We start from the raw sequence: 111,399 nt of genomic DNA on the forward strand, positions 1-111,399 counted from the left end.
GGAGGAGAAGGAGGAGAAGGAGGAGAAGGAGGAGAAGGAGGAGAAGGAGGAGAAGGAGGAGAAGGAGGAGAAGGAGGAGAAGGAGGAGAAGGAGAAGAAGAAGAAGAAGAAGAAGAAGAAGAAGAAGAAGAAGAAGAAGAAGAAGAAGAAGAAGAAGAAGAAGAAGAAGAAGAAGAGGAAGAGGAAGAGGAAGAGGAAGAGGAAGAAGAAGAAGAAGAAGAAGAAGATGAAGAAGAAGGAGGAGGAGGAGGAGGAGGAGAGGAGGAAGAAGAGTTGCTGGATGGATATATGATGAAGTAATACAGTGATATGTCTGTGGTGGTATCTAGGTGATCAGTATATAAGTGTTCACTATAAAATTATTTCAACTCAGTCTGGGTGTGGTGGCTTACATCTGTAATCTCAGCATTTTGGAAGGTCGAGGAGGGAGGATCACTTGAGCCCAGGAGTTCAAGACCAGCCAGGCAACATAGCGAGACCCTATCTCTAATAAACTTCTATATATATGTATGTATGTAGGTATATATACACACACATATATATGTGTGTATATATATGTGTGTATTATATATGTGTGTGTATATGTACATATATATTATATATGTGTGTATATATGAAATAATTATGTGTGTGTATATATACATATACACACACACACACACATATATAATTATTTGAACTTGGCTGCGTGTTTGAAATGTTTCATAGTAAATGTTAGGGAATGTTCTCTGGCGGCAACAAACAGCCCCACCAGGTGCCACCATTTCTATCACCTTATTTCCCTTATAGTACTATCAGTCTCTTTATTTTTATCTTAAAAGGAAAAAAAGAGATGAGGTCCTGCTTTGTTGCCCAGGTTGGTCTCGAACTCCTGGGCTCAAGCCATTCTCCTGCCTTGGCCTCCCAAAGTGTTGGGATTACAGGTGTGAACCACTGCGCCTGGCTCTTGTCACCCTCTTATTTTGTTTACTTGTTTACTTATTTATTGTTATTTATTGACTGTCTAGTCATTGAAATGTAAGCCTCCCAAGAGAAGTGGCATGGCCACCCACATCCTCCAGTGCCCAGAATAGTGATTGCCAGGAACTCAGTAAAGATGTGCTCTTTTTAAAGACAGGGTCTCCCTCTGTCACCCAGGCTGGAGTGCAGTGGCATGATCATGGCTCACTGCAGCCCTGACCTCCCCAGGCTCAGGTGATCCTCCCACTTCAGCCTCCCAACTACAGGCACGCACCCCCACACCCAGCTAATTTTTTTTTTTTTTTTTTTTTTTTGAGACGGAGTCTCGCTCTGTAACCCGGGCTGGAGTGCAGTGGCCGGATCTCAGCTCACTGCAAGCTCCGCCTCCCAGGTTTACGCCATTCTCCTGCCTCAGCCTCCCAAGTAGCTGGGACTACAGGCGCCCGCCACCTGGCCCGGCTAGTTTTTTGTATTTTTTAGTAGAGACGGGGTTTCACGGTGTTCGCCAGGATGGTCTCGATCTCCTGACCTCGTGATCCACCCGTCTCGGCCTCCCAAAGTGCTGGAATTACAGGCTTGAGCCACCGCGCCCGGCCAATTTTTTCATTTTTGTAGAGAAGTGGTCTCATTCTGTTGTCCAGGCTGATCGCACACGCCTGGGCTCTAAGATTTCCAGCCTCGGCCCCCCAAAATGTAGGGATTACAAGGCGTGAGCCACTGCACCCAGACAACATGTGTTTTATTTATTTATTTATTTATTTATTTATTTATTTATTTAGAGACGGAGTTTTGCTCTTGTTGCCCAGGCTGGAGCGCAATGGCGCGATCTCGGCTCATTGCAACCTCTGCCTCCCCGACTCAAGTGAATTCTCCTGCCTCAACCTCCCGAGTAGCTGGGATTACAGGCACGTACCACCACGCCCAGCTATTTTTTGTATTTTTAGTAGAGATGGGGTTTCACCATGTTGACCAGGCTGGTCTCAAACTCCTGACCTTAGGTGATCCTCTGGGATTACAGGCATGAGCCACCGTGCCTGGCCCAACATGTGTTCTTGAATGCGTCTTGGGAGAGGACTGGGGAGCTAGTCTGGCTCCAGATTCAGTTCAGGGACCACAGGAAGGAATAAATACGACCTCCTAGCCCAGGTTCCCTAGAATGGTATACCCAGCAGCTGGAGAATGTCCCATAAGGTAAGGGAATGTGCGAGTTGGCCTGAAAAACGGGCAACAGGTTGAAGTAGATATCTTAATTGTTTCCGTAAAGCCCTAATTCCCGCCCCAAACCTAACACAGACCATCTACCAATACCATTATTCTGGCCCCGCTCCAAGCCTAGGCCCCACCCCCCACTTAGGCCCTGCCCCAAAGCAAAAACTCCAGGCCTTTTAAAGCTAAGCAAGGCCCATTCCGGTCCGAGCCTATCCCTCTGTCTTAGAGACCACTCCCAAGTATAAAATATTCAGAACGCCTCAGTCTAGCCCCGCCCCCTCAGTCCAAGCCACACCCCCCACCTTGCTCCTCCCTGATAGCATCCTAGCTCTCCGCCTAAACTTGGTCCCTGATGCCTAAGCTAGGCCTGGCACTCTCAGCTCTGTCCTAAAGACCAGCCTCTGCCTCTCCAACATGAGCCCTGCTCACATTCAAGGTTAGGAAGTCCCCCAAGTCTAGGGCACCGACTCAAAAATTAGGGAGCTTGGATCTGTGGGCGTTTAGAGGATAGGCTGGTGGAACTAGAGGAGATGGTCCCCAGTTTGTACTGCCTCTCCAGGGAGTCTCCCCAAACCCGAAGACACGCCCCATTGTGCTAACTCCTCATTGGATGGTGCAGTGTGTTCTGGCCTCTCTGATTGGTCCTTCCACAATCCCTAGCCATACTCCCTCTGCATCAGACTGCGCCTGTGAGCCACCCTTTCTGACCGACCGCTGCTTTCGCAGGCTTTGCTCCTGATCAGGCAAGTCCTTGCGCATGGCTTTTTCTGATTGGACTGTTTGTAATCACAAGCCTGGATGGAACAGAAGTTCCACTATGGAGGGTGGGAGTACCAAGGAGGAGGAGAAGGAGGAGAAGAAGGAGGAGGAGAAGGTGGTTCCCTAAATCTCTTGCCTAAGAGAGGGTGTGGCCATTGACCCCAAGATAGCCTGGGGTTAGTGTTCTAACTGTACAGACCACAGGTGTCTTTGTCTTCTATGCCTCAGTTTTGTTTTGTTTTGTTTTGTTTTGTTTTTCATCTTTAAGTTGGGGAAAATAATAGTACCTTTTTCATGAGGTGTTGCAAGAATTAAATGAGCTAATGCCTATAAAATGCTTCTAGAAGTACCTGGTACATAGGAAGCCCTCAAGAGGAGGGTCAGCTATTAGTATTCATTTGATCATGTAAGTGCATGACCTTGGATGAGTCCCTCTGCCTCTCTGACCTCTGCAGGCCAGGAGTTCCTTGTCCATTTAATTGAATGACCCTTCTTGTCTCCAGTCCTCCTCCTCCTCCTCCATCTCCTGCCTTCAGGGACTAGGCCTGTGATCAGAGGGAGGGACAAGAGAGATAGGGAAAAGGGCACTAGTGGAGAGCAGAGAAGCTCAACCCAACCCTGCAGAGAATTTAGGGCAGGGTGAATTTTCTCTATGGACCAGTGTAGAGTGATTGTATCCCGAATCCCTCATGCAAAGGACTTGCCCTGATTGGGGGTGAGTGGGCATGAGGTAGGGTAGAGTGGGGTGGTAAGGTGATGGTGTTTTAAAGCTGGGAGGGCTTGGAGCTGGGCTTTTTGGACCCTACCCCCGGGAACGCCATGGGTGGGGGACGGGCGGCCCAGGCCCAAGGTCACTATGTCTTTGTTACCATGACAACAGCCACCTCTCTACCGGGAACCTGAAAAGGGGTGGGAGGAGGGAGTTCCCACGTCCCTGAAACCGGGGACAGAGAGGGGAACAATTAGAAACATGGAAGAGAAGCAGAGGGACAGAAGGGGTGTGATTCGTCTCTGTGAAGACCTGCCCATCTCGGAATTCTCAGAGCCTGGTCTACCATGGGTGCTTAATCAATGTCCCTCAGAGACAGACACAGAAAACCTGAGAAAGTTCGATGTCCACAGATGCCAGAAGAAAGAAAAGAAGAATCTTCACATGTGGGCAGGTGTCCCTTCCCTGTCTCCTCAATCTCACACCCCTGGGGGTCCACTGAGGGCCCAGGATCGACTTCATTTTCCCCAGCCCTGGGTCCTCAGGCCTACCTGACCGTACAAACCATCCACCTGCCAGCAGCTCCTAAGATCCTGAAGCAATTACGTTCAAACCTCTTCGGCCTTTAAATTCTTCCTACCTAAGGGCTCAGCTGAGAAAAGTCGCATTCAGTGATGCCTCCTATCCCCAAGAGGTCGGGAGTCGCAGGGGGGAAACGGGCACTTTGCCTCCTTTATTCTCAGGGGTCCTTGTTCCCTTTGGAAGTGACCGCTCCGTAGATCCAGATATTTCCCCAATACCTCCAGGAGACCCAGGCCTCGCCCATCCGTCCCCCAACCCCCAAGGAAATCCTTCAGGCCCTTCCCTTTCTTTCTAAGAAACAGGTATCCTCCTTCCCTTCCGGGACCCAGCTCGCATTCCCCTAGGTCAGCCCGCCCCCTGCTGGCCCAAGTCTGGTACTGCAGGAACCGTCGGCTAGAGCCCAGATGAAAGGCAGATACTGAGTCCGAACTGAGGATCTCTGAGTTTTTGCATTTTTAAATTTATTTAAAGTCTTGGTTGTTCAGGTCCTAGGGGTCCAAGTCCCCAATCACCTTGAGGACTCAGACATCAGGAATTCAGGCCCCAGCCCAGAACTCAACGAAAGAAAGACAACTTCTCTTGGAGCCAGGCCTCGGTGAGGTCATCGGTGGTGCGGATTTCAAACACCTGGGCAGAGAGAGGTCTCGGCATTATGATCTACTCAAGAACTGAGACAGTGGCCGGGCGCGGTGGCTTACGCCTGTAAGAGAGCACTTTGGGAGGCTGAGGTGGGTGGATCACTTAAGGTCAGGAGTTCGAGATCAGGCTGGCCAAAATGGTGAAACCTTGACTCTACTAAAAATACAAAAATTAGCCGGTCGTGGTGGTGGGCGCCTATAGTCCTAGCTACTTGGGAGGCTGAGGCAGGAGAATCGCTTGAACCCGGGAGGAGGAGGCTGCAGTGAGCCGAGGTTGCACCACTGCACTCCAGCCTGGGGGACAGAGCCAGACCCAGTTCTTTAAAAAAAAAAAAAAAAAACTGAGACAATGAGGACTCTAGTCCCTCTTCCTTCAGACCCAGGACCCACACCACCTCTCCCTAACGCTCTGGAGCCCCGCCCCAGCCTGAACCTTTGTGAGCTCTGCTGTCTGCACCAGCCTGTTCTTACTCCCTGCATACATCATCTGTTGTTCCGGCTTGCAGCCTGCGTGAAAAAGAGGAGAAAGGCACATGAGTGGGGACCCAGGCATGTTCTCTTGTAATGTCCTGAAGGCCCTGCAGTTTTCCAAGAGTCCTAGGAGCTCTTCTAAGGAGGTCCCCCCACTGTAGTCAGTTTCTAGGTTGGCTTTGGGGGCTTCAAGTTATTCTGAGGGTCTCTGGAGATGATTTAGGGGCCAGACGGGGCTTTGTAGATAAAAGGAAAAGGTGGGTTGGCTTAGGCCCCAGGACTGAGAACGGGTGGGCTCTTGGTGAATCTGAGCCCCCACCTCCACTTCACTGCCCTCCCACATCACGCATGCGACACACACACATCCTTACCCAGTCACACACAGGCTGTCACATGCTCACACACTAACACAGGTGCCTGCACACATTCGCACAGCCACACACACACCCACATGCACACACCTGCACTCACACATTTACATACACAAACACAAACACACACACACAGAATCGAAGGCCCTCTCCTGAGAAGAGTAGAGTTGCGTCTCACCCACAGGACTGGAGAAGATGAAACACAAAGGGTAGGACACTCGGCCATCGTCATGCACGTACTTGTAGCTATAAACCACGAACCTACCATGAAAGGGAATTGAAAATCAGGACTCTGGCCTGCAGCCCAGGCTCAACATCCATTACCTGAGTCCACAGCCTTGAAATGTTGGCTGAGTCTGAGAACCAGGGTTGATGTCTGGGACTCAGGGTACTGACCTCAAACACAACAAATGATTAAAAAATAATCATAGGGCCGGGCGCAGGGCTCACGCCTATAATCCCAGCACTTTGGGAGGCCGAGGCAGGTGAATCACCTGAGGTCAGGAGTTCGAGACCAGCCTGGCCAACATGTTGAAACCTCGTCTCTACTAAAAATACAAAAATTAGCTGGGAGCGGTGGCATGCGCCTGTAATCCCAGCTAGTCAGGAGGCTGAGGCAAGAGAATCGTTTGAACTCAGGAAGCAGAGGTTGTAGTGAGCCGAGATCACACCACTGCACTCCAGCGTGGGTGACAACAGCGGAACTACGTCTCAAATAGTAATAATAATAATAGTGCTTATTTGACTCACAATAACTTTATAATATAGGTGCTATTAATATCCCCATCGTACAGATGGAAAAACTGAGGCCCAAACTCACTTGCCCAAGGTTCTATGGATAGGGGAGAGATTTGAACCTGGGAAAGTGAATGCCAGCATGTAAGTGCTCACCCCCTATTCAATACTGTCCAGTGCACTCGAACCCCAGTGCACTGTGACCAGGGATGGCTACAGAATCGGCCAAGCCTGGTGTAAAATGAAAATGTGGGGCTTCTTGTTCAAGAAGCAGGAAAATTGTTTTCCTTTCTTTTGTAGTCCCTCCCTAGACTGACCTGGTCTTTTTTTTACTATTATTACAGACAGGGCCTCACTCTGTCCCAGGCTGGAGTGCAGTGGTGCAATCCTAGCTCACTGCAGTCTTGAACTCCTGGGCTCAAGTGATCCTCCTGTCTCAGCCTCCAGAGTAGTTGGGACTATAGGTGCACACCACCATGCCCAGCTAATTTTTTTTTTTTTTGAGACAGGGTCTCACTTTGTCACCCAGGATGGAGTACAGCGACGTGGTCTCAGCTCACTGCAGCCTCAACCTCCCAGGTTCAAGCGATCCTCCTGCCTCATCCTCCCAAGTAGCTGGGACTACAGGCATGTGCCACCATGTCCAGCTAATGTTTTTCTGTATTTTTTGCAGAGACAGAGTTTCACCATGTTGCCCAGGCTGGTCTCAAACTCCTGAGCTCAAGTGATCTGCCCACCTCAGTCTCCCAAAGTGCTAGGATTACAGGCATGAGCTACTGTGCCTGGCCTTTTATTTAAAAAATTTTAGTAGAAATGGGGGTCTTGTTATGTTGCCCAGGCTGGTCTCGAACTTCTGGCCACAAGCAGTACTCCCGCCTCAGACTCCCAAAGTGCTGAGATTACAGGGGCGAGCCACTGCACTCAGCCGGTCTTTTTTAATTTGCTATTTAAAGTCGTGCTCCCTCAGGCATGAGGATATGCGCAGGCAGAGCACAGATGCTCACAGGAACACCCTGTAACCTGTCAGGCAAGGGGTGCCTACTGGACCCCAACCCTCCCCACACCAGCAGGAAGCCCAAGGACAGCAGTGGTTACTGGGTGGGTGCAGAGAGTGGGTGGCTGAGAACCTGTTCGGGGAGGCGGCCCGGTGGTGGACTGCCTGTGAACCTAGCTCCAAACCCCAGCACATTTGTGTGAAGTCCATTGTCCCATCTGACTTCATACAAAACAGAAATTCACAGATAAAACTATAAAGAAGGTGACCATTAACCCCCATGTGTGAGGCCCCCTCCTGGGTGTGGGGCCCTGAGCAATTATCATATGCCCATGAAGCTGATCCTGGTTGAGTCCTACAGCCTGGGATTGAGGATCAAAATCCTAGAGACCCAAATGAATTCAGTCAAGATGAAAAATCTTAACAGACCAGTTTTCATAGAAATAGTCAAAGAGCTCTTCCACCAAAAAAAGCACCAGGGTCATGTGACTTTACCCAGGATTCTACTTAATCATTAAAAGTCAAGTCATTCCTTTAGCAGGGTGCAGTGGCGGTGCCTGCAGTCCCAGTTGCTTGGGAGGCTGAGGCAGGAGGATGGCTTGAGCCCAGGAGTTGGAGGCTACAGTGAGCTAGGATCACAGCACTGCCCAATAGTCTGGGTGACACAGCGAGATCCTGTCTCTAAAAATTTTTTTAATAAAATAATAATGATAACAATAATTCATTTGCTACCTAAAGTGTTCCCAAACATTGAAAAAGAAGGAAAATTTCTTTTTTTTGTTTTTTTGAGACAGGGTCTTGCTCTGTCACCCAGGCTGGAGTGCAGTAGTGCTATCTTGGCTCACTTGCAGCCTCAACTTCCTGAACTCAAGTGATCCTCAACTTCAGCCTCCCAAGTAGCCAGAACCACAGGCACACGCCACCATGCCTGGCTAATGGTTTTCTTTTTTTTTTTTTTAAATAAAGACAAGGTCCTCCACCAGGTGTGGTGGCTCACGCCTCTAATCCCAGCACTTTGGGAGGCCAAGGCAGGTGGATCACCTGAGGTTAGAAGTTCAAGACCAGCCTGGCCAACATGGTGAAACCCTGTCTCTACTAAAAATACAAAAATTAGCCGGGCATGGTGGTGGACACCTATAATCCCAGCTACTCGGGAGGCTGAGGCCAGAGAATCACTTGAACCTGGGAGGCAGAGTTTGCAGTGAGCCGAGATCACGCCACTGCACTCCAGCCTGGGCGACAGAGCGAGACTCCGTCTCTAACAAAAAAAAAAAAAAAATAGAGACAAGGTCTTGCTATGTTGCCCAGGTTAGTCTCGAACTCCTGACCTTAGGTGATCCTCCCACTCACTTCGGGCTCCCAAAGTGCTGGGATTACAGGTGGGAGCCACAGTGCCTGGCCAAAATTTCTTTTTTTTTTTTTTTTTTTTTTTTTTTTTTTTTTTGTGAGACGGAGTCTCGCTCTGCCGCGCAGGCTGGAGTGCAGTGGCCGGATCTCAGCTCACTGCAAGCTCCGCCTCCCGGGTTCACGCCATTCTCCGGCCTCAGCCTCCCGAGTACCTGGGACTACAGGCGCCCGCCACTGCGCCCGGCTAGTTTTTTGTATTTTTTAGTAGAGACGGGGTTTCACCATGTTAGCCAGGATGGTCTCGATCTCCTGACCTCGTGATCCGCCCGTCTCGGCCTCCCAAAGTGCTGGGATTACAGGCTTGAGCCACCGCGCCCGGCCTAAAATTTCATTTTTTAAAAATGATGTCAGCGTAATGTTGAAACAAAAACCCAAAAAAGTTTGTACAAAAAAAAAAAAAAAAAAAGGCAGACTCTAAACCAGTATCATATAAATTATCGGTGCAAAATTCTGCAACAAAATATTGCTATACAAACAAAAAGTTCTAGAGTATGAACTCTTGGCCTCAAACACAGAGATTCTTTTTTTTTTTTTTTTTTTTGAGATGGAGTCTCGCTGTGTCAGCCAGGCTGGAGTGCAGTGGGGTGATCTCAGCTCACTGCAACCTCTGCCTCCCAAGTTCAAGTGATTCTCGTGCCACAGCCTCCTGAGTACTGAGATTACAGTCGCATGCCACCACACCCAGCTAATTTTTGTATTTTTAGTAGAGACAGGGTTTCACCGTGTTGGCCAGGCTGGTCTTGAACTCCTGACCTCAAGTGATCTGCCCTCCTCGATCTCCCAAAGTGCTGGGATTACAGGGATGAGCTGCCTTGCCCAGCCAAACACAGAGATTCTAAGTCCATGAATAGGGCTGGAATTCAAGAATTCTTAGCCTGTACTTCCAACATCACCCTCCCCTCATGGCCTGATCCAACCCTTTCTTCCCCCGGGATACCTGGGCTGTCTCTCAGGCAATTCCATTTTGAGCTCCTCTGGGGAAATGTTCTGAGGCAAAGAAAACAGAAGAAAAGACAAAGAATGAGGCTGGGCGCAGTGGCTCACGCCTGTAAATCTCAGCACTTTGGGAGGCTGAGGCAGGTAGATTACCTGAGGCCAAGAGTTAGAGACCAGACTGGCCAACATGGTGAAACCCCATCTCTACTAAAAATACAAAATTAGCCAGGCGTGGCTGGGCGAGGTGGCTCATGCCTGTAATCCCAGCACTTTGGGAGGCCGAGGCGGGTGGATCACAAGGTCAGGAAATCATTGAGACCATCCTGGCTAAAAGAGTGAAACCCCGTCTCCACTAAAAATACAGAAAATTAGCCAGGTGTGGTGGCATGCACTTGTAGTCCCAGCTACTCGGGAAGCTGAGGCAGGAGAATTGCTTGAATTCGGGATGCGGAGGTTGCAATGAGCCGAGATCGCGCCACTGTACTCCAGCCTGGGAGACAGAGTGAGACTCCATCTCAAAAAAAAAATTAGCCAGGCATGGTGGTGTGCACCTGTAATCCCAGCTACCTGGGAGGCTGAGGCAGGAGAATTGCATGAACCCAGGAGGCGGAGGTTGCAGTGAGTCAAGATTGTGCCATTGCACTCTAGCCTGGGCAAAAAAGATCGAAACTCCATGTCAAAAGAAAAAAAAAAATGACTGCCTTTAGGTGAGCACTTACCATGTGCCAAGGCACTGTTCTACGAAACACACATGGATTAATTCATAGAACTATCCCATAAGTCTGTGGGGTGGGTCCTATCATTATGCCCATTATACAGCTGAGAAAACTGAGGCCCAGAGGTGTTAAGCCATTTGCCCAAGATTGCACAGATAGAAAGTAGCAGAGTTGAGATTTGAATCTGTGTTCAAATCATAACTGCTTCACTATACTGCTTTTCAGAGGGCCTGAGAGAGCCCCAGCCCTCAGTCTCCATGGATTCCCTTATAAATCCTCATCACAACTCTAGGGAAATAAGCCTTATTATCGTTCTTGTTATTGATAAAGACAGTGAGGCCACCAGAGGGTGAAGTCTACCTCTTCTTTGTTTGTTGTTGTTGTTGTTATTGTTATTTGTAGAGATGGGGTCTTGCTTTGTTGCCCAGGTTGGTCTCAAACTCCCGGCCTCGAGCAACCCTCCAACCTCAGCCTCCTAAATAGCTGGGATCACAGGTGCACACCACTGTGCTTGGCTAATTTTTGTATTTTTAGTAGAGTCAGGGTGTTACCATGTTGCCCAGGCTGGTCTCAAACTCCTGGGCTCAAGTGATCCTCCTGCCTCAGCCTCCCAAAGTGCTGGCATTACAGGCATGAGCCACCACGCCCGGCTAGCTTTTTAACTTTCTGTGGAAACTCTTTCATCTGAATGCCAATAAAGCATTATTATCATCATTATTAAGATCATCATCACCTTATTGAGCATATAGTAAGTGCCAGGCCTTGTTCTAAACCCATTACAAGAATTAAATCACTGGATGTAAAAACAAGCCTATGAGGTAAGTACTATTCTCCCCATTTCACAGATGAGAAAATAGAGACACATACAGGCAAACTCTCTTGCTGGGGGTCATGAGTGAGCTAGAACTTGATCTCCAGGTTTGGTTTTGTTTTTGTTTTTGTTTTCTAAGACAGAGTCTTGCTCTGTGGCTCAGGCTGAAGTGTAGTGGCACAATCTCGACTCACTACGGCCTCCACTTCCTGGGTTCCAGTGATTCTCCTGCCTCGGCCTCCCAAGTAGCTGTGATTACAGGTGCACGCCACAACGCCCAGCAAACTTTTTATATTTTTAGTACAGATGGGGTTTCACCGTGTTGGCCAGGCCGGTCTTGAACTCCTGACCTCAAGTGATTTGCCCGCCTCGGCCTCCCAAAGTGCTGGGATTACAGGCGTTAGCCACCGTGCTCAGCCGATCTCCAGGTCTTTCTACCCCCATGCCAGGCTCTTCATATCAGTTCCAACCACTTGGGTCTCCCAGTCCCAGCCCATACCTCCCAGTCCCAACCACCCCAGCCCCTCACCTGAAATTCTTCCTCCAGTACCACCATCTGCCGGTCTTTGTCCACCTTCACTGGGGAGGTGTGGCACACACGCATTAGACACTCCCCCGATCCACAGGGTACACGAGCCCAGCCCTCCTTATTTGCCCCCACCAGCGCCCTCCCATCCTTCCATGAGGGAAGATGCCACTCACTTATGATGGCTGCATTGTCTGTCTCTTTCCGGAAGCGGAATTTCCTCAGCTTTTCTGTTAGCTCTGGGTCTACCTCGCACACCACCAGGGAGTCAGACTGCCAGAAGGACCCAGGAAGAGCTGAGATGGTCTGGCCTCAGCCCTCACCCCTTCCCCAAACCTCAGTTTCTCCATCCACTCATGAAGAGGAGCATTGCACCGGCCCATCTGATGCCTTTGTGAACACTGAGAAAAGGCACCCTTCCCGCAGGGCAGGTACCCCTCACCAGGTCGCTCAGCTTGGGGCACGGAGCAGGGGCTGGATTCCTGCCTTCTCCACGGGGACCCTTGGGGGACACTCAAGGAGATGCAGAGATCCACTTCCTGGGCCTAAACCCAGAGACGCTGTCTCTCTGTCCTCCCAGCCAGGCTGTTCGCCACAGTGGTGTCCCCTTCCCGGCCTGTGACCTCCATCCCGTAGCCTGACCTTCGCCCAGGTGTCCTCCAACCCCAGCCCCAGCTCTTCCCATAGGACCCCTGTCCCCTGACCATGGTTGTTCTGTCCACAGGCCTCTTCTTTTCTCAGTTCCGCTGTCTGCTAGGGGTGGGGACCGGGGTTGCAGAGGGGGCAGGCTATGCAGTAGGAGGAAGGTTTCATGCAACACCACATCCTGTTTATGCCCTTTCTGGGACAACTGTCACAGAGGGCTCCTCCCCCTCCTTCCTTCCCCTCATCTGCCAGGACCTGTCAGGAAATTGCTCAGACCAGGGTTCAAAAGCTTCCTTGCTGTGTGACTCTAGCTAAGTAACTTCACCCCTCTGATTTGAGATTGTGGTAAGGATAGAAATAGCATCACATGGGCCGGGCACGGTGGCTGACACCTGTAATGCCAGCACTTTGGGAGGCCAAGGCGGGCGGATCACCTGAGGTCAGGAGCTGGAGACCAGCCTGGCCAACATGGCGAAACCCTGTCTCTACTAAAAATACAAAATATTAGCCAGACTTGGTGGTGCATGCCTGTAATCCCAGCTACTCAGGAGGCTGAGGCACAAGAATCGCTTGAATCCAAGCAGCAGAGGTTGCAGTGAGTCAAGATCACGTCATTGCACTCTAGCCTGGGCAACAGAGTGAGACTCTGTCTCAATAAATACAAATAAAAATAAATAGCTTCACATAGCTGTCAGCATGGCAGATACAATAGATACTAAAAACGGGCTGGGCACAGTGGCTCACACCTGTAATCCCAGCACTTTGGGAGGCCAAGGTGGGCAGATCACGAGGTCAGGAGATCGAGACCATCCTGGCTAACATGGTGAAACCCCATCTCTACTAAAAATACAAAAAAAATTAGCTGGGCGTGGTGGCGGGTGCTTGTAGTCCCAGCTACTGGGGAGGATGAGGCAGGAGAATGGCGTGAACCCAGGAGGCGGAGCTTGCAGTGAGCTGAGATCATGCCACTGCACTCCAGCCTGGGTGACAGAGCACGACACCATCTCAAAAAATATATATATACACACACTAAAACGAACTATTTTGCTCCTCCCCTCCTTCAGGCAGCCTTCCTGGATTGACCCCCATCTGGGATATTTGAATCGCAGGGCTGGAAAAGGGGAGTTCAGTCTTTTGCTGGTCAGACTGATGCCCATTATGTCAATGGCAAAATGGGGACCAGAGGGGCAACCCCACACTGCCTGGGTAATGGTGACTTTTTTCCTGCACTTTTTCAATCTCACTAGCCTTGCAATGACCTATGAGGCCCTGCAACAAGGGAGCTCAATCCTGTCAGACCAGTACCCACTTTTTTTTTTTTTTTTTTTGAGACAGGGTCTCACTCTGTCACCCAGGATGGAGTGCAGTGGTGCGATCTCAGTTCACTGCAACCTCCGCCTCCCAGGTTCAAGCCATTCTCTGGCCTCAGCCTCCCAAATAGCTGGGACTACAGGCACGTGCCACTATGCCCGGCTAATTTCTGTATTTTTAGTAGAAATGGGGTTTCACCATGTTGACCAGGTTGGTCTCGAACTCCTGACCTCAAATGATCCACCTGCTTCGGCCTCCCAAAGTGCTGGGACTCCAGTTGTGAGCCACCGTGAGCCACCATGCCCAGCCATTTTTTTTATTGAGTATTTTTGCACTGCCCCTTTTCCCATCCTGAAATAAAATTCCTAGATAATATAACCTACTTACACACATAAATTCAAAAAAATCAATATAATGTCCTGACTGTCATATAAAGAAGAAATAAAAGGAAAGTAGTTCACACGAAAACCATATGTATTTCAGTGAGAAAATAAAAGCAAACAAAAGAGAATTTTCACAGGTTCCTAGGCCCACTGTGACTGGCCCACTTCCCTCCAGTGGGCAAACCCCAGACCCTGCACTGGACTCTACCCCTTTACCTACATCTCTGCAGCTATCCTCCCTCTCTCTCTTGTCTCACCAATATCCCCATGCCTCCTGGATCTTTCTGCTTAGTCTCCATGTAGTGTTACTTCTTCCATCTTAATTTTTTTTTTCTTTTCTTTTTTTCTTTTGAGACAGGGTCTCATTCTGTCACCCAGGCTGGAGTGCAGTGGTGCAATCATAGCTCACTGTAACCTCCAACTTCTCGGCTCAAGCCACCTTCCCACCTTGGCCTCCTAGATAGCTGGGACTATAGGCACGCAGCACCATGCCTAGCCAATTTTATTTTTTCTTTTTATAGAGACAGGATCTCACTATGTGGCCCGCACTGGCCTCAAACTCCTGGCCTCAAGCGATCCTCCTGCCTCGGCCTCTCAATGTGCAGGGATTACAGGCATGAGCCACTGAGTCTGGCCTCTTCCACTTTTAAAAACATAAAACCTTATCTCCTGTCCAGCTGCTGCTCACTCATTTCCTTCCCTTTTCCGCAAGATTTCTCAAAAGAATCATCTACATTGCTGCCTCCAATTTCTCCTCCCAGTTTCCTCTTCTGCCTTCTCCAACCAGCCTTTCCCCCATACTCCTCTCGGCTGACATGCCCTTGTCAAGGTCACCCACGCACTCCACAGTGCTGGATCTAATGGTCACACCTCAGTCCTCCTTAGCCACATCTGACACAGCCCATCACTCCCTGTTCCCTGAAACATCATCTTCACGACACCACACTGGTTCTCTTTCTTTTCTTTTCCTTTTTTTTTTTTTTTTTTTTTTTTTGAGACAGGGGTCTCGCTCTGTCACCCAGGCTGGAGTACAGTGGCACCATTTCAGCTCACTGCAACCTCCACCTCCTGGGTTCAACCGATTCTCTCACCTCAGCCTCCCAAGTAGCTGGGATTACAGGCATGAGCCACCGCAGCCAGCTTTTTTTTTTTTTTTTCCTTGAGATGGAGTCTCTCTCTGTCGCCCAGGCTGGAATGCAGTGGCACAATCTTGGCTCACTGCAACCTCTGCCTCCCGGGTTCAAGCAGTTCTCCTGCCTCAGCCTCATGAATAGCTGGGATTACAGGTGCATGCCACCACAACCAGCTAATTTTTGTATTTCTAGTAGAGATGGGGTTTCACCATGTTGGTCAGGCTAGTCTTGAACTCCTGACCTCGTGATCTGCCTGCCTCAGCTTCCCAAAGTGCTGGGATTACAGGCATGAGCTACGGCGCCTAGCCATATTTTTGTATTTTTAGTAGAGACAGGGTTTTACCATGTTGGCCAGGCTGGTCTGGAACCCTCCCATGGGCCAGACACAATGGCTCATGCCTGTAATCCCAGCACTTTGGGAGGCCAAGGCAAGAGAATTGCTTGAGACCAGGAGTTCAAGACCAGCCTGGGCAACATAGCAAGACCCTGTCTCTACAAAAAAATTTTAAAAGTAGCCGGGCATGGTGGCATGTGTCTGTAATCCCAAGTACCAGCTACTTGTGAGGCTAAGGTTGGGAAGATCACTTGAGTCCAGGAGTTTGAGGCTGCAGTGAGCTAGACTGCACCACTGCACTCCAGCCCAGATGACAGAGTGAGATCCTGTCTCTAAAAAACAAACAGCAGGCTGGGTGTGTTGGCTCATGCCTGTAATCTCAACACTTTGGGAGGCTGAGGTGGGCAGATCACTTGAGTCCAGGAGTTCGAGACCAGCCTGGGCAACATGTTGAAACCCCATTACTACTGAAAATACAAAACCTAGCCAGGGGTGATGGCATATGGCTGTAGTTCCAGCTACTCCAGTGGCTGAGGCAGGAGAATCGCTTGAACCCAGGAGGCAGGGGTTGCAGTGAGCTGAGGTTGTAGTTAGCCACGATCGCACCACTACAGTCCAGCCTGGGCAACAGAGTGAGACCCTGCCACACACACACACACACACACACACACACACACACACATACACACACACCCCCCAACAATGACAAAAATACTAAGTTACCTGTCACCACCCCTACCCCATTGCCTCTTGGACCTTGCCCTTCATTGGCCCTCTTTTTGCTCACTCCACTCCAGCAATGCTGGCCTCTTTGTGGTTCTGTGAATGATCCTACCACATGGCCTTTGCGCTTGCTGTTTTCTCTTTCCGGAACCCCCTCTTTCTCCTTCATTCCTTCAGATTTCTGTTTCAGTCTCACCTAATGAAAGACGCCTTTCCCCATGTAAATTAACTCTGGCTGCATCACTCCATTCTCTTAGCTGCTTTCTTGTTGTTTATTTATTTGTTTGTTTATTTACAGACATAGTCTGTCACCTGGGCTACAGTGCGATGGCAAATCTCTGCTTATTGCAACCTCCGCCTCCTGGGTTCAAGTGATTCTCCTGCCTCACCCTCCTGAGTAGCTGGGACTACAGGCACGTGCCACTATGCCCAGTTAATTTTTGGCATTTTTAGTAGAGACAGGGTTTTGCCACTTTGGCCAGGCTGGTCTCAAACTCCTGGCCTCAAGTGATCCACTGGCCTCAGCCTCCCAAAGTGCTGAGATTACAGGTGTGAGTCACCATGCCCGGCCACTGCTTTCTTTTTCTCCTTGGAAAGTAACACAAAGTAACACTGTATTTCCTTATTGTTTGTGTCCCCAGGAACTAGAATATACGTTTTTTTTTTGGTTTTTTGTTGGTTTTTTTTTTTTTTTTTTTTTTTTGAGATGGAGTTTCACTGTTGTTGCCCAGGCTGGAGTGCAATGGCATGATCTTGGCTCACTACAACCTCCGCCACTCGGGGTTCAAGCAATTCTCCTGCCTCAGCCTCCCAACTAGCTGGGACTACAGGCATGCGCCACCACGCTCCGCTAATTTTGTATTTTTAGTAGAGACAGGGTTTCACGTCATGTTGGTCAGGCTGGTCTCGAACTCCTGACCTCAAGTGATCCACCTTCCTTGGCCTCCCATAATGCTGGGATTACAGGTATGAGTCACCGCACTCATCCTACCGTTGTATTTTTAGCACCTTAAGCAGAGCCTGGCACATATTGGATACTCAAGAAATATTATTGAATGAATTAATGAACCAGCAGTTATCAAGCACAATCATTTTATACAGTGTGAAGGCTGTTGCTTAAATGCAGGAGGTAGTGGATGGGGTTTGTGACATGGCCCCACCCTGGTGAAATGGCCTTTCCTCAAAGCGTCTATGCCACACTGTCCTGGTCTTCCTCTCTCTGGCTGCCCTTTTCAATATTCATCGACAGTGTCAATTCCTTTGCTCAAATCCTGCCTCTCCGTTTCAGAGTTCTGTTCATTCCCTGTCTCCAATGATCCTTCACACCCTCCCCGCGCTAGACCCCTAACTCCCACAGCCTCAATTACCATCTTTGACGATCCTTAAATCTTGGTCTCCAGCCTCAATTTCTCTCTTAAGCTCCAGACCCGGGGTTTGTGTACCTCCTGGACCTCGCTGCTAGGCATCCACATTGGGCTTAGTATCTTCCCAACCTGCTTCTCCTCTGGGCCCAATCTCCCGGCCAGAGGGCCTGGTTCTAAACTTTTCTCCCCCTTCCACTCCATGGCCAGCCAGTTTCAGGGCCCGTTTGCTCTGCCTCCAGGGCGTCCCTCCCACCTGCACCTCCTTCCCTCCCCACAGTCCCTCCCTTGTGCAAACCCCCCTCTTTCTTCCCCAACTCCTCCCCCAGCTGTCTTCCTGGACTCCCGACCCCGTTTCATTCCCTCCAATCCGCCCTCCATGTATAAGCCAGAGAGACAGCTCTCCAAAACCCCCGACTCACCATGATCCTCCCCGGCTTGAAGCCCTTCAGGGCTCCCTAGTGCCCTCGGGACAAGTCCAAACTCTCTCAAGTGGCCAAACAACTGGCCTCTGCTCGTTCCTCACCCCTCCCTGTCTTCAACTCGACCCTCGACCCCGACTGGCTCTCTGAGTGCCTGTAACAAGCCAGATCTCTGTCACCGAGAGCCTTCTGAACACAGATCCCTCTGATTAGTTCACCCAGACCCAAGACAGTTTGTGGAACGCCCAGATCACAACCAAAGTCATAGCAACAACTCCCGTTTATTGGCGGCCTCCTTGATCCCGAGCGCTTTCCGTGCATTCTCTTCCCACCCTAACGGCTAGATCTCGCCTCGCCATTCCCATCGGAGAGAGCAAGCGGCAGGCTCAGAACAGCGCGATGAGAAAGCCGAGCCCCCCAAAGCCCGAGTGCAGACGCCTACCGGGGACAGCGTTGGGTGGGGCGGGCCACCCAAGGGGCGGGGAAGAGGAGGCCTGGAACGTCTGAATCGGGAACTGCGACTTCGCTCCGGGCAGCTGGGGTGGACGCGCGCGAGCCTGCCCCCTGCGGGCCTGGAGGCCCAATCCCAGGCTCCGCCGGGCCCGTTACCCTAGGCAACGCCGCGCGCGCCCCGCCCCCTCCCCGCCCCCCAGCCCCAAACCCCAGGCCTGACCGACTGCCCGTCACCCCCACGTCCGACCAATCCCGCCGAGGAGGGGGCGGGCCTCTTGGGTCCCGTTCCACCACCGTCGCTCCTCTCCTCGCCGGGACCCCGCCTTACTCGGCTCACACCTCCCGCCCTTCGGGCTGCCCTCGCCGCCCGTTGGCTGGCGCGCCGTTCGTCACCCGGGCGTGAGCTAATGCCGGCGCGCGGCGGCCCCCGTCGGGGCGGGGCCAGGGGCGGTGACGCACGGCGCGGTGACGCAGCGCGACGGCGGCGGCGGCGGCGGCGGCGGTGGTCGGTGCGGGAGGAGGGAGGGGAGCTTGCGGGCCCGAGAGGGGGCGACGGCGGCAGCGGTGGCCTGAGGAGGCCCGAGCGGCGGCGGTGGTGGCGAAGGCCGAGGCGGTGAGTCTCGAGCCGGGCCGGCGCGGGGCGGCGGCGGGTCAGGGCGCGCGGGGCTCCCCTCAGGGCGACCCAGGCCGCGCGGGCGGCCCCGCCCCCTCAGGGACCCCGAACCGCGGGCGGCGGCGGCGGGCGGGTGCGGAGCGCGGGCTTCGGGGGTCGGGCCCACGGGAGAAGCCCCGCGCCCGTCCCCAGTCTCCCTCCTGGGCCCTGGCAGAAGCTTCTCTCCGAAATCCTCCCCGTGCCCTCGGGATTGCCGAAGGGCCGGGCCGGGGGCCCCTCCTCAGGACCCCACGCACATCCTCCTCGGAGAGCCCCGGAAACCCTGCCGAGCCCCCGTGTGCGCCCCGAAAGGTCCCTGCAGAACCCACCTCTCCCGTGGAGCCGCCTCCCCGAGCCCTTCGAGGGTCTCGGCAGCCTTCCTTGCAGACCCCCACTCTTTGGCCCCGAAGCCCCCGTCGTCCTCCTGTCTCCAGAAATAGTCCTCGGAGGCCATTCCTCGTCCATCCCACAGCGTGGCTCTCATAGCTGCTCCAGGAGCCTTCCTCACGAGCTCTGCACACCTCCCCAAGGCTCCCTCCGGACCCCTGTCCGTTCCAGAACTCTCCCCCAGAGCCCTGCCTCTCACAGCCCAACAGGCTCACCCGACTTCCCCCTCCCAGATCCTAAGAATTTTCCCTCCTACTTACCCCATTCCAGAAACCTCCTTGGAGATTTTCCGCTCATACCCCCTGCATTTCTGAGTCCCCCTCCCAGAAGTCCTTCAGAATGCCCCCGAAGAACCCTGATCATCTTCCCTGAAGATCTCCTTCCCATATCCCCAAAATAAATCTTCCTCACAGACTTTCTGAAATGCCCCCAGATCCCGAAAACTCACCTGGAAGACCCCATCCCACTCCCCACCATATTGCAACCTTCTCTAATACACACTCCCCCTTCACGTATCCCTCTGGATCTTTCCACAGATCCCAAAAGTCTCCCCCAGAGGCCTCCTGTCTCCCCCTGGTCTCACCACCCTGAAATGCCCTAGAGATCACCCTCAGGTAGCCCAACCATCTTCCCCGGGACCCCCTTCCCCACCCCCACTCATTCTTAAAGTCTCCAGCGATTGCCTGAAATCTCCAGAGGACTCTCAATTTCATATTTCAAAAGCTTCTTCCAAAACCCCTTTTACATACTCCACATATTTTCCAGTCCCCCACATCACACGCTCCAAAAATGGTTTAAGGATCCTGAAAACTTTCCTCATGGTTTATCTCTCAGATCCCCTAGAACTCCCCTTCACTTACACTTCAGAATCCCCCCTTGCAGACCGGTTTTAGAGGAATTTTCTAAAGATCCTCCTCACAACCCCTGTAAGACCGTAAGATTCTCTTGGTGACCCCTCTGAGATGCAGGTTTTCAGGACCCCCCCCCCCCCCCCCACACACACACACACACACACAGCTTAGAGACTCCAGCAAACCCCTGGAACCCTCCTGATGTTGTTCTTGAAATCCCTCCAAGACCTTCCTGACACCCCCAGAACCCCTTGAATCAATACTTCTGCCTTACTAAGGGACTTTTCTGGAGATGTCACTCCCTGAACTTGCTCACGCAGGTCCCCTAAATCCTCTAGAATCCCCTGAAGAAGACCCTCACACACACCTAATTTCCCCCCAAAATAACCCTCTGAGCTCCTGCTCTGAGAAAGTCCTAGAATTCTTTCTGAAAAACCCACTCCTCTGACACTCAGAAGACCCTGCCTTCCCCATGTACTCTTTTGGAGACTTTACTCAGGTTTCTCCTCAACTGAGATCTCTGAAGAGTTTTTCCTAAAAAGATCACTCTGTCATCCCACTCCAGGACCAGTCTCAGAAGACCACACCTTCCTCAGACACTCTTTAGATAATTTTCTTACAAATTGCCCTCCATCAACCACCCACTCCTAGCGCTTCCTGAGACTTTCTCAGAACTTTCCCTCAGATTCCACTTCTGACATCCCCAAGAAACGTTATTCAGTACCCTATCAAATTTACCCCCTCGCTTTAGAATTCCTATTTACACCATCTCATTTCCCCATTCTCTTTCCTCTGAAGTCAACTCAGAGACCTTTCTCAGGGGGCCCCCTTTTCCTAGTATCCCTTCAGAGGCCCCCAACATTCTCCAGACTCGTCACTCAAGAGCCTCTATGTTTCCTTGTAAAGATTCTTGAGAGACACCTTTCCCCACCCCCTTGAAATCCCAATGCTCCAAGACCTTTCTTTCAGACCATTTTTCTCAGGTCCCATCCTCATAGACCCCTCTTCCCTTTCAAGATCAAGAGACACTTAACACCCTCCTTAGAGACAGGATTTTCCCCATTTCCCTTTGAGAAGCCTTCTTCCTTCTCCCCTTTGAGGGCCTCCTCACCAAAGAATCCCTTCCACTATAGCAGTGGTTCTCAAAGTGTGGTTCCTGGCCCAGCAGCAACCACATTTGTTAGAAATACACATTCTTGAGTCCTACTCAGATCTACTGAATCAGAAAACCTGGGAGCAGGGCCCAGCAATCAGAGTTTTTAACAAACAATCCTGGTCATTTTGATGCACACACAAGTTTAAGAACCTGTGCCCTTTAAGAGGATTTCCTTTTCCCCACAAAAACCCCCTGAAAGATGCCTCAGGGTGTGCCTCTGTGCCCTACTGCTCACTGCTATTTTCCTGTTTCCCAGGAATCCCCTTTACAAAGTACCCATCCTCCAGAAAGATTTCTTACCTACCTTGAAAGGATCTTGGCTTCTTCACAAGGTTACTCCATCCTCTGAGCAGTTATTTCCCATTCTACTTTTGAATGGTTTCTTTTCAGATCTTCCTCGGTGCTTTCTCTTTCTGGCTATCCCTGCAGCCCACTCCCAGCCTTTGGTGCTTCTTTAAATTGCTGCTTCTTTGAACACACATGTCCATCTCTTCTTGTCCATCCGTTTCTCCACATAGGCATCCTCCCCTTGAGGCACCCTCAGGAGGTCTTTTCATTCTGTGTCTTACTGCCCAGACCCCTCCACCCCCATTGTACCTCTTAGAACACCGCTCACCTTCAACCTTGTAGTTTTTAATGTACTTGCCCACTCACCCTTACTGGACTAGGAACTCTGAAAGTACGCGACGTGTCTTGTTCTTTGAATCCCACAAGGTGGAATCTACCCTTTATAAGTTACTGGAAATCACTAGAGAATAAGCAGCTCTTCCTTCTGCATTGGGCCAGAAATCTCCAAGTTTCTCAGATCTCACTCCTCATTCAGGTTTAGCACACTCTCCCTGCCGCCTCCTCTCCTCTCACCTCCCTTTTTATCTCCACACAGCACCCTTTGCCTTTCCCCCTGCCATACTTGCTCCTGTCTTTGGGACTTACTTTGTGTTGTTTCCTGATTCTGAGCTACCCCAAGTCCTTTGCCTGGTGACCTGCCTCACCCCGTCCTGGTTGACTTCTCTTAACAGCCCCTATCAGCTGCTAAGTCTGGGGCCTCCACAGAGCTCTGAACTTTTTTCAAGGGATTCTGTTTCTCTCTAGGGCCCAGAAGGGGAAACAGAGACCCCAGGGTAAATACTGCCTTCAGGGAACTCATAATACCAGTAGGGGGCTTGGGCATGTACAGAGCAGAAAATGAGGTACAAATTATATGCTGTAGAAATTCAGCGGTGAGAGGGAGCCCTTTATTTGGAAACTTCACAGAAAAGGTGGTATTTGGGCTGGATAGTGTTCCCTGGGAGTTGGGACAATCATGGTGCCTTAGAGGCAGAGGAAACAGCTTAAGCAATGGATCAAAGACAAGAAAGCCTCCTGATCTGTCACGCATGGTATCTCTTCTCTTCACCCAAAAGAGAGAGATGAAAGAAGACAGATTTCCTCTATTTGCATTGTATTTGCCAACTGCACTTTAGTGACCTACAGAGTAGTAATAATAATGACCACTGGTTTTTGAATGCTTGCTAACTGCCAGGCACTGTTTAAGCACTTTACAGGTATTCATAGGAACCCTATGAGGTAGGTAAACTACCATTATCCTCATTTTGCATATGATGAGATTAAGGACAGGTGGGACTAATAGAAGGTCTGTGGGCACTGTCCATTCCAAGATGGTAGTGCCTTGGGTCAAAAAGTTGAATTTTTAGTTAAGATAGGTTTGGCTGCAATGGGGTTGTAGTTGTTAGGTATGCAGACCCTGGGTCTGGACAGGATTTGCGTCCCAAGTTACCACTCACCAGTTTTGTGCCCTAGGACAAGTTACTTCTCTGGTCTTTTAGTTTCCACAGCTAAAAAAAAAAAAAAAAAAAAAAAAAAAAAAAAAAAATGAAGAAAGTAATGATACTCTACTTCATAGAATTGTTATGAGGATTAAATAAGTTAATACATGTAAAGTACTTAGAACAATGCCTTGCCCGTAATTGCAATGTTAGAAGAAAAAAAGAAAAAGAAAAAAAAAACTCGTAGCCAGAACTCTAAAAACATAAAGTGATAGAACCTTAACTCAAAGTAGTTTAAGGAAAAAAGCGGGGGATTAATTGGCTCTTGTTACTGGAAAGTCCAGAGCTAGGTTGGCTTCAGGCCTACTGCATCCAGGTGTTCAAATAATTTTCTCAGACATCTCCTCCCATTTCTCCACTGAGTTAGCTTCATCTTCAACAAGCTTCTGCTTTGGGTAACAAAGATGGTCCTCAGCAGCCCTAGGTTTTAACCCTACCTCCTTGGAAAGCCTTAGTGGAAAGAGAACTCTTTCTTGAGAGTCCCAGTTTGAAAATAGTTTCTTCCTTGAATAGATGTGAGATTATGCCAGAAGATCCTTAGAAACATATTTTGGGTTCTGTACCCTGCAACTCAGTCTCTGGCTTGCTGAGTCAAATAGGCCTGTGATTCCATCCCATGAACTTTCTGAGCATGGATGGCAGTCTGCCTCCCCACTGTCCCCCAGCCCCGGTCATCATCTGCTCTGTGATGGTTTGGGTCTAGAGAGAGCTTATGGCTGGTCCGACTCAACCACACTTTGCTTTGGGATATCACGGGTGATATGAGGTGATCAGCCTGGCTTGATGGTGGCCTCGGGGAAGCAGAATCCAGGAGTACTGGCAATACCCTCACCACCGTTTTAGGTTTCCAAGACACAGAACTTTGGAAGAGAGTTAAGTAGGGTTGCTGTGAGTGGAGTTTTGTTTGTTTTAGTGTAAACTTGTTGAATAGAAGCAGGTTCAGGGCAAGTTACAGAACAGCAGTGTATGGAGTATGCAAGTCTCAAATATCTCCAGCCTGCACTCATTCATTAAACAATGCATGGAGGCACTGTTCTAGGTACTGGAGACAGAGCAGTGAATAAAACATTCAAGGTCCTGAAATTCATGGAATTTATATTCTGATGGGGGGAGTGAAACACAAAGAAATCAGAGTGTGATTCATGCTATGAAGGAAATAAAACAGTGTGAAAGAGAGGGTGGGAGTGGCCACTGTAGACAGGGGGATCGGAAGAGGCCTCTTTTGGGAGGTGACAGTTGAGCCTGATAACCAGAAAGATGAGAAGGCACCAGTTGTAGGAAGATCTGGGAGTGGAACATTCTAATCTAAGCATTGCTACATGCAGAAAAAGGACCTCTGCAAGGTGGGGAAATTTATTACAGATATTTATTGAGGGCCTGCTATGTACCATGTGCTATGGTAGAATTGGAGATGTAGCAATGAATGATATAGCTATAATCTTCCCTTCTCTCATGGGTCTTATAGTCTAGGTGTTTTTGGAAGAGCTGCAGCCTTTGAAGAAACATCTCTTAATGATGATATCATAGACTCGTTCCTACTGGGGAAATGAGGCAGAATGGGGCACAGGTGAGCCCAGATCTGATTGATGAGAGGAAACCAACCTTGTGACAGTCTGGGGAATAGCATTTCAGGCAGAGGGGTCAGCAGGTGCAAAAGCCCTGCGATGTGTTCAGGGAATAACAAGGACCAGTGTGGCTAAAGCCTAAGTGAGGGAGAGGGGCGAGGGGTTGGAAAGGCTGACAGAAGCCAGATCACTTGGGGCCTAAGGGCCACAGTGAGGAGTTTCTATTTTCATTTAAGGTGATTGGGAAACTATTAGAAGGGAGTTTTTGAAAGCAAGACAGTGACATGATCTGATTAATTCTTTTTAGAAAGCTCACTTTGGTTTCTGGGAGGAAAACAGAGGGTCAGGACAGAATCAGGAAGGAAAGTTGGGAGACAATCCCTTTGTCCAGATGAGAAATGGTGACATAAATGTGGTGGTGGTAGTGAAGATGGAGAGAAGCAGATATATTTTGGGTGTACAGAAAACAGGACTTGATGATAGGATTAGGGAAAGAGAGGAATCTAGGATAGTAATAATAGCCAAGTCATTTATGCCTCACAACTCTATGAGAGTAGGCACTGTTATTATTTTCCGTCTTCCTCCTCAATAGGTACTATTATTACACCCACATTACAGATGACAAAACAGGCACAGCAAGGTGAAATCACTTGCCCAAAATTACACAGGTAGTAAGTGGCAGGCTTATATTTCCAACCCGGCAGTCTGGTTCTAGAGCCACATAGGTTTGGGGAAAGGTAAGGAAGGCATGTGTAGCTGACATTAAGAAAAAGGAAATATCAAGACCTAATGACTGGGTCTTTGGGAAATGGAAGAAGTCAAAGATGACTCAAAAAATGTCTCAGTTGTCCACAGAGAGGTGATAATTGAATCTATAGGAGTTGATTACATTCCTAAGTGAGAGGAAACAAGCGTTAAGAAGGGAAAGGGGGCCGGGCGCGGTGGCTCAAGCCTGTAATCCCAGCACTTTGGGAGGCCGAGACGGGCGGATCAGGAGGTCAGGAGATCGAGACCATCCTGGCTAACACGGTGAAACCCCGTCTCTACTAAAAAATACAAAAAACTAGCCGGGCGTGGTGGCGGGCGCCTGTAGTCCCAGCTACTTGGGAGGCTGAGGCAGGAGAATGGCGTGAACCCGGGAGGCGGAGCTTGCAGTGAGCTGAGATCCAGCCACTGCACTCCAGCCTGGGCAGCACAGTGAGACTCCGTCTCAAAAAAAAAGAAGGGAAAGGAAGCACAGGATAAACTTTTCAGGGGAAGGGGTGTCAAGACATTTAGGAGTGGGAGGAAGAACACTAGCTTCCTCTCTATTGCAGAGTTTCCCAGAGCTCCCCATACTGTGCTTATCTTCCAGGAGGCCCTGCCTGGCTTCTCCTCTCCTCTCCCTCCCTTCCCCAGCACCATTCATACAAAAAGCTCATTCTCTGCTAATGCAGTGGTATACATATTTTGTGTACATATTTCAGGAGTTTCTGGAAGTAATGGTTGGTTCTTAGAAGTTGGGCTCCCTTGGCTTCTGATAGTCTCTTCTCAGGTTATGAAAGTGAGTTAACCCTAGGTAACTAGCCTGTTACCTTGTTAATGAAGTGTCAGTTCCTCAAAGGCCTAGGTCGTGCTGTAAAAAGAAGTAGGAATGGGTAAAAAGGCAGATAGGATCCCCTTATTTATCCAGAGATGTTGATATTAAAGGGCCCTTAGGCCCAACTTTTATCATGTTGCCCAGGCTGGTCTCACTGGGCCCAAGCGATCTGCCCACCTCAGCCTCCCAAAGTGCTGGGATTACAGGTGTGAGCCACCATGCCCAGCTTCGTTGCATTGTTAAGAGCAAGCAAGAACTCTGAAGCCAGACTGCCTGGCCTTGAAAATCTCAGCTTAGTGTGCAGTCTTGGGCAAAGTGACTGCTCTGTGCCTCAGTTTCTCCATCTGTAAAATGACAATATATTCGTATATGTATGTAATATATTTTTAAAATAGAGTTTTGGGAATCAAATGTGCTTATCTGTGGAAAGCTGTTAGCAAAGGGCCTGACAATGTATGATGTATGAAGACATGCTAAACATCATGATTGCTATTGAAATGAAGTATAGCGGAGGGAAAAAGCATCATGCTAGTTATTTTTAAATACATTGTTTCATTTAATTCTTCTAACAAGCTTCATTGAGGAAGAAACAGAGTTACTTGCCATAGTCAATACAGCAAGTAAGTATAACAGAGAACCAGGATTTAAGCCAGGTCTGACTCCACATTCTGCTTCTGAATGAAGAGAGCTGGCCTCCAGAGGCGCTGTTTATGGGCATATGGGCCTTTTCTCACTGGGGCCAGAGAAGAAGCCCAGAGGGCAGTTTGCCCTGGAATATCTTAACTTTTTTTTTTTTTTTTTTTTTTTTGAGACAAAGTCTCACTCTTGTCACCCAGGCTGGAGTGCAGTGGCGCGATCTCAGCCTACTGCAACCTCCACCTCCTGGGTTGAAGCAATTCTCCTGCCTAAGCCTCCTGAAGAGCTGGGATTACAGGCGCCTGCCACCATGCCCAGCTAATTTTTTGTGTTTTTAGTAGAGACAGGGTTTCACCGTGTTGGCCAGACTGGTCTCGAACTCCTGACCTCAGGAGATCCGCCCGCCTCGGCCTCCCAAAGTGCTGGGATTACAGGTGTGAGCCACCTCACCTGGCCTTTCTCCAGGTGGGAGTACAGTGGCACAATCTCAGCTCACTGCAGCCTTGACCTCCAGAACTCAAGTGATCCTCCCACCTCAGCCTCCTGAGTAGCTGGGACTGCAGGTGCACGCCACCATGCCTAGCTAATTTTTGTAGATACAGGGTTTTGCCATGTTGCCCAGGCTGGTCTGGAGCTTTTAGCTCTTTTTGTTTTGTTTTGTTTTGTTTTGTTTTGAGACAGGGTCTCACTCTGTTGCCCAGGCTGGACTGGAGTGCAGTGGCACGATCTTGGTTCACTGCAACCTCTGCCTCCTGGGCTCAAGTGATTCTCCTGCCTCAGGCTCCCAAGTAGCTGGGATTACAAGTGCACGCCACCACACCCGGCTAATTTTTTTGTAATTTTTGTAGAGACAAGGTTTCACTATGTTGCCCAGGCTGGTCTCGAACTCCTGAGCTCAAGCGATCCACCTGGCCAGGCCTCCCAAAGTGCTGGGATTATAGGCGTGAGCCACTGCGCCCAGCCTTCTTAGCCATTTTGTTAACTTCGTTTGCCACCTCTGGAGGGTGGTAGGGGCTTCCCAAGAAGATCACTTGGACCTCTTCAAGTATGGCAGCAATATTGCTGGGCTGTTGGAGAGACTTTTGTTATAGAGGTCCCCCTCTTGTGTCTTTCCTCAAAGGCAAGGAGTCATTTTTGGTAACGTGAGGACAAAGAGACCAGACCAGTGGTGAATTCTGTTTTGCATGGGAATTGTCAAGGCTCTTTCAGTTTTAACTGAAACCCAACTCAAACTGGCCTAAGTCAAAAAGGAATTTATTCGTCCATGTAACTGAAAAGAGTGGGCCACAAGGGGGAGGCTTCAGGCTAGCTGCATCTAGGTTTTAAATCATGTGAACAGACCTCCCTTTCCCCCTCCCCCATCTCTTGACTCTACTGTTACCTGTGTTAGTTTCATTCTGAAGCAGGCTTCCACCATGAAATAGAAGAGGTGGCAACTGGTGACATCATGAGACGATGTATAATCTGAGCAACCCTAACCAGTGACTTATTTTCCTTAGTAGTTCTAGCAAAAATCCAGAGAGGACTATCCTTGGCCAGGCTTTACCCCATGTCCACTTCTGGAGCCAAGAAAGACAGTTCCTTCTCCAAGGGGAACCCAGGGTGTTGATACTAGAAGATGGAAGTGGATACAGTAAGATGCTGCCACAGTGAGATGCCTCACACAGATCTCCCTCTGTCACTCCAGCCAAGCACATGGGATAGAAAGTAGCAGGCGGCCTCTGGCCCTTCAGTGGAAGAGGGCCATCCAGCCCTCTCCAGTTAACATCTAGACCAAACACAAAACATCCTTCTCTCATCCAGAAGACATGGGAACCCTTCCTTCAGGGATGATTTTTTTTTTTTTTTTTGAGACAGAGTCTCGCTCTGTCGCCCAGGCTGGAGTGCAGTGGCGCTATCTCGGCTCACTGCAAGCTCCGCCTCCCGGGTTTACGCCATTCTCCTGCCTCAGCCTCCCGAGTAGCTGGGACTACAGGCGCCCGCCACCTCGCCCGGCTAATTTTTTTGTATTTTTAGTAGAGACGGGGTTTCATTGTGTTAGCCAGGATGGTCTCGATCTCCTGACCTCGTGATCCGCCCGTCTCGGCCTCCCAAAGTGCTGGGATTACAGGCTTGAGCCACCGCGCCCGGCCAGGGATGATTTTTTTTAACAGTGAAATCTTAAAAGTAACTGTTTCACTAAAGCCTCCAGTGTTTACTGAAGACTGTCAGAATCATCCTCCATCACTAGATCTTCTCCACCAGTCATATTCCCTGAGCAGTGGGGTGGCTTGAAGGTATAAACCAGAGAGGCCCAAGGGAGGGGTAGTTAGCAGACTTCTGGTCTTTTTCTAGTTTGTGCTCATCTGTTCCAAGGACCACAGGTATGTTTTCTTCTGTGTAGTCATTCACTGTTGTTCTAATGTGATTCGTTTCCCACATTTGAAAATAGGGGGATTTTACTTTAAAATCCAGACATCTAGCTCCTCTTTAGCGGGGGAAAAAAAAAACAACTAAGACGTAACAATACTGGACCCACATTCCTTCATGGTAACAGTTGATAAGAGGTGGATAGTGACTTCTCCCTTTAGACCGGGTGTGGACTTTCCAACTCACCATAGTCCCAATTGGCCTGCTTTGTTCAAAGCCTGGCCTTCTAAGCATCATGTTTGAGACCCCATTATGTCCCAAAGCTTTGCTTCTATCATTTGGCCTGGGGGGAAAAGCTGGATTAATGTTTAGTCAGCAGCTTATTGGGTGGATGGAAGTGGGGGAACAGTGCTATTGCTTAGGAAAAGTAACAACCCAGTAAAAGAATTTATGGGAAAGAGTGTGCACAACTTTGGTCTGTTTGTGGATTTGGTCGTTTTTTTGCTGTAAATGCTGTTGGCATATCAAACCTCCCGTCACAAATGTTCCCTCTGAAATAGTAACATGTCCTTCTATCTTATGAGTTGCCACCCAGTGAAGGAATCCCTCCCACTCCCAAGGGATGTTCATCCAGCCTCCGCTTGACCACTTCCAGCAGCCAGGGAGCTTATTACCTCCTCACATGGCAGCCAGTTCCATTCTTGGACAGATGCGTTATTTTAAAATTCTTCCTTATGTTGAGGCAGCTGCTGCCTCCTTGGGACTGAAAGCCACAAAATGCTGGAGCTGGGAAGGAAAACCGATTTTTTTTAGGCGCGTGAGCTACCACTCATCCACCCTGCATCCAGGGCAAACATTGATAATTAATCACAGCACTCTTTCTCACTGAGTCAGGAAGTATGCTGCCTTAAAATTGTTTTTCATTAAATTCTTTTTTAAAAATTACAAAAGCGGCCGGGCGCGGTGGCTCAAGCCTGTAATCCCAGCACTCTGGGAGGCCGAGGCGGGCGGATCACGAGGTCAGGAGATCGAGACCATCCTGGCTAACACGGTGAAACCCCGTCTCTACTAAAAAAAATACAAAAAACTAGCCGGGCGAGGTGGCGGGCGCCTGTAGTCCCAGCTATTCGGGAGGCTGAGGCAGGAGAATGGCGTAAACCTGGGAGGCGGAGCTTGCAGTGAGCTGAGATCCGGCCACTGCACTCCAGCCTGGGCGACAGAGCGAGACTCCGTCTCAAAAAAAAAAAAAATTACAAAAGCAATATGTATTCACTTGCAGCTAGTGAAATAGTACAAAGTTATATAAAGATAGTGTTAATAATCCCCCTGTTTCTCCAAGATAGTGTTGGCAGCTGAGGGTGTATTCTTCTATACATTTATACACATGCAGACATAGATATTCATATATAAGATATATAAGGGGTTTTGTATGTGGCTTCTTTTAATTTAAAAAATGGCATTATATTGTACATATTACTGTGTAGCTTGTGGATACCCCTCCAAGTAATTACAGATCAAACATTGTATATAGCTTTGTTTTTTGTTTCCTTTTCTTCTTTTTTTTTTTTTTTTTTTTTTTTTTGAGACGGAGTCTCGCGCTGTCACCCAGGCTGGAGTGCAGTGGCCAGATCTCAGCTCACTGCAAGCTCCGCCTCCCGGGTTCACGCCATTCTCCTGCCTCCGCCTCCCGAGTAGCTGGGACTACAGGCGTCCGCCACCTTGGCCGGCTAGTTTTTTGTATTTTTTAGTAGAGACGGGGTTTCACCGTGTTAGCCAGGATGGTCTCGATCTCCTGACCTCGTGATCCGCCCGTCTCGGCCTCCCAAAGTGCTGGGATTACAGGCTTGAGCCACCGCGCCCGGCCTCCTTTTCTTCTTTTTGAGATGGAGTCTCGCTCTGTCACCCAGGCTGGAGTGCAATGGCATAATCTCGACTCACTGCACCCTCCACCTCCCGGGTTCAAGTGTTTCTCCTGCCTCAGCTTCCCAAGTAGCTGGGACTACAGGTGCCCGCCACCACACCCGGCTAATTTTTGCATTTTTAGCAGAGATAGAGTTTCGCCACCTTGGCCAGGCTGGTCTCGAACTCCTGACCTCAAGTGATCTGCCTGCCTCAGCGTCCCAAAGTGCTAGAATTACAGGAGTGAGCCACCGCGCCTGGCCAGATTAGGCGTGTTTTTAATAGATATGTTATATCATACAATGTGGGATCTGCCCCAATTTATTAATCATTCCCCGTTAATGGATATTCCCATTCATTTCTTCAGGATTCTTCTCATCGCAGTGCTCCAGGCAGCCAACTACCAATCAATTGGAGTTAGCCTGTGAGGTAAAACCTATTTGTCATGTCTCACCCAGTCCAGCTCCTTGTCATACATTCTAGAGAAGAGAACAGACTAGCTCCGTGATCAAAGTGAATCGGTGGCTTGGGGCAGGACTAGAACTGAATTTTCTTGACTTTCAACATTTCCCATATCCCATGTTGTCACTCCCTTAGAGTCATCTACCCTGCTTTTCTCCTCTAGAGTAAAAGAACAAATATAATTTATCTTCTGTGTGCTACCTCTTCAGATATCCAGTCAGTTATGCCATTCCCCTTAAGTCTTCTCTTCCCTAGAGGAAATCTCCTCAGTGCCTTCAATTTTTTTTTCTTAAAACAAGGTTTTCAAATTCCTTTACCATCCTATGAGCTGTTCCTTCTATCTTCTTTCCCCCCAGGGCTGTAGAAATCCCAAGTGTGGCTTCCACATTCACTTTTTTTTTTTTGAGACGGAGTCTCGCTCTATAGCCCAGGCTGGAGTGCGGTGGCCGGATCTCAGCTCACTGCAAGCTCCGCCTCCCGGGTTCACGCCATTCTCCGGCCTCAGCCTCCCGAGTAGCTGGGACTACAGGCGCCCGCCACCTCGGCCGGCTAGTTTTTTGTATTTTTTAGTAGAGACGGGGTTTCACCGTGTTAGCCAGGATGGTCTCGATCTCCTGACCTCGTGATCCACCCCTCTCAGCCTCCCAAAGTGCTGGGATTACAGGCTTGAGCCACCGCGCCCGGCCCACATTCACTTTCTATAGCTATTTATTTATTCAATAAATATATATTGGGCACCTTCTGCATGCCAGGCACTGTTGTAGGCACTGGCTGACTGTATGGCTTGCATTTTGGTCAGTAGAGAGAAACATAAATAAGGTGATACCTGAGAGTGCCAAATTATATAGGAATGAAATAGTGTTAATATAATTGGAGGAGAAACTCCTGAGATTGGATGGTCAGGGAAGCTGTCTTTGAAGAAATGGCAGTGAGCTGAGACCTGAATAACAAGTAGGAGTCAGCCTCTAGGGGAAGACAATTCCACTGAATAAGAAATAATTTGGTACAAGATGAGGTTGGAGTAGCCACAGGAGTCCTGTAGGGCTCTGTAGGCCAAGATAAGAAGTTTGGAATTTGTTTAGATTTTTTTTTTTTTTTCTTTTTTCTGAGACAGAGTTTTGCCCTGTCACCCAGGTTGGAGTGCAATACCGTGATCTTGGCTGACTGCAACATCCACCTCCCAGCTTCAAGTGATTCTCGTGCCTCAGCACCCCAAGTCACTGGGATTACAGGTGTGCACTAGCACGCCTGGCTAATTTTTGTATTTTTAGTAGAGATGGGGTTTCGCCACTTCGGCCAGTCTGGTCTTGAACTCCTGACCTCAAGTGATCCACCCGCCTTAGCCTCCCAAAGTGCTGGGATTACAGGCAAGAGCCACTACTCCTGACCTTGTTTAGATTTAATTTAAGTGCAATGGGAAGTCATTGGAGAATTTTAGGCCAGGGAGGTGACATCTGATTTCCCTTTTAAAAAAAAAAATTGCTGGATGCTTGTTTAACTTGGAGCAAGGTTTCATTTTCCCTCATACCTTTCTTGCTTCTTACATCCAAAGGGATTGGCAACCAGGCCAGTTCCATCTGTTTAGGGGCCCCACAGGGGATCTGTGAGGCAAGTCACAGCTGTTGCCTAATGCACCCCACAGCCCTCCTCAGCAAGCATAGGGAAGTTCAGAGAGATTTGAGTAGCTCCCTTAGACCTGAGCCCAGTAGGTTCAATGGGTCTTTGTATGAAGTTCTCAGTCTAGGGAACCTTAGTCCTTTGGCAGCCAGAGGGGGATGGAGCTGAATGTGGTTTGAGGATAGCGCCAAGGGCACTGGTTGCAAGAGAGACAAATGGAAGAAATGTTGAGTGGAGATATGGAGCTCAAGACACTTAGAAAAAGGCTTCGGAGTAGTGTCCAGAAACCAGCCAACTGAAAAATAGAGCTGTTGTTTGCCTAGTTGAAATAACTTTTCTGTAGTTCCTGCCTAAGAGGGGGATTTGGACACTTTGCAGCTTGTGAGTTTTTGACTTTTGATCTGTCCACTTCCCCTCAGGTTGGCATTTTCTTGGCTTCCAAGAGGAGCCTGAGACAAGCTGGCATCTCTGGAAGTCAGGGGGACTTCCCAACCAGAGAGTTTAGGTTTGGAGCAGCCTTCAGGTGAATTAAGAGGACAGGGATTGATTCACCTCAGAATAGAGATGAGTAAAATCTGATAAATCAGAGCTATATCTTTTCCAGAGTCAGGGAGCTGTGTTAGAGGGGGCGAGATTCCCTCAGCCTGTTGGTAATCTTTGAAAAGCCCTTTGTCCATGCCCACACCTGATAGATACCCAGCCAGTTACTGATCAGATGACTGGCTGCATACCTGAGATCTCCACCAGGGTCACTACCCCACCATCCATCCTCTGCCAGCATTGCGGGACTAGCTTGAAGTAATTTAGAGAGCCCTTGGAGTCCTATCAGTAGGTTAGCAGACACACTGTCTAGCTCTCAGAAAAGGTAGCCAGAAACCAGCAAGGTCAGAGATGTGCTGTGCTTAGTCATGTCACCTTGGGCCAGATCGCCATCAATTCATATCTTTTCTCATAATTTGCAGCCTTCTATTTCCCACTCCTGAAAAACCTTTCCAGTGTATTTTCTGTATTAAATCCGCTTCCTTTGACACTATAACAGCCGGGTGTGGGGGCCAACATCTTCTTGGTCTCTGGGATAAGCATCTGAGTCCCAGTCACGCCTTTTCTCTGGATCTGGAGATTTGGGTGAAAGTTGCTTTAATATCTGGTGTTGGCTTCATCTTTCTTCCAGGAGCTCAGCAGAGCAAGTACCCTGAAAGAGAAAGGCATGAGCCCTTCATGCCCCCTCAGCCCACACTCACCAGGCAAGTTTCAGCCCCTTCTTTCTGTTTGACCCCTTTGCTTCCTTTTTCAGGAGACTGGAGAGGCGTGGCTGGACCAAGACCTCCCCCAATGTGAGCAGGCTTCCTCCTCCCCTCACAATCGTTGCCACCACGCCCAGAAACGTCCTTAAGCCCTGGCCCTCAGGGGAAAGGTAACAGGAGGCCAGAGCCGGGACCATGTGACGGCGCTGGCCCTCGCCACCGCCGTCCCCCCACCCTGGCCCCAGGCCCGGCACCATGATGTTCCGAGACCAGGTGGGCATCCTCGCTGGCTGGTTCAAGGGCTGGAATGAGTGTGAGCAGACAGTGGCCCTGCTGTCACTTCTGAAACGGGTCACCCGTACCCAGGCCCGCTTCCTGCAGCTCTGCCTGGAGCACTCACTGGCGGACTGCAATGACATCCACCTGCTGGAGTCGGAGGCCAACAGTGCTGGTGAGTCTCCACCCTTAGAGATGGGAGCACAGCAGGAGGGAGACCTGGAATAGATGTCGCATGGCTAGGGAGGTCAACTCAACAATGGGGCTAAAATGGGTTGTAGGCTTGGTGGGTGGGGAGTTCCTTACTTCCTAAGTTGTCATCATGGGTCTTCTGGGACTGTGTTGCCATAAATCCTCAGGCATGGCATGGTGGACTTATGGGAGAAGGCAGTGCGAACTGGAAACTCCCCATAACAGGAAGATCATGTAGAGTATCTTATGTGGGCTGCTGAAAGGAACAGACTAAATTAGTCATTATGAAAGGGGTATAGAAGGTGAGCAGTAATTAATTTCTTAAGCTTCAGGATATCAGGGCTAGGAGGTAATTTGAGAACTCTTCCAAAATTCATGTCATCCTATACTATTCTTTACCCTCAAAGTTAGGTTGGACTTAAAGCATAAGCAGCTTTCAGTTCCAGAGAGTTTTGAATTTAGATAGAGTTCATCCTGTCAGTTCCCTAAGTACTTATTAGAGAGGCAGTCTGTGTCCTGTGAGATTGGCATTGGGATGGGTGAGCCAGGCTTCTCTAAGACCTGTCTCTTAGGCCCCAGTTGTAGACAGGAGTCAGGCTAGAATCAGGGGCTACTGCTGAAGCTGTTCTGGCTGTGTGGGCCTCCACAGAGCTGGATGGAGAACTGTTGGCCCCAGTGCCAAGGGGCTCCATGCAGTTTGTCCAAATTAGTCACCCTAACTCTTTGCACCTTCTTCAGAATAATAGTTCATATTGAGCCCTTACAGCAAGCCAAGTAGTGTCTTTACTTGTATATTAACTTTAAAAGCAGTGTTCTTGGCCAGGTGCCGTGGCTTATGCCTGTAATCCCAGCACTTTAGGAGGCGGAGGCTGGCAAATCACCTGAGGTCAGGAGTTCGAGACCAGCCTGGCTAATGTGGCAAAACCCCATCTCTATTAAAAGTACAAAAATTAGCTGGGCGTGGTAGCAGGCGCCTGTAATCCCAGCTACTCGGGAGGCTGAGGTGAAAGAATCGCTTGAACCCGGTGGTGGTTTCAGTGAGCCAAGATCGTGCCATTACCCTCCAGCCTGGGCTATGAGAGCAAAACTTTGTCTCCAAAAAAAAAAAAAAAAAAAAGCAGTGTTCTTGTGTGGCTCTCAAGTCAGACTAAGTTTAAATCCCAGTTCTGTTACTTGCCATATAACCAAGTAATTTAACCTCTCTGTGCTTCAGTTTCCTGCGCGCCACCACACTTGGCTAATTTTTGTATTTTTAGTAGAGACAGGGTTTCACCATGTTGGTCAGGCTGGTCTCGAACTCCTGACCTCGTGATCTGCCCACGTCAGCCTCCCAAAGTGCTGGGATTACAGGCGTGAGCCATCACACCCAGCCAGTTTCCTCATCTTAAATTCAAGATGATATCCTGAGAAGTATGTAACCTCAGTAAAAAGAAAAGGAAAGAAAAAATCAAGATGATAATTATATCTGCTTTCTAGGGTAGTTGTGAGGATTCAATGAATTAACACATGTGGCCGGGCACGGTGGCTCACGCCTGTAATCCCAGCACTTTGGGAGGCCGAGGCGGGTGGATCACGAGGTCAGGAGATCGAGACCATCCTGGCTGACACGGTGAAAACCCATTTCTACTAAAAATTACAAAAAATTAGCTGGGCGTGGGGGCGGGCGCCTATAGTCCCAGCTACTCTGGAGGCTGAGGCAGGAGAATGGCGTGAACCCGGGAGGTGGAGCTTGCAGTGAGCCGAGATCGTGCCTGGGTGACAGAGCCAGACTCTGTCTCAAAAAAAAAAAAAAAAAAAAAAAACGAGTAGCTTCCTACATGCCTGACATGTAGTAAACACTTAATAACTGCCAGTTGTTATTTTTAATGTCAATGACTCATTTAGTCCTCACAACAACCCCATGAGCTAGGTCCTGTCATTAGCCCCATTTTACAGGTGAGGAAACAAGCATGGGCTGCTAGGATTGGGATTTGGGGAGCCACATAGCTGCCTGGCCTCCCTCATCTCCTGAGGCCCACCTGCCTTAGCATCAGTCACCTTTATTTTACTGAGTTTTTATGTGGAAGTCACAGAAGCAGCATGATCGTAGCGGGAGACAGTTACTTAGGCCAGGTGTCACATCAGCTTAGTTCCTAGTCTGGCAGTAAGTTCTTAGTCCTAGACAAAGAGCAATAAGAACCCAGCTCAGCTGCAGCAGGCTCAGAGCTCAGCCATTTCTTACCCCTGCCATACTCTCCACTACTCTAATACTAAAGGCAGGAGTTATGTTTGTGGTATAACTCTGCCTTCAGAGTAGGGGCTCCTGTGGGGCAGGCCAGTGTTTTACATAGCTTCGTCACACATCCCCACTGCCTCTTCCTGAGCAGGCAGTTGGATTCCCACTGGGTGCCACTCTTGGCTGTATATCAGAATCACCAGTAGTACTTGGTAATTTGAGTATTTTTAGTTTTTGCTTTTGTTTTCAGAACTTGTAGTAAAATCAGATAGTACAAAATGTGAAAGTGAGGTTTTTCTTCCAGACTTCACGTTCTCGTTTCCTTATGTTTTATGAGATAAATTCCCTGCATATATGAATGCATACATATTCTCCTTCCAACTTTGTCATTGTTTTGTCTTAATACATATGGCCAAACATGCATATTAGCCGGTTTGGTTTTTTTCACTTACCAATTGATTTGAAGATCATTCCATATTCAGCACATACGTCTATATCTTCTTGTTAAGTATTTATTTACACCTCACAGCAACTCTGTAGGGTGGGCCCTGTTACTCCCCCATTTTACAGAGGAGACTGAGGTCTGGAGATATTCAATGACTTGCCGTGGGTCACACAATTGGTAAGACGTAGAATTCAAATTTGACTTCAGAATTCTTTAGAGGTCTTGACCAATAGACTCCTCCACATGGTACATGTGGTCTTCCTCTTACAAATAGTGATGTAATAAGTACCCTTGAAACATCTCTAGGATGAACTCTTCAGATTCTGCAGAACTGCTAGTTTAGAGGTATATGCAATTAAAATATTTTTTCTCACTACATTGTGCTTGAAAGACATGCTGCATTTTATACAAATAACCTGAGGACCATTCCCAGACAGTTTGCAATGGGATATTGGTGGTAATGCCTAGCCAGGGTTGAGAAGTGCTGTGAAATGAATTGAATGATGAATGAATATATGAATCAAGGTTTTTATCCATAGCCCCATGTCAGATGGTGAGAATATAACAAGCTGGTACTTAAATAGGTGGAGAGGAAAGGAGAACTTAGAATGAGGGAGAGCCGTGGTGTGTTCCAGAGTCAGCAGGAAGCCTGCTGGGACTGGGGCAAAGCATGAGTTGAAAGAGAAGTGATCACAGAGGTAAATTCTGGTAGAGTCTTGAATGCCTGTTTTCTAGTAGACCTACGGGCTCTAAGACTAAGAAGGCAGGTGCCTCCTGTCTCACTCCTACCCTCAAGTAGAACCCCACCTGCCTTATTTGTAAGGAAGGTGCTACTTTCTGGGCCTGGAGACCTGCCTCAAAGAAGGAGCTGTTCATACTCTTGTTTCTCCTCTGGTTATTATGGCCTTCCCATTCCCTGGTGTTTCTCAGACTTGCATCATCATCAGAATCACTGGGGACAGGTGAGTGTTAAAATCCAGATTTCTGCCCCCCGTAGACCTACTAAATCAGAATCCTGAGGGGATGGGCCTGGGAATGAGTACCCAGGTTCTTCTGCTCACCAGGTAGTGTGAGAGGTGATGCCCTGCTGGATGATTCATTTGTTGTGAGACATGAGACACCCAAGAGTTGTAGATCCAGCTCTCCACTAACACCTCTTGTGACCTGGGTCAATCCTGCCTGACCCTCTTGGGCCTCAGGATCCCTATTTGGACAGTGAGGGGGTTGTTCTGGTACTTTCCAGGTCCTTCTTGGGCTCTGAAATAATGTGTCAAAGAAGACAGAGCCTTGGGAGAGACCCAGCACATTCTTCTAGGGCAAGAGTTCTTAATATTTAGCGGGATAGACCACTCAGAAAATCTTCCCCTCCTCCCCACTGTCCCCAAAAAGAAGCATACCTATTCCACAAACCAAATCTTGAGTTCAGTTGGTTCACTAGTCCCCTGTCTCCCTGGCCGGGTGTGGTGGCTCACGCCTGTAATCCCAACACTTTGGGAGGCCAAGGTAGGCGGATCACGAGGTCAGGAGATCGAGACCATTCCGGCTAACACGGTGAAACCCCATCTCTACTAAAAATACAAAAAAATTAGCCGGGCGTGGTGGCAGGCACCTATAGTTCCAGCTACTCGGGAGGCTGAGGCAGGAGAATGGTGTGAACCCAGGAGGTGGAGCTTGCAGTGAGCCGAGATCGTGCCACTGCACTCTAGCCTGGGTGACAGAGCCAAACTCTGTCTCAAAAAAAAAGAAAGAAAGAAAAGAAAAGAAAAAGAGTTGCCTGTCTCCAAGCCCTTCTCTTTTTTTTTTTTTTTTTTTGAGACGGAGTCTCACTCTGTCGCTGGAGTGCAGTGGCCGGATCTCAGCTCACTGCAAGCTCCGCCTCCCGGGTTTACGCCATTGTCCTGCCTCAGCCTCCCGAGTAGCTGGGACTACAGGCGCCCACCACCTCGCCCGGCTGGTTTTTTGTATTTTTTTAGTAGAGACGGGGTTTCACCGTGTTAGCCAGGATGGTCTCAATCTCCTGACCTCATGATCCGCCCGTGTCGGCTTCCCAAAGTGCCGGGATTACAGGCTTGAGCCACCGCACCCAGCCTCCAATCCCTTCTTTAGCTTGGTCCCTTCAAACCCGGAGAGCTGACCAGTGAGGCAGATACCCTGCTTTTTTCTGGGTTGTATCTCCATGTCCCACAAAACCAACCTTACTACTTCCTCCAGTTCTCCAGGAAAATCTTGGGTGTGGGTCAGAGCTGCCCAGTTGCCTGCTCCCTGCTCAGATAGGTCAGGTAGCACAGAGTTCACCTAGGTGAGTATGTCCCTAGCTTTGTGTTAGAATCCCCCAGGGCCTTTCTAAAAATAGTGTGAAGCCCAGGACCTATCCCTGGAGATTTAAAGCTCCCTGGTTGACTCTTCTGTGCACCCAGTGGAGAACCACTTGTCTTGATGCTGACGCTGATTCTGAGTAGGCCCAGGAAGGTGGTGAGGATACTGTTGTGTGACCTACTAGAAGTGGGGAGTTGGGGCTTATAGCTGTGGAAAGCCTGGCCTAGGTCATTGCTTCCTCTCAGGCAGCTGGGAAGGTATAGGGAAGTCCTCCAGCCCAGGCAGCCAGCATCAGTTTCATGGAAGTAGGACCTGAGGCAACACCTAGAAACAGAAAAGCAATGTTCAAAGGGTTCCTGGAACAGGGAAGAAGAGGTCCCGGGTTGCCCCTTGTTGTAATCCCTGTTAGTTCTCCAAGTGCTGTCTTCCCTGCCTCTTTGGAGCTAGAACAATAACCCTGGCCCTCTCCTTTGCCCTGATGCTGACTTGGACCAGAAGGCTGTTCCTATGGACAGGAGGGAGGAGACTGGGTTCAGGGGAGCTGAATTCCACTTCCCTCCATTGTCCTGTAACTTCCTGGGAGACATTTCCTACATTTTCTTCCTCCTATCTTCTGAGTCAGTCCCCATATCTAGCAGGTTTAAACTCCTCCCTCTCTGGCTCATTCAGTCTGGGTGGGGAAACTGAGGTCAGGAGGGGGCAATGGCAAGTGAGTCACCAGAGCTCAGCCCTGGCCTCCACCCTCCACTTTCAGGCTCTGCTTGACAGTTCATCAAACAAATTGTGAGCCCCCTGGTCCTCCCCCGTGTCGTGTCGTGTTGTGTGAGCTGGGGTGAGGCAGAGAAGGTCCTGTTTAGAGCCAAACCCTAGCCCCTCTGACTGGTGCCTGAGGCTACTACAATTGTTGTACCAGGCCAGTACATAAAAATGGGTTTGCTCTTAGGGCAGTCTCATTTGGTCCCTGTAATTTGCCAGGACCCAGGGTCATGACCTGCTTAGCTCGAGTCACCTGGCCAGCTCTGCCCTGCTGCCACTATAGCCAAGGAGGACATTTATACGCACAGTCTTCCTCGACCTCTCCATGTTTGCAGAGGCCAGGTTTGCAGCTTGGTGAGAAGCAGCCATTGGTGTCATAGCATTCCCCAGCCTCTTCCCCCATCCGCCCACCTCCAGAATTTCATCATTGCTTGTTGTACATCTAGCTCCAAGGAACCAGAGATGTGTCTGTTTTTGGTAAATAACTGTGTGAAATTCCCCACCCCTGTCGGGAATCTTAACGGGAAGGCCCAGATGTTCTCTTGTACATGAACTGTTCCCACCAGCCCTGAACAGCATGGGCTTTAGATTCAACCAGGAGCAACAACGGTAATAGTTAAAATGTACTTGAGCACTTACCACACGCCAGGCACTTTGCATGATTGTCTCATTGACTCTTTACAGCAACCCTGTGAGTTAGAGGCTTTACAGTCCCCATTGCACAGAAGAGGAGACCAAGGATCAGAGAGGTTAAAGGACTGGCCCACAATTATATTGAGTTAGGTCATACAGGCAGAGCTAGATTTTGAACCCAGCAAGTTTGCCTGTTGAACTTGTGCTCTTACTTAGATATACTTTGCTAGGACCTGAGACAAAGTACACCACTACCTTCCAGGGGACCATCTGGGTTCGATTGAGCAGGTATTCGTTGGGCATCTGCTGTGCCTCCACTCTGGGCCAGACTTTTTCTGATCTGGGCAAGAAACTAGAAGTTCCATCCCCACCCATTATTTGTGGCCCCAGCTGGGCTCACCCCAAGGGGTCTGAGGCTGCACAAATTCCTTGGACCAGTTCCAGTACTCACTGATGCTTCTCAGTCATGGGAGGCCCGCCCTCCCCACCATCACCACACAGACACATGAACACACATTTCCCCAGAGCCAGCCTCCATTTGTCCAAAACCACTCTCCGCTTTCTCGGCAGCAGAACAAGGTCCTGCATTGAGCCCAACCCTTGGGGCTGTTCTGTCATGTCCCCTGGCAGTACCAGAGAAGAAGCTGTGTCCCTTAGCCCTGGAGTCCTGGCAGTACTCTGGAGTGGGGAAAGGACTAGACAAGGCTTCTCTCTGTCCCAGATGCCTCTGGCTATGCTGCAAGGGCTAAACAACAGCGATTGAAAATGTCAGGGTAGGGCTTGAGGGGCAGGCTGACTCGACTCTACTGGAGAAGAGAGGAAAACACCCATCATTGAGCCACAGACTGAATACTTACTGTGGTACGCTCTGTCAGATGCTTTACATGCATCATCTCCCTACATTTTCTCAGCAGCTTTATAATCCTTACTTTACAGAGGAGGAAGCATATTGCCCAGACAACTATGTGTGTGTGTTTGACTGGGATGCATATTGTTGACTTATTTTTATTTTTATTTATTTTCATTCTTGACTTTCTGTCCCTAATGGGAATCACTATCTTTCTTCTTTCTCATCAAGAACTGAAAACTGTAGGACTAGGTTATCAAACAGGGGTACCACAGAGTTCTTACTGTTTGATCCAGTACCAGGTGGAGTTGGGAGGGCAAGAATGACAAAAGTTCTGTGACTTCAGGAAGGCCTATTCTGCCTTGGAAAATGATCTTTAGATGTGGAGATGGCTGAAGGACAGTTGCATAATCTTGGCAGCCGGTTCAAGTGAAGACAGACAAGGGAGTGAAGTTTCCTAGCTTTGAGTGGCAGATGCTGAAGGGGATCTGGAAAGCCAGGGAAGAAGAGAGACTTGGGACTGGAGAGATAAAAGGTTGTGGGTAAAAAGTTCCTCCCTAGCTGGGCATGGTGGCTCACGCCTGTAATCCCAGCACTTTGGGAGGCCGAGTCGAGTGGATTACAAGGTTAGGAGATCGAGACCATCCTGGCTAACACGGTAAAACCCCATCTCTACTAAAAATACAAAAAAAAAAAAAAAAGCCAGGCATAGTGGCGGGCACCTATAGTGCCAGCTACTCGGGAGGCTGAGGCAGAAGAATGGCGTGAACCCAGGAGGCGGAGCTTGCACTGAGCTGAGATTGCACCACTGCACTCCAGCCTGGGTGACAGAGCGAGACTCTGTCTCAAAAAAAAAAAAAAAAGTTCCTCCCCGCTGGGCACCATGGCTCACACCTATAATCCCAGCACTTTGGGAGGCTGAAGCAGGTGGATCACCTGAGGTTAGGAGTTTGAGACCAGCCTGACCAATGTGGCAAAACCCTGTCTCTACTCAAAATACAAAAATTAGCCAGGAGTGGTGGTGCGTGCCTGTAATCCCAGCTACTGGTGGGGGCTGAGGCAGGAGAATCGCTTGAACCCAGGAGGTGGAGGTTGCAGTGTACCGAGATCATGCCACTGCACTCCAACTTGAACAACAGAGCAAGCCTCCATCTCAGAAAAAAAAAAAAAAATGTAGAGGCACACAGAGCCTGGGTTCAGATCTTAGCTGTGTCGCTTATGGGCTCTGTCACTTGGGGTATGTGACCTCACCTTCCCAAATCTGTTTTCTCATCTGCAAGATGAGCACGCTAAAACAAGATTAAAACAGGGATGAAAAGCAATCATATTTTTAGCCATAGTGTCTGGCACATAGTGCTCAATAAACAGTATCCTTCATTCTGAATGAAAGTGTCGTATGTTATTGCTATTGTTAGTAATAGCAACAACAATAGTGGTATTGGTTCTACTATTAATTTTAACCAATACTCTAGGCATAGTATGAGTTGATGACTTTGAATGAATGGATTTAGCAGATGTTCTCTTGGCTGGGCACAGTGGCTCATGCCTGTAATCCTAGCACTTTGGGAGGCCGAGGTGGGCAAATCATTTGAAATCAGGAATTCAAGACCAGCTTGGCCAAGATAGTGAAAAAAGTAACAGGCGGGACGCGGTGGCTCACGTCTATAATCCCAGCACTTTGGGAGGCCAAGGTGGGCGGATCACCTGAGGTCAAGAGTTCCAGACCAGTCTGGCCAACGTGGTTAAATGCCCCCTCCACTAAAAATATAAAAATTAGCCAGCTGTCATGATGCATGCCTGTAATCACAGCTACTCAGGAGACTGAGGCAGGAGAATCGCTTGAACCCCAGAGGCAGAGGTTGCAGTGAGCCGAGATCATACCACTGCACTCCAGCCTGGGCAACAAAGTGAGACTCCGTCAAAAAAAAAAAAAATTAGCCAGGCATGGTGGTGCATGCCTGTAATCCCAGCTACTTGGGAGGCCAAGGCAGGAGAATCACTTGAACCTGGAGGCAGAGGTTGCAGTGAGCTGAGATCACTGCACTCCAGCCTGTGCAAAACAAAAAACAAAAACTAACAAACAGGTGTTGTCTCCAGGAAGCTTAGAGCAGCAAGCCCCAGGCCAAGAAGATGCACAGTCTTTATGGCCAGGAGCTAGGAGTTGTGTGAGATTCATTTCCCTAAGGCTACAAACTTAAGCAGAATTAGGAGTGTCTGTGAATTCTAGGCCACAGATTTCTAAGGGGATCATTAAGAGAAATAGGGCTACAGAAAGGGCATTTCTGAGTTTGTATGCAAGGCCAGGTGTCCATCCTTCAGGGTGGGCAGAGGAGACCAGAAGTCCATGGAACTTTTTTTTTTTTTTTTTTAAGTCAATCCTGAAGCATGCTAGATGTCCTTGAAATCTTCAAGGCCTAAGGAACTTGGGTCGAAAGACCCTCAAATGTCTAGGTTTCCAAGACTTTCCATATAGATTCTTATTCCCAGCCTCTTGGTTTGCTGGGCCTGGAGATTTGGCTTGTGCCTTTAGAATATCTGTGTGTATTTGAAACGAGGGAGACACAGTGAGGTATAATAACCACCATACTAGTAAAAGCAGCTAGTGTTTACTGGGGACTTACTATATGCTGTGGCCTGACATAATTCATAGCAGCCATGCCAGGTAGAAATGATTCTGGGCTCTACTTTACAGATAGAGAAAATAGAGCTCAGTGAAGTGATCACACTTGCCTAGAGTCACATGGCCAGTAAGTGGTGGTGAAGGGACATATGCCACATCTCTGCCTATTCCTTTTCATCACCCATTCCTTTGGAGTCCTAGCTCTGTCTGGTTAGAACCAGCTCCTGTGCCCATTTCCAAGACTTCACCATTAGCACATCTCTCAGAACTCCTTTGTGAGATATTTGTAAATCATCACCTTGGCTGCAGGTGTGAGCTCAGTTGCCCAAGGGTGACAGCATAGTTGGCCTCAGACCTAAATCTTTGTCTCTTTTCCCAAGTATTGGTATTCTTTGTCTTTCTCCTTGTCCTGTCAGCATTATCTCCATCTTCCACCCTGTTTAGCTAGTCACAGAAGTGCTAATGAGGTTTTTTCTTTTCCTTTTTTTTTTTTTTTTTTTTTGAGATAGAGTCTCACTTTGCCCCCAGGCTGAAGTGCAGTGGTGCAATCTCGGCTCACTGCAGACTTCACCTCCCAAGTTCAAGCAATTCTCCTGCCTCAGCCTCCCAAGTAGCTGGGATTACAGGCATCCACCACCATGCCTGGCTAATTTTTGTATTTTTAGTAGAGACAGGCTTTCACCGTGTCAGCCAGGCTGGTCTCCAACTCCTGACCTCTGGTGATCCACCCACCTCAGCCTCCCAAAGCGCTGGGATTACAGGCGTGAGCCACCGCGCCCGGTACTAATAAGGTCTTTGAGGGGGAGAGTCAGACTTATAACAATTCCTACCCAAGCCTTCCTTGATGTGGCCAGCCTGGGGCCATGTTCTTAGGGACCTCCCTTGTGGGTTGAAAAGGGAAACCTGGCTTATCTCCACAGGTCCTCACACAGTGGGATAGAAAGGAGAGGTCAAGATGACCATGGCATGGAACAGCCAGGGGATGCTTCCTGGAGGAAGGCAGTAAGTTAGGCCATCTACAAAAGAGAATTTGTATAGGAGGAAGGAGGTTGTTGTGGGCCAAATCCTTGAATCTCAGCCAAGGTGTGGAACTTGGATAAATACATACTGTGGAGAGAACCCCAGGAAGATGGGGAGATATCCTGAGCTGAGTCTTTATCTGGAGGAATGGGAGATGGATGGTGCCCTGGAAATGAAGGTGATGTTAGGCTAGGAGCTCTTGGACTTGAGTCTGTTGGTGCTTGCTGGTTGCCATTATAAACTCCTGGTCAGGAACATGAGATCCTGTTGTGATTTAGGAAGATAAATGCATCTGGATGTATGGGATCGACTGGAAGGGGAAAATCTAGAAGCAGAGAGACCAGTTAAAAAACAATAGCAAGCATTTATTATGTTGCCAAACCACTTTCCGTTCTTTGCTAGCTCATTGAATCTCAAAGCAACACTGTGAATTGGGTACTGTAATTATCTCCAAAATTTCACAGATAATTTGATGCCCAGTGAGGTTCAAGGTAACCTACCAAGATCCAACTAGTAAGCTGGGGTGTCTAGACCATCTGATTCTAGAGCCCAAGCTTTTAACTACCATATAGCACTGCCTTCTCCATTCAGAAAGGAGGAGACTGCTTTTTGACAGGGAAAATGGCGTAGAGACCATGAAGAATGGAGAAGGGGTCATGGAGATAAAGCATGAGAGCAGGCCTGGGGGCAGGAGGAGTTCAGATTCCAGAGTAGCAAGTTTGGCTGATTGGGAGGCACTGCAGGTTTTTGAGAACAGGAGTGATAGAACGAAGAAAAATTACACCAGGTATGGTGGGCGCATGACTGTAGTACCAGCTACTTGGGAGGCTGAGGCAAGAGGATTGCCTGAGTCCGGGAGTTCTGGGCTATAGTGTGCTATGCTGATTGGGTATCTGCACTAAGTGTGGCCCCAATATGGTGACCTCCTAGGAGCAGGGGACCAGCAGGTTGCCTAAGGAAGGGTGAACTGGCCCAGTTCAGAAATGGAGCAGGTCAAAAGTCCTGTGCTGATCAATAGTGGGGCTGCACTTGTGAATAGCCACTGCACTGCAGCCTGGGCAACATAGCGAGACCCCATCTCTTAAAAAAAAACAATAAGACAAAAATTACACCAGAGGCAGGGTCAGTGTGTTTGATCTCACCTATATGAGGGATAAGGTTGGGAGTTATGAAAAGAAGATTGTTATGAAAAGGAGATTGGAGCTGAGGGAGTAGGCGATAGGCAGTGCTCTCAGGTGAACAGGAGTACCCCACCCTGGCTCTCCTGACATTTCTTCTTATCCCTTCTGTAGCCATCGTCAGCCAGTGGCAGCAGGAGTCCAAAGAGAAGGTGGTGTCCCTCCTGCTGTCCCACCTTCCCCTGCTTCAGCCAGGCAACACAGAGGCCAAGTCGGAGTACATGAGGCTACTGCAAAAAGTGCTGGCCTACTCAATCGAGAGCAATGCCTTCATCGAGGAGAGCCGCCAGCTGCTTTCCTATGCCCTCATCCACCCAGCCACCACACTGGAGGACCGCAACGCGCTGGCCCTCTGGCTGAGCCACCTGGAAGAGCGGTTGGCTAGTGGCTTCCGCTCCCGGCCAGAGCCCTCCTACCATTCACGCCAAGGCTCAGATGAGTGGGGAAGCCCTGCAGAGCTGGGCCCTGGGGAGGCAGGGCCAGGCTGGCAGGACAAGCCACCCCGGGAAAATGGACACGTGCCCTTCCACCCGTCCAGCTCAGTGCCGCCAGCCATCAACAGTATTGGGAGCAATGCAAACACAGGTAAGTAGTCTTTACTAGGAGCTATTTTAAGAACATTATAGGCCGGGCGCGGTGGCTCAAGCCTGTAATCCCAGCACTTTGGGAGGCCGAGACGGGCGGATCACTAGGTCAGGAGATCGAGACCATCCTGGTTAACACGGTGAAACCCCGTCTCTACTAAAAAATACAAAAAACTAGCCGGGCGATGTGGCGGGCGCCTGTAGTCCCAGCTACTCAGGAGGCTGAGACAGGAGAATGGCCCAAACCCGGGAGGCGGAGCTTGCAGTGAGCTGAGATCCGGCCACTGCACTCCAGCCTGGGCGACAGAGCAAGACTCCGTCTCAAAAAAAAAAAAAAAAAAAAAAAGGAACATTATACATATAAACTCAAGATTCAAAGCGAGGCAGTCTGGCTGTAGAGCTCATACTCTGAACTACTATGCTACACTACCTCCACCAAAAAGTATCCCTCCTGGAGATGCTCAGCCCTCACGAAGGGGAGGGGCCACCCATGCAGGGTGCCTATAAATTTCTCTCTCTTCATACCTTCTGTGCTCCCCATCGTGGGGACCTCAGCAGCCATTAAAGGACCAAGATTGAACAGTGTTGATAGAGGTTTGGACCAAAAGAGGAAAAGGAATTGGGCATTCCAAGTAGAAGGCACAGCATGAAATAAGCACAGGGGTGGAACATTAGAGAGGACAGTATACAGACGGATCTGACTGGGGCGGATTTGAATGAGTAATAAGAGTAGCAGAGACTTGTGCTTACTGTGTGCCTATCTCTCTGCTAAGGACTTCATGCGGAAAGGGAGGCAGAGAGGCAAAAGAAGTGACTTGCCCAAGATCACACAGAGGCGACAGAGTCAGCATCAGGATTTGAACTCAGGCCTGTCTTTACCCTCAGACCTCAGTGTGTGAAGGCCACATTCTGGGGGGCATTGAAGGACAGGAGAAGCTTTTGGATTCCAGGCAGTTGCAGGAAACAGGAAATCATTAAAATATTTTTGAGTGGGGAGCAAGGATTGGCCTTTGAGGGCAGGCAGCTTGGGTTTGGGGTGCTGCCAAAAACAGATCAGGATTTCTTGGAGAGTGCAAGGCCTTGGAACTCCGGCTGGCATTCTTGTTTTTGTCATTCTCATGCTGTGGCCAGCCTCCACCCCAGTGCAGAGCCAAGCAGGGCTCCTCAGGAACTGCACGATCATTCCAGTCAGGGTAATTTCCTGCCTCTCAGCCTTGCCTGCCCACTTCTTGGCTGAGAAGGGAGAAAGAAGGAGGCCAGAGATACCAAAACAGGCAAAAAGGCCTGTCTTGAGGATTCCCCAGTCCCCCAGGGCCCAGAGTGTGCCATGTTCCCCAGGAGTGCTGAGTGGGGACAGAAGCCAGGGCTGAGGGAGTCTAGAGGCTGAAGAACTCCTGTAAAGAGGGCCCCGATACTCTGGGGTAGGGCAGAAACTTATTAGGGGTGGGCCACTGCCTTGCCTTGTCCCTCAGGTGACTTCCTAGCCAGGAGCATCAGTGTTGTCACAGCTGAGGGAAGATGCTCTGGGGCCTGCAGCAGGCTAGACCTCCTTCCTGTGCTGGGTGTCACTGTAGCACTGGCAGGAACCCCAGCCTTTCCATCAGAAACAAGGCTTGGGCTCTGTCTCAGCCTGTCAACTCCCGTGGGAACTGGGGCAAAGGGCTTCAGCTCCCTGGGCCTTGGTGTCCTCACCTACCCAGGGTGAGGCTCGTTGGCTTTGTTTTATTTCTTTTGGCTAGGCTGACTTGGGGTACTTCTGGATGTCATAGGTGGAGCTCACAGGCCCTTTTAGCACCCTTTTGTCCTTTATCAAATCATCAAACTTCGTTGGAAGGACTTCTGTGTGTCATGCTCTGTGCCTGATCATGGGATTGCAGAAGTAATTGGGCTGGGCTGCCATTCTCCATGGACCCACAGTCCAGTGCAAGAGGGAGGCTAGCGAGAAGGGCAGCAAGCGCCAGGCGTGAGGCAGCAGCAGAGGGGTACGTGACCAAGGCATGAAGGGAGAAGTGACTGATGGAGAAGAGTTGGAGAGGTGAGCAAGGCAGAGGGAAAAGCACAGATAAAGGTCTGGGAGCTCATGGGAACCTGCCCTGTCTTGGGAGTGGTTAAAAATCATGTTGGAGGCCGGGAGTGGTGGCTCACACATGTAATCTCAGCACTGGGAGGCCGAGGTGGGTGGATCACCTGAGGTCGGGAGTTCAAGACCAGCCAAAGCAACATGGAGAAACCCCGTCTCTACTAAAAAAATACAAAATTAGCCAGGCGTGGTGGTGGGTGCCTGTAATCCCAGCTACTTGGGAGGCTGAGGCAGGAGAATTGCTTGAATCCGGGAGGCAGAGGTTGCAGTGAGTCGAGATCACGCCACTGCACTCCAGCCTGGCGACAGAGCGAGACTCTATCTCAAAAAAATTAAAAATATATATATATACACACACACACACATATATATGTACATATACACACACGCACATATATGAAAACACACACACACACACACACACACATATATATATATATTAGCCAAGCGTGGTGGTGGGCACCTGTAGTCCCAGCTACTCGGGAGGCTGAGGCAGGGAGAATTGCTTGAACCTGGGAGGCAGAGGTTGCAGTGGGCCAAGATCACACTGTTGTACTCCAGCCTGGGCGACAGAGCAAAACTCCATCTCAAAAAAAAAGATCAAGTTGGATTCCTTTGCCAACCTCAGACTTGGGATGCACAGAGGGTGTGGAGCATCCTGCAGAAGAGGACCTGGGATCACTCTGAGTCTCCAGGCCTCATGAGGGGCCAGTTTGGGCTCACTGCAGAAAAAAAAAATGGGAGGTAGTGAGGCCCCATAACAGGGTTGTTGAGGAAGCAGCTTACGTACTTCCTTCGTTACAAGATATAATGATGTTTAAGATGGGACAGGTTCCTGCTGTCATAGGTCTTCTATTCTAGCAGGGGGTACAGTTAATAAGGAAACAAACCAGCTCACGCCTGTAATCCTAGCACTTTGGGAGGCCGAGGTGGGCGGATCACGAGGTCAGGAGATGGAGACCGTCCTGGCCAACATGGTGAAACCCTGCCTCTATTAAAATACAAAAAAATTAGCTGAGCATGGTGGCAGGCATCTGTAGTCCCAGCTACTCGGGAGGCTAAGGCAGGGGAATTGCTTGAACCCGGGAGGCGGAGGTTGCAGTGAGCGAAGATCGCACCACTGCGCTCCAGCCTAGTGACAAGAGCGAGATTCCATCTCAAAAAAGTAAATAAATAAATTTTGTAGAAAGTAAACAAATAACTTGATAATTTCAGGTTGTGATAGGTGCTGTGAGAAAGACAAGACAGTAATGTGATAGAGTGACTGGAATTGGGGCAGCAGAGGTGGGCAGTGACTTCAGATTAAGGGTTTAGGGTAGGCTTCAGAGGAGGTGAGACTTGAGGGAGCCACCCGCTAAGATCAAGAAAGTAAGAAGAAAGAGCGAGTCTAGAAGTCCTGAGGCTGGAACAGCCTTGAGTGTTTCAGGAACAAAGGGGAGTTTGGGAGGAGTTGAAGGCTAGAGAGGCATGAACCAGGTGGTGGGTTGTAGGAGGGGAGAGTTAGAGAGGAGCAGGGACCAGGTTCTGCTGGCCTTTTAGGCATGTGAAAGCATTTGTATTTTGTTCCCCCTATGAAAGGAAGTCACAGGGAGTTGAGCAGGAGTCAAGCTCGGTCACATTTGCATTTTTAGAAGGATCTTTATGGCTGCTGTGAGGGGCGTGGACTATAGGAGGCAAGAATGAAGGCAGGAAACCAGTAAGGAGGCTATGGCAGTAATTCCTGCCAGGGGCACTGGTGGCTTGAGCCAGTGGAACTGGAGAATTTCAGGAAAGTGGCTAACAGCTTGCTGATGGGTTGGGTGTTGGAGGTAAGAGAATGAGGTATATCTGGTAGGTAGCTCCCCTTGGACCCCAGGTCCCTTCCTCTTGGCAGATTATGGGGCCAAACTGCCATCCTGGCACTGACGGCAGGGGGATGGTCTCCTGTGGTTGGGTCCCCAGCCTAATGTTTTGCTTTTCTCCCACTCTGGCCAGGTCTCCCCTGCCAAATCCACCCTAGCCCGCTGAAGCGCTCCATGTCACTCATCCCTACAAGCCCCCAGGTCCCTGGTGAGTGGCCGAGTCCAGAGGAGCTTGGGGCCCGGGCTGCTTTTACCACGCCCGATCACGCACCCCTCTCGCCCCAGAGCAGCGTGGCCTCCTCTGGCAGTGAGCAGACAGAGGAGCAGGGCTCCAGCCGGAACACTTTCCAGGAGGATGGCAGTGGCATGAAAGGTACACCGGGGACAGCAGCACCAAGACCCTTTTCCAGGGGCTTCTGCAGAGCTTAGAGGACAGAAAGGAGCTGTAGCTGACGCCTGCCTACCCCTCTGAGGAGGGGACATGTCTGAAGGGAGTAGATAGTCCCTGCTTTTAGGGCTCAAGACTAAGCAGAGGCCGGGCGCGGTGGCTCAAGCCTGTAATCCCAGCACTTTGGGAGGCCGAGACGGGCGGATCACAAGGTCAGGAGATCGAGACCATCCTGGCTAACACGGTGAAACCCCGTCTCTACTAAAAAATACAAAAAACTAGCCGGGCGAGGTGGCAGGCGCCTGTAGTCCCAGCTACTCGGGAGGCTGAGGCAGGAGAATGGCGTAAACCCGGGAGGCGGAGCTTGCAGTGAGCTGAGATCTGGCCACTGCACTCCAGCCTGGGCGACCGAGCTAGACTCCGTCTCAAAAAAAAAAAAAAAAAAGACTAAGCAGAGAGACCCCACATCTACCCTAAGTTCTGCTCTGACTGGGGAGGAGCCCCGTCTTCGCACACCCCAGTCTGACAAGGAAGTCAGGACACAGCTAACTGATGGAACAGAGGTTCCAGGAAGAGTTTTGGAGCAATCAGTGAGGTCATCGTGGTATACATCCAGCCGAGCAGCTCAGAACGGTCAGATGTCCTTCCTAGGGAAGGCTGCCTGAGAGGGTCTGGCTAGGCAGATGAAGAAGGAGCTGATGGAATGTTAGCTCCCCGCAACCCCCTCCCAATTTTTTCCATCTTTTGAGGCTTCCTTTGGGTTTAGCCCCACAACTTTTCCTTTACCCTAGTCATCAGGGCCAAACTCCTGACCTTTCACTCTCCCTCCTTTTCCAAAGATGTGCCCTCATGGCTCAAGAGCCTCCGCTTGCACAAGTATGCAGCCCTCTTCTCACAGATGAGCTATGAGGAGATGATGACACTGACTGAGCAGCACCTGGAGTCTCAGGTGAAGCCAAGGGGACCATCAGGGAGGTGTTGGGGGCAGCACTATTTTGCATTCCTTGCAGCCCAAGCTTCCTCTGTCTCCTTGATCTCTATTTGGGTACCTGCAAGTATCTCAGCCTCCCATCTCTAGCTTCCTGTCCCCTTCTGCCCTTGTCACAGAATGTCACCAAAGGTGCCCGCCACAAGATAGCCCTGAGTATCCAGAAGCTGCGTGAGAGACAGAGCGTCCTCAAGTCCCTAGAGAAGGTGAGAACTTGGTATCTGCATCTTCAAGGCCAGCCAGCCACTTGGCGGTACCAGTAGACCACAGGCCCTGAATTGGCCTCCCGACTCCTCGGGTCTGGCCTCTAATAGCCCCAGCCCTAGGGACCCAGACTCCAGGGACCACGTGCAAGCTGGCATCAAAAGGCTCACTTGCTGGTAGCTAAGAGGCTCCCCTCCCTGTCTGTCTTGGTGGTTCTAGAATCTGTCTTTTGACTCTACACCTTCTCTCCACTTTTGCTTTTCCATTTCTTGCTGGTCTTTCTGGTAGAGCAGAGTGTCTCTGTCTGTACAATCTCTCTTTCCATTTGATTGTTTCTAAACTCATTTTCCTTCCACATCTGATTTGATTTGATCAGATTGATTTGCGTTCCTCATTCCCTTTCCCTGCCACTGCCTTCTGTTTGTATTTTTCCCTGCTCAGTATCTAGATCTGAATCTCTGATTCTATCCTTGGTGGGTCCCGAAGACTCCAACATTAGACTGGCTTTTCGTGAGTTTTGTAGGACTTCACCTTCATGGGAAAGAGGAAATGTTTGTGGGCTTGCAGTACCCTTACATGCCTTCTCTATGTGCTGGAACCCAGGGTCCTACCCAGTCTTCTACAAGCCGTGTCTGACTTTCTGTGTAGATACTCTCTGTCTCTCATTGTAGGGTCTGCATGTGACCCCAGCCTGTGTCCTCCCATGCAGGATGTACTGGAAGGCGGGAACCTGAGAAACGCTCTGCAGGAGCTGCAGCAGATCATCATCACTCCCATCAAGGCCTACAGTGTCCTCCAGGCCACCGTGGCTGCCGCCACCACCACCCCTACTGCCAAGGATGGGGCCCCGGGGGAGCCATCACTGCCAGGTGCTGAGCCTCCCCTAGCCCACCCCGGCACTGACAAGGGCACCGAGGCCAAGGACCCTCCAGCTGCGGAGAACTACCCACCTCCACCAGCTCCCGCTCCCACCGATGGCAGTGAGCCTGCCCCGGCTCCCGTCGCTGACGGAGACATCCCCAGCCAGTTTACACGGGTGATGGGCAAAGGTGAGACCAGCCACAGCCTAGCAGGAAATCCTGAGGCAGAAAGCCAAGTGAACTCAAGCACCAGGGATCAAATCCAAGTTAGATGTTGGGAGCAGGGCTTTATAAAGCCTGCTGGAGACTGGAACACTACAGAGAGTAGCCGAGACAGGGTGACAAGGCCCCTTGCCCTTGGGCATGTCCAGGCTAATGGTGGATAACAGCCCTTCCCCTCAAAGTGTCTCCAGGCTGAGCAGAAATGGGGCAGTGTGTCAAAAGAAATTCCATGTAGTAAAGGGTGAGCAGTTGAGGGGAGTCCATTGATTTCTCTCAGAGGGGACCGAAGTCCAGGGGATGGGGATGGTGAAATTTATCACAGCTTCAGCCTTTGCTAAAGCAGCATGACGTAGCAGACTTTACGCTTGGATCCAGATTGATCTGGATCTGAATCTGGACCTGGGGCAAGTGACTCAACTCTGAGCTTTAGGTTTCTCAGGCTAAAAATGTCTGTAGTGACAAGATTGTGTAAGGCACTATGTTGTATATCCTCATGATAACCTAAATACCATGGCTAGCACTTAATAGTTGGTACTTATCCAGCCTGAGTCTCATGTTCCTTCTTGTGCACGAGCCAGCTGGAGGCTGGAACATGGCAGAGGGCATACTAGGGGCTAACCTGCCCTTTCTCATGTCCCCCAGTGTGCACCCAGCTGCTGGTGTCCCGACCAGACGAGGAGAACATCACCAGTTACCTCCAGCTCATCGAAAAGTGCCTGACTCATGAGGTAAGGCCTTCCGTAGCATGCTCAAAAAGGGAAAGGTGGCCAGGTGTGGTGGCTCACGCCTGTAATCCCAGCACTTTGGGAGGCCAAGGCGGGCGGATCATGAGGTCAGGAGATCGAGACCATCCTGGCCAACACGGTGAAACCCGGTCTTTACTAAAAATACGAAAAATTAGCCAGGCGTGGTGGCGGGTGCCTGTAGTCCCAGCTACTCGGGAGGCTGAGGCAGGAGAATGGCGTGAACCCGGGAGGCGGAGCTTACCGAGATGGTGCCACTGCACTCCAGCCTGGGCAACAGAGTGAGACTCCGTCTCAAAAAAAAAAGAAAAAAGGAAAGGCTGCCCCATCATTCTCAAGACCATTGTGTTGTATGTGGCCCACAGGGCCTTGCCTGACCTGGTACATATATGCCAGCCCTTCCAGTCTTGTATCTTTCCAGTGTTGGCTTTAGAGGCTTCTTCTCAGAACCCTTGTTTTTTTTTTTTTTTATTGTTGTTAATGGAGACGAGGTCTCACACTGTTGGCCTGGCTGGTTTTGAACTGACCTCAAGTGATCCTCCCACCTCAGCCTCCCAAAGTGCTGAGATTACAGGTGTGACAATTTTCTTTTTTAGAGATGGAGTATTGCTTTATTGCCTAGGCTGGTCTCGAACTCCTGGCCTCAAGTGATCCCCCTGCCCTGGCCTCCCAAAGTACTGGGATTATAGGCATGAGCAACCATGCCCAGCCCGTACATACTCTTTATCAGGAACAGTGTTCCTTCCTCCTCTAGCTATCAGTTCAAAACGTTTATACCTCAGGGACACCTTTACCAACCCCTCATTTTTATTTAGGTTTCTTTTGCTTCCTGTTCTTCTCCCTCAGGGAGGGATAATTTGTCACAGTTATCATTATGTATGTATCTTTCCCTCACAGCCAGACTGTAAGCTCTCTGGGCATGGTCACCTCTGCATCCCAGAATTGCTTGGCACAGGCACAGAGTAGATGAGCAATAAATCTTTTTTTTTTTTTTTTTTTTTTTTGAAACAGAGTCTCACTCTGTTGCCCAGGCTGGAGTGCAGTGGCACGATCTTGGCTCACTGCAACCTCCGCCTCCCAGGTTCAAGTGATTCTCCTGCCTCAGCCTCCCAAGTAGCTGGGATTACGGGCATGCACTACCATGCCCGGCTAATTTTTGTACTTTTAGTAGAGGTGGGGTTTCACCATGTTGTCCAGGCTGGTCTCGAACTCCTGACCTCAAGTGATCCACCCGCCTCGGCCTCCCAAAGTGCTGGGGTTACTGCATGAGCCACTATGACTGGCCAGGCAATATAAATTTGAACAAATGAAGACCGGAAGGGAGGTCTGAAAGAAACATCACCCTCTCTGCTTCACCCGTGCCCTGCCAATTCTAGGCTTTCACGGAGACGCAGAAGAAACGGCTGCTATCCTGGAAACAGCAAGTGCTGAAGCTCCTCCGGACATTCCCACGCAAAGCCGCACTAGAGATGCAGAACTATCGGCAGCAGAAAGGGTAGGCAGGTGGCCAGGGTACAGGGTCCTGGCCTCCACAGGCCTTTGCTGGTTAGCAGATCGTGCTTAGAGGGGTGATTGTGTTCTGGGCTGGGAATCCAGTTTTATTCAGTCACTGGGTGACTTTCCCAGAAGAAAATTTCCCACTAGAATAGGATGCCGAGCTGGAAAACAACACATGCCCCATGAGCAGGCCCCTCATATGTACCTTGCTCCTCACCTGTATACAGAGGGCCTGGAAGTCCCGTCTTAGACCAGACAGATAACAGAAATGTCTCCCTTGAGAATTGAAGTTTGGAGAACTGTTTTGAGTGGACAGTGAGGAAACCCTTGTATACTTCCCATCTCCTTCCGGAGGGTACTCTTGAGACAGATGGGGACAGAATGTGTGATGGAGGTTTATGTTCTCTCCTACCACTTGGGGTGGTTGGGGAAGGTGAGGAAGAGGTAGACAGATGGGCCCCATCTACATAAATTAACACCCTGCCTTCTGCTCTCTCACAGCTGGGCGTTCGGCTCCAACTCGCTCCCCATAGCTGGTTCTGTGGGGATGGGAGTGGCCCGGCGTACCCAGCGGCAGTTCCCAATGCCTCCCCGGGCCCTCCCACCCGGCCGGATGGGCCTCCTGAGCCCCTCGGGCATTGGAGGTGTCTCCCCTCGACATGCCCTCACCAGCCCCAGCCTTGGAGGCCAGGGCCGACAGGTAAGCTGACTGGAAGCAGGGGCCATGGCCTCCTGGGGTTGGGGTGGCAGTACCTGAGATGTGTATGTCTGTATACTCTGTGTCTGAACCCAGCTTAGAGGTGGCAGGGGTGGGAGTGGGAGAAGGCCTGTACCACCTCCACCACTCTTGGGTCTGGGCCTCTTCCCCACTCACTACTTTCTCTCTTCCTGGGAACTGTGTAGAACCTGTGGTTTGCCAACCCTGGAGGCAGCAACAGCATGCCCAGTCAGAGCCGCAGCTCTGTGCAGCGCACTCACTCGCTCCCGGTCCACTCGTCACCCCAGGCCATTCTCATGTTCCCTCCAGGTGAGGTGCCCCACCCTTGGGACTCTGCCTGGCCAACACCCTGAGCTGACCTCTCTCTTCTCTCCTGGGTCTCCTGTCCACTGTTCCTTCCAGACTACTTGGGCACCTCTCCCCATACCTTGCAACACTCTACGCCCATCTCGCCCAATTGTGGGGGATTGTTTTCCTCCTCTGCTTCAATTTTATCTCTCAGGTTTAGCCCCTACCCCTCTGAATCATCATCTCTCACCCCTTACTCCCACCCCATCTCATGTTCCCCCCGCTCCATGTCATAATCTTAGTGTCTGTGTTGGTCTCTGTCATCATCTCTTTCTTTACAAGATCATTGAATACTCAATTTAGAAGGGGTTGAGGGGATGGGACAATTAAAGTATGAGATTTCTGTGGAAGGGAGTCCTGCCCATCAGCCTACCGGCATTCTTTCACATGCCAGGTGACCACACAGGAACCAGTGGACTTCACCTCTTAGAACAGGTGTTTGAAGTGAGAGGGCTGTTTGACCTCTGCTTACAGACCATCCTGGAGATGGGAGAGCAGAAGTTGGGCCAAGTGCAGGCACAGTAACTCACACCTGTAATTTCAGCACTTTTGGGAAGCTGAGGCAAGGAGATCGGTTTCAGACCAGCCTGAACAACACGGCGAAACCCCATCTCTACAAAAAAAAATACAGAAATTATCTGGGCATGGTGGTGCACACCTGTAGTCCCAGCTACCCGGGAGGCTGAGGCAGGAGGATCATTTGAGCCCAGGAGGTCAAGGCTGTAGTGAGCAGAGATCGTGCCACTGCACTGCAGCCAGGGCAACGGTGAGACCCTATCTCAAAAAGACGTTGGGCCAAGTTGGCTAAAGGAAGATTAGAGATTTGCTAGCCACAGGTCCCTGCCCTGCTCAACAAGTGAGGGGTTGACTCCTCCACATGGTGCTGGGCACTGGGACTGCAGAGACAGATAAGGCTGGTCTGGAATGGGCTGACTAGAGAGAGCATGGATTTGCAGAATTCATGTCATAAACTGCCAAGTCAGCCAGGAGTCTCACTTGATGAGGTTGTGTGGACAGCCATCTGTTGAGGCCATGGGAACCCATTCATCATGTTCATCCTAGCAGAGGGCTTGACACACATCTGTAAATGATCTTAAACAAGCAGGTGGATGAACCGCAGGAATGAACAAGAACCATTCTCTTTACCAGTAAGCTATGTCCCAGGCTTTGTCAGACAGCTCTCCTGCACTGATTGACTCCTCCCAACTGTATGTGTAAGGACTGTGATGTTATTCATCAGTCAGCAATCTGAGACAGAAAGGTTTTGCCCAAGTTTAAAAAAAAAAATTTTTTTTTTTTTTTTTTAAGACAGAGTCTCGTTCTGTTGCCCAGGCTGGAGTGCAGTGGCCAGATTTCAGCTCACTGCAAGCTCCGCCTCCCGGGTTTACGCCGTTCTCCTGCCTCAGCCTCCCAAGTAGCTGGGACTACAGGCGCCCGCCACCACGCCCAGCTAGTTTTTTGTATTTTTTTTTTTTTAGTAGAGACGGGGTTTCACCGTGTTAGCCAGGATGGTCTCGATCTCCTGACCTCGTGACCCACCCGTCTCAGCCTCCCAAAGTGCTGGGATTACAGGCTTGAGCCACCGCGCCCGGCCAAAAAAAATTTTTTTTTTTTTTTAGGAGAGACAGTTGTGTGATCTGATACGACATGAGCTCAGGGTTCGGAGGGAACAGTGATGAGAGAGGTGAGGGTGGGGATGGGAGCTGGGTCATCTAAACCCAGGTAAACAGCCCGGACTTTGTCCTGATGGTAGTGAGGAGTCAGGGAAGGGTTTAAGCAGTGTGGGGTGGGGTCAGGTCTGCCCAGGGAGGTGGGTGGTTTCCCAGATGCCAGAATAGGAGGCCCTTTTGAGAAGTGTGGTTTGAGGACAAGTCCCATGGTTGTTGTCCTACTTTGCCCCCACCTGCCCAGCCTGCCTGGATCGAATCCTGCCCAGATCGAATCCTGCCCAGAGGAGCAGGTCCAAGTGGGGACAGGAAGGGTTTTGATTTAGCTTTTGCACCAAGTACAGAGCAGGTCTTCAATCAGGGAGCCTTGGGGGCTGCCCAGTATCCAGGGCAGATGCCCAGACTGTGCTCAAGACAGTATGCGGTCTGTGTCCAAAGTAGTCACAGCAGGCTGTGTGTGGCCTCCAGGAGCTCCTTCAGTTTCACTTCCACTGTCTGCAAGTCAGGCATTTTCTGTATCACCAAGCCTCTGCCATTGCCATTGTCTCCTCTGCCTGTTGTGTGACATGCTCGCCTCTCTCCCTGTCAACCTCCTCCCCTTCCTCCCTCTCCCCCTCCATCTCTCTTGCTCCCTTCCCATACCAGCATCCTTTGTCATCCCAGCTTTCTTCACCCAAGTCCAGTCAGTCCTTACCACCCCCATTCTCCTCTCTCCCAACCAGACTGCCCGGTTCCTGGGCCTGACCTGGAGATCAATCCCACTCTGGAGTCTCTGTGTCTGAGCATGACAGAACACGCCTTGGGTGGTGAGCATTTCCTCTTTCCCTGACCCAGCTCCCACCTACCCAGCGTCTCTTCCTCTGAACTGAGCAACTCAGAGTCATCCTGAGGGGTCCCCAGGGGAGGCCAGACTCCAGGGAGGGCCTGACCGGGATGACAGGCTACCTGAGTGCCTTTTCTTGGGCCTCCCTCCAGCTCCTGATCTTCCTCCCTTCCTCCCTTTCTTACCACAGATGGGACAGACAAAACCTCCACCATCTGACGGGACCCACAGCCCAGCGCACCCATAGGCTCCCTGGGCGGCGGGCGGGGGCCAACCCCCAACAGGCTTCTCCGCGACAGCGAGAGGGTGGGCTGGCTCAGCTATATATTCTAATATTTTTCTACTCTCTTACCCTTTTAACTTTTGTTTAACATTGGCACATGCCTTGCTCACTCCCAGGCCTGTCGAGGGATCTCTGCTGAGGCCCGGGGAGTTGGGGGCAGCCAGGATAAAGGGGGCAGGGACTGGCCAGACTGCCTGCCTCTCTCCTTTCCTTCTTCATCCCCACCTGGTCCCATCCCACCCCTGCCTCCTCCAGACCGCTGACCACCTGCCTCTCCCCAAGGGAGCAGACTCCCCAGAGACAAACTGACCACTACCTTGTGGAGCCTGCTCAGAAACATTTGATATTTGGGGTGACATGAGCAGGGCAGAGAACCTGCCCTCCAGAATGTTATTGAGAGGAGCTGGGGAGAAGGGAGGGGAGCAAGGAGAGGAAGCCCTCTCTCTTCTCCCTCCTTCCCCTTTACCATTCCCCACATTCTCCAAGGACAGGAGCCACCTTCTTCTCTCTCACCTCCTTTGGCCCTGTTCACCAGAGGTTCTCTATGATTAATTTCTTAGGCCTATTTAAGATACATATTTATATAGTTCTTAACGGTTTTTCTCTGATCATTTCCTCTCATTTTTAGAATCCCCAGGCCTCTCTCTGAGCCAAGACAGTGGCAGGGGGAGCCTGAACTTTATGAGGGGAGAGGGCAGAGCCCCCTCCTCCAGACCCCCAAGCTCTAACCCATTTTCCTCCAGCCCTGGCTCCCCAGATGAAGAGGTTAGAGGTGGGCAGCCAGGGTGGCCAGTGAGGTCAGGAAGTCTGTTGCCTTAACGTCCCCTTCCCTATGAACACACACCCTTCTCCGCTCCCAGGTCTGGTTGGTGATACTTGGGAGTCAGGAATAAGGGAAAGGGGATTGTTTGGTTTTTGGGTTTTTCCCTAAGCCCCTCCCTTTTCTTTTAGCCTTTCCCCTTCCCCCATTATGTCATGACCTCACTTAAGTGGAACACTATATCATAACCCAGAGATTTGTCCCAGTCCCAGAGTCTGACAGACTGTCTGGTCCCTATTCCTAATGAGGGGTTGTGTTGGGGCCCAGGTGGAGGGAGGGGATTCGGGGGTTCAGACTGCGGGGAAGCCAGGGTCTCCCTCTTCAATGCCCTCCTCCCCCTCAGCCCACCCTCCCCACTGGGACATTCTCAAGCTTTTCACACCGAAAAGGAAAAAAAATGTTATTTTTAGATACATTTTATGAATAACTTTTGTTATGAATATGGCTGGTAACCATTGTGTATGTTATTAAAGATACAAAATGTTGGGAAAAAAACAAAAAACCAAAAAAAAAAAATTTTAAAACCACCACCCTCCCTGCACTATCACCCCATTCCCCAGACCTTCTTGCCCCCACCCTCCTGGTCTGTGGACCTCCCTCTGCTCTGAGCCCAGGGAGGGGGAAGAAGCCAGGGGGTAAGGGTGGCCCTGGGAACCTGGCTCTGGGTCCCCACTTCCTCTCCCAGTGCCGGGCTGGGTGGGGTGTCAGGTTTATTTATGTACCTCTTGCACACTCATCAACCTATGCAAGTCCCCCACCCCGGCCCTCCATGTTTCTGTGCCTTTGCTCATCCCCTCAATCTCCCAGGGCTTCTCCAGTCCCCCTCCCACTAGCTGCAGGAAGTGGGATGGACGGGCCACCTCGTTTGGAATCAGCAGGGTGTCCCTCTCATGGGACCCTCCCCTCTCCCCAGCCTGTCCTGTCTAGTTCATTCTCCATCAGGGTGAGCTGACTGTGCCTGGCACTGGGAGATGGTGAGGGACACCGTCTCACACACACAGGGAGGCAAGAGCTGCCCCCAACCCCACCTGACAGCAGAGTGTGCAGGACGCAGGCGGCCCCACTCTGATGGGCAGGACCCTGACCCTCTCCCGCTCCAGCCCCCTCCCCAGGCCCTCCATGATTTCGCCCTCCCCACCCACTTCTGTCCCCAGCCCCACTGGCAGAATCAGCTTTGAGTAACTGTACAGTTTTTCTCGCTGTTGGAGAAGACTTATTTGTTGGAGTTTCACTTGTTTAATGGTCTGGGCTTATTTTGGAAAAAAAAAAAAAAAAAATTCTGACCTTCGTTGTGCTACATTTTGTGGGAAGCCATTGGCCCTGCCTCTGGCCTGTGTTTCTAAGCCTCAAGCCAAGATCCTTGAGCACCTCGGGGTGGGGGGAGGTGTGTGCTGGGCTGAATGACATCATAGGGGCTGGGAGGGGAAGTAAAGAGAAGTTGACTTTATTAACAGCAAAGGTTTGGGGGTGGGGAACAAACAAGTGAAAGGCTCACAAACAGACTACTAGAAAAGTGCCATCCTGCTCATAATAATGGTGTCTGAACCAGCCCTGAATGCCCTGGGACTCAGTCACTGTCACTATCAGCTTCACTGGAATCAGAAGCTGCAGCTTCACTGCCATCCTCCTGGGCCGAGTGCTCGCTGCCACTGGGGAAGGGACTGGCGCTGCGGCTTCGGCTGTGGCTCCGCTGGCCACCCCCATTGCTGCCGCTGTCCGAATCATTGTCACTGCCACCTTGGGCTGGTCCTCTGTCCTCATCATCAGAGTCAGCATCATCCTCTGAATCAGCATCACTGCCAAAGATCTCCTCTTTGTCACGGGCAGCCCGGGCCTCATCCTCGCTGCTCTCGTCCTCACCACTGCCACTCTTGTCACTGGCCTCGTCCCTGTCAACTTCCTCCCGTTCACTCTCGCTGCCTGAACGCTCATCTTCACTGCCCTCCTTCTCACTGCTGCTGCCTTTCTCCTGCTCCTCATCTGGAAGGGAGTGGAGAGAGGTGAGACCCACTTTTCCACCTTCACAGGGCTCCCAGAGTCTGGCCTGTCCAGATTTACCTGAGCCCCCAGCTTCTTTCTCTTCTGTCTCCATCTCCTCTTCCTCTTCCTCCTCTGGTTCGTGGTTTTCTAGCTGGGCCTTCCGTGCCTCCTGGAAGCAGCAAGATTGGAATGAGGGGAAGGAGGGTGTTCTGTTGGGTTTTTGTCCCCCTCCTCACCTGCAACCACCACCCTCCCTGCCGTGGGTACTCTGGGCCAGTGGTGCTTGTTACCTGAGCTTCCAGTTCCTTCTCATTCATGTCCCGATGTTTGACCACAAGCAGGGCGTTGGTGCCTGACTGAACCCCAGCCTTGGCCCGGCGCTTACTAAGGCGGACCCTGCAGGGGGTAAATTTGGGGGAGAGAAGTAGAAGATGCAGTTAAAGACACACCTCCCACTCCCCCGCCCCCCAGTGAGGGGTCTGGTCTGACTTGGTTCCCCATCAATACTTAGAGTAAATGGGAATAAATACAGATTGAATAAGGGCAACTAAGCTCAAGGTATTGAGGGCAGGGGAAAGGAAGGATGGCTCCCATGGCACCAATTTGGTTGCCCTACACTGTGTGCGTTATATGGTGTATTTACATAAATATGAGCATGGGCCAATTAACAGGGACACATTCTGAGAAATACATCATGTGAACATCATACAGTGCACTTACACAAATGTACACAGTATAGCCTACTACATACCTAGGCTGTAATGGTGTAGCTTATTGCTCCTAGGCTACAAAGCTGTACAGCATGGGACTGTACTGAATACTGCAGGCAATTGTAACACAATAGTAAGTATTTGTATATCTAAACATAGAAAAAGTACAGTCAAGACACGGTATTCTATCTTAAGGGACCATGATAAGCAGTCCATTGTTGACTGAAATACATGCAGTGCATTACTGTATACGTGAATTAATTACCAACACTTTGAGAAACCAGGAGAATCATCTGAATTTGGGGCTTTTGGAAGATAGGAATTTTTGGCTCCACAGCATAGCAACAGTGGGCTGAAGTGACATCGTGCCCTCCATGGTTGCCCAGAACTCCAGGTCACTCAGATGCTACCACACCACTGCTCTTTTACATTTCCTGCCTGGCCTATGGGGTCAGTTCTTGTAATCTCTGCTTTAAACAGAAACTTAAGACTTCCCAACTCTACACCAGAGGTGCTGGCATAGCAGTAAACTTTCAGCCATCAGGGAAGAGTTTTGGGGTCACATTTTTGAATGTGGGTATTAAGCATTTCATTTAAAACATTCATGCTGGCCGAGTGCGGTGGCTCACGCCTGTAATTCCAACACTTTGGGAGGCTGAGGTGGGTGGATCACAAGGTCAGGAGTTCAAGACCAGCCTGGCCAAGATGATGAAACCCCATCTCTACTAAAAATACAAAAATTAGCCGGGTGCAGTGGCTCATGCCTGTAATCCCAGCACTTTGGGAGGCTGAGGCAGGTGGATCACCTGAGGTCTGAAGTTTGAGACCAGCCTGACCAACATGGAGAAACCCCGTCTCTACTAAAAATACAGAATTAGCCGGGTGTGGTGGCGATGCCTGTAATCCCATCTACTCCAGAGGCTGAGGCAGGAGAATGGTTTGAACCTAGGAGGCAGAGGTTGCTGTGAGCAGAGATCGCGCCATTGCACTCTGGGCAACAAAAGCGAAACTCCGTCTGAAAAAAAAAAAAAAAAAAGCCGGGCGTGATGGCGGGCGCCTGTAGTCCCAGCTACTCGGGAGGCTGAGGCAGGAGAATGGCGTGAACCCGGGAGGCAGAGCTTGCAGTGAGCGGAGATCGCGCCACTGCACTCCAGCCTGGGTAACAGAGCGAGACTCCATCTCAAAAAAAAAAAAAAAGCCGGGTGTGGTGGCAGGCACCTGTAATCCTAGCTACTCAGGTACTTAGGAGACTGAGGCAGGGGAATCTCTTGAACACGAGGCAGAGGTTGCAGTGAGCCAAGATGGCACCACTGCACTGTAGCCTAGGCGACAGAGCAAGACTCTGTCTCAAAAAAAAAAAAAAAAAAATCATGCTAATTTTATATATTATTCCATACTTTGGCAATGTTTACTTTCACATGAAGTGTGTTACTAATACTGGGAAACTTGGCCCTCTACCCTGCACAAAAGCTCTAAATGTCTTCTGCATTAAGATTTTCTTGGCCGGGCGCGGTGGCTCAAGCCTGTAATCCCAGCACTTTGGGAGGCCGAGGCGGGCGGATCACAAGGTCAGGAGATCGAGACCACAGTGAAACCCCGTCTCTACTAAAAATACAAAAAATTAGCCGGGCGCGGTGGCGGGCGCCTGTAGTCCCAGCTACTCAGGAGGCTGAGGCAGGAGAATGGCGGGAACCCGGGAGGCGGAGCTTGCAGTGAGCCGAGATCGCGCCACTGCACTCCAGCCTGGGCAACAGCGTGAGACTCCGTCTCAAAAAAAAAAAAAAAAAAGATTTTCTTTCTGGCTGGGTGCGGTAGCTCACACCTGTAATCCCAGCACTTTAGGAGGCCGAGGCAGGCAGATCACCTGAGGTCAGGAGTTCAAGATCAGCCTGGCCAACATGGTGAAACTCCATCTCTACTAAAAATGCAAAAAAAAATTAGCTGGCCATCCTGGCACACGCTTGTGATCCCAGCTACTCAGGAGGCTGAGGCAGGAGAATCACTTGAACCCAGGAGGCGAAGGTTGCAGTGAGCTGAGATCACACCACTGCACTCCGGCCTGGGCGACAGAGTGACACTCCATCACAAAAAAAAAAAAAAGATTTTCTTTTTTTTTTTTTTTGAGACGGAGTCTGGCTCTGTCGCCCAGGCTGGAGTGCAGTGGCCGGATCTCAGCTCACTGCAAGCCCCGCCTCCCGGGTTCACGCCATTCTCCTGCCTCAGCCTCCCGAGTAGCTGGGACTACAGGCGCCCGCCACCTCGCCCGGCTAATTTTTTTTGTATTTTAGTAGAGACAGGGTTTCACTGTGTTAGCCAGGATGGTCTCGATCTCCTGAACTCGTGATCCGCCCATCTCGGCCTCCCAAAGTGCTAGGATTACAGGCTTGAGCCACCGCGCCCGGCCAAAAAAAAAGATTTTCTTTTCTGGCTTCTCCTATTAGAACCAAGTCCAGCTCATGTGCATGATCAAACATCTGCTGTTCTTGTTTACCAATGCATATGACAAATTATTAGGTACAAAGGACCTCCAGCGTGGCTCTTGCATGCCCCAGGGTCTTAAGAAGCACAGATCCAGGCTAATCATCTGATTAGTGTGCTGAGTACCTGGTTTCCAACTCATTGTAGTAAACCCCGTCACCTTCTCGGAAGATGAAGAAGTAGTTTTCCTCATAGCCCTTGCTAGCTTTGTTCTTCACATTCCAGTTGTACTCCCGAGCAATTTTGTAGTCATACCTGAGGATGAGTGCACAAGTTCAGTCCCATTTCCTCCCTATCCCTATCGCAATCCCAATCTCCAAAACTTCCCATTCCCCAAAACTTAACCCCAACCCACGCACACATCATCTGGTGCATAGTCCATCTCCTCCTCCTGGTCCCGCTTTCGTTTCTTCAACGTCTCTTCTACAGGCAGGAAATAGGCCACAAACTGGTTCCCTTCCTCATCCATCATGCCCCTGGTTGGGGGAAAAGGAGTGGCAATGAAGTGTGAGGCCAAAAGGCAGCAAGGAGCAGGCCAAGGTGGGCAGCAGGACCAACTACCTAATCATGGCCTGAGACATCATCTCCAACGCAGCTGCGCCACTTGTGTCCTTGGGGGCTGGGTCTGAGTCAAAGATCACCTGAGCACATGGATTGATCCACATCTAGGGAGATGGAGGCACTGGGGTTAGATGGGAATAGGCACAAATAGGCTGTCCTTTTCTACCTCCCACCTTGGGCCTGACCTTAAAGTCTGGGAAGACAGGCATGACCTCCACCGGTGTGACTCGGGGTTTGCTGTAGTGCTGGGAGATCTGGTGGGACAAAAACAGGGTGAGGAGCAGCTCTGCAGCCATACCCTTACCTCTCCCCATCCCAGTCCCTCAATTACTGATTTCTGGGCATCCTCAAAAGTCTTCTCAATGGCTGTGATCTGGCTATCCCTGTCTTTGTATATTTCTTCCTCGGTAAACTGCTGCTTCACAGAAACCCCAATCCTAGGAATGAAGAAAAAGGCCTTTAGAGGCCACTGGACACACCTGGCATCTCCACCTTCCCTCTTTCCCTGTTTGCAACTTACTTGACCTCAGGCTTCTCATTGGAGATGCCGTAACGGTTAAACTCAGTGGAGATGTACTCTGTCTTTCGCATCCATGGCACCACCTTTGCGTGCTGCTGGGATCTGGGGTAGGAAATCAGGTGCCTCAGAACCCCACCGCCCTCCTGCTTGTAGGGCCCACCGGAGCCAGTCCCCAGCACCCATTTGCTACCTGCTCACCTCTTGGAGCTGGTGGGGGCCTGAATCTCCTCTTCCAAAAGTTTCTCATCAGCTGGATCTAGAAGAACTAGAGAGCGGGGCGGGGGGAGGGGGGAAGGAGGACCATGAAGGAGGCCCAGGTCCTTTGCTGCCCTAGAGCAGACCCTCCCTGTCTCCCCACACACCATTGGGGTCGATGCGGTAGGTGTCAGGATTGATGAGATCGATGGTGACCCCCAGGTCTGGCTCAGTCAGGAGGTCATGTTTGTGCTGTTTCTCCAACGAAGTGGCTTTGTACTGGACGAACCTGGGTGGGGAAACACCTCTTGTGGTGTCTGGATTCCAGCTTCACCCCTCACAGCCCTGCTTCTCAGAGGCGAAGCTTCTTTGGGGAGGAACTCAGAATGAAGTGTCCCCCATGGCGGAGTCTGAAAGCTGGCTCCCCAGTGGGAAGGGACTTGGACACTGCTTGCTCCATTCATTAACAAACAATTGAGCAGCTACTACCATGTGCTAGGCAGGTACTGTGCTAGGCCCTGAGCAAACAGCAGCCGACGAGACAAGCAGTCCCTGCCTTCAAATAACTCATACCTGAATAGTTTTCCCATTCTTAGTCTCACCTGTTCTGGTCGAAGGGGTAGGTGATGAACTTGGGGTCGAAGGGGATATCAGGGAGGCTATTGCAGTACTTGACTCGGCAGACCACTCCAGACCTAGGAACGTTAGTGGCTCAAAAGTGGGTCCCCGCTGCCCCACCTCTGCTCCCAGCCCCACTGCCCCACCGCTCCTGGGAAAGCACAGTGAGGCTCACCTCTCAGGCAGAGTCCGGTGGGAATTGGGCCTAGTGGAGAAGAAAGACAGTGATAGGTGGAGAGGACGGGATTGACAGGAGAATGAAAAAGGCTTCCCCAACCTTTCAAAAAGTAGAAGGAGGGGTGACAAATGCTGGTTTCTTTTGGTGGTGGGGGGTGTCCAAATGCTTTAATGGAGGGAAACAAATGTTCAACTTATTTAGGAAGAAGAGCCCCCAAAAGCTTTAATGAACAAGGCCAAGTGCTCAATCCCTTTTGCAGGGGATGGCTTCAAGTGCTTTAATAAAGAACCATGTACTCAATCGTCTTTGGAAGAGGGGTCTCCAAACGCTTGACTGGAAGGATCCCTTCTGGAGAGTCTCCAAAAGCTTAATCCCTGAAGTGCACGGCGGGGAGGAGGGGAACACCTGAATCTCAGAAGGAACCCGCTCCCTTCGTCAAAGGTGAGCGCTCCATGACGTCACGGGCAGACCTGGGGGCTGGTGACGTTGTCCAGCAGAAACCCTATCCCGATCCCCCCACCTTGCTGAAACAGAAAACCGTGGCGCCTACCTGTGGCCATCCTCCCGCTGGGCCTGGGTCTGGATGGTGGGCGCCATAGCGACGAGGCGACGGCAGCCCGGACGGGGTCCTAGCGGGGCCGAAGGGGGACGCGGAGGGGCGTGCCGACTTCAGGGGACGCCTGATCCGAGGCAGGCCCAGGTTGGCGCCGCTCCCCGCGGAAAGTGAGATGAGGTGGGCGGGCAAGAAGTGCTCCAGCGAGACTCAGGTGAACGCGCAGGCAGCACCAGGGACGGACTCGAAGCTCCTGTTCCACCAACTGCCGCCAAGACGCTGAGGACCCAACGGGGGCTCCTCACGGCGCGACGCCTTCGGGGAAATGAAGTCCGGAACGGAACCACACACGGATTGGCGAGCGTCTGGGTGAAGGGCGGAGCGAGGGAGAGAGGTGATTCTGTGATTGGTGAAAAGATCTCAGTCTGGACCTCGGATTTGAGAGTAACGTAACGTAGGAGCACCTCCTTCCCTTCTATTGGCTTAATTGCCTGCGAGGTGGGATAACTAGCAAACGGGGACTAGAAATAGGGATGTCGAACAGCAACGCGGGGAGACGCAGTTGTGACGCACTTCCGGCGGCCTACGCGAGAAAGATGGCTGCATCCCAGCAGCAAGCTTCAGCGGCTTCCTCAGCTGCTGGTGTATCGGGTCCTAGTTCGGCTGGCGGCCCGGGTCCCCAGCAGCAGCCGCAACCGCCAGCACAACTGGTGGGCCCTGCCCAGAGCGGCCTGCTGCAGCAACAGCAACAGGACTTCGATCCTGTGCAGCGTTATAAGATGCTTATCCCGCAGCTGAAGGAGAGTCTACAGGTGATTGGCCTTAAGCAGCGAGAAGCAAACTGCATTTGGTAGTCTAACTTCAGAGGGGCGGGCCGAGGGCCAGGTTAGTCGGAGAGAGTGCTAGGCAGAAAGAGAAGTAGAACCTGCTGTTTTGGCCTGGCGCGGCGGCGCACGCCTGTGTTCCCATGCCTGACATCCCAGCACTTTGGGAGGCTGAGGCGGGCGGATAACTTGAGGTCAGGAGTTCTAGACCAGCCTAGTGAAACCCCGTCTCTACTAAAAATACAAAAATTAGCCAGGCATGGTGGCGCGCGCCTGTAATTACAGCTACTCGGGAGGCTAACGCAGGAGAATCGTTTGAACCCAGGAGGCGGAGGTTGCAGTGAACCGAGATCGTGCCATTGCACTCCAGCCTGGGCAACACAGCGAGACTCAGTCCAAAAAAAAAAAAAAAAAAACCTGTTGTTTTATGCGAGACCTAGGCGAAGCTCGGCAGAGATGATAGAATCAGCGCTGATGTTGAGGCTGGGACTGGCCGGAGGAGTGAGGGGTTGTTTAAAGGAGAACTGAGCTCTGGTCGTTAAAGCCTGAGGAGAGGACTAGCTTATACTGAGATTCTGCCCTTGATTGATAGGTGAGGGAGGACGCTTAGATTATTGGCGAGAAGCTCAGGTGAGAGCGGGCCTCTGGAAGGATGGAGTGGTGACAGCTATAGGAATCGAAACAAGTATTTGGAAAGTCACGAGGGAAGGTGCCAGTTGAAAAGAAGACCTGAGATTGAGTGATCTTAAGGAAGAGTGTTCCCTTTTGTTTTTCCATTTCCCACATGTTTTGTTTTTGTTTTGACTAGACCTTGATGAAGGTTGCAGCACAAAACTTGATTCAGAACACTAACATCGACAATGGACAGTGAGTGCAGCCCCCTTTCCCAGGATATTCCGTTGCCTCCCCAGTCTTTGAAATTCATCTTTCTTTCTCCTCCCTGCCCACCTCACCTCCTATATTTACTTTTTTTTTTTTTTTTTTTTTTTTTTTTTTTTTTTTTTTGAGACAGGGTGTCCCTCTGTCACCCAGGCTGGAATACAGTGGCACGATCTTGGCTTATTGCAGCCTTGAACACCTGAGCTCAGGTGATCCTCTTGCCTCCGCCTCCCAAGTAGCCAGGACTGCAGACATGGCTACAGACTACAGATGCCTGGCTAAGTTGTAAGATTTTTTATAGAGACAGAGTCTTGCTATGTTGCCCAGGCTGGTCTCAAACTCCTGGCCTCTAGCGATCCCCTCAGCCTCACGAATCACTCCTCCTATTTTATTTTATTTTGTTTTTGTTGTTTTGTAGAGACAGGGTCTTGCCATGTTGCCCAGGCTGGTCTCAAACTCCTGGGTTCAAACAGTCCTTCCACCTTGGCCTCCCAGAGTGCTGGGATGACAGTCATGAACCATCACAACCAATCTTTTTTTTTTTTTTTTTTGGAGATAAGAGTCTTGCTCTGTCGCGCAGGCTGGAGTGCAGTGGCACAGTCTCGGCTCACTGCAACCTCTGCCTCCCGGGTTCAAACGATTCTCCTGCCTCAGCCTGCCAAGTAGCTGGGACTACAGGCATGTGCCAGCACATCTGGCTAATTTTTTGTATTTTTAGTAGAGATGGGGTTTCACCATGTTGTCCAGGCTGGTCTCGAACTGCTGACCTCAGGTGATCTGCTCAACTCGGCCTCCCAAAGTGCTGGGATTACAGGCATGAGCTACCACGCCCAGTCTCCTTTTTTTTTAAACCCCGCCAGTTTTCAACCACTACTTCAGATCCCCTGGGCCTGTACCTGGTTTCCTGTTGGACACTTGGTTGGGTAGATACTGGTGTCCCAGAGATTAGAAATCAATTCTTCAGACATCCTTTTTTTCTGGTCTGTAGAAAGAGCAGTGATGGACCCATACAGCGCTTTGACAAGTGCCTGGAGGAGTTCTACGCACTCTGTGACCAGCTGGAGCTCTGCCTGGTGAGAAGCCTTCTGGACATGGGGTAACGACAGCCCTGTCCCAGTCTCCGGGGTCTTCAGAAACCCTCAGTCAGTCAGTCAACTCACACTCAACTGGGGACCTCCTGTGGGCCAGACCTGTGCTTCCACCAACACTGAGGACCCAGGGTTGCTCTGATCCTTGCCCTCACAGAGCTTTCAGTTGAGTGGAATAATAAGCACACCCCTAAACAGTGACAGCTCAGAGTGGTCAGTGCTGTGATAGGAGAAGCTTAGGCCAGAGTGGTTAGGGTTATGATTGGGGAGGCACAGGCAGAGGGATCAGGGCTGGGATGCAGAAATCTCAGCTGTGGAAGCACTGGGTGGGGATAGGAAGAGAGTGGCTTAGGGAAGGCTGCTGCTAGAGAGCACATCTGAGCAAGTCTGAAACAAAGGAGGGAAGAGGGGCAGGAGTTGAGAGGAGGGCAAGTGACTAAGAATACAACCTCCGGAGTCAGATGCACCATCAGTCTCTACCTCTGACCTCTGGGTTCCTCCTTAGGAAAATGGAGTTTCCAGGAAAACTTAGATTATGCATGTAAACTACTTAACATGATACTAGGCATATGGCAAATGTGTACTGTGGTATCATCATTATTTTGGACTGGTTTTTTTTGTCGGGGGGACGAGGCGGGGACAGTCTCATTCTGTCACCCAGGCTGGAGTATAGTGGCACCATTTCAGCTCACTGCAGCCTCCTTTTCCTGGTTTCAAGTGATTCTGGTGCCTCAGCCTCCCAAGTAGCTAGGACTATAGGCGCACACTACCACGTCTGGCTCATTTTTGTATTTTTAGTAGACACGGGGTTTCACCATTTTGGCCAGGCTAGTCTTGAACTCCTGGCCCCAAGTGATCCGCCCGCCTCAGTCTCCTAAAGTGCTGGGATTACAGGCATGAGCCACTGCACCCAGCCTTTTCTTTTTTTTGAGAGAGTCTCACTCTGTCGCCAGGCTGGAGTGCAGTGGCGCAATTTCGCTCACTGCAACCTCGGCCTCCCAGGTTCAAGCGATTCTCTTGCCTCAGCCTCCTGAGTAACTGGGACTACAGGCACGCACCACCAAGCCCAGCAAATTTTTGTATTTTTAGTAGAGACGGGGTTTCACCATGTTGGCCAGGATGGTCTTGATTTCTTGACCTTGTGATCCGCCTGTCTCAGCCTCCCAAAGTGCTGGGATTACAGGTGTGAGCTACCTGCACCCGGCCTTTTTTTTTTTTTTTTTTGAGTCAGAGTCTCACTCTGTCGCCCAGGCTGGACTGCAGTGGCACAGTCTCAGCTCACTGCAGCCTCTACTTCTGGGCTGAAGTGATCCTCCCACCTCAACCTTCCAAGTAGCTGGGACTACAGGCATGCGCCGCCATGCCTGGCTAATTTTTGTATTTTTTGTGGAGATGAGGTTTTGCCATGTTGACCAGGCTAGTCTTGAATGCCTGGGGTCAAGCAATTTACCCACCTCAGCCTCCCAAAGGGGGATTACAGACCACTGTGCCTGGCCTGTCCTGGGTTTTGAAGGAAAAGTGAGAGGTTGAGAAGCTTAGTAGTGTCAGAACCATGTTCCAGCCGGAGGGAATAATATTTGCTTTAAATTTGTTTTAGGAACATCAAGTAATTCAGTCTGGCTGAGGTGTGGTAGGCATAGGAGCTTGTTGGATTTTGAATATAATCCTACGGGCACTGGGGAGGCATGGAGGGTTTCAAGCAGGGAAGAACATGGACCTGTCTGCTTTTTTTTTTTTTTTGAGACAGAGTCTTGCTCTATCGCCCATACTGGAGTGCAGTGGCGCGAGCTCGGCTCACTGCAAGCTCCACCTCCTGGGTTCAGGCCATTCTCCTGCCTCAGCCTCCCGAGGAGCTGGGACCACAGGCGCCCACCACCACGCCCGGCTAATTTTTTGTATTTTTAGTGGAGACGGGGTTTCACCATGTTAACCAGGATGGTCTCGATCTCCTGACCTCGTGATCCGCCTGCCTCGGCCTCCCAAAGAGCTGGGATTACAGGCGTGAGCCACCACTCCCGGCCGGACCTGTCTGCTTTTTAGGACTATGCCTCTGGCTGGCAAATGAGGGGTGGGTTCAAGGGGCTGAGACTGGAGGCAGGAGCCCGAGGCAGGAGCCCAAGGATGCAGCCATGGCATGATCCAAGTATGCCTGGACTGGGCTTCACCAGGGCGGGGCCATGAGGAAATGGGGAAGACTGGGGAACTTGAGAGGCTTCGCGTGCAGGGCTTTGTATGCAGGCCACAGGACTGGTGTGCTGGAAGGAGCTAAAATTTCTGGGATGAGGCCCAGGGCTCTGGTTTAGAATGGAGGACTGTCCCTGAAACAGGGACCTAGGAGAAGCAGTTTTGGGGAGCATAAGGGCCCTACGAATGTCAGGGGGAGGCCGGCGACAGTGTGGGCGCCATCGGTGCAGAGGGGGAAACTGAGTGGTGTGTGTGGCTGTGACAGCCCTGGGAGGGCTTGAACAGTGAGAGAAGACGGGGCCTAGGAATGGCTGCCCTTAGGTAGTGTAAGAAGTACCTAGAGCTGGCCAGGCGCGCTGGTTCACGCCTGTAACCCCAGCACTTTGGGAGGCTGAGGCGGGCAGATCACAAGGTCAGGAGTTCGAGACCAGCCTGGCCAACATGGCGAAACCCTATCTCTACTAAAAATACAAAAATTAGCCAGGCGTGATGGCGTGCGCCTGTAATCCCAGCTACTTGAATGAGACAGGAGAATCTCTTGAACCCGGGAGGTGGAGGTTGGAATGAGCCAAGATGGCACCACGGCACTCCAGCCTGGGTAACAGAGCAGGACTCTCTCTCCAAAAAGAAAAAGGGCCGGGCACAGTGGCTCACGCCTGTAATCCCAGTACTTTGGGAGGCTGAGGCGGGTGGATCACCTGAGGTCATGAGTTTGAGACCAGCGTGGCCAATGTGATGAAACCCCGTCTCGGCGGATCACAAGGTCAGGAGATCGAGACCATCCTAACTAACGGGCTAACACAGTGAAACCCCGTCTCTACTAAAAATACAAAAAATTAGCTGGGCGTGGTAGCGGGCACCTGTAGTCCCAGCTACTCGGGAGGCTGAGGCAGGAGAAGGGCGTGAACCCACGAGGTGGAGCTTGCAGGGAGCCGAGATCGCGCCACTGCACTCCAGCCTGGGTGACAGAGCAAAGACTCCGTCTCAAAAAAAAAAAAAAAGAAACCCCGTCTCTACTAAAATACAAAAAAATTAGCCGGGCTTGGTGGCGGGCGCCTGTAATCCCAGCTACTCGGGAGGCTGAGGCAGGAGAATCACTTGAGCCCAGGGAGCAGAGGTTGCAGTGAGCTGAGATCGCGCCATTGCACTCCAGCCTGGGTGACAAGACTGAAACTCCATCTCAAAAGAAAAAAAAAAAAAAAGAAAGTAGTACCTAGAGCAGCCAGAGAAGCAGGCGGCAAACCAGGGGCGGGCGCCATCTGAGATGCCACTGCCAACACCAGGCCTGGAGCTGGGGCAGTAACAATGATAGTAGCTAACATTTCTTGGCACTTTAAACGGTGTGCCAGGATCTGTGCCTGTGTTTCACACACCTGCTCTCACTGTTCTCACCTTATGAGGTAGAAGAGGTGGTTATTAAACCCGTTTTCCAAAGAGGAAACTGAGGCTCAGAAAAGAGTAGCCGCCATGCCCCCACGTTCCCCAGCAAGTGATTGGCAGGGCCAACCTCTGACTCCAAGACCTGGGAAATCCAGAGGCCAAGCCAACAACCCCCAGCTAGCCCTTGGGGTGGGGTAGAATGACCTGGGGTGGAGCTGATGCTGTCCCCTTGCCTGCCTGTCCACAGCGCCTGGCGCATGAGTGCCTGTCACAGAGCTGTGACAGTGCCAAGCACTCTCCCACGCTGGTGCCCACAGCCACCAAGCCCGACGCGGTGCAGCCTGACAGCCTCCCCTACCCACAGTACCTGGCGGTCATCAAAGCCCAGATTTCCTGTGCCAAGGACATTCACACCGCCCTGCTGGACTGTGCCAACAAGGTCACGGGCAAGACACCCGCCCCACCTGCTGGCCCTGGGGGCACCCTGTGAAGTGGGGGGGCAGGGAGTGGGGCAGGCAGTGGTTGGAGGGTGGTGTACAAAGGGAATGAAAAGCGTCCTGGGCCTAAACACAGAAGCCTCCTGTCTTTTCCTGCCTGAGCACCGCGGCGGGAGCCAGCAGGGGGCAGCAGAGGCCAACAGGGAGCTCGCTGGCCGGTCCCTGCCTCCCTGCCCCTTCTTCCTGCTCCCCCTCCTAGCCTAGGGTAGACTTTGGACTGTGTGTGTTGATGACCTCTCTGTTCCACAGGCCCTCCCTCAACCTGGCCTGGGTGTGGAACCCTGGCTGTCCCCTCTCCCTCAGTCCTTCCTGACTGTCTCCAGCTGGGAGGTGGTCTCTGTGTGCCACTCTTCTGTCTCTATTACAGTTGTCTCTCTCTCATCCTGTCTCTTTTTGTCCTTGTTTATGTGTTCCTCTTAATGTGTTTCTCCCCATAGTCCTATGTCTCTCTCTGACTAGTCCCCTTTAGCTGTCTTCTATCCCCAGCTCCTAACTGGGAATCTGTGTCTATGTAGGGAACCAGCACCCCGGGTTATCTGGGGCTAAGGGAAGGGACTTCATTTCCAGGGGCCACAGCCAAGCCCAGAGTCCCCCAGCAGCTCACATGTCAGCACAGACCCCAGGGTCTTGGCCTAGGAGAGGAGCAGTAGAGGGGCCCAGGCTCTGAGCTCCACAGGTCTGAGCAGGGAGCAACTCAGGCCCCCACCCAAGCCTGCGTCAGCGGAACTTGAGTGAGGGGCGTTGTGCAATCTGTGGCAAGGCTGGCCCAGCTGAATGCCTGGGTCCCAGTATTTTTAGCCCCAAAGGAGAAGTGAAAAGGCCCCAGCCACGGTGAGTCATCAGTCCTGGGGAAGAACCCAGGCGCTTGAGCCCCAGCTCCGGGAAGCAGGCACTGGGGAGGGGGCTTCAAGGAGGGAGTGCCCCCTCAGACTCCCTCCTTCCCTGGGAGCTTCAGGAAGTTCAGCCTTGGCCTTCAGGCCTGAGCAAGTGCAGGGCGGAGCTACCAGCCCAGGCTCAGATGTTGGGGTGTGAAAGCCTCAAGTGACTCAGCCTGGTTGGAGAACTGCCCCACCCAGTATCTTCTGTGCCATGGTTCCCACATTCCCACTCAGTGGCCTCCTGTCCTGGACCCCATGCCTGCAAGGAAACCCCAGGATCACGGATACCTCTGTGATTCATGCTGAGCCCAAGTCCCCACACTGGAAAACTGGGAAATGGCCAGCCATGTGTGTCCCAGGAAATTCCTCCCCTTGTTCTTCCTTGAAGTGCCCAAGCATGTAGGTCAGGAAGGAAGGCTGAAGCACTGTCCCTAAGAGGAATTTCTCCTTCAGGGAAGCCTCAGTTTTGCCCGTTTATCTAATTGAATCAGTTTTCTACCCAATCCCCCGATTTTGTAGGATAATCTTTCTTATCTAAAGTAACTGATTATGGACTTTAATCACATCTACAAAAACACTTCCATGGCAACAGCTAGATGAGTGTTTGATTGAATAACTGGGACTGTAGCCCGTCCAAGTTGACACACAAAACTGACCATCGGACTGGGCGCGGTGGTTCACACCTGTAATCCCAACACTTTGGGAGCCTGAGGTGGGCGGATCACAAGGTCAGGAGTTCAAGACCAGCCTGGCCAACGTGGTGAAACCCCATCTTTACTAAAAATACAAAAAATTAGCCAGGCGTGGTGGCATGCGCCTGTAATCCCAGCTACTCGGAAAGCTGAGGCAGGAGAATCACTTGAACCTGGGAGGCAGAGGTTGCAGTGAGCCAAGATCGCACCATTGCACTCCAGCCTGGGTGACAAGGCAAGACTGTGTCTCAAAAAAATAAAAACCTGACCATCTAGTCATTGTCATCTGGGCACCTTCACACATCTCCTTAACCACACTTAACCTCCAAATAAGTACGATAGCATAGTCATAGTCCCACCCAACATGATACACTTAATCTTGCATACAACTGAAAACCACTAACCCTTTCCCCAACAGAGCCCACCAGCAGTGGTGGAGATGTCAGTCCATGAGCACACACAAGACAGGGACTGCTGGCCCTCCCAGGTGGTGTCAACACAACATCACACACAGGTGGGGGCCTGATAGCCCAGCACCCATGATACAGGGGCTACCAATGCTTAAAACCACACCCAGGGAGGCCACAGAGGCACTCAGTGGGTGGTGGGTTGGTGGATGCACATTTACCAGGCACAGGGCGGAGGTGGGCACCACAAAGTTGCATTCACTCAGCAAACGTACTGGGTATCTTGTGCCCAAGCCCTGTATTTGTGGAGCTGATATTCTAGTGAGAGACAGTAAATGTGATAAAAGTAAAACATAACAGATGGTGAAAAATTAAAGCAGAAAAGTGAGATCAGAAGTGGAGATGTTGGGGCCAGGCACAGTGGCCCAGGCCCGTAATCCCATCACTTTGGGAGATGCAGGCAGTTGGATGGCTTGAGCCCAGGATTTCAAGACCAGTCTGGGCAACATAGCAAAAGCCTGTATCTGCAAAAAAAATTCAAAAATCAGCTAGGTGTGGTGGTGCGTGCCCAGATTCCCAGGTACTCGGAGGCTGAGAGGTGGGAAGATGCCTTGAGCTTGAAAGGTCGAGGCTGCAGTGAGCTGTGATTGCACCACTGCACTCCAGCTTAGTTGACGGAGACCCTGTTTTTTTAACAAAGAAGCGAAGGTGTTTACACAAGCAAAATACTCCTTCTTTTAAGTGTAATTAAGTTGATCCAAAAAAAGTGGAAATGTATAATTTAAAAACATAGGAGCAAATCTAACATGAAATGTAATATCTGCATGTGGAGAATTGTGTTACTTTATTGAAAAACATTAAAAGTTTGAGAAAAGTTGGACAGTGGTTTCGTGAGCATTCATTACGGCTTATATATGTTCCATGTATTTATTATTAAATAGATGACAAAGGTTTTCTTGTTTATATATTTTTGAAATGAGTCTCACTCTGTTGCCCAGGCTGGAGTGCAATGACGCCATCTTGGCTCACTGCAACCTCCGCCTCCTGGGTTCAAGTGATTCTCCTGCCTCAGCCTTCCGACTAGCTGGGATTACAGGGGTGCATCACCATGCCTGGCTAATTTTTATATTTTTAGTAGAGACGGGTTTTCACCATGTTGGCTAGGCTGGTCTTGAGCTTCTGACCTCAAGTGATCTGCCTGCCTCGGTCTCCCAAAATTCTGGGATTACAGGCACCAGCCACCGCGCCGGGCCTTTTGTTTATTATTATTTTTTTAAATTCTTGACAAAGGTCAAGGAAGGCCTCACTGAGAAGGCGGTATTAGAGCAGCCCCAAAGGAAAGGGAATAAGCTTGGGGACATCCACACATCCAGGCAAGAGTGCTCCAGACAGAGGGAACTGCAAGTGCCAGGGACCTGGGACAGGAATGTGCTGGGGTTTATGGAACACATGAAAAGGAGGCTTGGGCACAATGAGGGAGCAGGGATAGGAGAGGAAATCCAGACAGGTCACAGAGGGCCTTGGTGAGGACTTGGCTTTGCTAGATAACTAAACCCAGAGGGAGATTACACAGTCTGGTGCACACTGCACGCTCCAGGGAGGGGGTGTATGTGAGGTGCACAGCCACCACAAAACAGACAGTGGGGACTCGAGCACACAGCATGCTTGCCCCCCTGCAGAGCTAACCCACTATGCTACAATCATGGTGCCCCCAGGGACCCCATCCCATTGACAGTCCCACAAACAGATACCTTCAGGGAGCGACCCAGCCACATGAATACACAAACAACCCTCTAACCACCACTTAACCCGATAAGCTATCTCTCACCCCATCGCAGACTTTGCCCATCACAGGCTGACTCAGCCCTGTCCTTAGCCCAGCACTATCAGAAGCAGCCTCATCAGCCCTGCCCCAGCTTCTCAGGTGCTCGTGTCTGCACGTCTGCTCTGCCCACGGAGGCCGACACAAGAACGGTGACATGGAGTGGGGGAGCTCGCCAGCTACTCTTCCCATCACGCGGGCTGTAGACGTCAGAAACCAAAGTTCATCGGTTTCACTGCCTTGTGACTGGGGCCACAGGAACTGCATTCAGACGCTGGCCTACTGTGATCTGCACATGCAGTCTCAGACACCCACGACAAAGGACGTGGACATACGTGAACACTATTCACACAGCTGGGGACTAGACACACTGAGCCACAAAGGCCTTGCGCACGGCCACAGCTGCAGAGTCACGGATGCTCACACAGCTTCAAATGTGTGTGCCAGGTGTGGTGGCACATGCCTGTAGTCCCAGCTACCTGGGAGGCTGAAGTGGGAGGATCGATTCAGCCCAGGAGGTCGAGGCTGCAGTGAGCTGAGATTGTGCTGCTGCACTCCAGCCTGGGCAACAGAGCGAGACCCTGTCTCAAAGCAACACACACACACAAAGGTGTGTGTGCACAGAGCCTCAGACACGGGGGGGGGCAGAGTCATTCCCTCACCCAGGCACCTGCCTGAGTTACACACACTTAGTCACTGCAGATCCCACAGTGGCTCAGAGCGACACACACATATACAGGTGGGGATGAAAACCTTATGTTCTTAATGCCGCCTCAAAGACAAATTGCAGTACAGTTAAAACAGAGCATCCACCCCACACCCAGAGATGGCCAAAGCACACACGGTACAGTCGATCACACAGGCGGTTTCACACATTGATTCACACAGCCAAGTCATGCGGGATTGTATGCACACAGCCTTCTCACAGGAAACTGGGCACACTTGTGCCCCTCGACGTCCCCCACTGCATACCCAGGCACACCGGATCTCGCACCCCCAGATGCCAAGGCGCACCTTTGCACCCGCAAGCACACACACTGTTCACACAACGGGGTACACATGCCGGCTAGCCCGGCCCGCCGCCCACGCAGTCGCATGCCAGGGTACACTTGGCCAGCCCCGCCCTTGGCCACGCCCAATCAGGCCCAGGCAATCACGCCAGACGCACACACGGCGCGGGCACACGTGCCGCGGGTACACGGTCCCCAGCTCGCCCGCGCACTCGGCCGGCTCTCACACCCCCGCGTTTCCCGTCCCCGCTTGTTTTTCTGGAAACTCTGCTCTCCGCTCCCCTCCCCCTAGGCAGGAAGTGTTGGCTGTATTTTTAGCCTCTCTGGTTTCCGCCCCTTTCCTTCTCTTCTCGCCCGCCCAGGACTGGCCCCAGCGCCCCGCGGGGGACCCCGGCCATCCCCTTCCCCACCGTCATTCCAGAGGGGATTCCCGGCCGCCGCTGGGGCTGCGGATTTTCCCGCTGGCTACGTGGGGAGCAGGGAGGAGTCCTGCCATGAACTTCCTCCTGGCCTGGGACGCCCGAGACCTGCGGGGAGGGCTGAAGGCCTGGGCTCCTGGATCTGAGGGCGGACGGGCTGGGGGTCTCCCGAGTCTGAGGAGGGGTTAGGGGCCTGGACCGCTGGATCTGAGGGAGGAGGAGCTGGGGGCCTGGACCCCTGGGTCTGAGGGAGAAGGGGCTGGGGTCTCGGGGGGGCCTGAGGATCTGAGGGAGGAGGGACTGACGGCCTGGATCCCTGGGTCTGAGGGAGGAGGGGTTAGGGGCCTGGACCCCTGGATCCGAAGGAGGAGGGGCTGGGGGCCTGGACTCTTGAGTCTGAGGGAGGAGGGGCTGGGGATTCAGGCCCCTGGGTTACTGCGAGGGAGGAGGGACTGAGGCCTTGGTCTCCTGGGTCCCCAGGTCTGTGGGTTTGGGGAGGTGGAGGACCAGTCCTTCTGCGAGCAAAGCATCCCCCTCCTTTGAGAATGGCCCTATCCCAAAAGTCCTGACTCGGGGCGATGACTCAGCAGATGGAGAGAGGAGGGGGACAGGCTGACTCAGGGATGGGAAATGCTCCCAGTATCCAGGGAGTAGAAACTGGAATCCCTCCTCCAGGATCGATCGCAGCCCGAGCTGAGCCGGGCTCCGCAGACCCAAGGGTGCCCCCCACTCCCCTTTCCCCGCCTCAGTCCTATAAGCTGTGTAAGGATTTGGAGCTCGGCCGAGAGGCGGGTCCCAGGTCCCCCTCCTCCCCCCTTTTTCCCCGTTATCCTCGGGGCTCTGTTTACAGGAGACGGGAGCCCTGGTTACAGGAGAGGAACCCGAGTGTCCGGGCTGAACCTCCTCGTCACGGCTTACAGGAAGCCCCCACTCCCCCGCCCCTTGCGAGTGAGTCACAGGCGAGCAGGAGGCCACAACCGTGCCAGAGCCGCCCGCGGCCCGCCCAGCTCACGAGACCGGCCCGGGAAGGCCCCTCAGCAAGCGCCGCATCAGGGATTCCCCCCCGCCGCTCTCAGACGAAGCAGGTCGACGTGGAGCCTGGCAGAATCTCCCCACCTTAATACAAGCCCGCAGCCTGCAAGAATGAACTTTCCACCATTATAACTGCGGACTGTGGCAATGATTTCTACCCCCGCATTTTCACTCAGGGCAGCCAGCTCTCCAACACCCCTTAAAAAATAAATTGTCTTTCCAGATCTTAAGAGGGTTTTCACTTAGGGCAACCCTTTGATAACAAAAGATGTGCCAGTGTGGGGAATGATCCTTGAAAATGTAGTCTGGGCCGGGCGCGGTGGCTCACACCTGTAATCCCAGCACTTTGGGAGGCCAAGGCGGGTGGATCACGAGGTCAGGAAATCGAGACCATCTTGGCTAACACAGTGAAATCCCGTCTCTACTAAAAATACAAAAAAATAGACAGGCATGGTGGCGGGAGCCTGTAGTCCCAGCTACTCGGGAGGCTGAGGCAGGAGAATGGCGTGAACCCGGGAGGCGGGGCTTGCAGTGAGCCGAGATCTCCCCACTGCACTCCAGCCTGGGTGACCGAGCGACACTCCGTCTCAAAATTAAAAAAAAAAAAAAAAAAGGAAAATGTAGTCTGAAGGCACACCCCACTATAAGAGGCCCATCCAGCCATCAACTGAGGATGACCCATTTTTTTTTTCTTTTTGAAAGCTTAAAACAGCTTTCAATCAATGCAACCATCCATTATAGTGAAAGACCTCCACCTTGCCAATCTTGAGTTTTCTTAGAGGGCAAACCTCAACATAATTTCAGGCCCTGGTAGGAGGCCTCTGCCGTTTGCTAGCTCGAACTAGAAGAGTAACGTTTATTACCCCCTTGAGAGGGAGTCTCACTCTGTGGCCCAGGCTGGAGTGCAGTGGCGGGATCTCAGCTCATGCAACCTCCGCCTCCTGGGTTCAAGCGACTCTCCCACCACAGCCTGCTCCCTCCCCGCCCCCCAATAGCGGGACCACAGGCGTGTGACACCGCACCCAGCTAATTTTTGTATTTTTGGTAGAAACGGGGATTCACCATGTTGCCCAGACTGGTCTCCAACTCCTGAGCTCTCGTGATCCGCCCGCCTTGGGTGCCCAAAGTTCTAGGGCTACAGGTGTGAGCCGGGCAGGAGAGTAACTTCACTTTGGTTTCCTCCTGCCTTAAATAGGCATACCACCTAGCATTAGGATGAATGTGCGTAAAGCATTTAGAACTCAGCCTAGGTGAGTTCTCCTTAACTCAGCCTAGAAGAGATCATCTGCCTGAGGATGAGGGGCTAGAGCCGCCCTGTGACTTGGGAAAGGAGGCCCCTTTTCAGCCTTGCTAGGTATCCTGGACCCCAACCCACTCACTCACCCACCCAACCCCAGCAAGTGGGGAGAGGGAGAGCAGTTCTGGTCTCATCTGTCTGGGCTGTTTAGGAGTGAGACAACACAAGGCAGGCAGTTCTCAGAGAATTCCCCTCCAAGGCCTGCCGGCTCTTTCTTGGCACTTTGCTTGGCAGATTTCTTTCTGTAAGTGCTTGTTTCTCACAGTCTTTCTCCTTTTTGTCCAGTTTTTCTTTTTAATTTTTTTAAATAGTATTTTTTGTAGAGATGGGATCTCACTGTTGCCCAGGCTGATCTTGAACTCCTGATCTCAGGTACTCCACCTGCCTCACCCTCTCAAAGTACTGGGATTGGCCGGGCTTGGTGGTTCGCACCTGTAATTCCAGCTCTTTGGGAGGCCGAGGTGGGAGGATCCCTTCAGTCTCGGAGGCGGAGGCGAAGATCACCCTGGGCAACATAGGGAAACCCCGTCTCTCAAAAAAATAATAATGAAGAAAAGAAAGAAAGAAAGAAAAACACAAAAAGTGCTGGGATCACAGGCGTAAACCACTTGCGCTCAGCCCCTTTCTGTTTCTTTTTGTGATCCTCCCAACCCTCTTCTCCCTCTGAATCTGTCTCTGGGACTGTCTCTGTCTCCCCACCGTCCCTCCCCTGCTCACCCTATCTCTCCCTGTATGTGTCTCTCGGTGTGTGTGTGTCTCTGTTTTTCTCTCTGCCTCTCTCCCTGTCTGTCTGTACCCCTCTGCGTGTCTCTCCCCGCCCCCGTCCGTCTGTGTCGCACGCGCACCCCCATCGGGCCTCTGCCCTTGTCAATTGCCCCTGAAGCCTTGCCCCCACCTCCGCCCCAGTTTCCTTCTACACGCCTCAGTCTCCAGCTTTGAAAACTAGGCAGGCGCCCCCCCGATCCGCACCCCCACCCCGACCCCCACCCTTTCCCCACGCACTCCCCGCCCGGTCGCGGCTGTCCACCGGCCAAGCTCAGGCGCGTCCTGGCCCAGGGCCGGGCGGAAGGGAACCAGTCCAGGGCCCGCCGGGCTGCGCCGGGGGCGCGCGTCCGGGAAGCGCCCCTCCTGCCCCGCCCCTGGCCCAGGCCCCGCCCCGTGCTTGCTGTTTAAGTAGCCGGCTCTCCCTGCCAGCCTCAGCCTGACTTCAGCGCTCCGACTCTCGGCCGACTCCCCTCTAATGGCCAACCGCTGCACCATGGATCTCACTGCCATCTACGAGGTGAGTCCCCACCGCACGGCACCCCCGGTACCTGCACACTTGACTCCCCAGCTCTCTAGCGCCGCAAACTCCATCCCGGGACGCTTGCCTCTCTTCTCCAACTGGGGCTTCCTAGCGCCCTGCCCTCCAGCCTGGGGCCCCTGCCTCCCGCTCAGACCAGCTTGGTGATTTGGAGGTGAAAATGGAGCCCACGACTCCCGGCTCTTGGCCCAAACATGGGTGGGGCGGCCCGTGCGAGTGGAAAGTCGGAGAACTTTTCTCAGACCTAGGCTGCCTGGAGGCGGAAGTGGCCCCCACACCTGGCTCACCCCTAGTCGTTGCTGAGGGCGTGGTTTTGCGCGGAGGCGTCTCTGGGGCTGAAGTCTCAGGGTGGGGGGGGATCCGACTTCTGTGTCTCCAGTCCCTGACGGTAGTTCTCTGAGAACCCTAAAACCGAAGCCATCCGGACTCCTGGGTCAACTTTGCCCGGTTCCTCCAGTTGTGAAACTGGAGATCCTGACGCGTGGGTCATATCTGGGGAGGGCAAGAGACCCAAAATTGGGAAAAAGTGGTGTGCCCTGACTTCGGGGCCCCCTCTTGGTCCAGCCGGGAAAGCCGGGATTCCTGGGTCCCTCGGGATAAGGCCTCGGTCGTGGGTAAACTCAGAACCTCCAAATCTGGGTTCCTGGCATCCGGAACCCAGGGGTTTTTGCAGGCGGGTGGGGCTCAGGCCAGGAGCCCACAAACCGGCCTGGCAAGCTCTAGTTCCCTGCAGCTGGGGTGGGGCGTCGCCCTGCATTTTCGGGTACCTTAACCGACCCATTTCCGCAGAGCCTCCTGTCGCTGAGCCCTGACGTGCCGGTGCCATCCGACCATGGAGGGACTGAGTCCAGCCCAGGCTGGGGCTCCTCGGGACTCTGGAGCCTGAGCCCCTCCGACTCCAGCCCGTCTGGGGTCACCTCCCGCCTGCCTGGCCGCTCCACCAGCCTGGTAGAAGGCCGCAGCTGTGGCTGGGTGCCCCCACCCCCTGGCTTCGCACCGCTGGCTCCCCGCCTGGGCCCCGAGCTGTCACCCTCACCCACTTCGCCCACTGCGACCTCCACCACCCCCTCGCGCTACAAGACTGAGCTATGTCGGACCTTCTCAGAGAGTGGACGCTGCCGCTACGGGGCCAAGTGCCAGTTTGCCCATGGCCTGGGCGAGCTGCGCCAGGCCAATCGCCACCCCAAGTACAAGACAGAACTCTGCCACAAGTTCTACCTCCAGGGCCGCTGCCCCTATGGCTCTCGCTGCCACTTCATCCACAACCCCAGCGAAGACCTGGCGGCCCCGGGCCACCCTCCTGTGCTTCGCCAGAGCATCAGCTTCTCCGGCCTGCCCTCTGGCCGCCGGACCTCACCACCACCACCAGGCCTGGTCGGCCCTTCCCTGTCCTCCAGCTCCTTCTCGCCCTCCAGCTCCCCGCCACCACCTGGGGACCTTCCACTGTCACCCTCTGCCTTCTCTGCTGCCCCTGGTACCCCCGTAGCTCGAAGAGACCCCAACCCACTCTGTTGCCCCTCCTGCCGAAGGGCCACTCCTGTCAGCGTCTGGGGGCCCTTGGGTGGCCTGGTTCGGACCCCCTCTGTACAGTCCCTGGGATCCGACCCTGATGAATATGCCAGCAGCGGCAGCAGCCTGGGGGGCTCTGACTCTCCTGTCTTCGAGGCGGGGGTTTTTGCACCACCCCAGCCCGCGGCAGCCCCCCGGCGACTCCCCATCTTCAATCGCATCTCTGTGTCTGAGTGACAAGTGACTGCCCGGTCAGATCAGCTGGATCTCAGCGGGGAGCCACGTCTGTTGCACTGTGGTCTCTGCATGGACCCTAGGGCTATGGGGACTTGAGGGACAGTAATCAAGTAATCAAGTAACCCCCTTTTCCAGAATGCATTAACCCACTCCCCTGACCTCACACTGGGGCAGGTCCCCAAGTGTGCAAGCTCAGTATTCATGGTGGTGGGGGATAGAGTGTCTTCTGAGGTTTTTGACAAAAAAAAAAAAAAAAAAATGTAGCATATTTAAGGGAGGCAGTGAGCCCTCTCCCCACCTCTTCCCTGCCCAAATCTGTCTCATAGAATCTTACGTGCTGTGAATAATAGGCCTTCACTGCCCCTCCAGTGTTTATAGACCTGAGGTTCCAGTGTCTCCTGGTAACTGGAACCTCTCCTGAGGGGGAATCCTGGTGCTCAAATTACCCTCCAAAAGCAAGTAGCCAAAGCCGTTGCCAAACCCCATCCATAAATCAATGGACCCTTTATTTATGACGACTTTATTTATTCTAATATGATTTTATAGTATTTATATATATTGGGTCGTCTGCTTCCCTTGTATTTTTCTTTCTCTTTTTTTTGTAATATTGGAAACGACGGTATAATTATAAGTAGACTATAATATATTTAGTAATATATATTGTTACCTTAAAAGTCTATTTTTGTGTTTTGGGGCATTTTTAAATAAACAATCTGAGTGTAACCTGGGATCCTGGCTTCTTCGCGGTCTAGAGACAGGAATGGGGAGGGAGAGGGTGACTTTTTGGAAGCTGGGTGCAGTCAACTCTGCTTCTCCGAGCCCCGCGGCGCTTACCTGGCAGGAAGTGACGTCACCGGGCCTGGCAGTTCACCTGAAAGGGTGGGACCAGGTGAGGTCACCAGATGGGAACCGGGGGAGCCAGTTCCCGGGCGTTGGGGGCGCTGCGCTCCCGTCCTGCCGGGCTCCTTGACCTAGCTCTCGGGCGGGCGCGGGCGGGGACTGAATGTTTCCGTCCCCACGGGGCCGCGGAAGGCGGGAGGCGGGAGGCGGGAGGGGCCGGGTGGGGAGGACGGAATGTGCCGGGGCGCGCGCCCAGAGCGAGCGGGGGCGGGCGCGGGGCGGGGCAGCCTGGGGTAGCGGAACCCGTTTCGGGACTAGGGGTTCCGGGGGGGCTTCGACACCTTCTGGATGTTGGGGAAGCGGGTTTTAGGGTCTCAAGAGTTTAGGGTCTCAACATTTGGGAGTCTCAGATTGTGTCCCCTAGCGCTTTAGACTCTAGACCCCTGGTGGCTCGGAGTGGCAGATTTCTGGCCACCGGGACCCTGGAGCCCGGGAATGACTGGGTCTTGGCATTTCCGAACCTTGGAAGCCCGAGGCCTCGGACACCAACCAGGGTCGGCCCCGCGAGGCCAGGGCGTGTGGGTAGGGGCCGCGCGTCTAGGAGGGGCCCCGGGGGAACAGCGTCTTCAGACCATACAAGGCCAGCGGCGTCAGGACCAGCCCCGGGGCCCCGCGCCCGGAAGCCGCCCTGCGTCAGCGCCTGCGGCTCGGCCCTGCCGCCCAGCCTTCGCCCCCCGCGACCCCTCTTCTTTCTCCTTGCCCCGCTCTCCCTCCTCTTCCCTCCCACTTCCCTCTTTTCTCCTTTCCCTACCCTCACCCTTCCTCCTCCTTTTCACTTCCTCTTCTGCACCCTGCTGCCCCGTCCTACGCCCTTTGCCTTCTGTTCTTCTCTCCCCCCTCCAATTTGTCCCCTCCCTCATTATTCCTCTCCCCCCACTTTCAGCCTCCCCATCCTGCCGTCTCTTACCCCCTTTCTCCTCCTTCCCGTCTCCCTTCTCTCTCTTTTTCCGTCCTTCCTTCCCTCTCCACCCTTTCCTTGCCCTCCCACTCCCCATTGTCCTCTTCCCCTCTTCCCCCAAGACTTACTCCTCCTCCTCTTCTCTCTCCTTCTCTTTCCCTCCTCTCCCTTCTTTCTACCCTCCTCAAGCCTCCCTCCAGCTCTCAGGCCTCCTTGGCCCTCTCCCTTGCTCACTGACCTTTGGTCTCCTCTTCCAGGAAACTGCCTCCTTTATGGGAAAGGGCTCAGGCCCTGATAAGTAGAAGAGGGTCAGGCGAGTGGGAGTCAGAACCCCTGAGATGCAAAGGCAGCGGAGGGGCAGACACCAAGAGCAAGCAGTGAAGAGACATTTGCTGAAACAGAGCCTTGGAGACTGAAAGAACAACATTCCTGGTCCTTCCTTTAGCCAGATCAGATTCTCTGCCCCTTCCTCAAAGAATCCCTCATGTAAGAAAATGGCACCTCCCACCATCTGCCAGGGCTTAAGCCAGAGACCCAGGAGTATCCCTTGACATTTTGCTCTCAAACCCACACCCCAGGCCAACAGCGATCCTGTCTGATCCACCTGAAAAATAGATCCACAATCCACCTGCCCCCACCATGACCCCCACCCCGGTCCTAGCCAACATCGTCTCCCATTTGCATCTTCATAGCAGCCCCTGTCCCAGTCTCTGCTCTAGCCCGTGCCTTCAGTCTCTCCTTTCCCCACTCCCCAACGAGACAACCAAACAAAGCCTGTTATGAGACCTGAGTCAGATCACATACAAGTTAAAGTCCTAAGTCCTCCCCACAGCCCACACAGTCGTGCCCATCGCTTACCCCTCCCCCTTGGTCACTCTGCTCCAGCCATACTGGCCTCCTAGCTGCTCTGCCAAGTCTGGTCTGCTTCATCCATAGGAGCTTTGCACTAGCTGTTCCCTCTGCCTGAACACTCCCCAGGTGTCCCCATGGCTCACTCCCTTCCTTCAGGTCTCTGCTCAAAAGTTGCCTTCTCTGAGATCCTCCCTGACCACTGCTGTTGCAATCCACACGCCACCTCCAACTACTCCATCCTCCCTACCTTGCTCGACTTTTTCCATGACATTATCATCACCACCTAACATTAAAATGTACTTAATTCTTATGTTGACAGCAATCTGCCTCCCCACTAAAATGTCACGTCCTCAGGGTCAGGGACTACTTGTTTACTGCCGTATTACACACAGCTAAAGGAAGCCAGGCGCATAGTGAATGTTCAATACATGTTAAAAAAACAAGACTCAAAAACGGAAAGGAAACATAGTTTTCCTTTTCAACAGAGGTTGAAAACTCCAAGATAGATAAATATGTTCATCTGTAAAAGAGGCATTAAAAAGAGAGAGAAATACGGAGGAGGCAGTCATATACAGTTTGCCCAGGACACACATCTCTACAAAAGTCAAACTGCACTCAAGTCCATGCCCAGAGCATCTAATAAGAGACGATACCCCCACCTGGTGGCTGAGACGGAAACGGCACCTTCCTACAATACAGAACACCCAAAGGACCGTCGCCAAAGCCCTAGGAGTCTTTTGAGCCCAATAATTCAAAAGATAGAAACGTTCATTCATCTAAGTGATGTAGATGTTTTGGTTGGTTTATAAGATGTATAAGTTTATAAAAACTGATGAGAAGCCAGGCGCGGTGGCTCACGCCTGTAATCCCAGCATTTTGGGAGGCGGAGGCTGGTGGATCACCTGAGGTCAGGAGTTCTAGACCAGCCTGACCAACATGGAGAAACCCCCTCTCTACTAAAAATACAAAATTGGCGGGGCGTGGTGGCACATGCCTATAATCCTAGCTAATAGGGAGGCTGAGGCAGGAGAATCGCTTGAATCTGGGAGGCGGAAGTTGCGGTGAGCCGTGATCGTGCCATTGCACTCCAGCCTGGGCAAACAAGAGTGAAACTACGTCTAAAATAAATAAATAAATAAAAATAAAATAAAAAATAACTGATGAGAAAAATATTAAAAGTGCTCCAGGTGAGGATCGAACTCACAACCTCGGCATTGCTCCGCCCGCACTGTCATATAAGTACCGCGCGCTAACCGATTGCGCCACTGGAGCTCCGACCGCACCCCTCCGCCGGGGACTTCTTCAGTGGTTCGTAGCCACGTGACCTCACCGGAGGGCCCCGCCCTGTATTACACATGCAAATTAAAAACTTTGGATTGACCAATAGGAGACAGTGCATCGCCAGTTCCTGATTCTCACGCCTCACGGCCCTTGCTGTAAAAGGGAAAAGTCAGCGAGGCGTTTGGAATGTAGGGGTGTCGCCTACCAGAAGGACGCGCCTCCTCATGAATATTCAAAATCAGGGGTAGGGTCTTAACCCTTCGCTGGCCGGCCGGCCGGAAGGCAGCCCCTCCCCCCCACAGGCGGGAACAGGATGTAAGCCCCGGCGACAGCGGGGGAGGGGAAACCCCGGGCGACCGCCCCCTGCCTCACAGCTGGACCGGACTCTCCCGCCCCAGATGTGGCGCCGCCGCCGTCACATGAGCCCCGTGTCACCCAGCCGGGAGCCCGACAGGTCCAGAGGCTCCGACCCGGGCGTCCGGAATTTCTGCACCGCATCCTGAGAGACCCCGAAGTCCAGGCCCCGGCGCTCAGGCTGGAGGACTTGAGCCATCCAGGTGCGCAGCGCCCCCTCCTGGAGCAGCCGGGAGCCCAGACGTCACCCCGGGGGACCCTGGAGGCCGAGCGCCCCATATTCCCGGTTTCAAGAACTCAGGATCCAGGACCGTAGACTCCCTCCAGGGCTCCGATCCCAAGACCCCGCGTTGGAGGAACTTGAGATCCGGACTTCTAAGCGCCCCAACCAGTTTTGAGCTGCAGCGTCCATCACTTCAAGGGGACCCAGGACTTTGGGACCCCCCTGTGGTCCTACCTGGAGGGAGTTTCAATCCTGTCCCTGGAATTAGGGGAACTCAGAAATCCACCCCCCACCCACGGCCCTACCTAGAAGACTCAGGAATGTGGGTCCCCAGCGCCCCCATCTGAGGCTCCAGAGTCGAGGCTCCTAGCATCCCCTACTTAGAACACCGATAAATTCCGACTGCGGGACCCCAGTCTCCGAGAGACCCCAGATTCTATTCCTGGAGCCTGAGAGCCCGAAGTTCACGCCCCTGAGTCTGGGCTCCGCACCTCCCCGGGGACCGCGTCGGGGTCGCGCAGGAGCCGGGCTGCCTCGGGCCGGGGCTTGAGGCTCCCCGGGAGGTGAGGGGGGAGGCGAGGGGCCCAGGCAGACTGGGGGAGGGGGCGGCGCCACTGCTGAACAATGAGGGGGCGTGCCGGCGGGGGGCGAGCCGAGACGCCGGCGGGAGTTGGGGGCTGGAGGGGTGTGGGAAGGCGCTGGGGAGGCTGCGGCTGTGGGGACCGCGATCGGGGTTCGGAGAGACCGGCCGGAGGGGGTGCGAGGGCTCGGGGCCAGCGCCCCAGCGCGCAGCTCTCGGCGGGGGAGGGAGCCGTCTGCAGGACCCTGGCATCCGGTCCCCCAGCCTCCGCCCTCCCCTGGGACCTCGCGGCCTCCCGCCCACGGCTTTTCCCAGCCCTGCCCCTCGCCCTCCGCTCCAGCCGGAGCCCAAACGTTCCCAGGATCCCTAAGCCTCCGGCCCCAGACAAACGGGACTCGCAGCTTCTGCGCCTCCCGCTCCGCTCATTCTTCTTTGTCTCAGCCTTTCCATCTTTTTCCCCAGGTTCTCTCTCCTTGTCCCCTTCTTTCTGTCACTTTGTGCCTCCCCCATTAGTTACTCCCAGGGGCCCCTCCCTGGATTTACACCACGTTGCTAATATTCAGCCCCCATCTGTGAGTTTGGGCGACGGAGAGGCCCATGGGGTCCTGATATCCAAGAAGGGGCTCTTTCTGCAGGACTCTGCTGGGCCGCTCAGCCATGCCAGAGGGAGCCCAAGGACTCAGCCTCTCCAAACCTAGCCCAAGCCTCGGGTGTGGCCGAAGAGGTGAAGTGTGTGACTGTGGCACCGTGTGTGAAACTCGGACAGGTGAGCCCAGAGGCAGGGGCGGAGCCTGTGGGGCATTTATTCCTGGGCGATGCTGGCAAGGCAGGGTGATGGAGACAGCCCAAGGCCAACTCGCACAAAGCTCCGAGTCTGGTGGGGGAGGCGGGCCCATCCCCAGGCAATGACAGGCCAGAGGGGGCAGCGCTGGGCAGAGTGGTCAGGGCTGTGATCAGGCTGTGATCGTGGATCCTCCGAGCTCGGAAGGTCAGGGGAAGGTTCCTGGAAGTGGGAACATCTCAACTGAGAAGTGGAAGATTAGGGGGAAGGAGTTGGGCAAAGACAAGGAAGAGTATTCTACATGCAAGGAACAGCATGTGCAAAGGCCCAGAGGTGAGAAAAGCCTTCATGTAAGTGACTGAAAGAAGTTGAGTGAATGCAGAGTGTAAGAAGGGGTGGCCGTGGGAAGAGAACTGGCTGGAGGGATCTGTGTCGGCCACATTGCCCAGTGCCCTGTGGATCTGAGAATTTTGGACTTTATCCCCAGGGGCAGGAAGGGGTTATGCTCACTGGAGTGACACAGTCAGATGGGCAAATTAATAAAGGTCTACCTAGCTGATTCATGAAGGTGGATTAGAGAAATGGAAGCCAGAAGTCCAGAGAGGACCGTAATGGGAGAGGATGGGACTGGACCAAGGGAGGACAGTGGGGAGAGGAGGAAAGAACTTGTGGGAAAGCTGTTGGACAGGCGTGGGTGAGGGTGTGGGCTGAATGCATGAAAGGCTGTGGAAGTCCGGTGCATGGGGAGATTTCTCTGACCTCCTGTTCCATACCCCAGCAGCTCCTGCAGCCCCCACCATGACCTCCCCCCGAGGTTCTGGGAGCTCCACATCCCTGAGCACAGTGGGCTCTGAGGGGGATCCAGCCCCGGGACCCACTCCAGCCTGCTCAGCCTCCAGGCCAGAGCCCCTTCCAGGGCCCCCCATCCGCCTACATCTCTCTCCGGTGGGGATCCCAGGTTCAGCCAAACCCTCAAGGCTAGAGCGTGTGGCCCGGGAGATCGTGGAGACAGAGCGGGCCTATGTCAGAGACCTCCGCAGCATTGTGGAAGTAAGCCGGGCAGACACGCTAGGGCAGTGGGTACCCAGGCCAGCCCCTTGGCTCCTGTAATCCCAGTCATCCCCACAGGACTACCTGAGCCCTCTGCTGGACGGCGGGGTCCTAGGGCTGAGCGTGGAGCAGGTGGGCACGCTGTTTGCCAACATTGAGGACATCTACGAGTTCAGCAGGTCAGGGGCAGGGGGGACAGGCAGGGGGCATTGATTGGTTGGAGGGTCTATTTCCTAACCCAAACTTCGGAGCTTCGTAGTGTCCTGTCCAGGCTGGTATGTGGGGTTGTGACATTGGGCAAGGATCCGGGATCATGACTGGGAGTGAGGACCCAGAGTAAGGGAGGGGCATAGGGGATGGGAGTCAGAGGACCTGGATGAAGCCCAAACACCGGGACAGGGTCCCGGCATCAGGACGAGGCCTTGGGGCTGTGTCAGCTCTGGGCTCACAATGAATCCAAGAATCACGTGGGGCCTGAAGGCCGGGACAGCGTGAGCATGCGTGTGACCCCTTAAGCCTGATTTGCCTGGGACTTTTCCAGTTTTAGCACTGAAAGCCCTCGTCCTAGGAAACTGCTCAGTCCCGGACAAACCAGGATGGTTGGTCGCTGTGGTAAGGAGGATGCTGGGGTCCAAGGATCGTGACACGGAAAAGTGCCTTGACGAGGTCTCCGGATTACAGCAGGATCTTAAGATCATCCTAGCTCTTTAGGTCATGACATGACACCCCTAGGCTCATGCCAACAGTGACACAAGTTCAAGCTGAGGAATGAGAAGCTGTCCAGGGACAAAGTCTAAGCAGGTTACCATGTCCCGTGTAGCCCTCAGAGGACCCTTCCTCCGGACGTGACATCCCCTTAGGAGATGCTGGCAGTCAGCAAGCCCCGAGCCCCAGCAGACCACTGGGGCCTCAGCCTCCCGGAGGCCTCCCATGGAGGGGTTCATGGAGGCAGGCGGTTCCTCACCCTCCCCTCTCCCCCGTAGCGAGCTCCTGGAGGACTTGGAGAACAGCAGCAGCGCCGGGGGCATTGCCGAGTGCTTCGTGCAGAGGGTGAGTGGAGGGTTGGGGGGATCTCGGTCCTAGATGGGGCCTTTGTAGAGGGGGGAGAGCAGGCTTGGGCTAGGATGGAAGGGGGGTCGTGGGAAGCCAGGACCCGGGGTCTCCCTGACTCCCATGTCACCCGCAGAGCGAGGATTTTGACATCTACACATTGTACTGCATGAACTACCCGAGGTGAGGGGCAGGAGCCCCTGCCGGGCCTCAGGCCGTGCCCACAAGCCGATGTGCCAGTCACCCTCCCTCTACCCCCGACCCATCCAGCACCGACCCCTGCCAGGCTGTGACAGTAACTGAACCTCTCCCTCACTGCCCCACCCCCTGTCAGACCCTGACCCTTCCCAAACCCTGGCCCCTCCCTAACCCCTCTTGTCCCCACCCACTGGAACTGACTATCCCCCACTGACCTGTGCTGTGCCCCCAGCTCCCTGGCCCTGCTCCGGGAGCTGTCGTTGTCTCCACCAGCAGCGCTGTGGCTGCAGGAGCGCCAAGCCCAGCTTCGCCACTCACTGCCCCTGCAGAGCTTCCTGCTGAAACCTGTCCAGCGCATCCTCAAGTACCATCTGCTGCTGCAGGTCAGCTAGGGCCCCTGGAGCCAGGCGGGGGAGGGCGAGGTCCTGTCCCTTGACCACTGTTGATGCATCTGGAGGGTGGACAACAGGCTGTGCCACCTGGGGAGGGATCCAGTCCCTAGAAACTGAGCCAGTGGGCCGGGTGCCGTGGCTCACACCTATAATCCCAGCATTTTGGGAGGCCGAGGTGAGAAGATCACTTGAGCCCAGAATTTCAAGACCAGGCTGGGCAACACAGCAAAACCTCACCTCTATAAAAAATTTTTTAAAATTAGCCGGGCACAGTGGCTTACAACTGCAGTCCCAGCTACTTGGAGGCTGAGGTGGGAGGATTATTTGAGCCCAGGAGTTCGAGGCTGTGGTGAGATGTGACTGTGCCACTGCACTCCAGCCTGGGTGATGGAGCAAGACCCTGTCTCAAAAAAGAAAAGAAAGAAAGAAACTCGGCCAGCGTTTGGTGTAGGGTCTTGCTGGCAGTGACGCCTGGCACCAGCTCATTCCACTTCCTGTCTCTGCCTGTTTGTCTTCCTCCATCTCTGCCCCTACCTTTTTTTTTTTTTTTTTTTTGAGACGGAGTTTCGCTCTTGTTGCCCAGGCTGGAGTGCAGTGGCGCGACTGCAACCTCTGCCTCCTGGGTTCAAGCGATTCTCCTGCCTCAGCCTCCCGAGTAACTGGGATTGCAGGCATGTGCCACCATGCCTGACTAATTTTATTTTCTTTTTTTTTTTTGTATTTTTAGTAGAGACAGGGTTTCACTACGTTGGCCAGGCTGGTCTCGAACTCCTAACCTCAGATGATCCACCTGCCTCGGCCTCCCAAAGTGCTGGGATTACAGGCGTGAGCCACAGCGCCCAGTCCTACCTTTTTTTTCCCTTTGAGATAGAGTTTCGCTCTTGTCGACCAGGCTGGAGTGCAGTGGTGCGTTCTTGGCTCACTGCAACCTCCATCTCCTGGGTTCAAGTGATTCTCCTGGCTCAGCCTCCTGAGTAGCTAGGATTACAGGCGCACACCACCATGCTCGGCTAATTTTTGTATTTTTAATAGGGACGGGGTTTCACTATGTTGGCCAGGTTAGTCTTGAACTCCTGGCCTCAGGTGATTTGCCCACCTCGGCCTCCCAAAATGCTGGGATTACAGATGTGAGTCACTGCGCCTGGCTTCTGCCCCATCTTTATATTTCTCCATCTCCTGTTGCTCTCATTCTCTTTTTTTTTTTTTTTTTTTTTTTTTTTTTTTTTGAGACAGAGTCTCGCTGTGTCTCCCAGGTTGGAGTGCAGTGGCGTGATCTCGGCTCACTGCAAGCTCCGCCTCCCGGGTTCACGCCATTCTCCCGCCTCAACCTCCCAAGTAGCTGAGACTACAGGCGCCCGCCACCACGCCCGGCTAGTTTTTTGTATTTTTAGTAGAGACGGGGTTTCACCATGTTAGCCAGGATAGTCTCGATCTCCTGACCTCGTGATCCACCCGCCTCGGCCTCCCAAAGTGCTGGGATTACAGGCTTGAGCCACCGCGCCCGGCCTGCTCTCATTCTCTTTTGCCTTCTCTGTTTTTCTCCCCATCCCTGTGTGCCTGGTGGCTGCCTGACAGGAACTAGGGAAGCACTGGGCGGAGGGCCCAGGCGCTGGGGGCCGCGAGATGGTGGAGGAAGCTATTGTGTCCATGACAGCGGTTGCCTGGTACATCAACGACATGAAGCGCAAGCAGGAGCATGCAGCGCGCCTCCAGGTGGCCCCAGGGTGGGCTGGGGCTTGCTGGATGAGGGAGTGAGCGAGGGGGCTTTGGGGGCGGGTGGGGGGATATCAGTGCCTCAGAGGTTGCCTTGGAGGGTTTGCTGGGACAGCACGGCCCCGTTGCTAACCTCCCTGTTTTGGTGTGTATGTGTGTGCTACCTACCTCTGCTTGTCTCTGTGCCCGGCGCACCTGGCGGTGTCCCAGCAGGAAGTGCAGCGGCGGCTGGGTGGCTGGACTGGCCCGGAGCTCAGTGCTTTTGGGGAGCTGGTGCTGGAGGGCGCGTTCCGAGGAGGTGGAGGGGGCGGCCCCCGGTTACGAGGGGGTGAGCGGCTGCTCTTCCTGTTCTCTCGGATGCTCCTGGTGGCCAAGCGCAGGGGGCTGGAGTACACCTACAAAGGCCACATCTTCGTGAGTTTGGGGATGGGGTGGGGCTAGAATACTACCTACAAAGTATACCCCAAATACTTGTATCTGTGTGCCCAACAGTGTGGGCCAGGGGACCCTGCCACATTTTCTTGAGTTAGAGAATGGAGGTCAAGGGAAGGTTTCTTTCTAGTGTATAGAATAAGAGCTGCCCCAATTAAGAGAAAAAGGAAGAAGGCTGGGCGTGGTGGCTCATTCCTGTAATCCCAGCACTTTGGGAGGTCGAGACCGGCAGATCACTTGAAGTCAGGAGTTCGAGGCCAGCCTAGCTAACAGGGGGAAACCCCGTATCTACTAAAAATACAAAAATTAGCTGGGTGTGGTGGCGAGTGCCTGTAATCCCAGCTACTGGGGAGGCTGAGGCAGGAGAATTACTTGAACCCAGGAGGCGGAGGTTGCAAGGAACCAGGATTGCGCCACTGCACTCCAGCCTGGGTGACAGAGCGAGACTCCATCTCAAAAAAAAAAAAAAGGGAGAGGAAACCATACAGCCTTATGGGGTACATCTTCCTAGGGAGTAGGACCCAGATACACCTCCAAGGCTGTCTCCGTACAAGGGGCATCACGGAGCCCAAGGACTCTGAGCTTGCTGCCCCTCTCTTTCCTTCCAGTGCTGCAACCTGAGCGTGAGCGAGAGTCCCCGAGACCCTCTAGGGTTCAAGGTGTCTGATCTGACCATTCCCAAGCACAGACACCTGCTGCAGGTGAGCATGTAGTGGGGTCAGACTGGCAGGGATCCCCCAACCTCGAGACCTCACACCTGGCCCCCTGACTCTACTGCAACCCACTCCCAGGCCAAGAACCAAGAAGAGAAGAGGCTGTGGATTCACTGTCTCCAGCGCCTCTTCTTTGAGAACCACCCCGCCTCCATCCCTGCCAAGGTACAGCTCCCGCCACAGCCAGGGGCCCTCTGAGTGCTGGAGACACCGTCCCTCAATAGTACCTCAGCGTACTAGGAGACGCCCCTGCCCGATGCCGGAGCAGTCTCTTACAATGTGATTGCTAAAAGTGCAGAATTCCGCTACTGGGGTTTGAATCTTAGCTCTACCATGTCCCTGCTTTGTGATCTCGGGCAAGTAACTTAACCTCTCTGAGTCTTAACTTCCTCACCTAGAGGAATGATAGCACCTTCATCCTAGGGTTGTGGTGACGATTAATGGTCACCAGCCACGTCGTCATGGGCTTGACCAATAGAAGCACCCATCAGCTGGTTGTGGCAGCTCATGCCTTATAATCCCAGCACTTCAAGGGGGTGATGTGGGAGGATGACCTGAGCCCAGGAGCTCGATACCAGCTTGGGCAACATAGTGAGACCCTGTCTCTAAAAAACATTTTTTAATTAGCTGGGGCTGGCCGGGCACGGTGGCTCACGCCTGTAATCCCAGCATTTTGGGAGGCCAAGGCGGGCGGATCACCTGAGGTCGGGAGTTCGAGACCAGCCTTACCAACATGGAGAAACCCCGTCTCTACTAAAAAAAATACAAAATGGGGCCAGGCACGGTGTCTCACGCCTGTAATCCCAGCACTTTGGGAGGCCGAGGCGGGTGTATCACGAGGTCAGGAGATTGAGACCATCCTGCCTAACACGGTAAAACCCCGTCTCTACCAGAAATACAAAAAATTAGCCAGGCGTGGTGCTGGGCGCCTATAGTCCCAGCTACTTGGGAGGCAGGAGAATGGTGTGAATCCAGGAGGCGGAGGTTGCAGTGAGCCGAGATCGCGCCACTGCACTCCAGACTGGGCGACAGAGTGAGACTCCGTCTCAAAAGAAAAAAATACAAAATCAGCCAGGCATGGTGGTGCATGCCTGTAATCCCAGCTACTTGGGAGGCTAAGGCAGGAGAATCGCTTGAACCCGGGAGGCGGAAGTTGCGGTGAGCCGAGATCACGCCATTGCACTCCAGCCTGGGCAATAAGAGCAAAACTCCGTCTCAAAAAAAAAAAAATTAAAATTAAAATTAAATAGCAGGAGGCTGAGGCAGGAGAATGGCGTGAACCCAGGAGGCGGAGCTTGCAGTGAGCCGAGATCGCGCCACTGCACTCCAGCCTGGGCAATAGCGTGAGACTCCGTCTCAAAAAAAAAAAAAAAAAAAAAAAAATTAAATAGCTGGGCTGGGCGTGGTGGCTCACGCCTGTAATCCTAGCACTTCGGGAGGCCAAGGCAGGCGGATCACCTGAGGTTAGGAGTTCGAAACCAACTTGGCCAACATGTTGAAACCCCGTCTCTACTAAAAACACAAAAATTACCGGGCATGGTAGCAGGCACCTGTACTCCCAGCAACTCAAGAGGCTGAGGCAGGAGAATCGCTCAAATCGGGAGGCAGAGGTTGCAGTGAGCCGAGATCACACCTTTGCACTCCAACCTTAGCGGGCTGTGGTGCACATCTGAAATCCCAGCTACTCAAGAGGGTGAGGAGGGAGGATCGCTTGATCCCAGGAAGTAGAGGCTGGAGTGAGCTATGATTGCACCACTGTACTCCAACCTGGTGGATAGAGCAAGATCATTAAAAAAAAAAAAAAAAAAAAAAAGAACAGCACTTAAAGCATCCTCCCTGTGGTACTCCAAAATCGACCCACCTCAGCCCTTATCCTCCTGTCTTTCAGGCAAAGCAAGTTCTCCTTGAAAACAGCCTGCATTGTGAGTTGGGGCCTTGGGCTGGGAGGGTGTGGAAGTAGAGGAATTACTTCCAAGAAAAGTTGGCTCTTAGCCCCAAAACTCTCCCCACAGGTGCCCCCAAAAGTAAGCCTGTCCCAGAGCCCCTAACACCCCCACTTGGGTCTCCTCGACCTCGAGATGCTAGAAGTTTTACCCCTGGGCGAAGGAACACAGGTAAAGGCGGTGGATCCCTGAGTCCCGGCCCTCAGCCCTCACTTCCCTAGGACCCGGGAGCTGGGCTCATGCAGGGCTCTGGCCCTCCCTCCCACAGCTCCATCTCCTGGGCCCTCTGTGATTCGCCGAGGCCGCAGGCAGTCTGGTGAGCGCTCACCCCTAAGGGTGATCCAGGCATCGGGGTGGGAGCTGGGCTCCTGACATCACTGTGTCCTCCCCGCAGAGCCGGTGAAGGACACTTATGTCATGTTCCCACAGAACGGTCAGTGACTGCCCTGGCTTAGCCTGGTCCATCCCTGTCTGTCTCCTGGCGGGATGTCTGTGGTGGGTTGGGGAGGGGTGGTCGCTTCAGCTCATCAGTTATGGGGGATCACTCTTTTTCCCTTACATCTCACTAATGTTTTTCTCTCTCTCATCTCTCCATCCTCAGCTAAGCATGGATTCAAGGTAAGAGATATCTCGAGATAGGGTCTGGGCACCTTGACTTCTGGGTCTGATAGAGAAGGGAGCTTGAGTTCCAAAATCCTGGGTCTGAATGGGAAGGGGATTGGAGCCAGACAGAATAGCTCATGCCTGTAATCTCAGTACTTTGGGAGGTCAAGGCAGGAGGATTGCTTGAGCCCAGGAGTTTGAGACCAGCCTGGGCAACATGGCAAAACCCATCCCTACAAAAAGTACAAAAAAATTAGCCGGGCACACCGGTGCATACCCATAGTCCCAGCTACTCCGGAGGCTGAGGTAGGAGGATTGCTTGAGCCTGAGAGGCAGAGGTTGCAATGAGCTGAGGTCGAGCTACTGCACTCTAGCCTGGGTGACAGTGAGACTCTGTCTCCAATAAATAAATAAAAATTTTAAAAGAAAAATAAAAAAATTTTTTTTTGATTGAGCCAGCCACAGTGGCTCACACCTGTAATCCCAGCACTTTGGGAGGCCGAGGCTGGTGGATCACCTGAGGTCAGGAATTTGAGACCAACCCGGCCGACAAGGAGAAACCCCGTCTCTACTAAAAATACAAAAATTAGCTGGGCATGGTGGCAGCCACCTGTAATCCCAGCTACTCAGAAGGCTGAGGCAGGAGAATTGCTTGAAGCTGGGAGGTAGAGGTTGCAGTGAGCCGAGATCGAGCCACTGCACTCCAGCCTGGGTGACAGAGCGAGACTCTGTCTCAAAAAAAAATACACGGTGAAACCTTGTCTCTACTAAAAAATACAAAAAAACTAGCCGGGCGAGGTGGAGGGCGCCTGTAGTCCCAGCTACTCGGGAGGCTGAGGCAGGAGAATGGCGTAAACCCGGGAGGCGGAGCTTGCAGTGAGCTGAGATCCGGCCACTGCACTCCAGCCTGGGTGACAGAGCAAGACTCCGTCTCAAAAAATAAATAAATAAATAAAATAAAATAAAATAAAAAATAAAAAATAAATTAGCCGGGCGTGGTGGCAAGTGCCTGTAGTCCCAGCTACTTGGAGGCTGAGGCAGGAGAATGGCATGGACCTGGGAGGCGGAGCTTGCAGTGAGCCAAGTTCTCGCCACTGCACTCCAGCCTGGGCAACAGAGAGACTCTGTCTCAAAAAGAAAAAAAAAAATTTAAAAAATTGTCCAGCCTGGGTGACAGAGCAAATAAATAAATAAATAAACAAAATAAATAAATAAATAAACAAAACTTAAAAACAAAAGAAAAAAAAAATTGGCCAGGTATGATGGCACACACCTGTAGTCCCAGCTACTCAGGAGGCTGAGGTGGGAGGATTGCTTGGACCCAGGAGGTCGAAGCTGCTGTGAGCTATGATCGCACCATTGCACTTCAGCCTGGGCAACAGAGTAAGACCCTGTCTAAAAAAAAAAAAAAAAGGCCGGGCGCGGTGGCTCAAGCCTGTAATCCCAGCACTTTGGGAGGCCGAGACGGGCGGATCACGAGGTCGGGAGATCGAGACCATCCTGGCTAACACGGTGAAACCCCGTCTCTACTAAAAAAAATACAAAAAACTAGCCGGGCGAGGTGGCGGGCGCCTGTAGTCCCAGCTACTCGGGAGGCTGAGGCAGGAGAATGGCGGGAACCCGGGAGGCGGAGCTTGCAGTGAGCTGAGATCCGGCCACTGCACTCCAGCCTGGGTGACAGAGCGAGACTCCGTCTCAAAAAAAAAGAAAAAAAAAAGCATGGCCGGGCGCGGTGGCTCAAGCCTGTAATCCCAGCACTTTGGGAGGCCGAGATGGGCGGATCACAAGGTCAGGAGATCGAGACCATCCTGGCTAACACAGTGAAACCCCGTCTCTACTAAGAAATACAAAAAATAGCCGGGCGAGGTGGCAGCGCCTGTAGTCCCAGCTACTCGGGAGGCTGAGGCCGGAGAATGGCGTGAACCCGGGAGGCGGAGCTTGCAGTGAGCTGAGATCCGGCCACTACACTCCAGCCTGGGCTACAGAGCGAGACTCCGTCTCAAAAAAAAAAAAAAAAAAAAAAGCAAAATCCGGGCATGGTGGCTCACGCCTGTAATCCTAGCACTTTGGGAGGCTGAGGCAGATGGATCACTTGAGGTCAAGAGTTTGCAACCAGCCTGGCCAACATGGTGAAACCCCATCTCTACTAAAAATACAAATACTAGCCAGACATTGTGGCAGGCGCCTGTAATCCCAGCTACTCAGGAGGCTGAGGCGGGGGAATCGCTTGAACCTGGGAGGCGAAGGTTGCAGTGAGCAGAGACGGCACCATGGCACTCCAGGCTGGGTGACAGAGCGAGACTCCATCTCAAAACAAACACACACAAATGAAGGGGATTGGGGCTTGGGGTCCTCTACGTGAGGGAGGAGTCTCGGCTTTTGCCTTCCATTGCTTTCCCTCCTTCACAGCATGCTGGCAGCGAAGGTGAACTCTACCCCTCAGAATCTCAGCCAGCAGTTTCAGGCTCTGGACCGCCTGAGGACCTAGAGGATGCTGGACCTCCAACACTGGACCCCTCTGGGACCTCAATCACTGAAGAAATCCTGGAATTGCTGAATCAGCGAGGCCTTCGAGATCCAGGGGTGAGCTGGCTGTCCCATCATGGTGTCCTTGGGCCTCTGGGTGTGGGCACACAGACCAGGGACCAGGTAGGCCAGCCCATGCGCATACCTTTTTTTTTTTTTTTTGAGATGGAGTCTTGCTCTGTTGCCCAGGCTGGAGTGCAGTGGCGCGATCTCGGCTCACTGCAAGCTCTGCCTCCCAGGTTCAAACGATTCTCCTGCCTCAACCTCCTGAGTAGCTGGGACTACAGGTGCCTGCCACCATGCCCGGCTAATTTTTTTTTTTTTTTTTTTTCTGTATTTTTAGTAGAGACAGGGTTTCACCGTGTTGGCCAGGCTGGTCTTGAACTCCTGACCTCAAGTGACCCGCCCACCTTGGCCTCCAAAAATGCTGAGATTACAGGCATGAGCCACCGTGCCCGGCCACCATGCTGATATCTTTGGCTTCTTCTCCTGTGCCCACTGTAGCCATCCACACATGACATTCCCAAGTTTTCCGGAGACTCCCAGGTGCCTGGCGACAGCGACACCCTCACATTCCAAGCCCTGCCCAGCCGGGACTCTTCTGAAGAGGAGGAGGAGGAGGAGGAGGAAGGACTGGAGATGGATGAACGGGGGCCTTCCCCACTCCATGTCCTGGAGGGGCTTGAAAGTTCCAGTGCAGCTGAAATGCCCAACATTCCCTGCCTTACCAAAATTCCTGACGTGTCCAACCTTCCTGAAATTCCCAGCCGCTGTGAAATTCCCGAAGGTCCCCTCCTTCCTAGTCTCTCTGACATTTCTGGTGTTTTTGAGATGCCCTGCCTTCCAGCCATGCCTAGTGTACCCGACACCCCCAGTCTTTCTAGCACTCCCACCCTCCCCTGTGACTCCTGGCTCCAGGGGCCTCTGCAGGAACCAGTTGAGGCTCCAGCCACCAGGAGAGAACTGTTCTCTGGAAGCAATCCTGGGAAACTGGGAGAGTCGCCCTCAGGAGGCAAGGCAGGGCCAGAGGAGGATGAAGAAGGGGTATCATTCCCAGACTTCCAGCCCCAGGATGTCACCCAACATCAGGGATTCCCAGATGAGCTGGCATTCCGCTCTTGCTCAGAAATCCGGAGTGCCTGGCAGGCATTGGAGCAGGGGCAGCTGGCCCGGCCGGGCTTCCCAGAGCCACTGCTGATCCTGGAGGATTCAGATCTGGGTGGAGACAGCGGGAGTGGGAAGGCTGGAGCCCCGAGTTCGGAAAGGACAGCATCCCGAGTGCGAGAGCTGGCCCGGCTTTACAGTGAGCGGATCCAGCAGATGCAGCGGGCGGAGACTCGGGCATCAGCCAATGCCCCCCGCCGCCGGCCTCGGGTTCTGGCCCAACCCCAGCCGTCCCCCTGTCTGCCCCAGGAGCAGGTGGAGCCAGGTGAGGTCCGGGTACGTGGTTGGCAGAGGTGGTCCCCGCTGGGGTAGTGGTCCTGACTTGATCCTCTTTTTGCATTCAGGGCTCCTGCCTGCCTTTGGACACGTGCTGGTGTGTGAGTTGGCCTTCCCGCTGACATGTGCCCAGGAGTCTGTCCCCCTGGGTCCTGCTGCCTGGGTTCAAGCTGCCATACCTTTGTCGAAGCAGGGAGGCAGCCCAGATAGCCAGGGTCTACATGTTTCAAATTTGCCTAAGCAAGACCATCCAGGCATCCACGTTTCAGCTGCTATCCTTCTGCCTGAACAAGGAGGTTCCCAGCATGTCCAGGCTCCAGCCGCTACACCTTTGCCCAAGCAGGAATGCCCCCTACACCTCCAGGTGCCAGCTCTTACAACTTCCCCTGATCCAGGCCACCCGGAAACCCAAGTTCCAGCTACCACTCCTTTGCCCCAGCATAGAAGTCACGTGGCTATACCAGCTCCATCCACTGCCTTTTGTCCTGAGCAGGGACACTGTGTGGACATCCACGTTCCCACCACTCCAGCTTTGCCCAAGGAGATTTGTTCTGATTTCACAGTTTCAGCCACCACTCCTGTGCCCAAGCAAGAAGGTCACCTAGACAGCGAGAGCTCAACCAATAGCCCACTAACAAAGCAAGGAGGTTCCAGGGATGTTCCAGGCCCAGACCCTGTCTGCAGTCAACCCATCCCGCCTTTGTCTTTGCATGGAAGCAGCCTGGACCCCCAGGGCCCAGGCGACACCCCACCGCCCTTGCCATGTCATCTCCCAGACCTTCAGATTCCAGGCACCTCACCTTTGCCTGCACACGGAAGCCACCTGGACCATCGGATCCCAGCCAACGCCCCACTGTCTCTGTCCCAGGACCTCCCAGACACTCGGGTTCCAGCTACCACACCTTTGCCCCTGCCACAAGGCCTCACAGACATCTGGGTCCAAGCCCTCCCAACTTCACCCAAGCAGGGAAGCCTCCCAGATATCCAGGGTCCAGCGGCTACACCTCCACTTCAGGAGCCAAGCCTTACAGACACACAGGTCCAAAAACTCACACCTTTATTGGAGCAGAAGAGCCTCACAGATGCCCATGATCCAGCTACCACACCTTTACCTGAGAGAGGAGGCTCTCTAGACATTCCGGGCCTCTTACCCACCCCATTTCAGACCACCATGGTTTTGTCCAACCCAGGAGGCTCCTTAGCCTCTCATGTTGCCAGGTTGGAGTCTTCAGACTTGACCCCACCTCATAGTCCCCCACCTTCCAGCTGTCAGCTCCTGGGCCCCAATGCAGCTGCCCTCTCCAGATACCTGGCAGCCTCATATATCAGCCAGAGCCTGGCTCGGCGGCAGGGGCCTGGGGGAGGGGCCCCCGCAGCCTCCCGGGGCTCCTGGTCCTCCTCTGCTCCCACGTCACGGGCATCTTCACCGCCCCCCCAGCCCCAGCCACCACCTCCCCCAGCCAGGCGGCTCAGCTATGCCACGACGGTTAATATCCACGTGGGTGGGGGTGGGCGGCTGCGGCCAGCCAAGGCCCAGGTCCGGTTGAACCACCCTGCTCTCTTGGCCTCCACACAGGAATCTATGGGCCTTCGCAGGGCCCAGGGGGCTCCTGATGCCCGCTTCCATATGTGAGCCAGGACATGAGACTTCCCCAAAGCAAGGACTTCAGCCAGATGCCACAGACCCTCAGAACTTGACCCGGAAGTCCAGACACTGAACGCAGGCCTCAAAACTGCTGCGGCTTTCCAGCTCCTGGTTTCTGCGTCGGTGAATGGCCCTTCTTGCCTTGATCCACAGGGATGGGGAAGGGAATGTCATCAATGTTTTGTTAATACTGATTGTTTCATGCGATGATGTGTATTCTCCCATTCTGGAGGCTGTGGGGGATGACGACAATGAATGGGAAGGTCTAACACAGAACAAATCAGTGGTTCTGAACACTTGGGGAATATCAGACTCCTTTGAGAATTATTGGAAAATGGATCCACTATAATTTGGAGTGTGATTTCAGCAGGTGTGTGAACTGCTTGACGCCCATTCAGGAAAGCCAAGTTAAGCTCTGCTTCAAGTAGACCCTAGAAATCCATTCCCTTGGCAATTTATACAGTTAACGTCTCCCACCATCCGTTCATCTCACCCACCCTGCCATCTCCACCTGTCCATCCAGCTGTTGCTCCATCTTACGTTCCCTCTCCATCTACCCATCTTCCAGTCCCTCATCTCACCTATCTACCTTGCTTATCCAACTGTCTGCCCTCTTCACCCACCCATCCCTTTATCATTCTACCCCCATCTGGCATTCCATCCCTCCATCCATTTATCCACCATCCCACTTACCCATCTTCCCCAGCCAGCACTCCATCCATCCATCTCTCCCTCCATATTTCCATCTGTATCCATTCACCCACTCATTTTGCCATCCATACATATTCACCCAGCCATCTCCCAGTCCATCGACATACCCATCCCTCCATCACTAGACTCTTCTGGGTCTTAGTACTATGACACTTCAGAGACAATTCCATGCTGATACAGGGGAGATCAATTTTGGGGTTCTGGAATAAGTCTGTCCCACATCTGTCTTGATTTCCCTTGGCATCCTCACCACCAGTTCCTCATGAATATCCCGGTTCTTGTGCCCACTCACATACCTCAGATCCCTTCACTCCTCCCCCCAGTTGGCAGCCTCCACAATTCATCCACATGCTCCCTCCCCCAGCAAAATAATTCAGGTCGTGGAGACAAAAGGCTTTTATGTTAGGTTCTGTCTGCCCCCTTGTTCCAGCAGTGGTATGCCCAGGGAGAGGCACAATTTAAGCAGTGTCTTTGGTGCTGATATTAGCTGCTTTCATCAAATACTTAGCATCTTGTGCTTTAGCACATTATTTATGTAAGCTCCCCTGGGATTCTCTAACGTACCCTGGTGTCCTGGCTATGAATTCAAGTCCCATCTTTACTGATTTGGTGTGGGTCCTGCCTCTGAGCCGGTTTTCTCATCTACAAAATGAACACAACGGTACTTCCCTCCTGGGATCATTGAAAGATTTAGGGAGCGTATCCTCCCACTTCCCAAATATGTTTGAACCTCTGACTTGCTTAGGAGCATCATTCAAATCACAGATCTAGTCCTGACTGACTGAATCAGGACCCCCAGGGCAGGAGGAGCTTGGGAATTTGATTTTTTTTTTTTTTTTTTTTTTTTTTGAGATAGAGTCTCACTCTGTCACCCGGGCTTGAGTGCAATAGCGCAATCTTGGCTCATTGCAACCTCCACCTGCTGGGTTCAAGCAATTCTCATGCCTCGGCTTCCCGATTACAGGCATGCACCACCATGCTCAGATAATTTTTGTAATTTTAGTAAAGACAGGGTTTCGCCATGTTGGCCCAGGCTGGTCTCAAACTCCTGACCTCAAGTGATCCGCCCACCTTGGCCTCCCAAAGTGCTGGCATTACAGGCATGAGCTATCATGCCTGGCTGGGAATCTGATTTTTTTTTTTTTTTTTAAAACAGAGTTTCCCTCTTGTTGCCCAGGTTGGAGTGCAATAGCATGATCTCAGCTCACTGCAACCTCTGACTCCCGGGTTCAAGTGATTCTCCCACCTCAGCTTCCCAAGTAGCTGGGATTACAGGCGGCCACCACTACGCCCAGCTAATTTTTGTATTTTGTAGTAGAGACGGGGTTTCGCCATATTGGCCAGGCCATAGTGGTCTTGGAACATAGTGGTCTTGAACTCGACCTCAGATGATCCGCCTGCCTTGGCCTCCCAAAGTGCTGGGATTACAGGCATGAGCCACCACACTCTGCCCAGGAATCTGAATTTTCAGCAATCAGTTAACAGCAAATAAGCTGCAATTTACTGGATACTAAGCACATACTATGAGCATTACAGCCACTTTATATAAGCTCGTTCACTGTCCTCATAACATCCCTAATATGCAAGTAAGCATATTTTTTAATCCTCAGTCTGTGCCTGCCTCAGTGAGGAAATTGAGGCAGGCACAGAGAGGCTAAGGGATTTGCCTAGTCACACAGCTAGGAAGGTGCAGCACTGAAACTTGAATCCACACAGCTTTGCTCAAGTCTACCATTAAATTTCCTTGTCCTGGCCAGGTGCGGTGGCTTATGCCTGTAATCCCAACAGTTTGTGAGGCCGAGGCAGGTGGATCACTTGAGGTGAGGAGTTTGAGACCACACCAGCCTGGCCAACATAGTGAAATCCCGTCTCTACTAAAAATACAAAAAGCCAGGTGTGGTAGGCGCCTGTAATCCCAGCTACTCATGAGGCTGAGGCAGGAGAATCACTTGAACCTGGGAGGTGGAGGTTGCAGTGAACTGAGATTGCGCCACTAGACTCCAGCCTGGGAGACAAGCAAAACTCTGTCTCAAAAAAATAAAACAGGCCGGGCGCGGTGGCTCAAGCCTGTAATCCCAGCACTTTGGGAGGCCGAGACGGGCGGATCACGAGGTCAGGAGATCGAGACCATCCTGGCTAACACGGTGAAACCCCGTCTCTACTAAAAAAAAAATACAAAAAACTAGCCGGGCGAGGTGGCGAGCGCCTGTAGTCCCAGCTACTCGGGAGGCTGAGGCAGGAGAATGGCGTAAACCCGGGAGGCGGAGCTTGCAGTGAGCTGAGATCCGGCCACTGCACTCCAGCCTGGGCGACAGAGCAAGACTCCGTCTCAAAAAAAATAAATAAAAACAAACAAATAAAATATCCATAAATGTGCCTGTCCTGTGCCAGGTGCTGTTCTTGCCAGTGGGGATACAAGAGAGAACACTGCCTTGCCAGCATGAGGCTTGTGGCCTGGTGCTGTGCACGCCTCAGGGGATTCTGATAATTAGCTGAGTACAGTTGCCAGCACAGGGCCTGGCTCAATAAATATTAGCTGCTGGCTTCTGCTCACTTACTGTTTATTGACTGGCTACTGTACACCAGGGCCGGGGCTGTGTCCTGGGGGCCCTGGGGCGACAGAGGTGAACTCCTTAGCCTGGAATGATCCACTCCACTGCAGCCTCCCCAAGGTCAGGACCGCAGCAGCCGATGCTCCCCTCCTCCGCCCCAGCTGCACATTCCCGGCTGAAGGAAGTTCTCAGCCTGGCTTGGGCTTCCAGCGGCGTCGGAATTCCCGGTATTCGAGGAGGCAGGGAGGGAGAAGGGGCCTGTCTACTCCAAGGCCTGGAGCTGGGAAGGAGAGGCAAGCCCCTTTCCAGTCCAGATGTGTCCCAGCTGTGCCTCTGGGAAAGAGCCAGGAGCCTCAATAAGGGGGTCTCTGGACCCCCCGGGAAAACCATGGGTGCCAGGCTTGCCTCCGCCCCTCCTCCTGGTGTCTGTGAATTCCATTCCTCCCTCCCGCCCAACTCCTACTGCTGCTTCTCGGCCCCAGCTCCATCACCTCCTCAGGAATACCTTTCCTGCTGGCCTACCTTGGTTCCGAGGCCAGTCCGCATCAGAGCTACAGCTAAATCAGGCTCCGAAAGGATAAGAATGGTGCCCGCTGTCCTCTCCGGGACATTTAGGTCAATGCCAGCTAAACCTAGTTAACCCGAGTTAACTCTGGCTGCAATGCAAAACTTGGCGAGCTGCAAAACATTTTGCCCCTAGGGTAGCTTTCTCATCCTGTATCACCAATCTCTCAGGGATGTGGACACCTCCAACAACCCGATGCTCCATGAACCCCACTCCTTTCCTTTCCTTTCTTTCTTTTTCTTTTTTTTGAGGAGGAGTCTTACTCTGTCACCCAGAGCTGGACTGCAGTGGCGCAATGTCGGCTCACTGCAACATCTACCTCCTGGATTCAAGCGATTCTCCTGCCTCAGCCTCCAGAGTAGCTGGGACTACAGGCACCCGCCACCACGCCCGGCTTTTTTTTCTTTGTAATTTTTAGTAGAGACCAGGTTTCGCCATGTTGGCAAGGCTGATCTCGAACTCCTGACCTCAGGTAATCCACCTGCCTTGGCCTCCCAAAGTGCTGGAATTACAGACGTGAGCGACCGGGCCCAGCCCCCCACTCCTTTTACGTATCCTGTGTCAGTGCTGTCCCATACAACCTTCCTGGATGATGGAAATGTTCTAATTTGTGCAGCCCCCCCTTAGTAGCCATACATAGCTTCTGAGCACTGGCTACTGTATCGACTAGGGCAGGTACATAGAAAATGAGCAACAGGACAAAAAATCTCGAGTTGTTAAACGTTCCCCCTGAGCATTTAAGTGCGGGACCTCCCTATTGCCTGCAGAGGCTGGAACTAGGAAGTAGAGATTGCTGCGCTCCCCAAACAATGAAGTTCACTAGCTTCCTATGAGTCATTAGCCACTCAGCTAAGCTCTCACTTAACGTCATCAATAGATTCTTGGAAACTGTGACCTTAAGCGAAAGGACGTATAAGGAAACCAATTTGTTTAAAGGACTGTTATTACAGGATCTGCTTTGTTTTGCTTAAGTCCATTTCCGAGCACCTATCCAAGACGCTGAGGATGCACTGTGCTTTGAAGCCCAACTCCTCTTCCAGCACCGGCAGCAACCCTTGCGTCATCTGTGACTCCTTGGGAGGGGGAAGAGGGCTGTGGTCCCTCAGTGGCCCATGATGAGCACATGGCCCGCCACAGGTGTTCAAGGGAAGCGAATGAACAAGTTGAGGTGATAGGCACCCGAAAATAACTCACCACACTGTAATCCCAGCACTTTGGGAGGCCGAGACGGGCGGATCACGAGGTCAGGAGATTGAGACCATCCTGGATAACACAGTGAAACCCCGTCTCTACTAAAAATTACCAAAAAAACTAGCTGGGCGAGGCTGCGGGCGCCTGTAGTCCCAGCTACTCGGGAGGCTGAGGCAGAA

At 52.2% G+C, this 111,399-nt stretch overlaps 6 protein-coding genes and 1 non-coding gene across 25 annotated transcripts; 4 read left to right on the forward strand and 3 right to left on the reverse strand.

The window, feature by feature from the left end:
- Window positions 1-4,659: 4,659 nt before the first annotated feature.
- Window positions 4,660-19,037, reverse strand: LOC105495374 (glia maturation factor gamma). 5 transcript variants are annotated; one of them, XM_011764815.2, is made up of 8 exons: window positions 18,918-19,034; window positions 18,137-18,290; window positions 12,001-12,097; window positions 11,828-11,877; window positions 9,773-9,822; window positions 5,878-5,960; window positions 5,291-5,364; window positions 4,660-4,846 (listed from the first exon to the last, which is right to left on the reverse strand). In XM_011764815.2, the coding sequence occupies exons 2-8, from the start codon at window positions 18,137-18,139 to the stop codon at window positions 4,775-4,777; spliced, it is 429 nt and encodes a 142-aa protein (XP_011763117.1). In that variant the 5' UTR covers window positions 18,140-18,290; window positions 18,918-19,034; the 3' UTR covers window positions 4,660-4,774. The 5 variants fall into 5 exon arrangements, with proteins under 5 accessions (XP_011763117.1, XP_070942855.1, XP_070942856.1 ...); XM_071086754.1 differs by lacking the exon at window positions 18,918-19,034 and adding an exon at window positions 18,579-18,691; XM_071086755.1 differs by lacking the exon at window positions 18,137-18,290 and having other exon boundaries at window positions 18,918-19,037.
- Window positions 19,038-19,046: 9 nt separating this feature from the next.
- On the forward strand, window positions 19,047-62,659 carry LOC105495373 (sterile alpha motif domain containing 4B). Of its 3 annotated transcripts, none has more exons than XM_011764813.2 (14): window positions 19,047-19,202; window positions 31,857-31,918; window positions 34,863-35,263; window positions 47,425-47,895; window positions 51,949-52,188; window positions 53,043-53,152; window positions 53,311-53,397; window positions 54,105-54,444; window positions 55,120-55,205; window positions 56,597-56,715; window positions 57,219-57,417; window positions 57,621-57,744; window positions 60,173-60,256; window positions 60,464-62,659. In XM_011764813.2, exons 3-14 carry the CDS (start codon window positions 35,068-35,070, stop codon window positions 60,490-60,492), a joined length of 2,085 nt encoding a protein of 694 aa, XP_011763115.1. In that variant the 5' UTR covers window positions 19,047-19,202; window positions 31,857-31,918; window positions 34,863-35,067; the 3' UTR covers window positions 60,493-62,659. The 3 variants fall into 3 exon arrangements, with proteins under 3 accessions (XP_011763115.1, XP_011763114.1, XP_070942853.1); XM_071086752.1 differs by lacking the exon at window positions 19,047-19,202 and adding an exon at window positions 27,880-28,874; XM_011764812.2 differs by lacking the exon at window positions 31,857-31,918.
- A 145-nt stretch (window positions 62,660-62,804) lies between these two features.
- On the reverse strand, window positions 62,805-69,305 carry LOC105495370 (PAF1 homolog, Paf1/RNA polymerase II complex component). Its single transcript, XM_011764808.3, has 14 exons — window positions 69,167-69,305; window positions 68,614-68,643; window positions 68,423-68,515; window positions 67,988-68,109; window positions 67,824-67,890; window positions 67,626-67,727; window positions 67,437-67,542; window positions 67,291-67,359; window positions 67,106-67,209; window positions 66,904-67,020; window positions 66,671-66,799; window positions 63,647-63,752; window positions 63,435-63,525; window positions 62,805-63,356 (listed from the first exon to the last, which is right to left on the reverse strand). Exons 1-14 carry the CDS (start codon window positions 69,211-69,213, stop codon window positions 62,944-62,946), a joined length of 1,596 nt encoding a protein of 531 aa, XP_011763110.1. The 5' UTR covers window positions 69,214-69,305; the 3' UTR covers window positions 62,805-62,943.
- A 397-nt stretch (window positions 69,306-69,702) lies between these two features.
- On the forward strand, window positions 69,703-78,876 carry LOC105495371 (mediator complex subunit 29). Its single transcript, XM_071086753.1, has 4 exons — window positions 69,703-69,981; window positions 70,802-70,860; window positions 71,861-71,945; window positions 75,772-78,876. Exons 1-4 carry the CDS (start codon window positions 69,703-69,705, stop codon window positions 76,012-76,014), a joined length of 666 nt encoding a protein of 221 aa, XP_070942854.1. The 3' UTR covers window positions 76,015-78,876.
- Window positions 78,877-84,743: 5,867 nt separating this feature from the next.
- LOC105495372 (ZFP36 ring finger protein) lies at window positions 84,744-87,435 on the forward strand. Its single transcript, XM_011764811.3, has 2 exons — window positions 84,744-84,860; window positions 85,671-87,435. The coding sequence occupies exons 1-2, from the start codon at window positions 84,819-84,821 to the stop codon at window positions 86,625-86,627; spliced, it is 999 nt and encodes a 332-aa protein (XP_011763113.2). The 5' UTR covers window positions 84,744-84,818; the 3' UTR covers window positions 86,628-87,435.
- A 3,021-nt stretch (window positions 87,436-90,456) lies between these two features.
- Window positions 90,457-90,549, reverse strand: TRNAI-UAU (transfer RNA isoleucine (anticodon UAU)). The gene is given in 2 exon segments: window positions 90,457-90,492; window positions 90,512-90,549. It is a non-coding gene; the product is annotated as a tRNA-Ile (tRNA).
- A 191-nt stretch (window positions 90,550-90,740) lies between these two features.
- Window positions 90,741-106,408, forward strand: LOC105495630 (pleckstrin homology and RhoGEF domain containing G2). Of its 13 annotated transcripts, none has more exons than XM_071086757.1 (19): window positions 90,741-91,115; window positions 92,351-92,481; window positions 93,275-93,546; window positions 93,625-93,725; window positions 94,530-94,596; window positions 94,733-94,779; window positions 95,027-95,177; window positions 96,762-96,899; window positions 97,113-97,313; window positions 97,940-98,032; window positions 98,123-98,209; window positions 99,933-99,966; window positions 100,057-100,158; window positions 100,256-100,303; window positions 100,382-100,420; window positions 100,589-100,605; window positions 103,000-103,173; window positions 103,621-104,545; window positions 104,625-106,408. In XM_071086757.1, exons 2-19 carry the CDS (start codon window positions 92,373-92,375, stop codon window positions 106,187-106,189), a joined length of 4,170 nt encoding a protein of 1,389 aa, XP_070942858.1. In that variant the 5' UTR covers window positions 90,741-91,115; window positions 92,351-92,372; the 3' UTR covers window positions 106,190-106,408. The 13 variants fall into 13 exon arrangements, with proteins under 13 accessions (XP_070942858.1, XP_070942860.1, XP_070942861.1 ...); XM_071086759.1 differs by lacking the exon at window positions 90,741-91,115 and adding an exon at window positions 91,125-91,698; XM_071086760.1 differs by lacking the exon at window positions 90,741-91,115 and adding an exon at window positions 91,815-91,892.
- The last annotated feature ends 4,991 nt before the right edge of the window (window positions 106,409-111,399 follow it).

Source organism: Macaca nemestrina, chromosome 20 (assembly GCF_043159975.1).
Source record: "Macaca nemestrina isolate mMacNem1 chromosome 20, mMacNem.hap1, whole genome shotgun sequence".
In the NCBI taxonomy this organism is placed as follows: domain Eukaryota; kingdom Metazoa; phylum Chordata; class Mammalia; order Primates; family Cercopithecidae; genus Macaca; species Macaca nemestrina.

What these genes read in the sequence shown, in the direction of transcription:
- LOC105495374 (XM_011764815.2), bottom strand. An exon ending in AGACAATGCAGCCATCATAA is followed by an intron (nt 11,878 to 12,000) that starts GTGAGTGGCATC and finishes ACACCTCCCCAG; the next exon opens with TGAAGGTGGACAAAGACCGG. An exon ending in TACTGGAGGAAGAATTTCAG is followed by an intron (nt 9,823 to 11,827) that starts GTGAGGGGCTGG and finishes TCTTTGCCTCAG; the next exon opens with AACATTTCCCCAGAGGAGCT.
- LOC105495373 (XM_011764813.2), top strand. Translation starts at nt 35,068, where the DNA reads ATGATGTTCCGAGACCAGGTGGGCATCCTCGCTGGCTGGTTCAAGGGC. An exon ending in GGATGGCAGTGGCATGAAAG is followed by an intron (nt 52,189 to 53,042) that starts GTACACCGGGGA and finishes CCTTTTCCAAAG; the next exon opens with ATGTGCCCTCATGGCTCAAG. An exon ending in TTGGAGGCCAGGGCCGACAG is followed by an intron (nt 57,418 to 57,620) that starts GTAAGCTGACTG and finishes GGAACTGTGTAG; the next exon opens with AACCTGTGGTTTGCCAACCC.
- LOC105495370 (XM_011764808.3), bottom strand. Translation starts at nt 69,213, where the DNA reads ATGGCGCCCACCATCCAGACCCAGGCCCAGCGGGAGGATGGCCACAG. An exon ending in CAGCGGGAGGATGGCCACAG is followed by an intron (nt 68,644 to 69,166) that starts GTAGGCGCCACG and finishes CTTCTCCACTAG; the next exon opens with GCCCAATTCCCACCGGACTC. An exon ending in CTGTCTTCCCAGACTTTAAG is followed by an intron (nt 67,210 to 67,290) that starts GTCAGGCCCAAG and finishes CCATCTCCCTAG; the next exon opens with ATGTGGATCAATCCATGTGC.
- LOC105495371 (XM_071086753.1), top strand. Translation starts at nt 69,703, where the DNA reads ATGTCGAACAGCAACGCGGGGAGACGCAGTTGTGACGCACTTCCGGCG. An exon ending in ACTAACATCGACAATGGACA is followed by an intron (nt 70,861 to 71,860) that starts GTGAGTGCAGCC and finishes TCTGGTCTGTAG; the next exon opens with AAAGAGCAGTGATGGACCCA. An exon ending in ACCAGCTGGAGCTCTGCCTG is followed by an intron (nt 71,946 to 75,771) that starts GTGAGAAGCCTT and finishes GCCTGTCCACAG; the next exon opens with CGCCTGGCGCATGAGTGCCT.
- LOC105495372 (XM_011764811.3), top strand. Translation starts at nt 84,819, where the DNA reads ATGGCCAACCGCTGCACCATGGATCTCACTGCCATCTACGAG. An exon ending in ATCTCACTGCCATCTACGAG is followed by an intron (nt 84,861 to 85,670) that starts GTGAGTCCCCAC and finishes CCATTTCCGCAG; the next exon opens with AGCCTCCTGTCGCTGAGCCC.
- LOC105495630 (XM_071086757.1), top strand. Translation starts at nt 92,373, where the DNA reads ATGCCAGAGGGAGCCCAAGGACTCAGCCTCTCCAAACCTAGCCCAAGC. An exon ending in CCGAGTGCTTCGTGCAGAGG is followed by an intron (nt 94,597 to 94,732) that starts GTGAGTGGAGGG and finishes TGTCACCCGCAG; the next exon opens with AGCGAGGATTTTGACATCTA. An exon ending in AGTACCATCTGCTGCTGCAG is followed by an intron (nt 95,178 to 96,761) that starts GTCAGCTAGGGC and finishes GCTGCCTGACAG; the next exon opens with GAACTAGGGAAGCACTGGGC.